This window comes from Bombina bombina, chromosome 7 (genome assembly GCF_027579735.1).
Source record: "Bombina bombina isolate aBomBom1 chromosome 7, aBomBom1.pri, whole genome shotgun sequence".
Lineage (NCBI taxonomy): Eukaryota > Metazoa > Chordata > Amphibia > Anura > Bombinatoridae > Bombina > Bombina bombina.
In genome coordinates this window covers 494,423,760-494,567,938 of record NC_069505.1, presented here as the reverse complement: position 1 = coordinate 494,567,938, position 144,179 = coordinate 494,423,760, and the positions used below count along the sequence as shown (strand labels likewise).

Sequence of the window (144,179 nt, the reverse complement as noted above, 5' to 3'; positions counted from 1 at the left end):
GCTGATACTATACCTTATCTGTTAGTGTCTATATGCAAAGATTGACGTCTGGTAGCGCCCCCTTAAGATAGCTGCCTTATGCACATATGTGTACCTCGTGCTGTGATTATGTTTCTTGCTTAAGTAGCATAACTGAATACGCTGTTATAGTACTATTGCCAGCAGGTTAGTAATTTAGTCTGCATTTTTATAATGTATTTCATTATGCATAAACTTTACTATTGTACTGCCATGTAATATGATGCCTGGTATCTAATGTTGGACAATATCTGCCTACCGATGTAGTTATCCTGCATCCCACATGTAGCCCTGTTACGTGGGTATCAGCTGTGTTTTGTTTTTAGCTGTCACTTCAGTTTATTCCGGTACGGCGTCCGGTTGCCATGGTAACACAGTGACATTTGGGTCACGTGATGCGGTGTCACTTCCGGTCGCGGCCGCAATCTACCGACGGGTGTTTGGTGATTAGTAGGGGTATATAGGTGGTAAGTATTTGTTGTTTGATATACCTATTTTGAAAACGGGGGATAACCCTGAAACGTCAATAAAGACAATTTGCTACCGCAAGACCCTGTGAGTGACTCCCTTCTTCTGCTGATGTATATATATATATATATATATATATATATACTTTTGAGCTCTTTCCAGTCAAACACCTTGACAAATACCATATCCTTTGAGTTTTTCATGGTCATAGGATGTGTACCCAGTCCGTTTTGAGAGTATAGTCCATTTCGTGTTTGTGATGTGTCTAGGGAAATTACAAAGGGTCTGTGTCACCCTTGTTTGTATCTCAGTGTGTTTGGTTGAAGGCATACATTATTGGCTGTAGCTTAGGGACCTATGAAGGAAGAGACCTTGACGTAGTCCTGTGCCTATCGCCATTTGGCCAAATGATATAACTAACTCTTCCATTTTGCTTTTAATCTAGCTGTGTGCTTGCAAGAGAGTGTCAGACTTTCTATGTGTTATGAGTTAATAATTTTGTTTTGTAATTTTCACTATGGGCTTTGCACCCAGGCTTGTTGTGGGTTAACTTAGCTGCTGGGCATCTAGGGCTGTGAGTATTGCAGGGTCATATGATATGTACCCAGTCTGGTTTGAGAGTGCAGTCCATTTCAGTGTTTTTATATATATGTATACTTTATATGTACAGTATCTCACAAAAGTGAGTACACCCCTCACATTTTTGTAAATATTTTATTATATCTTTTCATGTGACAACACTGAAGAAATTACACTTTGCTACAATGTAAAGTAGTTAGTGTAGAGCCTGTATAACAGTGTAAATTTGCTGTCCCCTCAAAATAACTCAACACACAGCCATTAATGTCTAAACCGTTGGCAACAAAAGGGAGTACACCCCTAAGTGGAAATGTCCAAATTGGGCCCAATTAGCCATTTTCCCTCCCCAGTGTCACGTGACTCATTAATGTTACAAGGTCTCAGGTGTGAATGGGGAGCAGGTGTGTTAAATGTGGTGTTATTGCTCTCATACTGGTCACTGGAAGTTCAACATGGCACCTCATGGCAAAGAACTCTCTGAGGATCTGAAAAAAAGAATTGTTGCTCTACATAAAGATGGCCTAGGCTATAAGAAGATTGCCAAGACCCTGAAACTGTGCTGCAGTTGAGTGCACATGCTCATCGTCATATCCAGAGGTTGTCTTTGGGAAATAGACGTATGAGTGCTGCCAGCATTGCTGCAGAGGTTGGAGGGGTGGGGGGTCAGTCTGTCAGCGCTCAGACCATACGCCGCACACTGTATCAAATTGGTCTGCATGGCTGTCGTCCCATAAGGAAGCCTCTTCTAAAGATGATGCACAAGAAAGCCTGCAAACAGTTTGCTGAAGACAAGCAGACTAAGGACATGGATTACTGGAATCATGTCCTGTGGTCCGATAAGACCAAGATAAACGTATTTGGTTCAGATGGTGTCAAGCATGTGTGGCGGCAACCAGGTGAGGAGTACAAAGACAAGTGTGTCTTGCCTACTGTCAAGCATGGGGGTGGGAGTGTCATGGTCTGGGCCTGCATCAGTGCTACCGGCACTGGGGAACTACAGTTCATTGAGGGAATCATAAATGCCAACATGTACTGTGACATACTGAAGCAGAGCAAGATCTCCTCCCTTCGCAGACTGGGCTGCAGGGCAGTATTCCAACATGATAACGACCCCAAACACACCTCCAAGACGACCACTGTCTTGCTAATGAAGCTGAGGGTAAAGGTGATGGATTGGCCAAGCATGTCTCCAGATCTAAACCCTATTGAGCATCTGTGGGGCATCCTCAAACGGAAGGTGGGGGAGCGCTCGGTGATGTCGTCATGGAGGAGTGGAAGAGGACTCCAGTGGCAACCTGTGAAGCTCTGGTTAACTCCATACCCAAGAGGGTTAAGGCAGTGCTGGAAAATAATGATGGCCACACAAAATATTGACACTTTGGGCTCAATTTGGACATTTCCACTTAGGGGTGTACTTACTTTTGTTGCCAACGGGGGACAGCAAATTTACACTGTTATACATGCTGTACACTCACTACCGTACATTGTAGCAAAGTGTCATTTCTTCAGTGTTGTCACATGAAAAGATATAATTAAATATTTACAAAATTGTGAGGGGTGTACTCACTTTTGTGAGACACTGTATATGTGTGTATGTGTGTGTGTGTATGTATATATATATATATATATATACTGTATATATACATATATATGTGTGTATAAAAATATATCTAAATATATACAGTGTATAGCTAAACGGACAGCTTAGTGCGGTATAGAAGATCTGCCAGGTGTGATGATGTGACACATCAGAAAAAAGAACTGTGCTGACATCCCTTTGAAGTGGTTAATCTTCTGCTGGAAGGGTGTATACACGATTTGAGGAAAGAGTAGGAGGCTGAAAGCAGAAAGGGGTCTGGTTTGCCTTTTCCCAAGTTGACAATCGATTTGCTGTGTCTTATCTATACCTCATAATGTTGAGGTTATAACATGTGAGTGTTCATTTGTCACTGCATCATAATACTACACCAGAAGGTCTCTTTTTTTGCTGTGCGCCCTTCCCTCTTCGGTTCCAGATTTTTTCCAGGAAGCTCTCCTGTCTACAGGGGGATTTCGTTTTTTTTGGGAGTAGGCTGCAGGTAGAAGAGAAGAACCCTTTCTCCCCTCCAGATATCAACGATTTGGTGTCTTTGGAAAATTACAGGGAGACCTACAAACATAGGACATTACTGGTATTTTCTCTTGATTGGAGACTATCTACATTTATAGCGCTGTATTTCTCTGTTTTTTGTTTTATATATATATATATACACACGCACACATATATATATATACACACACACACACACACATATATATATATATATATATACACACACACATATATATATATATATACACACACACACACACACACACATTTATGTGTGTGTGCATGTACATGTGTACCTAAATATACAAGTACATGATCAATTTTATTCCTATAAAATTTAATGGTTTAATAAATTGTTTTAATAGATTTGTACCAAGTGTAAAACATCTACTTTATCCCTTGCACCAAATTATCTAAAGCTCTCAGCTTTGATTGGATTCTCCTAAATGATTTGTTTGTGCTAGTATGTTCATTACTTGATCCTGTAAAGGTCAATTTTACCTTGATAGCTATGGATCATGCTAAGGGTGCTCGCCAGCTGTGAGACAACTGTGTTGGCGATCAGTCACTCAAACAGTTAACACAAAACAAAACGTCAGTGCAAAGCCCAGTAGGAAAAATCAAATAAAAATATTAAACACAACACACAGAATATATATCTATATTAAAAAGTTATAGCGCAACTTCATTACAACTAATTAATAAAACTCCATCTAAAATATCACTAACAGTCCGGATCTGATTTTATAAAAAGTTAAAGTTTAAAATCATGTTTGTGTATTTATTCAATTTATTGATAGCAGTTATTTTCTTTTATAAGGAGAAGAGATTTAGCATGTGTGTTGACATTTCCATGCACCCTACAATACACATGCAGTAAATTAATGACATACCTTTTGTCTAGAATTAAGTGTTTTGTTATCCCTCATCTCATTGAAGCCACTAAGCCTACTTATCAAGCCGTCAACTTACTTGCATTCAACGGCACCAATACGCTCGCCTGACATCGCCTAACATTGCGGCCGTGGACCTGAATACGCTCTCCATATTTAATAAGAAAGCTGTCAAAAAGCCGTGCACCATGCGATGAGCAGCGGACTGTTGTTAACTAACAGTCATCGATCTCGCTGCTATTCGGCTTTTTCCCAGCTTTATTTATATACTGTCACTAAACACTGCCACTATACTAAACTGTTTAACCCCTATCCCGCTGCTCCCAGACCCCGCCGCAACTTTAATAAATGTATTAACCCCTATCCTGCCACTCCCGGAGCCCACCGCAACTCTAATAAATGTATTAACCCCTATCCCGCCGCTCCCGGAGCCCACCGCAACTCTAATAAATGTATTAACCCCTATCCCGCCGCTCCCGGACCCCGGCACAACAAACTAATTTATTAACCTCTATCCTGCCGCTCCCAGAGCCCACCGCCACCTACATTATGTTATTAACCCCTAATCTTCCGCTCCCTACACCGCCGCCACCTACATTATGTTATTAACCCCTAATCTGCCGTCCCCTACACCGCCGCCACCTACATAAAAGTATTAACCACTATCCCGCCACTCCCGGAGCCCACCGCAATTAAATAAAGTTATTAACCCCTAAACCCCTGGCCTCCCACATCAGTACCACTTACTAAACCTATTAACCCCTAAACCGCCAGCCCCCCACATCGCCATAAACTAAATTAAGCTATTAACCCCTAAACCTAACAATCTGCTAACTGTACATTAAATATTAACTCATCCCAATCTTATAATAAATTTAAACTTACCTTTAGATTTAAATTAAACTATATTAAACTAATAATTAACATACCCTAACTATTAGACTAAAATTACATTAAACTATATTAAACTAATAATTAATCTATCCTAACTGTTATACTAAAATTACATTAAACTAACAATTAAATTAACTATATTATATATTTAAAAACCTAACCCTACTCAAATAATTTAAATCTACAATTACAAATTACAAAGTTACAAAAAACAACTAAGGTACAAAAAATAACAAACACTAAGTTACAAAAAAAACAAAAAAACACTAAGTTACACAAAATAAAAAATAAATGATCAATTATTTAAACTAATTACACCTTATCTAAGAGCCCTATGGAAATAACCCCCCCCCCAATAAAAAACCCTATCCTACAATAAACTACAAATAGCCCTTAAAAGGGCGTTTTGCGGGGCATTGGCCCAAAGAAATCAGCTCTTTTACCTGTAAATAAAAAATGCAAATACCCCCCAACAGTAAAACCCACCACCCACACAACCAACCCCCAAATAAAAACCTAATCTAAAAAACCTAAGCTCCCCATTGCCCTGAAAAGCGCATTTGTTTGGGCATTGCCCGTAAAAGGGCATTTAGCTCCTTTTCAAATGCCCAAACCCTAATCTAAAATTAAAACCAACCCAATAAACCCTTAAAAAAGCCTAACACTAACCCCCGAAGATCTACTTACAGTTTCTGAAGATCTAACATCCATACTCAATGAAGCGGCAGAAGTCTTCATCCAAGCGGGCCAACGTCTTCATCCAACCGGGCAGAAGTCTTCATCCAGATGGCATCTTCTATCTTCATCCATCCGGTGCGGAGCGGCTCCATCTTCAAGACATCCGGCACGGATCATCCTCTTCTGACAATGTCTTCTTCCGAATGAAGGTTCCTTTAAATTACGTCATCCAAGATGGTGTCCCTTAGATTCCGATTGGCTGTTGCAATCAGCCAATAGGATTGAGCTTTCATCCTATTGGCTGTTGCAATCAGCCAATAGGATTGAGCTCGTATTCTATTGGCTGATTGGAATAGCCAATAGAATGCAAGCTCAATCCTATTGGCTGATTGCAACAGCCAATAGGATGAAAGCTCAATCCTATTGGCTGATTGCAACAGCCAATAGGATTTTTTCAACCTTAATTCCAATTGGCTGATAGAATTCTATCAGCCAATCAGAATCTAAGGGACACCATCTTGGATGACGTCATCTAAAGGAACCTTCATTCGGAAGAAGACGTCGTCAGAAGAGGATGCTCCGTGCTGGATGTCTTGAAGATGGAGCCGCTCCACGCCGGATGGCTGAAGATAGAAAATGCCATCTGGATGAAGACTTCTGCCCGGTTGGATGAAGACGTTGGCCCGCTTGGATAAAGACTTCTGCCGGCTTCGATGAGGACTTCTGCCGCTTCATTGAGGATGGATGTCAGATCTTCGGGGTTAGTGTTAGGATTTTTTAAGGGTTTATTGGGTGCGTTTTAATTTTAGATTAGGGTTTGGGCTTTTGAAAAATAGCTAAATGCCCTTTTCAGGGCAATGGGGAGCTTAGGTTTTTTAGATTAGGTTTTTATTTGGTGGGTTGGTTGTGTGGGTGGTGGGTTTTACTGTTGGGGGGGGTTGTTTGTATTTTTTATTTACAGGAAAAAGAGCTGATTTTTTGGGGGGCAATGCCCCACAAAAGGCTCTTTTAAGGACTATTGGTAGTTTATTGTAGGCTAGGGGTTTTTTTTTTATTTTGGGGGGGCTTTTTTATTTTCATAGGGCTCTTAGATTAGGTGTAATTAGTTTAAATATTTGATCATTTATTTTTTATTTTGTGTAACTTAGTGTTTATTTTTTTTGTAACTTAGTGTTTGTTATTTTTTGTAACTTAGTTGTTAGTTTTTTGTAACTTTGTAATTTGTAATTGTAGATTTAAATTATTTGAGTAGGGTTAGGTTTTTAAATATATAATATAGTTATTTTAATTGGTAGTTTAATGTAATTTTAGTATAATAGTTAGGGTAGGTTCATTATTAGTTTAATATAGTTTATTATAGTTTATTGTAATTTTAGTATAACAGTTAGGGTAGATTAATTAAGTTTAATAAATTTAATGTAATTTTAGTATAACAGTTAAGGTAGATTAATTATTAGTTTAATATAGTTTAATTTAAATCTAAAGGTAAGTTTTAATTTATTATAAGATAGGGATGAGTTAATATTTAATGTACAGTTAGCAGGTTGTTAGGTTTAGGGGTTAATAGCTTAATTTAGTTTATGGTGATGTGGGGGGCTGGCGGATTAGAGGTTAATAGGTTTAGTAAGTGGGAGGTAGGGGTTTAGGGGCTAATAACAATTTAGTTGTGGTGGGCTCCAGGAGCGGCGTGATAGGGGTTAATACTTTTATGTAGGTGGCGGCGGTGTAGGGGCGGCAGATTAGGGGTTAATAAGTATAATGTAGGTGGCGACGGTGTCGGGGCGGAAGATTAGGGGTTAATAAGTATAATGTAGGTGGCAGCGGTGTCGGGCGGCATATTAGGGGTTAATAAGTATAACGTAGGTGGCGGCGGTGTAGGGGGAGGCAGATTAGGGGTTAATAAGTATAATGTAGGTGGCGGCGGTGGCGGGCGGCAAATTAGGGGTGTTTAGACTCGGGGTATATGTTAGGTGTAAACATAACTTTTATTCTCCCATAGGAATCAATGGGATATCGGGCAGCAGCGAACATGAGCTTTCGCTGCTTTGAGACTCCCATTGATTCCTATGGCATCCGCCACCTCCAGGGCGGCGGATTGAAAACCAGGTACGCTGGGCCGGAATAGTGGCGAGCGTACCTGGTAGAAAGTTGATAACTTGCAAAAGGTGTCAGATAGTGCCGAATTTGCATTCGGAACATCTGTAATGACGCAAGCATCGATCTGTGTCAGACTGAAACCGGTGGATCGTATGTTACGTCACAGATTTCAACATTTGCTGGTCTGTAGGCTTTGATAAATAAGGGGAATCAAGCTCGCCACAATTACGCTGCGGAATTCCAGCGTATTTGCGGTTGACGGCTTGATAAATAGGCCTCATAATCTTCTCCCAATATGACTACTGCAACTTTTCACTCACCAGTCTTTCTGCTTCCAATTTCCCTGCCCTATAACCTATCCTAAAGGCTGCTGGTGCAGTTATTTTACTTTCTTCTAAATGTTTCTACTAACATCTTATTAAGTCTTCATAAATATATATAACCCTTATATTCCATAACTCCACATTCATTGTACTGCTCTCAGTTGTAGAAATAGCTCAATGTTAAAATGAATTCAGCTTGTTACTCCATTTCACGGGTGTGTGTCCACTAAGCCTATATCTAATACATTTTAAACTAAAAAAAGAGAGCAGCTATATAAATGTATTTGTTTAGCTAGTGACGTTCATGTTTCTCTGTCTATTTACCACTTCTGATAGATTGTAAGCTTTTCATTCAAGGACTCCACCTACACTGTATGGTGTGAGGCTCTGTGAGCATGGACAAAGCTGTACTATTAAAAAATTATATTTATATAGTATTTTTTTTTCCAATTGATTTATATTATTTGTAGTAGATATTGTGTACAAAATAAAAAGGGTACTCTAAGCAAATATCGATTGAAAAGTCAAAAATAGTGAGATATCTTGCAGAGGGATGCAGCACTCTTAAAATTGCAAAACTTCTGAAGCGTGATCATCGAACAATCAAGCGTTTCATTCAAAATAGTCAACAGGGTCGCAAGAAGCGTGTGGAAAAACCAAGGTGCAAAATAACTGCCCATGAACTGAGAAAAGTCAAGCGTGCAGCTGCCAAGATGCCACTTGCCACCAGTTTGGCCATATTTCAGAGCTGCAACATCACTGGAGTGCCCAAAAGCACAAGGTGTGCAATACTCAGAGACATGGCCAAGGTAAGAAAGGCTGAAAGACGACCACCACTGAACAAGACACACAAGCTGAAACGTCAAGACTGGGCCAAGAAATATCTCAAGACTGATTTTTCTAAGGTTTTATGGACTGATGAAATGAGAGTGAGTCTTGATGGGCCAGATGGATGGGCCCGTGGCTGGATTGGTAAAGGGCAGAGAGCTCCAGTCCGACTCAGACGCCAGCAAGGTGGAGGTGGAGTACTGGTTTGGGCTGGTATCATCAAAGATGAGCTTGTGGGGCCTTTTCGGGTTGAGGATGGAGTCAAGCTCAACTCCCAGTCCTACTGCCAGTTTCTGGAAGACACCTTCTTCAAGCAGTGGTACAGGAAGAAGTCTGCATCCTTCAAGAAAAACATGATTTTCATGCAGGACAATGCTCCATCACACGCGTCCAAGTACTCCACAGCGTGGCTGGCAAGAAAGGGTATAAAAGAAGAAAATCTAATGACATGGCCTCCTTGTTCACCTGATCTGAACCCCATTGAGAACCTGTGGTCCATCATCAAATGTGAGATTTACAAGGAGGGAAAACAGTACACCTCTCTGAACAGTGTCTGGGAGGCTGTGGTTGCTGCTGCACGCAATGTTGATGGTGAACAGATCAAAACACTGACAGAATCCATGGATGGCAGGCTTTTGAGTGCCCTTGCAAAGAAAGGTGGCTATATTGGTCACTGATTTGTTTTTGTTTTGTTTTTGAATGTCAGAAATGTATATTTGTGAATGTTGAGATGTTATATTGGTTTCACTGGTAAAAATAAATAATTGAAATGGGTATATATTTGTTTTTTGTTAAGTTGCCTAATAATTATGCACAGTAATAGTCACCTGCACACACAGATATCCCCCTAAAATAGCTATAACTAAAAACAAACTAAAAACTGCTTCCAAAAATATTCAGCTTTGATATTAATGAGTTTTTTTGGTTCATTGAGAACATGGTTGTTGTTCAAAAATAAAATTAATCCTCAAAAATACAACTTGCCTAATAATTCTGCACTCCCTGTATGTATTTTCTAACTATTTGTGTATAGTGTATATTACGGTATTCATTACTACGATATTCACATATGACTAATATACATTTTTCATTAAAACCTTTTATATATCACTTGGCTTCATTCTCTTTAAACTAATAGAATATATTATATTATAGCTCCCATATAGAGCGCTTATCCCACCCCCTTTCTCATACTCGGCATTTAACATTGCACAAACATTTCTAGTGAAATGCTTGTGCAATTCCACCCCCTGCTCACTGGCGGCCAATCGGCCGCTAGCAGGGGGTGTCAATCATACTGATCGTATCGGATCAGGATGATTTTAGTCACTTACGACCACTGCTTCTTAAAGGGACAGTCAAATCCAAGAAATACTTTCATGTTTCAAATAGGGCATGTAATTTTAAACAACTTTCCAATGTTCTTTTATCACCAATTTTGCTATGTTCTTTTGGTATTCTTAGTTGAAAGCTAAACCTAGGAGGTTCATATGCTAATTTCTTAGACCTTGAAGGCTGCCTCTAATCTAAATGCATTTTGATAGTTTTTCACCACTAGAGGGCATTAGTTCACGTGTTTCATATAGATAACATTGAGCTCATGCACGTGAATTTGCCATGGAGACAGCTCTGATTGGCTAAAATGCAAGTCTGTCAAAAGAACTGAAAATAAGGGGGAAGTCTGCTGAGGCTTAGATACAAGGTAATTACAGAGGTAAAACGTGTATAATTATAACTTTGTTGGTTATGCAAAACTGGGGAATTGGTAATTAAGGGATTATCTATGTTTTAAAACAACAAACATTCTGGTTTTGACTGTCCCTTTAACTTGCGTTTCAGACGAGCCTGAAACGATAGTCGGAGGAAGCAGGATCCGCCGTTGTAAACCGAGGGGCACATACTGTGTGTATATATATATATATATATATATATATATATATATATATATATATATATATGTGTGTGTGTTAACTTATATTTATGAAACATTAAAACATGATTTAGTAATACACATAAGCAACTGCCCCCTAAAATCCAATAAAACCGTAAAAAACTTCACTATCACCACAGTTAGCTCAGCACAAACACAAGATAATTAGTACAGCACACACAAGCAGACACTGACCAAAAACACACCATGACAAAAACTAGACACCGACTATCACAGTGTATTCAAGCAGGCACTGATTTCATCACAGTACAAACAAATATGCACTGACCAGCACAAAACAAGCAAAGACACATTTGTACAGCAGACAGTCGTGATACAACCCAACACATATAAACAGAAACAGACCACCCAAATGTTCATACTGTATTGCTCCAAGCAACCCTCCCTCTAAATCAGTGGTTCTCAACCCAAGTGACCTCAACGCCTGGTAAACTTTAGCCAGACGTATCCGGGGCCAAGTAGTCATCAGGAGGGGGGAGTAGGTACAGATATATATATATTAAAATGCATTGGTGCTGGGGGAAGAATATATATCTATCAGCTCTATAGATGTTTGCAGCACTATACAAATAAATGATAATAATAACTGTTGTCAGTGGGTTCATTTATGTCAGTGAGAGGCTAGTAACACTAAAAGTGCTTAACTGTGGTGTCCAGGACTGTCTGTTGATAAACAAAGCTTTACCTTTCGGCAGAGGATGAAGTAGTAAACATCACCCTAGACATTAAGCATGTTACGTTACAATATTGCAAGTAAGCCCAAGGGGGTTAAAAAAAAATAATAATTTATCTTAATATGTTAAAATCCAGACACTATGATCTTAAAGCCATACTCTCTGATGCGTTTAAAACAGAGAACAACCTACGCTTTATTAAAGATCTTTTGTTTATTACCTCATCCTCCGCCGAAAGGTAAACCTTTGTTGAAATTCACAGTGAGGGCCGTGGAAGGAACAACCTGGAGGACACAATAACTATAATACCAGCCACGTGTAGTGGTGACTGCATTGGTTTCATTACTTGTCTATTTTGTTGTCATGTCGGTTGATAAACTCTGCTCTAAAGGTTTATTGCCATACCTTGATACTCATATTATAACTGGCTGCTTCAAGGATCTCCATCTTATCTGCTGGGAACGTTGTATCTGGAATGATCATAGAGCACTGACAGACTCCTTTCTCGTCCAGGGATCCTGTAACAGTCTCCTGAGAAATGTAAAAGGTCAAAATACACATTGTGACAGACCCATGTCCCAGATAAACCACCATGTCACAAATGAGCCACACATATATTTAATCAATTTTCTCTTTCATATACTTTTCTCCTTTAGTTCTCTTTCACTTAACACCGTTCTCCTTCCTCTCCGCTTATCCTCCTCCCCTATCTTTAACACAATCACATTCCTCAGCCTCCCCAGTCTCCTTCCTCTTCCTCTCTCACATCCCCCTCTCTATCCTTTCTCTGTTTTACATTCCTCTTTCCTTCATCTCTCACATCCCTCTCTCCCTCCTTTCTCTCTTTCACATTCCCCTTTCCTTTGTCTCTCACATCCCTCTTTCCCTCCTTTTTCTATTTCACATTCCTCTTTCCTTTGTCTCTCACATCCCTCTCTCCCTCCTTTCTCTCTTTCACATTCCCCTTTCCTTTGTCTCTCACATCCCTCTTTCCCTCCTTTTTCTATTTCACATTCCTCTTTCCTTTGTCTCTCACATCCCTCTCTCCCTCCTTTCTCTCTTTCACATTCCCCTTTCCTTTGTCTCTCACATCCCTCTTTCCCTCCTTTTTCTATTTCACATTCCTCTTTCCTTTGTCTCTCACATCCCTCTCTCCCTCCTTTCTCTCTTTGACATTCCTTTTTCCTTTGTCTCTCACATTCCTCTCCCCCCTTTCTCTCTTTAACATTCCTCTTTCATTTGTCTCTCACATCCCTCTCTCTCTCCTTTCTCTCTTTTACATTCCCCTTTCCTTTGTATCTCACATCCCTCTCTCCCTCCTTTCTCTTTCACATTCCTTTTTCCTTTGTCTCTCACATCCCTCTCTCCCTCTTTTCTCTCTTTCACATTCCTCTTTCCTTTGTCTCTCACATCCCTCTCTCCCTCTTTTCTCTCTTTCACATTCCTCTTTCCTTTGTCTCTCACATCCCTCTCTCCCTCCTTTCTCTCTTTCACATTCCTTTTTCCTTTGTCTCTCACATCCCTATCTCCCTCCTTTTTCTCTTTCATATTCCTTTTTCTCTCACATCCCTCTCTCCCTCTCTCTCTTTTACTTTCCTCTTTCCTTTGTCTCTCACAACCCTCTCTCCCTCCTTTCTCTGTTTCACATTCCTTTTTCCTTTGTCTCTCACATCCCTCTCTCCCTCCTTTCTCTCTTTCACATTCCTCTTTCCTTTGTCTCTCACATCCCTCTCTCTCTCCTTTCTCTCTTTTACATTCCTCTTTCCTTTGTCTCTCACATCCCCCTTTCCTTTGTCTCTCACATCCCTCTCTCCCTCCTTTCTGGTCTTTTACATTCCTTTTTCCTTTGTCTCTCACATCCCTCTCTCCCTCCTTTCTCTCTTTCACATTCCTCTTTCCTTTGTCTCTCACATCCCTCTGTCTCTCTCCTTTCTCTCTTTTACATTCCTCTTTCCTTTGTCTCTCACATCCCTCTTTACTTTGTCTCTCACATCCCTCTCTCCCTCCTTTCTCTCTTTCACATTCCTTTTTCCTTGGCCTCTCACATCCCTCTCTCCCTCCTTTCTGGTCTTTTACATTCCTTTTTCCTTTGTCTCTCACATCCCTCTCTCCCTCCTTTTTCTTTCATATTCCTCTTTCCTTTTTCTCTCACATCCCTCTCTCCCTTCTTTCTCTCTTTTACATTCCTCTTTCCTTTGTCTCTCACATCCCTCTCTCCCTCCTTTTTCTCTTTCACATCCCTTCTTTCTTTTGTCTCTCACATCCCTCTCTCCCTCCTTTTTCTCTTTTACATTCATGTTTCCTTTGTCTCTCACATCCCTCTCTCCCTCCTTTCTCTCTTTCACATTCCCCCTTTCTTTTGTCTCTCACATCCCTCTCTCCCTCCTTTTTCTCTTTTACATTCCTCTTTCCTTTGTCTCTCACATCCCTCTCTTTCTCCTTTCTCTTTAACATTCCTCTTTCCTTTGTCTCTCACATCCCTCTCTCCTTCCTATCTCTCTTTCACATTCCTTTTCCTTTGTCTCTCACATACCTTTCTCCCTCCTTTCTCTCTTTCACATTCCTCTTATCTTTGTCTCTCACATCCCTCTCTCTCTCCTTTCTCTCTTCTACATTCCTCTTTCCTTTGTCTCTCACATCCCTCTCTCCCTCCTTTCGCTTTCACATTCCTTTTTCCTTTGTCTCTCACATCCCTCTCTCCCTACTTTTTCTTTCACATTCCTCTTTCCTTTGTCTCTCACATCCCTCTCTCCCTTTTACTTTCCTCTTTCCTTTGTCTCTCACATCCCCCTCTCTATCCTTTCTCTCTTTCACATTCCTTTTTCCTTTGTCTCTCACATCCCTCTCTCCCCCTTTCTCTCTTTCACATTCCTCTTTCCTTTGTCTCTCACATCCCTCTCTTTTCTCTTTCACATCCCCCCATTCTTTTGTATCTCACATACCTCTCTCCCTCCTTTTTCTATTTTACATTCATCTTTCCTTTGTCTCTCACATCCCTCTCTCCCTCCTTTCTCTCTTTCACATTCCCCCTTTCCTTTGTCTCTCACATCCCTCTCTCCCTCCTTTCTCTCTTTTACATTCCTCTTTCCTTTGCCTCACATCCCTCTCTCCCTCCTTTTTCTCTTTCACACCCCCCCTTTCTTTTGTCTCTCACATCCCTCTCTCCCTCGTTTTTCTCTTTTACATTCATCTTTCCTTTGTCTCTCGCATCCCTCTCTCCCTCCTTTCTCTCTTTCACATTCCCCCTTTCCTTTGTCTCTCACATCCCTCTCTCCCTCCTTTCTCTCTTTTACATTCCTCTTTCCTTTGCCTCACATCCCTCTCTCCCTCCTTTTTCTCTTTCACATCCCCCCTTTCTTTTGTCTCTCACATCCCTCTCTCCCTCCTTTTTCTCTTTTACATTCATCTTTCTTTTGTCTCTCACATCCCTCTCTCCCTCCTTTTTTCTCTTTTACATTCCTCTTTCCTTTGTGTCTCACATCCCTCTCTTTCTCCTTTTTCTATTTTACATTCCTCTTTCCTTTGTCTCTCACATCCCTCTCTTTCTCCTTTCTCTTTAACATTCCTTTTTCCTTTGTCTCTCACATCCCTCTCTCCTTCCTATCTCTCTTTCACATTCCTTTTTCCTTTGTCTCTCACATCCCTCTCTCCCTCCTTTCTCTCTTTTACATTCCTCTTACCTTTGTCTCTCACATCCCTCTCTCTCTCCTTTCTCTCTTCTACATTCCTCTTTCCTTTGTCTCTCACATCCCTCTCTCCCTCCTTTTTCTTTCACATTCCTCTTTCCTTTGTCTCTCACATCCCTCTCTCCCTTTTACTTTCCTCTTTCCTTTGTCTCTCACATCCCCCTCTCTATCCTTTCTCTCTTTCACATTCCTTTTTCCTTTGTCTCTCACATCCCTCTCTCCCCCTTTCTCTCTTTCACATTCCTCTTTCCTTTGTCTCTCACATCCCTCTCTCTCTTTTCTCTTTCACATCCCCCCCTTTCTTTTGTCTCTCACATCCCTCTCTCCCTCCTTTTTCTCTTTTACATTCATCTTTCCTTTGTCTCTCACATCCCTCTCTCCCTCCTTTCTCTCTTTCACATTCCCCCTTTCTTTTGTCTCTCACATCCCTCTCTCCCTCCTTTTTCTCTTTTACATTCATCTTTCCTTTGTCTCTCACATCCCTCTCTCCCTCCTTTCTCTCTTTCACATTCCCCCTTTCTTTTGTCTCTCACATCCCTCTCTCCCTCCTTTTTTCTCTTTTACATTCCTCTTTCCTTTGTCTCTCACATCCCTCTCTTTCTCCTTTTTCTATTTTATATTCCTCTTTCCTTTGTCTCTCACATCCCTCTCTTTCTCCTTTCTCTTTAACATTCCTTTTTCCTTTGTCTCTCACATCCCTCTCTCCTTCCTATCTCTCTTTCACATTCCTTTTTCCTTTGTCTCTCACATCCCTCTCTCCCTCCTTTCTCTCTTTTACATTCCTCTTACCTTTGTCTCTCACATCCCTCTCTCTCTCCTTTCTCTCTTCTACATTCCTCTTTCCTTTGTCTCTCACATCTCTCTCTCCCTCCTTTCTCTTTCACATTCCCCCTTTCCTTTGTCTCTCACATCCCTCTCTCCCTCCTTTCTCTCTTTCACATTCCTCTTCCCTTTGTCTCTCACATCCCTCTTCCCTTTGTCTCTCACATTCCTCTTTTCTTTGTCTCTCACATCCCTCTTTCCTTTGTCTCTCACATCCATCTCTCCCTCCTTTCTGCTCTTTTACATTCCTTTTTCCTTGGTCTCTCACATCCCTCTCTCCCTCCTTTTTCTTTCACATTCCTCTTTCCTTTGTCTCTCACATCCCTCTCTCCCTCATTTCTCTCTTTTACATTCCTCTTTCCTTTGTCTCTCACATCCCTCTCTCCCTCCTTTCTCTCTTTCACATTCCTCTCTCCCTCCTTCTCTCTTTCACATTCCCCCTTTCTTTTGTCTCTCACATCCATCTCTCCCTCCTTTCTCTCTTTCACATTCCCCCTTTCCTTTGTCTCTCACATACCTCTCTCCCTCCTTTTTCTCTTTCACATGCCCCCTTTCTTTTGTCTCTCACATCCCTCTCTCCCTCCTTTTTCTCTTTTACATTCATCTTTCCTTTATCTCTCACATCCCTCTCTCCCTCCTTTCTCTCTTTCACATTCCTCTCTCCCTCCTTCTCTCTTTCACATTCCCCCTTTCTTTTGTCTCTCACATCCATCTCTCCCTCCTTTCTCTCTTTCACATTCCCCCTTTCCTTTGTCTCTCACATCCCTCTCTCCCTCCTTTCTCTCTTTGTTATTCCTTTTTCCTTTGTCTCTCACATCCCTCTCCCCCCTTTCTCTCTTTAACATTCCTCTTTCATTTGTCTCTCACATCCCTCTCTCTCTCCTTTCTCTCTTTTACATTCCCCTTTCCTTTGTATCTCACATCCCTCTCTCCCTCCTTTCTCTTTCACATTCCTTTTTCCTTTGTCTCTCACATCCCTCTCTCTCTCTCTTTTCTCTCTTTCACATTCCTCTTTCCTTTGTCTCTCACATCCCTCTCTCCCTCTTTTCTCTCTTTCACATTCCTCTTTCCTTTGTCTCTCACATCCCTCTCTCCCTCCTTTCTCTCTTTCATATTCCTTTTTCTCTCACATCCCTCTCTCCCTCTCTCTCTTTTACTTTCCTCTTTCCTTTGTCTCTCACAACCCTCTCTCCCTCCTTTCTCTGTTTCACATTCCTTTTTCCTTTGTCTCTCACATCCCTCTCTCCCTCCTTTCTCTCTTTCACATTCCTCTTTCCTTTGTCTCTCACATCCCTCTCTCTCTCTCCTTTCTCTCTTTTACATTCCTCTTTCCTTTGTCTCTCACATCCCTCTTTCCTTTGTCTCTCACATCCCTCTCTCCCTCCTTTCTCTCTTTCACATTCCTCTTTCCTTGGCCTCTCACATCCCTCTCTCCCTCCTTTCTGGTCTTTTACATTCCTTTTTCCTTTGTCTCTCACATCCCTCTCTCCCTCCTTTCTCTCTTTCACATTCCTCTTTCCTTTGTCTCTCACATCCCTCTGTCTCTCTCCTTTCTCTCTTTTACATTCCTCTTTCCTTTGTCTCTCACATCCCTCTTTCCTTTGTCTCTCACATCCCTCTCTCTCTCTCCTTTCTCTCTTTTACATTCCTCTTTCCTTTGTCTCTCACATCCCTCTTTCCTTTGTCTCTCACATCCCTCTCTCCCTCCTTTCTTTCTTTCACATTCCTCTTTCCTTGGCCTCTCACATCCCTCTCTCCCTCCTTTCTGGTCTTTTACATTCCTTTTTCCTTTGTCTCTCATATCCCTCTCTCCCTCCTTTTTCTTTCACATTCCTCTTTCCTTTGTCTCTCACATCCCTCTCTCCCTCCTTTCTCACTTTTACATCCCTCTTTCCTTTGTCTCTCACATCCCTCTCTCCCTCCTTTTTCTCTTTCACATCCCCTCTTTCTTTTGTCTCTCACATCCCTCTCTCCCTCCTTTTTCTCTTTTACATTCATGTTTCCTTTGTCTCTCACATCCCTCTCTCCCTCCTTTCTCTCTTTCACATTCCCCCTTTCTTTTGTCTCTCACATCCCTATCTTCCTCCTTTTTCTCTTTTACATTCCTCTTTCCTTTGTCTCTCACATCCCTCTCTCCCTCCTTTCTCACTTTTACATCCCTCTTTCCTTTGTCTCTCACATCCCTCTCTCCCTCCTTTTTCTCTTTCACATTCCTCTTTCCTTTGTCTCTCACATCCCTCTCTCCCTCCTTTCTCACTTTTACATCCCTCTTTCCTTTGCCTCACATCCCTCTCTCCGTCCTTTTTCTCTTTCACATCCCCCCTTTCTTTTGTCTCTCACATCCCTCTCTCCCTCCTTTTTCTCTTTTACATTCATCTTTCCTTTGTCTCTCACATCCCTCTCTCCCTCCTTTCTCTCTTTCACATTCCCCCTTTCTTTTGTCTCTCACATCCCTCTCTCCCTCCTTTTTTCTCTTTTACATTCCTCTTTCCTTTGTCTCTCACATCCCTCTCTTTCTCCTTTTTCTATTTTACATTCCTCTTTCCTTTGTCTCTCACATCCCTCTCTTTCTCCTTTCTCTTTAACATTGCTTTTTCCTTTGTCTCTCACATCCCTCTCTCCTTCCTATCTCTCTTTCACATTCCTTTTTCCTTTGTCTCTCACATCCCTCTCTCCCTCCTTTCTCTCTTTTACATTCCTCTTACCTTTGTCTCTCACATCCCTCTCTCTCTCCTTTCTCTCTTCTACATTCCTCTTTCCTTTGTCTCTCACATCTCTCTCTCCCTCCTTTCTCTTTCACATTCCTTTTTCCTTTGTCTCTCACAACCCTCTCTCCCTCCTTTCTCTTTCACATTCCTTTTTCCTTTGTCTCTCACATCCCTCTCTCCCTCCTTTTTCTTTCACATTCCTCTTTCCTTTGTCTCTCACATCCCTCTCTCCCTTTTACTTTCCTCTTTCCTTTGTCTCTCACATCCCCCTCTCTATCCTTTCTCTCTTTCACATTCCTTTTTCCTTTGTCTCTCACATCCCTCTCTCCCCCTTTCTCTCTTTCACATTCCTCTTTCCTTTGTCTCTCACATCCCTCACTCTCTTTTCTCTTTCACATCCCCCTTTCTTTTGTATCTCACATACCTCTCTCCCTCCTTTTTCTCTTTTACATTCATCTTTCCTTTGTCTCTCACATCCCTCTCTCCCTCCTTTCTCTCTTTCACATTCCCCCTTTCCTTTGTCTCTCACATCCCTCTCTCCCTCCTTTTTCTCTTTTACATTCATCTTTCCTTTGTCTCTCACATCCCTCTCTCCCTCCTTTCTCTCTTTCACATTCCCCCTTTCCTTTGTCTCTCACATCCCTCTCTCCCTCCTTTCTCTCTTTTACATTCCTCTTTCCTTTGCCTCACATCCCTCTCTCCGTCCTTTTTCTCTTTCACATCCCCCCTTTCTTTTGTCTCTCACATCCCTCTCTCCCTCCTTTTTCTCTTTTACATTCATCTTTCCTTTGTCTCTCACATCCCTCTCTCCCTCCTTTCTCTCTTTCACATTCCCCCTTTCTTTTGTCTCTCACATCCCTCTCTCCCTCCTTTTTTCTCTTTTACATTCCTCTTTCCTTTGTCTCTCACATCCCTCTCTTTCTCCTTTTTCTATTTTACATTCCTCTTTCCTTTGTCTCTCACATCCCTCTCTTTCTCCTTTCTCTTTAACATTGCTTTTTCCTTTGTCTCTCACATCCCTCTCTCCTTCCTATCTCTCTTTCACATTCCTTTTTCCTTTGTCTCTCACATCCCTCTCTCCCTCCTTTCTCTCTTTTACATTCCTCTTACCTTTGTCTCTCACATCTCTCTCTCCCTCCTTTCTCTTTCACATTCCTTTTTCCTTTGTCTCTCACATCCCTCTCTCCCTCCTTTCTCTCTTTCACATTCCTCTTCCCTTTGTCTCTCACATCCCTCTTCCCTTTGTCTCTCACATTCCTCTTTCCTTTGTCTCTCACATCCCTCTTTCCTTTGTCTCTCACATCCCTCTCTCCCTCCTTTCTGCTCTTTTACATTCCTTTTTCCTTTGTCTCTCACATCCCTCTCTCCCTCCTTTTTCTTTCACATTCCTCTTTCCTTTGTCTCTCACATCCCTCTCTCCCTCATTTCTCTCTTTTACATTCCTCTTTCCTTTGTCTCTCACATCCCTCTCTCCCTCCTTTTTCTCTTTCACATGCCCCCTTTCTTTTGTCTCTCACATCCCTCTCTCCCTCCTTTTTCTCTTTTACATTCATCTTTCCTTTATCTCTCACATCCCTCTCTCCCTCCTTTCTCTCTTTCACATTCCCCCTTTCTTTTGTCTCTCACATCCCTCTCTCCCTCCTTTCTCTCTTTCACATTCCCCCTTTCTTTTGTCTCTCACATCCCTCTCTCCCTCCTTTTTCTCTTTTACATTCATCTTTCCTTTATCTCTCACATCCCTCTCTCCCTCCTTTCTCTCTTTCACATTCCCCCTTTCCTTTGTCTCACATCCCTCTCTCCCTCCTTTCTCTCTTTCACATTCCCCCTTTCCTTTGTCTCTCACATCCCTCACTCCCTCCTTTTTCTCTTTCACATCCCCTCTTTCTTTTGTCTCTCACATCCCTCTCTCCCTCCTTTTTCTCTTTTACATTCATCTTTCCTTTATCTCTCACATCCCTCTCTCCCTCCTTTCTCTCTTTCACATTCCCCCTTTCCTTTGTCTCACATCCCTCTCTCCCTCCTTTCTCTCTTTCACATTCCCCCTTTCCTTTGTCTCTCACATCCCTCACTCCCTCCTTTTTCTCTTTCACATCCCCTCTTTCTTTTGTCTCTCACATCCCTCACTCCCTCCTTTTTCTCTTTCACATCCCCTCTTTCCTTTGTCTCTCACATCCCTCTCTTTCTCCTTTCTCTTTAACATTCCTCTTTCCTTTGTCTCTCACATCCCTCTCTCCTTCATATCTCTCTTTCACATCCCCTCTTTCTTTTGTCTCTCACATCCCTCTCTCCCTCCTTTTTCTCTTTCACATGCCCCCTTTCTTTTGTCTCTCACATCCCTCTCTCCCTCCTTTTTCTCTTTTACATTCATCTTTCCTTTATCTCTCACATCCCTCTCTCCCTCCTTTCTCTCTTTCACATTCCCCCTTTCTTTTGTCTCTCACATCCCTCTCTCCCTCCTTTCTCTCTTTCACATTCCCCCTTTCTTTTGTCTCTCACATCCCTCTCTCCCTCCTTTTTCTCTTTTACATTCATCTTTCCTTTATCTCTCACATCCCTCTCTCCCTCCTTTCTCTATTTCACATTCCCCCTTTCCTTTGTCTCACATCCCTCTCTCCCTCCTTTCTCTCTTTCACATTCCCCCTTTCCTTTGTCTCTCACATCCCTCTCTCCCTCCTTTTTCTCTTTCACATCCCCTCTTTCTTTTGTCTCTCACATCCCTCTCTCCCTCCTTTTTCTCTTTTACATTCCTCTTTCCTTTGTCTCTCACATCCCTCTCTTTCTCCTTTCTCTTTAACATTCCTCTTTCCTTTGTCTCTCACATCCCTCTCTCCTTCATATCTCTCTTTTACATCCCCTCTTTCTTTTGTCTCTCACATCCCTCTCTCCCTCCTTTTTCTCTTTTACATTCCTCTTTCCTTTGTCTCTCACATCCCTCTCTTTCTCCTTTCTCTTTAACATTCCTCTTTCCTTTGTCTCTCACATCCCTCTCTCCTTCATATCTCTCTTTCACATTCCTTTTTCCTTTGTCTCTCACATCCCTCTCTCCCTCCTTTCTCTCTTTCACATTGCTCTTACCTTTGTCTCTCACATCCCTCTTTTACATTCCTCTTTCCTTTGTCTCTCACATCCCTCTCTCCCTCCTTTCTGCTCTTTTACATTTCTCTTTCCTTTGTCTCTCACATCCCTCTTTTCCTCCTTTCTCTCTTTTACATTCCTCTTTCCTTTGTCTCTCACATCCCTCTCTCCCTCCTTTCTCTCTTTCACATTCCCCCTTTCTTTTGTCTCTCACATCCCTCTCTCCCTCCTTTCTCTCTTTCACATTCCCCCTTTCTTTTGTCTCTCACATCCCTCTCTCCCTCCTTTTTCTCTTTTACATTCCCTTTCCTTTGTCTCTCACATCCCTCTCTTTCTCCTTTCTCTTTAACATTCCTCTTTCCTTTGTCTTTAACATCCCTCTTTCCTTTGTCTCTCACATCCCTCTCTCCCTCCATTCTCTCTTTCACATTCCTCTTTCCTTTGCCCCCCTCTCTCTCTCCTCTCTTTCCTCTCTCTCTCTCTCATAAATATAATATATCAATTACCATTGTTTGGGCTTGGCAGAATCCTAGGTAGAAAACAAGTAGGACCAGCATTTTGATCTTCTCTTTAACCAAGAACATGCTAACTAGTCTAGTTTATATACATTCATCAGTCCAGGATGTTGGAAGGTTCTTAAGCTATCAAGCCCACTGTCAGTTGCGTTTATGCAAATGTGTTGGCATTAACTAATTACCTGACGATATGCAAAGGCTGAAAGCTTGCCAAGCGGAAACACAACATTTCTATCTAACCTATCCATTCGTATTGGTGGCTATTTGCATATACAGTTCACATAAGTAAAATAATTTCAAGTTATTGAGACTGCAAGATCATTCTGAAGCCAACACTAATGGAGCCTAAGCAGAAACAGTTGGTTAGCATTAGTTATATTTAATAATTGCTTTACCGTTTTAGATACATTTATTAGTCAAATTACCTACGGTATGTTTTCTAACCACTGGCTTCATACCAATCTTGATAAGCTTGGGTAAAAGCCTTTTTAAATGTAGAAGTATTTCAAGACATTAGCTAAAAAGGGTTTCAAAGGGTTTTGGATGATTTTGCACCTTGTTAATTTGTCAGACTCTTTGCATTAAGACCCCTCATAAACCCTGTTCCAAACATTCCAAAAATGTATTGGCATCAGTTTCCATTACATTTTTCAAAATATATTTTAAAAATGAACTTTCATGATTCATTAAAAGCAGAAAAGAAAATAATCGACTGCTACTTGTTAATTATGCAATTCTACTTTAGTTCATGATCCTTAAAAATGCCAAAATAGCCATCAAAACACAGTTTAAAACATGCTAAAAAAATCATTATTTCTCAACAAAAAACATTCATGATTAGAAATTAGTGTTTGAACATTAAAATAAATTGTAGCTTATAACGACATACAATAATATTTTTGGGGATTTATTATGCACTGGGGGAATAATTATTAAACTCATATATACACGTTTTAATAAAAAGAATATATATATATATATATATATATATATATATATATATTTTAAATATTAATGTAGAAGGTTTAAAAGGGATATGGTATATGGCAAAGAAGCACTACAATGTGTGTGTAGGCCTCTGTTACACAAACCACAAAAATACACCTCCAAGGGAGGACAAACGTGCTTAGAGTCACTCGCACACTGCGGTCAACAGTTCACTAAAAATTGTAATTTTACTTATGATGACCACCACAGAGAAGGAAGGTCAGGTAGGTATGTCTACGGTACACAAACCCTGGAGTCCCTTGGACACATTGCCTGGAGTCCCTTGGACACATTGGCCACCGGTTCACTACGGTTTTGAAATTAACTGATGATGACCACCATAGAGCAGGAAGGGCAGAAGCAGGAGAGGCTGCAACAGCAGGCAGCAGAGATACTGTACTAGGTAAGTATCTGGGACACAAACCACAAAAATACCTCTCCAAGGGAGGAGGACAAACACGTGCCTAGAGTCCCTTGGACACCGAGGTCAACAGTTTTTGCTACAATTTAAAGATTTAACTGAGGATGACAACGACAAAGTGGGAAGGGAGGAAGAAAGGAGAGGTGGCAGCACAGTTACTGAAGTAGGTAGGCCTCCGGTACACAAACTTAAAGGGACAGTCTAGTTAATATTAAACTTTCATGATTCAGCTAGGGCATGTCATTTTAAACAACTTTCCAATTTACTTTTATCTTCACATTTGCTTCGATCTCTTGGTATTCTTAGTTGAAGGATAACCTTATGTAGGCTCATATGCTAATTTATAAGCTCTTGAAGGCTGCCTCTTATCTGAATGCATTTTACAGTTTTTCACAGGTAGAAGGTGTTAGTTCATGTGTGCCATATAGATAACATTAGCAAAAAGTACAAAAGCGTAGTGCTTAAATGTTTATAAGTTCCAACTTTATTTAGTCCATTATAAAATGCAGCAATCGCTATACATGCCACACAGGTAGAAAAGTGCATCAAAAAATTGAACTTACGCGTTTCAGCATGTTGCCTTAGTCATAGATTTATATAGATAACATTGTGCTCACGTCCCTGCACTTACTTATGAGAGGGCAATGATTGCCTAAAATGCAAGTCTGTGAAAATAAATGAGATAAGGGGCAGTCTGCAGAGACTTAGATACAAGTTAATCACAGAGGTAAAAAGTGTATTAATATAAATTATTAGTTATTATTATTTATTATTATATAAATTATTATAGTGCTGGTTAATTATTGTGCTCACAAATTTGGCCATTTGCAGGAGCGCAATAATTTAGCGCTCCACTTGCAAGTGGATCCAAATTAAAATATTATTAAAAACTTAGATAAAAGTCTATAGTCCTTGAAAAGTCACTCAGAGTAACGGAGAGTACTTAGTTCTAATTCAAAGGGCTCAAATCTATCAATCAAGGGCAGACATGGGCGGACAAATTTGCCCCTGTCCGTCCGAGCTCTTCTCTGTTGGGCAGCAATGTGCTGCCACAATTTAACATTGCACACAAGCACTATTTTGCGCTTGCGTGCAATCCCGCCCCCTGCCCGTGCACAGCCAACCACGCGCGGGCAGGAGCTGTCAATCTCCCTGGTTGGGGAAAGGAGGAGAAGGGCTTGATAAATCAAGCCCAAAGTAACTGAAAATGATAAGTCTGTAGCCTTATCTGTTTTCGTGCATATTCAGAGAGTTATTACAGGGATTGAAAGTGCCTTTATCAGCTGACTTATTAATAATTGGCTTCAGCAAAGACTTAAATCTAGGTTGTTTTTTCTTACTACACATACTTAAAAATTTAACTTTAAAGGGACATTAAACCCCAAAAATATATTTCATGATTCAGATAGAAAATACAATTTTAAACAACATTCCAATTTACTTCTATTATCTAATTTGCTTCATTCTTTAGATATCGTTTGTTAAAGAAATAGCAATGCACATGGGTGAGCCAATCACATGAGGCATCTATGTGCAGCCACCAATCAGAAGCTCCTGAGCCTATCTAGATATGCTTTTCAGGAAAGAATATCAAGAGAATGAAGCAAATTAGATAATAGAAGTAAATTAGAAAGTTGTTTAAAATGGTATTCTCCATCTAAATCATGAAATAAAGTTTTTGGGTTTAATGTCCCTTTAAGTAAAATGTTTTAAAACATCCCCCACTTTATACCTAGAATATTTGTCCTACAATGTCCATTATTTAGAATAAAGCAACCTCTTTAAAGTGCCATAAAACATGTTGAGATATGTGCATATCCTAAAAGGGCTAATCAAGTAAAAAATAGTTTGCATAAAAAATTGTTTAAAAATTGCTGGCAAGTATTTTTTTTTTTAAATACGCAAAATTAGTTACAAAGCCCTGCTGTCTGGAGCAGTCAGCTTCACTCCCTTATCAGTGTGTAGACACAGGCATTGTATTTGAACTGAGTTCACAGCTTCTAGGTATGCTCCAGCAGATAACTCCTATTCAATTTTGCATTCTACCAAAGCAACAATAGATATAGATACAGCCATAGAAGGAAATGTGTGGGTGGAGTTAGAGCTTTACAATTCAGAAACTAAACAGAAAGGGTTAATGGTGAGTCACTGCAGTATAAATTTGCTGGTACAGTACAGTAATTAAAAGTTCATATTATTATATTTGGTCTATATCCCAACTTGTTTTATGTCCCTTTAATTAGAAGGTGGTGGTTGTCAGAAGTGTTGAATAAATCCCCCATGTTTATAAGACACAGGGAACTTGGGTTGTATAAATGCAAATAATAGACAGAATGCTTAAAGGGATAGGGGCATATGTATCAAGCTCCAAATGGAGCTTGATGTCCCGTGTTTCTGGCGAGCCTGCAGGCTCGCCAGAAACAGCAGTTATGAAGCAGCGGTCACAAAGACCGCTGCTCCATAACCTGTCCGCCTGCTCTGAGCAGGCGGACAGACATCGCCGGAAATCAACCCGATCAACCCGATTGGCCGCGAGTCTGCAGGGGGCGGCGTTGCACCAGCAGCTCTTGTGAGCTGCTGGTGCAATGCTGAATACGACAAGCATATTGCTCGTCGTATTCAGCGAGGTCTGTCGGACCTGATCCGCACTGTCGGATCAGGTCCGACAGACCTTGATAAATATGCCCCAATGTGTACTGTCAAATTTTCTTCCCTTTAATTTGTTCCCAGTTATTCATTTTTCCTGCTGGAGTGTATTAAACTGTTTACTAACAGCTCATTTGCCTTTATGTTGGCATTTGGAATAGCTAATTTTGTCTGTGGTATCCCTACCTATAGAGAAAATTTCAATACTTAAAGGGACATGAAACCCATTTTTTTCTTTTATGATTCATATATAATGTGTGATTTTTAAATGACTTTCCAGTTTACTTTTATTATCTAATTTGCTTTGTTCTCTTGATATAGTCTGTTGAATAGTATACCTAGGTAGGCTCAGAAGCTGTTGATAAAGCCAGTAATAATAATAATAATAATAATAATAATAAGACATATTTAATTTAAAAGTAATTGTAGGCAAACATATACATTAGGGTCAGTGTGGCCTTTGCAATCTGGTATTGATGTTTCAGACAATATTTTGCCACCTAGTGTACTGCAGAGGAATATTATATTCAGGGCAGAAAGCTTAAAAGGGACTCCAAACACTTTGACATTTTTATATAAAATGTTATGAGTAATGAAACCACTTTGCAAAATATATTCATTATTTATTTTGCTCCTTTTCATGTAATTTAGCTCTGAAATTGAGCAATTTTTTAATTCTCGGAACTTGAAATGCTCCCTGCTGACTTATCAAGGCTGACTCTGTTACATATATGTCCCTAATTGGCTTTATCAAATAACAACGGAAAAACAATGTGTTGTATACTAACTTTATGACTATGAATAGCCTTGTTGTCTGCAGACTAAAGACCAGATTGGCTCCCCCGAATAAGGCTAATTGTGGGCGGAGTTTGCTCTTGAAAAATAATTGCAGTAAAAAGGATGTTATTTTTTTTAAAAAATGTTAAAACTTAGCTGACGTGTTATTCTATAGCAACACAACAAAAGTGTATTGTAATTACAAGGTGTTTACTGTCCCTTTAAGGATTCTGTGCTCCTTTTGCAGACTCTTTTGTCATAACCCATAGAACCTCTTCCTATAATACCTTTTAATTCTCCATATTAACTTTCCTACCTCTCTGTTGCTATATAGAAACTATGTCTTGTTCTATAGATCCATATAACCCCCTATACCTCCTCTATTTCATAAAACCTTACCCTATAATTCATCCTTATAACTCTCCTTATCGCTCACATAAAAACTCCACATAACTCATCCTATCGCTCTATATAGCCCTCCATACAATCAACCAATTGCTCCATTTAAACATTCCTTATGCCATATGCATTTTTTTGGTAAGCTTTATTTCAGCACATCCTATACTATAAAAGGCCAAGTGTGTTTGTCCGAAGCTGTCATGCGCAGTAGAGACAGCACGAGGACAAACACACCTGGCCTTGACATGCTGTTTGCGGCGAAAGTGGGCGTGGGCGGACGGGAGCGTGGGCATGACTGGGTGGGGTGTGGCTGTTGCGATGGCGGGCCGGGCACGGTCAGCGCGAGAGAGAGGGGAGAGAAATAGAAAGAGAGGGGGAGAAACAAAAAGAGATAGGAAAGAGCTAAAGAGAGGGGAAAGAGCAGAAGAGAGGGGTAAGAGAAAAATAGAGGGAAGAGAGAGAAAAAGAGAGGGGGGAGAGAGAGCAATAGAGAAGGGGAGAGAGAGAGCAAAAGAGAGGGATGGAGAGAGAAAGCAAAAGAGAGGGGGAGAGAGAGCGCAAAAGAGAGGGGGGAGAGAGAGCACAAAAGAGAGGGGGGAGAGAGAGCACAAAAGAGAGGGGGAGAGAGAGCACAAAAGAGAGGGGGGAAAGAGAGCACAAAAGAGTAGGGGGAGAGAGAGCAGAAAAGAGAGGGGGAGAGAGAAAGAGCGCAAAAGAGAGGGGGAGAGAGAGTGCGCAAAAGAGAGGGGAGAGAGAGCACGCAAAAGAAGGGGGAGAGTGAGCGCAAAAGAGAGGGGGAGAGAGAGAGCGCAAAAGAGAGGGGGATAGAGCACGCAAAAGAGAGTGGGGAGAGAGAGCGCAAAAGAGAGTGGGGAGAGAGAGCGCAAAAGAGAGGGGGAGAGAGAGCGCAAAAGAGAGGGGGAGAGAGAGCGCAAAAGAGAGGGGGGAGAAAGAGAGCACAAAAGAGAGAGAGAACGCAAAAAGAGAGGGGGAGAGAGAGCACGCAAAAGAGAGGGGGAGAGAGAGAGCGCAAAAGAGAGGGGGAGAGAGAGCGTGCAAAAGAGGGGGGAGAGAGAGCGCAAAAGAGAGGGGGAGAGAGCACGCAAAAGAGAGGGGGAGAGAGAGAGCGCAAAAGAGAGTGGGAGAGAGAGTGCGCAAAAGGGGGGAGAGAGAGCGCAAATGAGAGGGGGAGAGAGTGCAAAAGAGAGGGGAGAAAGAGAGCGCAAAAGAGAGGGGGAGAGAGAGCGCGCAAAAGAGGGGGGAGAGAGCGCAAAAGAGAGTGGGAGAGAGAGAGCGCAAAAGAGAGGGGGAGAGAGAGAGCACAAAAGAGAGAGAGAACGCAAAAGAGAGGGGGGAGAGAGAGAGCAAAAGAGAGGGAGAGAAAGCGCAAAAGAGATGGGGAGAGAGCACAAAAAAGAGGGGGAGAGAGCAAGGGGTGGGACCACTGTACTGCAAAAAATGGCCCGTGTGAACGGGCTTTAGGACTAATTTAAAAATACTTCATATATGTTGATGAGAAAAAACTTTTATTATCTGGAATGCAATAAAAGCAGGTTATATTTAATATATTCAATTTATAAAAAATCACATAGACAGTTTTTTTTTGTGCTCATTTTAATACATATTTGAATTTTTGGATATTATTAAATTTGATTAACTTTTATTGTTGACATTTAACATATCAAATAACATTAAAGTAACATTCCGGTCCAAATGTAAATGCACATTAGATGAATTGCATCTTTGAAAAGAAACACATTTGCAATATATTGAATATACATGTATTGGCAAAAATACTTCTAGTAAAAGTTATCACTGGTTTTAGTGATAACATTTTTCTCTGCATGTGCATGTGAAGCATAGCTAGATATTCTCAGTGCACCAGCATTTTAAATACTGCAGCTGCTCTAGGCACCAGTGGGGCTTGTATCATGTCAGCAATTAACAAATTGAGTCATTGCCAGATGGTACAAACACCTTAGGCTTTCTGAGCAAGTGCTGAGTTTCAAATGCTGGTGCACGATGCATACTTAAATACACTTTTGAAACAGCTATAGCTTTTATTAGAAACTAAGTCAATAGTGAAAAAGGGTGTGTGTACAAGCGCTAAGGTAATCCCCAAGCTGTATCCAAACAGAGATCCTAACCAACCTCCAAAAAATATGCACAAGTAGTAAGAAGTGAATACAGCGCCAACAAGAGGCCAAGGGATAAATATACTCACAGAGAGATAAAAGAAGATTATTTAATGAACCATGTTAAAAAGCATCAGTAATAAAAGACTATATTTAAAAAATGTAAAAAGCACAAATAAATAAAATTACAAATACAGGAATATCTTACAGAAGCGGCTCAAAGGGCCAAAGCTGATAATTACAATAAAAACAGAGGTAATAACAGGTGATCAGTGTGAGTGGTACACCAGAATAAGAGTGTATACTGATAAAACAGAATTAGCCTAAGTACAACTGTAGCAAGTGCATCAAGCAAAAAACTAATAAACAATAATACAAACAATAGTGTTCAAAATTAGTGTTACAAAAATAGTGTTCCAAAAAATAGAAAAATGCACTGCAGTGCAAAAAAAGGGGGTAGCAAAATAATTGCATAGATACAATCAAATAGTGAGTGAGTGCAAATGGATATAAAAATGCTAGCTACTTAATCCAGTGAGGTTAAGATATAATTAAATAAAATACACAATATGCAATAACATAAAAAATAAAATACACAATATGCAATAACATAAAAAATAAAAAATAATAAAATATAAAATATAATCCAAAAGAGTGTTCAAAAAGTTGATCAACAAATGTTAGTGAAGAACAAAAATAAGTCAATCAAAACTAAAAAATGGAAAAAATGGGTGATGAAAAGCAAGGTGAAAGTGAGGAAATTGATTCCTTCCAATGTTAGTTACTTTGACAGATCCAAATTCCTGAGTGTGGTTGCTGAAGTAGCTGAATGGATCCTAGCACCTGTCAGCTGCTCCTATGGTATCCTAAAAAGTGTCCCTGTAAAAAAAAGAAATTCACAACATAGTGTATCCAATATGAGAATGAAGTAAAGATTAAAGTAATGCTTACCAATATGTCAACGCGTTTCTGCCCTCAAAAAAGGGCCTTTCTCAAGACTAGAATATTGGTAATGGCAGCTGGCCTTATATACAGTTTAGAAGTAGCCTATATGGTAGTTTAATTGATTAATTGTATTGTTTGGGCGCCAAATCCCTCCACTTCCTGTGTAACATCTAAAAGATTCCCCCATAAAGTGTAGCATCACTTCCTGTGTAACATCTAAAAGATTCCCCTCCACTTCCTGTGTAACATCTAAAAGATTCCCCCATAAAGTGTAGCATCACTTCCTGTGTAACATCTAAAAGATTCCCCTCCACTTCCTGTGTAACATCTAAAAGATTCCCCCATAAAGTGTAGTATCACTTCCTGTGTAACATCTAAAAGATTCCCCTCCACTTCCTGTGTAACATCTAAAAGATTCCCCCATAAAGTGTAGCATCACTTCCTGTGTAACATCTAAAAGATTCCCCCATATGGCAAACCGGAAGTATATAAATTTTCCCGGATTAATTTTATACATATCTAAATATATAGGTAATTCAAAAGGCATGTATATGGCCTTAGATTTATCCAGTTGTTTCTTTCTCAATTGCCGGTATCTTTGTTTTGGCTTACCAGTTTCAAGCCCAATATCGGAGCTACCCGGTAGTGACGTAACCGTTGACGTCATTTCCGGTCCGGCGATATTACATAGACAGGCCGCTAGCAACATTAGCATGCTGTACAATGCTAATATATGCGGCTGTCAGTTACGCCTCCCATCTAGTATATTAAATCCTTAGAGAGCCCTGGGGATAAAGATGTCAGAACAATGCCCACCAATGTGTCAATAAAGGGGATAAGTGTCAAGGCACTATTGGCCCCCAAACGTTATAACGATAGATAAAGGCTATGTAATCACAAACATTGAGATTTACAAAAAACTAACTCATATTTTATGTCAGTGGGACAAAGGAAACAATAAAAACAATAACGGCAAGTATTTTTGGAAATTAAATAACGGTTTTGTTATCTATTTCTCTTAAGTCCAAAGGGGTCAGATAATATTTTCTTTCTATAGCCATATTTTATATATCCATCATTATACTAGTAGATGGATTGAATGATCTCAAATATTATAATATGTGTTAACATATTGTCAAAGTGTGTTTAAGATACACTGGTAGTGGATTAAGTGATCTTAAATATTATAATATGTGTTAACATATTGTTAAAATATTTTGAGATATGTTTGACATTTCATAAAGAGAAGAGAAGTTGTATATACTTTTATGGATCCTTCAATGTCATTGAGCCATGCTCAGATGGTAAGATCTCGCATATTTATAAGAAATAAAGTTATTTTAATTTATTTTATAAAAGATCAGAATCATAGTGAGAGGAGGAAGAAATTAACATGTGATGAATTATTTACAGAGGGCAAACTGCTTAGTTATTAAAAAAGTCCTAGAATGTATTTATATATATATATATATATATATATATATATATATATCTCGTTTGCTCCAAAATTTGAGCATAGAGAATACAAAGTCCCAATAGAAACAATTTGGACTTAGTTGTCCATCTATCTGATATGTATAATTAGTTATACGTATATAAAGATATAGATAAAACCAGGACATGGTATCTCATATTTAGCGAGAAATAAAAGGGATATGTACCTGATTCTGGTCGCATAAATATATTAGATTACAACGCCATCATAGTAATTGAATAAGGAAACTAGTGATAGCTGGACAAGTCCAGTGTATAAATTTCTATGTCAGAGAAAGAAACATTCAAGTGTATGCTCATGAATGTAATTAAGGGTATATATATAAAAGGGTATATAAATAGGAAACAGTCTACATTTGCTGTTTAATAGTTGAGAACTAGAACAATAGAGGAAAATAGAGGAAAAAGCCTTCTTCTTATGTTAATAGGATAACTGTATAGATGTCCACACTAATTGCTTTGAAGATTGAATCTGCAAAACCTACTTTTAAATCATTCTAACCCACAATTATATAGTATTGTGGAGCTTAGATTTTAATGGTGATCAGAAGATCAAACAGAAGATGGTAAACAAATATGTGGTAGGGTGAAGGGTAACCTTAAGCAGACAAAAAATGATACGCAATTAATGAGTAAAAATGGATGAACTTCTATATATTTGGGTGGAGGGCTACAATGCCTATATAATGAGACTTTGGATTGGATATATACGATACCGGACCTTCTATAAATTTAGGTCTTTATAAAGGCTAAATTGTGTAATAACCCAGAAGCTTTAAAACAGCTGGTTTATAGAATTCTAAATGATACAGCACTATCTTATAAGTCTAGCTTGTGTCTTTATATAGACTAGTTGTTCAATAGCCCAGATGATTCAAAGGTCTTTTTGTTTTTTTAAAAAGTCTTTGGAGAGGAATTTTATACTGTCCTATGAGGACATTGGCAGATACATATCATAAATTGAAGAGGTAGGTAAGATCCTCCCTATTATTCAGACCTTTCGGGTGTAAGCAGTCTAATAAGAAGATCCATTTGGATTCTGCTTTTAAGAGGCTCTTTTCAAAATTACCCCCTCTCCAGTTCTTGGCAACTTTTTGTATACCTATAAATTTCATGTCTTGTATTCTACCATTGTGCTTCGTGGCAAAATGTTTATAAAGTGTTGTTTCTTTATTTTGTTTTTCGATCAACAGTATGTGCTCTCTGAGCCTATCTCTGAGGCTTCTAGAGGTTTGGCCGATGTATTGGAGCCCACATGAGCATTCCATAAGGTAGATTATCCCCGTATTTTGACATCTAATCAGATCTTTGATAGTAAATTCTTCTCCAGTCTGATTGGACTTGAATTTTTTAGTCTTTACCCCTCTTCTGCATGCTTTGCAGGTGGGGCATGGAAAAAATCCCTTTACTGGTCTCCCCATTGCATCATGTGTATTGGTCTTCTTCTTCTTGGGTAGACTTGGTGCTAATTTATTTTTGAGATTTCCTGTCTTTCTATAAACGAATTTTGGCTGGTTGGGGAGTTTATCTCCAATAATGTCGTCATTTTTTAGAAGGTGCCAGTGTCTTTTAAAGATATTTTCAATGATGTATCGATTGCTGCTGTATTCTGTTATTAATGGTACATTTATAGCATCCTCTGTCTCATATTGCTTATGATCTTTGTATTTGGTTAACTCTTTCCTCTCCACCTGTCGTACTACTTCTATTTTTTGGTCTAGATGTTCCTCCTTATAACCTCTTTCCACAAATTTCTCTTTTAGTCGTCTCACTTGTTTTTCCCAGGTTTCGATATTTGAACAATTCTTTCGGACCCTTAGGAATTGGCTCTTTGGGATATTTTCTTTCCATTTCTCATGGTGGCAGCTCTCATAGTGTATATAGCTGTTACTGTCAACCGATTTGAAGTACGTAGATGTTTCCCATTTTCCGTTTAGAGCTTCTATTTTTAGATCCAAGAAGACGATTTCCTTAAAGTACCAGTTGTAGGTGAACTTCAAATTCTGATGGTTTTGATTCATGACCTCAATTGTGTACAAGAGATCTTCTGTTGAGCCCTTCCAGACTATTAGGACATCATCAATATATCTGCGGTATAGGACCAGGTCCGCGCTCGCTGGGCATGAATCCCAGAAGATGCTCTCCCATCTTCCCATGTACAAATTAGCATAGCTGGGCGCGAACCTGGTCCCCATAGCTGTCCCGCAAATTTGTTGGTAGTACATCCCCTCATTGTTAAAATAGTTATGTGTAAGAATGTACTGGATGCTATCCAATATGAATTTGGCCTGATCTTCTAACATCAGTGGATCTTTATCCAGAAACCATTTGATTGCCTCAAGTCCTTCTTTATGAGGTATGCTGGTGTATAATGCTGCTACGTCGCAGGTTGCAAGGATATAGCCTTCTTCCCATGGTGTGTTGTCTAAGATATTTAAGACTTGTGTTGAGTCTCTTAGATATGACGGGAGGGCCCTTACGTACTTCTGTAGATGTTGGTCCACATACTCCGATAAGTTGCTTGTGAGAGAGCCAATTCCAGAGATAATAGGACGACCCGGAGGGTTCGTTAAAGTTTTGTGTATCTTGGGTAAGTGATACAGTATAGGTGTTATAGGATGGTCAATGTCCAAATATCTGTGCTCTTTTTCGTCTAATATACCCATTGTTCTAGCTTTTGTTAACAGTTCTCTGAGTTCTTCTTGGAAACCTGTAACGGGATTCTGTTTCAGCTTCAAATACGTTGTTGTGTCCTTTAATAGGCGTTGGTTTTCTGCCATATATTTATCTCTGTCCAGGATGACTATTCCCCCTCCTTTATCGGCTGGTTTTATCGGCAGTTGGTTATTTTCCTCAAGACTTCTGATAGTCTCTATGTGTTGCCTGGACAGATTTTGTCTTACCCTCTTCAATTTCTTTGGTTTGATATCTCTGATGTCTTTAGTAACCATGATCTCAAATGCATCGATGGCATTTCCCTTTGCATAAGTAGGGTAGAAACTTGATTTCGGTTTCAATCCTGTATGTATATAGTTGTTCCCAGCATCAGCTGTAGTGTAGCTTTTTGGTGCCATGGATTCCAAAGGAGATTTGAGAAAGTATCTTTTTAAGGTTAATTTCCTTATAAATTCCTTTGTATTAGTAAACGTTTGGAATTTATCCAGGCTTCTAGTAGGAGCAAATGAGAGGCCGTATTTCAGAACTTCTCTCTCTTCTTTTTTAATGTCATGCCTGCTGAGGTTAAAAATGCCATCACCTGAATTTATGTTCCTTCTGTTGTCAGAGATACTTGTTTCTATATCTGACTTAGAGGATGTAGCTATCTGTTGGAGATCCTTAATATATGGCTCCAGTCCTTCTTTATCATTTCTGTGCAGTACCTTTATTTTCTTCTTCGTTTTGCCCCCTCCACGTTTGCCTCTGATTCTCTTCTTCTTTGTTGTTTTTAGTTCAGACGTATTTGTTGTTGTTGTATTGTCTTGTCCTTTACTGTTGAAGGGTTCATTCTTAAAAAATGTGATGATGAGGCAATCTGGTTCAGAGAATTCCCCAAGTTGATGTCCACATCTGAAATCTTTTTTTGTGGTTGTTCACCCTGTTTGACGATTGTACCGGTCTTCTTAGATCCCTCCTTACCGTATGGTTCATGGGTTCTCCTTACATATTCGTTGTGATTTTGATCATTCCTTGGTGCCTCAATGTTATCCTGATGTGTAGACTTATGTTTCGGAGTCCAATAGTGGTTGTTTTTCTCTTCTGTATAATAGTAGTTGTGAGGGTAATTTCCTTTTTCATCTTTATGATAGCTTCTTTGTGTCCCTCTCCTATGATTCCATGGTGAGTAGTTATTTTGACCATAGTTTCCTCTGTCTCTATAGTTATTCCTCTGAAATCTATGTTGGGAAGTTGGTTCCCATGGTTGTGCTGGGCTATCATAGTGCCTATAATAGGGTTCTGATCTAGAATATTGTGACCCCCAATGGTTTCTATTATCCCTTCTCTGATGGTATAGGTTCTGATAGTTGTCAGCCCCATTCCATTCGTATCGATTAGGGCTATATTCTCTATATGGCCTATTTCTCTGAGATCTATTCATATAGAATCTTGGAATTTGTGGACGAGGTCTATCAAACCTAACCTGCTGTGTTCTCTGATGTGTTCTCTGATGTGTTCCTAATGGTGGATCTTCAGGAATTTGATTTGGTTGTTCTAGTGTGTCACCCTCCATATTGTTTCTACCAGAATTAAATTCTGTTTGATTCATTGTATCATCATTACCTCCCTCATTTGTTTTTTTCTCATCTTGTTCTCTTCTCAGCTTTTTGGTTTTCTTTGTAATCACGTCTTCTCTAATTTTAGTGACTTTCTTGACTAAATTTACTTTTCTGTCAGTGATGTCAATACCTGAATTTTCTAAATTCATCAAAATTTGCTCATCCTCCTTTATTTCACTATCTGTTTCTTGCATTAATTCTTCCCTATAGTCTATAATAATGTTCATTAAAGTGACTGAGGCAATAGATAATGCCTCTGCCCATCTGATCGAGTATTTTGGTTTACATATAGGGAAAGCACAGTCTTTTGTGACTAATAGACCCTTAGGCACAATCTCAAGTTCAAGGCATTTCTTAAGAAATGATATATCAGCCTTATATTTTACCTCAGAAACCAATAGTTTTTCAAGGTTTTTGAAAATGGTTTGAACATCTAAACAGTCATCACCTTCTTTGTCAAAATATAAAGTGTCAAAATCAATCTCTTGTCTAATGGCACTAAAGGAATCCATAACCTCAAAGTGAGTAGATTCCAAAGCTGCTAGTACACTGGTTAGAAAGCAAGTCAATAGTGAAAAAGGGTGTGTGTACAAGCGCTAAGGTAATCCCCAAGCTGTATCCAAACAGAGATCCTAACCAACCTCCAAAAAATATGCACAAGTAGTAAGAAGTGAATACAGCGCCAACAAGAGGCCAAGGGATAAATATACTCACAGAGAGATAAAAGAAGATTATTTAATGAACCATGTTAAAAAGCATCAGTAATAAAAGACTATATTTAAAAAATGTAAAAAGCACATATAAATAAAATTACAAATACAGGAATATCTTACAGAAGCGGCTCAAAGGGCCAAAGCTGATAATTACAATAAAAACAGAGGTAATAACAGGTGATCAGTGTGAGTGGTACACCAGAATAAGAGTGTATACTGATAAAACAGAATTAGCCTAAGTACAACTGTAGCAAGTGCATCAAGCAAAAAACTAATAAACAATAATACAAACAATAGTGTTCAAAATTAGTGTTACAAAAATAGTGTTCCAAAAAATAGAAAAATGCACTGCAGTGCAAAAAAAGGGGGTAGCAAAATAATTGTATAGATACAATCAAATAGTGAGTTATTTATATGTGCTTTTTACATTTTTTAAATATAGTCTTTTATTACTGATGCTTTTTAACATGGTTCATTAAATAATCTTCTTTTATCTCTCTGTGAGTATATTTATCCCTTGGCCTCTTGTTGGCACTGTATTCACTTCTTACTACTTGTGCATATTTTTTTGAGGTTGGTTAGGATCTCTGTTTGGATACAGCTTGGGGATTACCTTAGCGCTTGTACACACACCCTTTTTCACTATTGACTTGCTTTCTAACCAGTGTACTAGCAGCTTTGGAATCTACTCACTTTGAGGTTATGGATTCCTTCAGTGCCATTAGACAAGAGATTGATTTTGACACTTTATATTTTGACAAAGAAGGTGATGACTGTTTAGATGTTCAAACCATTTTCAAAAACCTTGAAAAACTATTGGTTTCTGAGGTAAAATATAAGGCTGATATATCATTTCTTAAGAAATGCCTTGAACTTGAGATTGTGCCTAAGGGTCTATTGGTCACAAAAGACTGTGCTTTCCCTATATGTAAACCAAAATACTCGATCAGATGGGCAGAGGCATTATCTATTGCCTCAGTCACTTTAATGAACATTATTATAGACTATAGGGAAGAATTAATGCAAGAAACAGATAGTGAAATAAAGGAGGATGAGCAAATTTTGATGAATTTAGAAAATTCAGGTATTGACATCACTGACAGAAAAGTAAATTTAGTCAAGAAAGTCACTAAAATTAGAGAAGACGTGATTACAAAGAAAACCAAAAAGCTGAGAAGAGAACAAGATGAGAAAAAAACAAATGAGGGAGGTAATGATGATACAATGAATCAAACAGAATTTAATTCTGGTGGAAACAATATGGAGGGTGACACACTAGAACAACCAAATCAAATTCCTGAAGATCCACCATTAGGAACACATCAGAGAACACATCAGAGAACACAGCAGGTTAGGTTTGATAGACCTCGTCCACAAATTCCAAGATTCTATATGAATAGATCTCAGAGAAATAGGCCATATAGAGAATATAGCCCAAATCGATACGAATGGAATGGGGCTGACAACTATCAGAACCTATACCATCAGAGAAGGGATAATAGAAACCATTGGGGGTCACAATATTCTAGATCAGAACCCTATTATAGGCACTATGATAGCCCAGCACAACCATGGGAACCAACTTCCCAACATAGATTTCAGAGGAATAACTATAGAGACAGAGGAAACTATGGTCAAAATAACTACTCACCATGGAATCATAGGAGAGGGACACAAAGAAGCTATCATAAAGATGAAAAAGGAAATTACCCTCACAACTACTATTATACAGAAGAGAAAAACAACCACTATTGGACTCCGAAACATAAGTCTACACATCAGGATAACATTGAGGCACCAAGGAATGATCAAAATCACAACGAATATGTAAGGAGAACCCATGAACCATACGGTAAGGAGGGATCTAAGAAGACCGGTACAATCGTCAAACAGGGTGAACAACCACAAAAAAAGATTTCAGATGTGGACATCAACTTGGGGAATTCTCTGAACCAGATTGCCTCATCATCACATTTTTTAAGAATGAACCCTTCAACAGTAAAGGACAAGACAATACAACAACAACAAATACGTCTGAACTAAAAACAACAAAGAAGAAGAGAATCAGAGGCAAACATGGAGGGGGCAAAACGAAGAAGAAAATAAAGGTACTGCACAGAAATGATAAAGAAGGACTGGAGCCATATATTAAGGATCTCCAACAGATAGCTACATCCTCTAAGTCAGATATAGAAACAAGTATCTCTGACAACAGAAGGAACATAAATTCAGGTGATGGCATTTTTAACCTCAGCAGGCATGACATTAAAAAAGAAGAGAGAGAAGTTCTGAAATACGGCCTCTCATTTGCTCCTACTAGAAGCCTGGATAAATTCCAAACGTTTACTAATACAAAGGAATTTATAAGGAAATTAACCTTAAAAAGATACTTTCTCAAATCTCCTTTGGAATCCATGGCACCAAAAAGCTACACTACAGCTGATGCTGGGAACAACTATATACATACAGGATTGAAACCGAAATCAAGTTTCTACCCTACTTATGCAAAGGGAAATGCCATCGATGCATTTGAGATCATGGTTACTAAAGACATCAGAGATATCAAACCAAAGAAATTGAAGAGGGTAAGACAAAATCTGTCCAGGCAACACATAGAGACTATCAGAAGTCTTGAGGAAAATAACCAACTGCCGATAAAACCAGCCGATAAAGGAGGGGGAATAGTCATCCTGGACAGAGATAAATATATGGCAGAAAACCAACGCCTATTAAAGGACACAACAACGTATTTGAAGCTGAAACAGAATCCCGTTACAGGTTTCCAAGAAGAACTCAGAGAACTGTTAACAAAAGCTAGAACAATGGGTATATTAGACGAAAAAGAGCACAGATATTTGGACATTGACCATCCTATAACACCTATACTGTATCACTTACCCAAGATACACAAAACTTTAACGAACCCTCCGGGTCGTCCTATTTTCTCTGGAATTGGCTCTCTCACAAGCAACTTATCGGAGTATGTGGACCAACATCTACAGAAGTACGTAAGGGCCCTCCCGTCATATCTAAGAGACTCAACACAAGTCTTAAATATCTTAGACAACACACCATGGGAAGAAGGCTATATCCTTGCAACCTGTGACGTAGCAGCATTATACACCAGCATACCTCATAAAGAAGGACTTGAGGCAATCAAATGGTTTCTGGATAAAGATCCACTGATGTTAGAAGATCAGGCCAAATTCATATTGGATAGCATCCAGTACATTCTTACACATAACTATTTTAACAATGAGGGGATGTACTACCAACAAATTTGCGGGACAGCTATGGGGACCAGGTTCGCGCCCAGCTATGCTAATTTGTACATGGGAAGATGGGAGAGCATCTTCTGGGATTCATGCCCAGCGAGCGCGGACCTGGTCCTATACCGCAGATATATTGATGATGTCCTAATAGTCTGGAAGGGCTCAACAGAAGATCTCTTGTACACAATTGAGGTCATGAATCAAAACCATCAGAATTTGAAGTTCACCTACAACTGGAACTTTAAGGAAATCGTCTTCTTGGATCTAAAAATAGAAGCTCTAAACGGAAAATGGGAAACATCTCGTACTTCAAATCGGTTGACAGTAACAGCTATATACACTATGAGAGCTGCCACCATGAGAAATGGAAAGAAAATATCCCAAAGAGCCAATTCCTAAGGGTCCGAAAGAATTGTTCAAATATCGAAACCTGGGAAAAACAAGTGAGACGACTAAAAGAGAAATTTGTGGAAAGAGGTTATAAGGAGGAACATCTAGACCAAAAAATAGAAGTAGTACGACAGGTGGAGAGGAAAGAGTTAACCAAATACAAAGATCATAAGCAATATGAGACAGAGGATGCTATAAATGTACCATTAATAACAGAATACAGCAGCAATCGATACATCATTGAAAATATCTTTAAAAGACACTGGCACCTTCTAAAAAATGACGACATTATTGGAGATAAACTCCCCAACCAGCCAAAATTCGTTTATAGAAAGACAGGAAATCTCAAAAATAGATTAGCACCAAGTCTACCCAAGAAGAAGAAGACCAATACACATGATGCAATGGGGAGACCAGTAAAGGGATTTTTTCCATGCCCCACCTGCAAAGCATGCAGAAGAGGGGTAAAGACTAAAAAATTCAAGTCCAATCAGACTGGAGAAGAATTTACTATCAAAGATCTGATTAGATGTCAAAATACGGGGATAATCTACCTTATGGAATGCTCATGTGGGCTCCAATACATCGGCCAAACCTCTAGAAGCCTCAGAGATAGGCTCAGAGAGCACATACTGTTGATCGAAAAACAAAATAAAGAAACAACACTTTATAAACATTTTGCCACGAAGCACAATGGTAGAATACAAGACATGAAATTTATAGGTATTCAAAAAGTTGCCAAGAACTGGAGAGGGGGTAATTTTGAAAAGAGCCTCTTAAAAGCAGAATCCAAATGGATCTTCTTATTAGACTGCTTACACCCGAAAGGTCTGAATAATAGGGAGGATCTTACCTACCTCTTCAATTTATGATATGTATCTGCCAATGTCCTCATAGGACAGTATAAAATTCCTCTCCAAAGACTTTTTAAAAAAACAAAAAGACCTTTGAATCATCTGGGCTATTGAACAACTAGTCTATATAAAGACACAAGCTAGACTTATAAGATAGTGCTGTATCATTTAGAATTCTATAAACCAGCTGTTTTAAAGCTTCTGGGTTATTACACAATTTAGCCTTTATAAAGACCTAAATTTATAGAAGGTCCGGTATCGTATATATCCAATCCAAAGTCTCATTATATAGGCATTGTAGCCCTCCACCCAAATATATAGAAGTTCATCCATTTTTACTCATTAATTGCGTATCATTTTTTGTCTGCTTAAGGTTACCCTTCACCCTACCACATATTTGTTTACCATCTTCTGTTTGATATTCTGATCACCATTAAAATCTAAGCTCCACAATACTATATAATTGTGGGTTAGAATGATTTAAAAGTAGGTTTTGCAGATTCAATCTTCAAAGCAATTAGTGTGGACATCTATACAGTTATCCTATTAACATAAGAAGAAGGCTTTTTCCTCTATTTTCCTCTATTGTTCTAGTTCTCAACTATTAAACAGCAAATGTAGACTGTTTCCTATTTATATACCCTTTTATATATATACCCTTAATTACATTCATGAGCATACACTTGAATGTTTCTTTCTCTGACATAGAAATTTATACACTGGACTTGTCCAGCTATCATTAGTTTCCTTATTCAATTACTATGATGGCGTTGTAATCTAATATATTTATGCGACCAGAATCAGGTACATATCCCTTTTATTTCTCGCTAAATATGAGATACCATGTCCTGGTTTTATCTATATCTTTATATACGTATAACTAATTATACATATCAGATAGATGGACAACTAAGTCCAAATTGTTTCTATTGGGACTTTGTATTCTCTATGCTCAAATTTTGGAGCAAACGAGATATATATATATATATATATATATATATATATATATATATATATATATAAATACATTCTAGGACTTTTTTAATAACTAAGCAGTTTGCCCTCTGTAAATAATTCATCACATGTTAATTTCTTCCTCCTCTCACTATGATTCTGATCTTTTATAAAATAAATTAAAATAACTTTATTTCTTATAAATATGCGAGATCTTACCATCTGAGCATGGCTCAATGACATTGAAGGATCCATAAAAGTATATACAACTTCTCTTCTCTTTATGAAATGTCAAACATATCTCAAAATATTTTAACAATATGTTAACACATATTATAATATTTAAGATCACTTAATCCACTACCAGTGTATCTTAAACACACTTTGACAATATGTTAACACATATTATAATATTTGAGATCATTCAATCCATCTACTAGTATAATGATGGATATATAAAATATGGCTATAGAAAGAAAATATTATCTGACCCCTTTGGACTTAAGAGAAATAGATAACAAAACCGTTATTTAATTTCCAAAAATACTTGCCGTTATTGTTTTTATTGTTTCCTTTGTCCCACTGACATAAAATATGAGTTAGTTTTTTGTAAATCTCAATGTTTGTGATTACATAGCCTTTATCTATCGTTATAACGTTTGGGGGCCAATAGTGCCTTGACACTTATCCCCTTTATTGACACATTGGTGGGCATTGTTCTGACATCTTTATCCCCAGGGCTCTCTAAGGATTTAATATACTAGATGGGAGGCGTAACTGACAGCCGCATATATTAGCATTGTACAGCATGCTAATGTTGCTAGCGGCCTGTCTATGTAATATCGCCGGACCGGAAATGACGTCAACGGTTACGTCACTACCGGGTAGCTCCGATATTGGGCTTGAAACTGGTAAGCCAAAACAAAGATACCGACAATTGAGAAAGAAACAACTGGATAAAACTAAGGTCATATACATGCCTTTTGAATTACCTATATATTTAGATATGTATAAAATTAATCCGGGAAAATTTATATACTTCCGGTTTGCCATATGGGGGAATCTTTTAGATGCTACACAGGAAGTGATGCTACACTTTATGGGGGAATCTTTTAGATGTTACACAGGAAGTGGAGGGGAATCTTTTAGATGTTACACAGGAAGTGATACTACACTTTATGGGGGAATCTTTTAGATGTTACACAGGAAGTGGAGGGGAATCTTTTAGATGTTACACAGGAAGTGATGCTACACTTTATGGGGGAATCTTTTAGATGTTACACAGGAAGTGGAGGGGAATCTTTTAGATGTTACACAGGAAGTGATGCTACACTTTATGGGGGAATCTTTTAGATGTTACACAGGAAGTGGAGGGATTTGGCGCCCAAACAATACAATTAATCAATTAAACTACCATATAGGCTACTTCTAAACTGTATATAAGGCCAGCTGCCATTACCAATATTCTAGTCTTGAGAAAGGCCCTTTTTTGAGGGCAGAAACGCGTTGACATATTGGTAAGCATTACTTTAATCTTTACTTCATTCTCATATTGGATACACTATGTTGTGAATTTCTTTTTTTTACAGGGACACTTTTTAGGATACCATAGGAGCAGCTGACAGGTGCTAGGATCCATTCAGCTACTTCAGCAACCACACTCAGGAATTTGGATCTGTCAAAGTAACTAACATTGGAAGGAATCAATTTCCTCACTTTCACCTTGCTTTTCATCACCCATTTTTTTCCATTTTTTAGTTTTGATTGACTTATTTTTGTTCTTCACTAACATTTGTTGATCAACTTTTTGAACACTCTTTTGGATTATATTTTATATTTTATTATTTTTTATTTTTTATGTTATTGCATATTGTGTATTTTATTTTTTATGTTATTGCATATTGTGTATTTTATTTAATTATATCTTAACCTCACTGGATTAAGTAGCTAGCATTTTTATATCCATTTGCACTCACTCACTATTTGATTGTATCTATACAATTATTTTGCTACCCCCTTTTTTTGCACTGCAGTGCATTTTTCTATTTTTTGGAACACTATTTTTGTAACACTAATTTTGAACACTATTGTTTGTATTATTGTTTATTAGTTTTTTGCTTGATGCACTTGCTACAGTTGTACTTAGGCTAATTCTGTTTTATCAGTATACACTCTTATTCTGGTGTACCACTCACACTGATCACCTGTTATTACCTCTGTTTTTATTGTAATTATCAGCTTTGGCCCTTTGAGCCGCTTCTGTAAGATATTCCTGTATTTGTAATTTTATTTATATGTGCTTTTTACATTTTTTAAATATAGTCTTTTATTACTGATGCTTTTTAACATGGTTCATTAAATAATCTTCTTTTATCTCTCTGTGAGTATATTTATCCCTTGGCCTCTTGTTGGCGCTGTATTCACTTCTTACTACTTTATTAGAAACTAACTCATGTATATTACAAAAATGCTTCTATTCAAAACTGAAATGCATCCATGTTGATTGCAATTTTGGCTGCAATGTCCCTTTAACTTTTGTAATATAATTAAATTTAATTAACTTTTATTCTTGCCATTTAACATATCAAATCACATAGTATGGAAAACAGCAATGTTAGGCAAAGGTTTCCTCATCTGGTACAGGTCCAAAGATGACATCATAGTAGACCTGGTAACCATCAGTGAACATATAAAGCTTGTGGTCATTGGGGTTATATGACAGACTTTGTACATTCTCCATTATCTTGTCCATAAAAATACTAAGCTTTCCTTCCTTTCCTGTCTTGGTGTCATACATGTAGAAGATTTCCTCTTTCCTTGTGTTGATGGCTCTTGTAGCATAGAGGACACCACACACCATAAAGGCATTGCTTGCACTAGGCTTGTACTGTGAAGTAACCCAGGTCTTCTCCACTTCTAAAGAATTAGAGTTAAGTTTACTGATAACAAAGTTACCAGAATTTTCTTCTGTGGAGTAAATGACCCACAAAGCATTTCCATCACTGTCTAGGTCCATGTCTTGATATGTTGATGATGAGTAGGAAAATCCACTGCCTGTGGAAGGGTTTGCCGTTCTATGGTGTTATTCTCCATGCTAAGTTTACAGATATCCCTGGAATAGTAACAGTTGTAGTACAGGGAGTGATTGTAGAGAATCATCCCGGCTCCAGTACCTGAGCTAGAGATTGACTTACTTATAGGATGCTTGTAGAGCAGAAGATCATCATAGTTGGAATACAAGCGCATACTACTGAAGTATTGATTGTAGTCTAATAGAGCCACCCAGTGTACATTCTGATTGGCGCCCAAAAATGAGTCTTTTCCCCAACCTCCATTTTTGCTGCTGAATCCATTATAGTTCAACTGAACTACAAATGGTTTGCTGATGTTCAGTATACCGCCATGATCACAGGTACCTGAAAAGACCAACAATATAGAAACAAATTATACCTAGATCTTGGCAAAACTCTTCATCATACAATATCTGCCTAGGGTCCCCTGCATTACTTGTATATTTGGTAAATATTTAGGGTGACCATATTGCCGCTTTAAAAAAGGGACACATAAAATACATATGTTAAGGTTCTTATAATGGAACATTATTCAAAACATTTCTTTAAACAGCCCTGACATATGTATTTTTCATATGTGTCCCATTTTAAGCGGCATATGGTCACCTTTGAATAATGCAGCATTGTAGTTTATTTTGTGAGCTAGAAATCCAATTGCCTATTTCAGTTAATCATAGGGTAAATGATATATGTGTTATCCAGTTACATTCGTCTAGATTACGAGTTGTGCGTTAGGCTTAAAAAGCAGCGTTAAGAGGTCCTAACACTGCTTTTTAATGCCAGCTGGTATTACGAGTCTTGAAGGTACAGGCTCACCGCTCACTTTTTTGGCCAGACTTGGAAATACCACAAATCCACTTACGTAAATAGCGTATCCTATTTTTTCAATGGGACTTGCATAGCGCCGGTATTACGAGTCTGCCAAAAAGTGAGTGGTAGACCCTCTCCTGTCAAGACTGGTACCGCATTTTAAAGTCAGTAGTTAAGGTAGAAAAAATTCTATTGGCTGATGCAATCAGCCAATAGGATTGAAGTTTAATCCTATTGGCTGATCCAATCAGCCAATAGGATTGAGCTGGCATTCTATTGGCCGTTCCAATCAGCCAATAGAATGCCAGCTCAATCCTATTGGCTGATTGCATCAGCCAATAGGATTTTTTCTACCTTAATTCCGATTGGCTAATAGAATTCTATCAGCCAATCGGAATTGAAGGGACGCCATCTTGGATGATGCAATTTAAAGGAACCATTATTCAGTGTTACCCGTCGGATGAAGAGGATGCTCCGCGTCGGATGTCTTGAAGATGGACCTGCTCTGCGCTGGATGGATGAAGATAGAAGATGCCGTCTGGATGAAGACTTCTGCCCTCGTCTGGAGGACCACTTCGCCCGGCTTGGATGAAGACTTCTCCCAGCTTCGTTGAGGACTTCGGCCCGGTTGGATGAAGACTTCTCCCGGTAAGGTGATCTTCAAGGGGTTAGTGTTAGGTTTTTTAAGGGGGTATTGGGTGGGTTTTAGAGTAGGGTTGGTTGTGTGGGTGGTGGGTTTTAATGTTGGGGGGGATTTGTAATTTTTGTTACAGGTAAAATAGCTGATTACTTTGGGGCAGTGCCCCGCAAAAGGCCCTTTTAAGGGATATTTGTAATTTAGTGTAGGGTAGGGCTTTTTATTTTGGAGGGGCTTTTTTATTTTGTTAGGGGGATTAGATTAGGTGTAATTAGTTTAAAAATCTTGTAATTTGTTTATTATTTTCTGTAATTTAGTGTTTGTTTCTTTTGGTACTTTAGCTAATTTTATTTAATTATATTTAATTGTATTTAATTTAGGGAATTAATTTAATTATAGTGTAGTATTAGGTGTAATTGTAACTTAGGTTAGGTTTTATTTTACAGGTACTTTTGTATTTATTTTAGCTAGGTAGTTATTAAATAGTTAATAACTATTTAGTAACTATTCTACCTAGTTAAAATAAATACAAACTTGCCTGTAAAATAAAAATAAATCCTAAAATAGCTACAATGTAACTATTAGTTATATTGTAGCTAGCTTAGGGTTTATTTTATAGGTAAGTATTTAGTTTTAAATAGGAATAATTTAGTTAATGATAGGAATATTTATTTTGATTTCTTTTAATTATATTAAGGTTAGGGGTTGTTAGGTTTAGGGTTAGACTTAGGTTTAGCGGTTAATAACTTTAATATAGTGGCGGCGACGTTGGGGGCGGCAGATTAGGGGTTAATAAATGTAGGTAGGTGGCAGCAATGTTAGGGCCAGCAGATTAGGGGTTAATAATATTTAACTTATGTTTGCGAGGCGGGAGTGTGGCAGTTTAGGGGTTAATATGTTTATTATAATGGCGGCGACGTTGGGGGCGGCAGATTAGGGGTTAATAAGTGTAGGTAGGTGGCGGCGACACTGGGGGCAGCAGAGTAGGGGTTAATAAATATAATGTAGGTGGCGGTGATGTCGGGGGCAGCAGATTAGGGATTAATAAATGTAAGATTAGGGGTGTTTAGACTCGGGGTTCATGTTAGGGTGTTAGGTGTAGACATAACTTTTATTTCCCCATAGGGATCAATGGGGCTGCGTTAAAGTGTCAGTAAACCTTAAAAATAATGTTATATAATTCTGCACATAGTGCAGAATTATATAACATTATATTAGCGCAAACATAAATCATAATTTCCCCTTTGAATTTTTTAAAAAAACTTCTGTTTTACAGACCCGCTCTCTGTGATCGTCTGAGCGGGTCTGTTTTTTTCAAACAGAGCATCAGGCCAGCTGTATAGTCACAGCCCTGCCCGACCGCGCCATAGCACTAAGTGCAGCTCACTCCTGCTCTGTCAGACAGCAGGAGCGGGTCTGTAAAACGGCAGTTTTTTTAAAAAATTCAAAGGGGAAATTATGATTTATAATGTTTGCGCTAATATAATGTTATATAATTCTGCACTATATGCAGAATTATATAACATTATTTTTAAGGTTTACTGTCCCTTTAAGGAGTTTTATGCTGCTTTTTTGCAGGTGTTAGACTTTTTTTCAGCTGGCTCTCCCTGTTGATTCCCATGGAGAAATCGTGCATGAGCACGTTACACCAGCTCACCGCTGACTTAAGCAGCGCTGGTATTGGAGTGAGATTTGGAGCAAAATTTTGCTCAACACTCACGTCTTGTCTTTTAACGACGAGTTTCTGAAAACTCGTAATACCAGCGCTGTAGGTAAGTGAAAGGTGAGGGAAAACTGCTCGTTAGCACCGCACAGCCTCTAACGCAAAACTCGTAATCTAGCCGATTGTTTGTTTAGAACTGGATTTATACATCTTGCACACAGGTTAATTTGATGGTCCTTGATTTTGAAGTGTGCTTTTACCCAGTAATGTCACTACTAAATAGCGCATTCACTATTTCTTAGGAACTGACCATACATTCTCCCCCCAGAGTTTTTGATTTGATATACTGTAAAAAATACATAATGACATAGATTAAAGAGCAGTGAAGTCAAACTTTTACTTTCATGATTCAGATAAAGCATACAATTTTAAAAAAACTTTCCAATTTACTTATATTATCAAATGTTCTTTTTTCTTTTATTCTTCTTTGTTAAAGACTAAAACTAGGTAGGCTAATAGGAGCTTAGGGGCGTACAAGTTTCTATAGCAGCCTATGGCAGTCGTGTTTGCAGCTACAGTATGTATAAAATTGCTAAACAATGTGCCAGATGGCTTCCTGAGATTGTCTAGGATTACTCTTTCAAAAAGCATAACAAGTGAACTAACCTAAAATTAATCATAATAAATAATAAAAAACATAAGTTTCTTTAATGAAAAACCTTAGTGTTGAAACTAATATCTTGCTGAAAAAAAATACCACTCAAAAATTGTGAGATTCATAACAATTTGTATCTGCCCCTTAGGGTACATATGTTGATATCGCACAGTTTCCCAGGTAATGAATTCCTCGCTTCTGGAAGCCGCAGGAACTTCAAAGAATCAGCTGAAGTTCAAACTGATTTTGTATGTACCCTCTGGTGCTACAATCTTAGACCTCCCAAATGTTCTGGATCTTTAGGAATTGTCATGTGTTTTCCCCACCCACTTTACCAAAAGCAGCTTCTACAGTCAAAGCAAATATCCAGGTTTCCACCCACTAAATGCCTTTATTCCACAAGCTCCACCCATGACACACCCCAGACCTTCCATGACACTCTTTGTCCCTCCCGTTGTGGTCCTGTCTATAAAACACTGGTGGGCTACCACCCACAAGTCTCCTCACTTCCCTGTCCTGGAAAACTTACAGGAAATATTGGAAGCTATGAAATTGTGCAGATTTTATAAGCTTCCTGCTTTGAATGATAAAACCATTAGATACACTACATGTGGGGCCTTTACTTTGTTTTGTTTTATCTACAGTGTGATAATTCTACATCAGTATTCCAACCCATCATAAAAACACCTTTTAAATTATTTTTTAAGGATTTTGGATCTTTAATTTTGAAAAGTTTGAAACTCTGAGAAAACTATTTTTGTTTAGCTAAGTTTAATACATGTGATCTTTTTTGGGGGGTTAAAGTAATGATAAACTCACTATGTGAAAGAGATTTAGAAAAAAAAACTGTTTACCTGGGAACCACCCTGCCGGGTTAAAACTTTCTCACTCTTTAGCAAGGGGAAACATACTTACTCATTGATCTATAAAGCTCTGCTGGACTCAGATAGTAGTAAATATATGAAAACTATAATAGAGGGGTGGCACAAAGAAATGTTAATTATTTTTACATCAGAGGAGATGGGTAATAGTCTTAGTTACTCATGACTCATACTTTAGAGAATCTCAAGTTAAATGAATCCATAGATTCTATGCCACCCCAAAAAATGTTAGTAAATGGTCCAAATGCAAAAATTAATGCATTAAGTGGTAATGGTTAAACCCAGCTCTAAAACACTATCTTTGGGATTGCCCAAAGAATAGACAATTATGAGTTAAAATAAGTTTTTGGATTTCGAAATTATTAAATATAAGAGTACAACTGAAGTTCGGCAATATTTTACGTTTAACGGACAAACCAGTAAAGAGAGGGAAAGCCCTGTTTCTTGCAGTGGTAATCCTAATAACTAGGAAATGTATTTTGAAAGCTTGGCTTACTCCTAATATTCCTAGGGGTAGATTTTCTATGCTGCGAATGCAGCTGTTTCCGTGCGAGCCTTTAGGCTCGCTGGAAACAAAAGTTAAGAAGCAGTACCTTAACTTATCCTCCACCTCTGAGGTGGCAGACAGCAATCATCCTGATTGGATACGATCAGGATGATTAACACCCCCTGATAGCATCCGATTGGCCGCGAATGTGCAGGGGGCAGCATTTCACAAGCATTTCACCAGAAATGCTTGTGCAACGTTAAATGCCAACAGCGTATGCTGTCGGCATTTAGCCATGTTGGGCGGACATGATCCGCTACAGCAGATCATGTCAATCCGACATTTAATAAATCTACCCCCTACTGTTAAAGAGAGTCACATTGCTTTAAGAAATCAAGTAATTATCGAGATATTTTAAGTTCTCTACGAAAAGGACTTAAGAATAAAGAAATTTGTAGATAAATGGGCAGGTTTATTAAGTCACTAGAAATCCCTGTGCAGAAGCAAATTATCTTACCTTTACTGAGTGGCTCATTAGATCAAATAACGTGGGGTCAAGATCTATAATTAAAATATTTTTTTAGAGAAAAAGAGTAAAAGCTAGTTGATGATCAGCTGTAACCTATAAGAAGGAGGGGATCTTTAAGGCTAGATGGCTAGACAGTAATAATATCAGATCAATTGGGTTAAACTACTGGAGGTCACAAAGGGTTGAAGTAGAAGCATCTATTGAAATTAAAGGCTTAAGCTGTTGAGTACATATTGATGTTTTGTAAGAAGAAGTTTGTGCCAACCAGAATGCTGGACAAAAGGGTTTGAATGTAGCTGATTTATGGTGTATATTTCATAAATGTTTATGGTATTTAATTGTAATTAACTGATATTAATATTGTAACTTTAAAAAACGAATAAAAGGCAAAATAAAGATTTTAAACTGACCATAGCCAACTGGAGCGTAAACACCTATATTATTAGTCTTGCAGTCGTTCAGTCTTTTCCGTAGCTCAGCCATTTCACGACGTACTGCCAACACATTGTTCTTGTCATATTTCTCCAGCTGTCTCACCATTGTAGAAATATTATAGATCTGTAGAAATGTATTCAATAAATCAACCATTAAAGAGGAAGAATAATATCCATGTTGCTTCATAATGCACAGCTAACTAGTACAAGTAAGAAATTAATGATATTTAGGTTTGCTTATTCAAGTAAATTATCTTATAGGATTACAGAGTATAGTTAGATCATCTACATTACCTCCATATGCAGAGAATTGACCTTGGCATTAGACCCATTGAAAGACTCTTTCAGTTCTGCTACCATAGATTCCATTTCTTTCAACTCCTCTTTCAGCAGCTCAAAGTCTAGCTCTGTGTATGATACACCACCCATTTCCATCAACTCCACTTTCCTGGTCAGGTTCTTTAGTTTCTCCACACAAAAGGTTAAAGTGGTATCAAAATGTTGTACCTGAGTACACAAAAATGCTCCACGTCAAATCTCATTGGAAATAAAAACAAAATATCAACTTGTGAGCAAACTTTTTATAAAAGATGGCAACATTTTAAGATGTATTAATGGGGTATATTTATCATTAAGTGGGCGGACATGATTTGCTGCACATCGATAAATGCAGACAGCATACGCTTTCGGCATTTATCAATGCACAAGCATTTATAGTGAAATGCTTGTGCAGTTCCGCCTCCTGCACATTCGTGGCCAATTGGCCGCTAGCAGGGGGTGTCAAGCAACCCGATCGTATCCGATCATGCTGATTGCTGTCCGCCACCTTAGTGGCGGACGAGTTAAGGAGCAGTGGACTTATGACCGCTGCTTCTTAATTCCTGATTCCGGCGAGCCTGAAGATTCGCATGGAACAAGCTGGTTGGCAGCTTAATAAATCGGCCCCATGGAGTTTATGAAAGTGTTTCAGATGATGCCAAATTAAATAATAATAATTTAAAGAGATTAATAGTGGATTTGAAATGATACAAAACAAGAATTTTTGATGGTTTACTAAACTGTTATAACTGATTTGTAAGAAGGTTAGAAACTACTTTATCCCTATAATCCTATTATATAAAAGGCCAAGTGTGTTTGTCCGAAGCTGTCATGCGCACACACCTGGCCTTACTTGACAATCCATGCTGGTGTTTGCAGCGAAAGTGGGCTTGGCCGAATGTGAGCGTGGGCGTGGCCTGGTGGGAGTGTGGACGTGACCGGGCATGGTCGGGCGTGGCAGGGGGCGTGGCCGGGCACAGTTGGCGCGACAGAGAGAGGAGAGAAATAGAAAGTGAAGGGGAGAGACAAAAAGAGATAGGAAAAAGGGAAGTGCAGAAGAGAAGGGGGAGAGAGAGCAAAACAGAGGGGAAAGAGCAAAAGAGAGGGGAAAGAGCAGAATAGAGGGAAGAGAGAGCAATAGAGAGGGGGGAGAGAGAAAAAGAGAGGGGGGAGATAGAGCAAAAGAGAGGGGGAGAGAGAGCAAAAGAGGGGGGGGGGAGAGAGAGCAAAAGAGAGGGGGGGAGAGAGAGCAAAAGAGAGGGGGGGAGAGAGAGCAAAAGAGAGTGGGGGAGAGAGAGCAAAAGAGAGTGAGGGAGAGAGAGCAATAGAGAGGGGGAGAGAGAGAGCAAAAGAGAGGGATGGAGAGATAGAGCAAAAGACAGGGGAGAGAGAGAGCAAAAGAGAGGGGAGAGAGAGAGCAAAAGAGAGGGGGAGAGAGAGCAAAAGAGGGGGGGAGAGAGAAAGCAAGGGGTGGGACCACTGTACTGCAAAAAATGGCCCGTGTGAACGGGCTTTAGGACTAGTACTATACAAAAAAAAACAGAGGTTTGATATCATCATTAAAAAAAAAAACAGAAGTTATAGCATCCGCAAATAAATATAATATATCATATGTAAATCGAAAACAAAAAAAATAGTAATTTGATCTTCAAAAATAAAAACATTTTGATAAACTCTTCAAAATATAATAATAATAATAATAATAATAAGATGAAGTAGCGAATATAGAGGTAAATTCCATTTTTTCCAATATTCATGTTTGAAATTTGATAAATGTGATCAGACTTTTTTTTAAATTAAAATAATCAAACATAGACAGGGTAATAATTACCGGGATATTTGATCACTATTTCCTACAATGGTGGCACTGTTAACGATAATGGCTGTCAGTCACAGGAAACGAAAATGAGTGGCTAGCGTTATTGGAGTTCATGTATGAAGCAACTGTTTGTGGTTTAAGTTGTTTTTTTTATAAAAAATATTTTTAATGTCTAGTTATTAATCAATTAAATATTATTAATGTGTAGGTATACACTGATACGGATATATGTAATGATCACTCAACTGTTATGATACTTTTTTGTGTGATTTTACATATAATTGATGATGATGATGACATATTTTGTATCTTTTTTAAATTATGCCATTCAATCGTCAACAAAAAGGGCTGTCACCATTGTTGACATGGGCAGCGCCATTTATTTTTTTGGGGATAAGAGCATAACCAGATTTTAGAAAACACATATCGGGAGCTGAAAAACAGGTGATAAACAAGATTAGAATCACCCTCATAATCACCCTCATAATTTTAAAAATAAACAAAAACAATTAATACAAAATAAAATAAAAACTTGATATAAACTTCAAAAAGTAACAAAAACAAACAATATACAAGTTGTTATATAATCCTTTCCAGGCATACCAGTTTTCATGGAGTTTCAAATTCTAAACTTTTTTAATTCATTTAAACACTTCCCCATATCTCATTTATTTTTATTTATTTTTTATTTTTTTTTATTTTATTTTTTTTGAATGGTGCATATTTTTTTTATTGATGATCAGTCTAAGTCAATAGTGTGAGAAGCATTAAACACCATTTACTAAATGTCACAATGTATTCACACAAAAGAAAAGCTGGAGGATAATGAGCTTCTGTATGTTTAAAAAAAAAAATTATAAAAAAATTGTAGTTTAACTGAAGAACTAAGTGTAAAGTTTTAGTTTAATGAGCACTGCCATGTTGTAACCTAGGTTTAAAGTGTTCTCTCCAGACGGTTAGAGACCATCATAAATTATGCGATGAGCCTCACATGCTTTAGTGTCCCTTTTTAAAGGTAAAGCTATTTGGAAGTGCACCTATGGTTTATGGCAGTGATTTGCAACCTTTTTTTTTTTTTTTTTTTTTTTAAAGTTTAATTTTTTTTATTGAGGAAAAAACAAAAGTTTACAAGCATTAAATCAGGCTATTATTTCCATAATTACATATTACGCAATAAACACATGGAACCTAGATGGAAAATACACACAAATACAACCTACTGCATAGGTATCACCTGTATGCTGTAACAAAGCATAATACATTCTAATCCTCTGTTTTATATCTCCATATTACAAAACAGACTTCATCTGGCAGATACAGAACATAAAAACAGACAGTTGAAGGCTATATCTCATTTATTTTACTGTTCAATTTGTGCCAAAAAACACCCCATGGGCCGATTTATAAAGGGCCGAATCACCCCTGTTTCCGCGCCAGCCTTCAGGTTCGCCGGAAACAGCAGTTATGAAGCAGCGGTCTTAAGACCGCTGCTCCTTAACTGGTCTCTTGCCTCTGAGGCTGTGGACATCAATCTGCCCGATCCTATACGATTGGGTTGATTGACTCCCCTGCTAGTGGCTGATTGGCAGCAAATCTGCAGGGGATGGGATTGCACAAGCAGTTCACCAGAACTGCTTGTGCACTGTTAAATGCCGACAGCGTATGCTGTCGGCAATCAGCGATGTCTGGCGGACATGATATGATACATCGTATCATGTCCACCAGACATTGGTAAATCGGCCCCCATGTATCTTGCATTTCAGTCACCAGATGCCAATATATCAGAAAACACTTTTCTTAACAGCTTTTTTAAATTCATTAGTGTTGAGCCATTTTTTATTTATTTTTAAGAAATACACTTTTTAACTATAAAGCTTGTACAAACATGTAAACATTGTCATTTATAATTACAATCAAGTTTAAAGATGTTCATTAAGATGTTAATTGTCAAATAAATAAAAATAATATAATAGATTAATAGATAATAGATTCATTGCAAATGTTATAAATTAATATTGTTGGTTAAAGAAACAGTAAAGTCAAAATTAAACTTTCATGATTCGGATAGAGCAGGCAATTTTAAAAAACTTTCCAATTTATTTCTGTTATCAAATGTGTTTTGTTCTATTGGTATCTTTTATTAAAAAGTAAAACTAGGTAGGCTCATACGAGCTCAGGAGTGTGCACGTGTCTTTAGTACTCATTGGGGCCGGAAACACGGGGCATCAAGCTCCATACGGAGCTTGATAAATAGGCCCCTATGGCTGCATTGTTCTGCAACATTGTATAACAAAGCTACAAATAATGTTGCAAAACACTGCTGCCATAGAGTACTAAAGGAATATGTATTTAACCCCCTTAAAGGGACATTCAACACTGCCCACAACATTAATCTATGTTTCAAAACTAAATAAAACGATCAAGCTGCAAGGTGCCCCCTTTCTCTTACTTACCGCCTTCACTGTTGAATCGTCATTGTTATCTTCCAAATTGGTGTCCTAATATGTCTTCCTAACTCCCCCCACCGTGACGTCTTCGCCTTCTTTCTCAAACTAGCAGCCAATGAGAGCCCATTCCCCGGACTGAAATCCAAGCGCGTTCACGGCCGTTAGCGCATGCGCAATATACTAGGAACACTAAAAGCGGAACCAAAATAATCGAAGTTGTTTCTGTTACGCTGATATTACTTACAGCACTCTATTACGTTGTGTTAGGTAATAACACTATCCGCATCAACAAATTAGTTTGCCGGAACGGAAACAACTTGGGTTATTATGGTTCCGCTTTTAATGTTCCTATTGTATCGCGCATGCGCTAATGCCCGTGAACGCGCTGGGATTGAAGTAGGAGAAATGAGATAGAAGTGCCGGCTAGTTTGAAGAAGACGAGCTGTACGTCACAGTGGGGGGAGTTAAGCAGCCATATTAGGAGACACATTTTGAAGTTATCAATGAGGATTGAACAGTGAAGGCAGTAAGTAAGAGAAAGGGGGAACGTTGAAGCTTGCTCTTTATACTTAGTTTAGAAACATAGGTTATTGTTGTGGGCAGTGTTGAATGTCCCTTTAATGACGTTCACTGCTAGACATAATACAAGTGTGATGTGCAGCAGCATTTAGCGGCCTTCTAATTACCAAAAAGCAAAGCCAAAGCCATATATGTCTGCTATTTCTGAACAAAGGGGATCCCAGAGAAGTGTTTACAACCATGTCTGCCATAATTGCACAAGCTGTTTGTAAATGATTTCAGTGAGAAACCTAAAATTGTGAAAAATGTAACTTTTTTTTTTTTATTTGATCGCATTTGGCGGTGAAATGGTGGCATGAAATATACCAAAATGGGCCTAGATCAATACTTTGGGTTGTCTACTACACTACACTAAAGCTAAAATTAACCCTAGAAGCTCCCTACATGCTCCCTAATTAACCCCTTCACTGCTGGGCATAATACACGTGTGGCGCGCAGTGGCATTTAGCGGCCTTCTAATTACCAAAAAGCAACGCCAAAGCCATATATGTCTGCTATTTCTGAACAAAGAGGATCCCAGAGAACCATTTACAACCATTTGTGCCATAATTGCGCAAGCAGTGAGAAACCTAAAGATTGTGAAAAAGTGAACAAAGTGAATGGGCCTAGATCAATACTTTGGGTTGTCTACTACACTACACTAAAGCTAAAATTAACCCTACAAGCTCCCTAATTAACCCCTGCACTGCTGGGCATAATACACGTGTGGTGCGCAGCGGCATTTAGCGGCCTTCTAATTACCAAAAAGCAACGCCAAAGCCATATATGTCTGCTATTTCTGAACAAAGGGGATCCCATAGAAGCATTTACAACCATGTGTGCCATAATTGCACAAGCTATTTGTAAATAATTTCAGTGAGAAACCTAAAATTGTGAAAAATGTAACATTTTTTTTTTATTTGATCGCATTTGGCGGTGATATGGTGGCATGAAATATACCAAAATGGGCCTAGATCAGTACTTTGGGTTGTCTACTACACTACACTAAAGCTAAAATTAACCCTAGAAGCTCCCTACATGCTCCCTAATTAACCCCTTCACTGCTGGGCATAATACACGTGTGGTGCGCAGTGGCATTTAGCGGCCTTCTAATTACCAAAAAGCAATGCCAAAGCCATATATGTCTGCTATTTCTGAACAAAGAGGATCCCAGAGAACCATTTACAACCATTTGTGCCATAATTGCGCAAGCAGTGAGAAACCTAAAGATTGTGAAAAAATTTGTGAAAAAGTGAACAAAGTGAACACATTTTTTTTATTTGATCGCATTTGGCGGTGAAATGGTGGCATGAAATATACCAAAATGGGCCTAGATCAATACTTTGGGTTGTCTTCTAAAACAAAATATATACAAGTCAAGGAATATTCAGGGATTCCTGAAAGATATCAGTGTTCCAATGTAACTATCGGTAATTTTGAAAAAAAGTGGTTTGGAAATAGCAAAGTGCTTCTTGTACTTATTGCCCTATAACTTACAAAAAAAACAAAGAACATGTAAACATTGGGTATTTCTAAACTCAGGACAAAATCTAGAAACTATTTAGCATGGGTGTTTTTTGATGGTTGTAGATGTGTAACAGATTTTGGGGGTCAAAGTTAGAAAAAGTGTGTTTTTTTCCATTTTTTCCTAATATTTTATAAAAAAAATTATAGCAAATTATAAGATATGATGAAAATAATGGTATCGTTAGAAAGTCCATTTAATGGCGAGAAAAACGGTATATAATGTGTTTGGGTACAGTAAATGAGTAAGAGGAAAATTACAGCTAAACACAAACACTGCAAAAATGTAAAAATAGCCTTGATCCCAAACAGACAGAAAATGGAAAAGTGCTGTGGTCATTAAGGGGTTAACATAAAAAGGACATTTCTCCTGTTAAGTGTGGTCAGTCCACGGGTCATCATTACTTCTGGGATATTATCTCCTCCCCTACAGGAAGTGCAAGAGGATTCACCCAGCAGAGCTGCTATATAGCTCCTCCCCTCTACGTCACCCCCAGTCATTCTCTTGCACCGAACAAATAGATAGGATGTGTGAGAGGACTGTGGTGATTTAATTAGTTTATTACCTTCAATCAAAAGTTTGTTATTTTATAATAGCACCGGAGTGTGTTATTCATTCTCTGGTAGAATTTGAAGAAGAATCTACCGGAGTTTTTTCTATGATTTTAGCCGGAGTAGTTAAGATCATATTGCTGTTTCTCGGCCATCTGAGGAGAGGTAAACTTCAGATCAGGGGACAGCGGGCAGATTAATCTGCAAAGAGGTATGTAGCAGTTTGTTATTTTCTGACATGGAATTGATGAGAAAATCCTGCCATACCGTTATAATGTAAACTCAGCCTTAAATGCAGTAGATGTAGCTGGTATCAGGCTGTCATGTATGTATATTTTACACTTCAGTATTCTGGGAATGGTACTTCACTGGATTTATACTGTATGCATAAACTTAACCTAATTTGCAGGGACTTGCAATAGGTTTTAAATAACAATTAATTTATTGAGGTTAAACGTTTTTTTGCTGGCATGTAAAAACGTTTATTTCTCTGAGGTACTGGGTGAAAAAAAAATGTTTTGGGCACTATTTTTTCCACTTGGCAATAGTTTTTGTTTAAATTAAAGCGGTTCACTGATCTCTCTCACTGTTATGTGTGAGGGGGAGGGGCCATTTTTGGCGCTTTTACTACGCATCAAAAAACTCAGTCAGAGGTTCATTTTCTTCCTGCATGATCCGGTTCATCTCTACAGAACTCAGGGATCTCCAAAGCCTTTTTTTGAGGGAGGTAATCATCACAGCAGAGCTGTGAAGATTATAGTTGACTGTGATAAAAAACGTTTATTTGTGTATTTTTTTTCTGCTGCCTGGGTTAGTTATCCTTTGCTAATGGGAACAATCCTTTGCTAAAATTGTATATTTCTGACAAAGATTGATGCTATAACTTAATTATTTTCAACTGTCATAATTTTTTTCTGTGCTTCTTATAGGCACAGTTCGTTTTCATATTATTGTAAATTACTTGAAAAAGCATTTCCAAGTTGCTAGTTAATTGCTAGTGTGTTAAACATGTCTGATTCAGAGGAAGATACGTGTGCTATATGTGCTAATGCCAAAGTGGAGCCCAATAGAAGTTTATGTACTAACTGTATTGATGCTACTTTAAATAAAAGTCAATCTGTACAAATTGAACATATTTCACCAGACAACGAGGGGAGAGTTATGCCGACTAACTCGCCTCACGTGTCAGTACCTGCATCTCCCGCTCGGGAGGTGCGTGATATTGTAGCGCCGAGTACATCTGGGCGGCCATTTCAAATCACATTACAGGATATGGCTACTGTTATGACTGAAGTTTTGGCTAAATTACCAGAACTTAGAGGCAAGCGTGATCACTCTGGGGTGAGAACAGAGTGCGCTGATAATATTAGGGCCATGTCAGACACTGCGTCACAGGCGGCAGAACATGAGGACGGAGAACTTCATTCTGTGGGTGACGGTTCTGATCCAAATAGATTGGATTCAGATATTTCAAATTTTAAATTTAAGCTGGAAAACCTCCGTGTATTACTAGGGGAGGTGTTAGCGGCTCTGAATGATTGTAACACAGTTGCAATACCAGAGAAAATGTGTAGGTTGGATAAATATTTTGCGGTACCGGCGAGTACTGATGTTTTTCCTATACCTAAGAGACTTACTGAAATTGTTACTAAGGAGTGGGATAGGCCCGGTGTGCCGTTCTCACCCCCTCTGATATTTAGAAAAATGTTTCCAATAGACGCCACCACACGGAACTTATGGCAAACGGTCCCTAAGGTGGAGGGAGCAGTTTCTACTTTATCTAAGCGTACCACTATCCCGGTGGAGGATAGCTGTGCCTTTTCAGATCCAATGGATAAAAAATTAGAGGGTTACCTTAAGAAAATGTTTGTTCAACAAGGTTTTATATTGCAACCTCTTGCATGTATTGCGCCTGTCACGGCTGCAGCAGCATTTTGGTTTGAGTCTCTGGAAGAGACACTTCAATCATCTACACTAGATGAGATTACAGACAAACTTAAAGCCCTTAAGTTAGCTAACTCATTTATTTCAGATGCCGTAGTACATTTAACTAAACTTACGGCTAAGAATTCCGGATTTGCCATTCAGGCACGCAGAGCACTGTGGCTAAAATCCTGGTCAGCTGATGTTACTTCTAAATCTAAATTGCTTAATATACCTTTCAAAGGGCAAACCTTATTCAGGCCCGGGTTGAAGGAGATTATCGCTGACATTACAGGAGGTAAAGGCCATGCCCTGCCTCAGGACAAAGCCAAACCTAGGGCTAGACAGTCTAATTTTCGTTCCTTTCGTAATTTCAAAGCAGGAACAGCATCAACCTCCTCTGCACCAAAACAGGAAGGAGCTGTTGCTCGCTACAGACAAGGCTGGAAACCTAACCAGTCCTGGAACAAGGGCAAGCAGGCCAGGAAACCTGCTGCTGCCCCTAAGACAGCATGAATCGAGGGCCCCCGATCCGGGACCGGATCTAGTAGGGGGCAGACTTTCTCTCTTCGCCCAGGCTTGGGCAAGAGATGTTCAGGATCCCTGGGCGTTAGAGATCATATCTCAGGGATACCTTCTGGACTTCAAATCCTCTCCCCCAAGAGGGAGATTTCATCTGTCAAGGTTATCAACAAACCAAATAAAGAAAGAAGCGTTCCTACGCTGCGTACAAGATCTTTTATTAATGGGAGTGATCCATCCAGTTCCGCGGTCGGAACAAGGACAAGGGTTTTACTCAAATCTGTTTGTAGTTCCCAAAAAAGAGGGAACTTTCAGGCCAATCTTGGATTTAAAGATCCTAAACAAATTCCTAAGAGTTCCATCGTTCAAGATGGAAACGATTCGAACAATTTTGCCCATGATCCAAGAGGGTCAGTACATGACCACAGTGGATTTAAAGGATGCTTACCTTCACATACCAATTCACAGAAATCATTACCGGTATCTAAGGTTTGCCTTTCTAGACAGGCATTACCAGTTTGTAGCTCTTCCATTCGGACTGGCTACGGCTCCAAGAATCTTCACAAAGGTTCTGGGTACTCTTCTGGCGGTACTAAGACCGCGAGGAATTTCGGTAGCTCCGTACCTAGACGACATTCTGATACAAGCTTCAAGCTTTCAAACTGCCAAGTCTCATACAGAGTTAGTACTGGCATTTCTAAGGTCGCATGGATGGAAGGTGAACGAAAAGAAGAGTTCTCTCTTTCCACTCACAAGAGTTCCCTTCTTGGGGACTCTGATAGATTCTGTAGAAATGAAGATTTACCTGACAGAAGACAGGTTAACAAAGCTTCAAAATGCATGCCGTGTCCTTCATTCCATTCAACACCCGTCAGTAGCTCAATGCATGGAGGTGATCGGCTTAATGGTAGCGGCAATGGACGTAGTACCTTTTGCACGCCTACATCTCAGACCGCTGCAATTGTGCATGCTAAGTCAGTGGAATGGGGATTACTCAGATTTGTCCCCCACTCTGAATCTGAATCAAGAGACCAGAAATTCTCTTCTATGGTGGCTTTATCGGCCACACCTGTCCAGGGGGATGCCATTCAGCAGGCCAGACTGGACAATTGTAACAACAGACGCCAGCCTACTAGGTTGGGGCGCTGTCTGGAATTCTCTGAAGGCTCAGGGACTATGGAATCAGGAGGAGAGTCTCCTTCCAATAAACATTCTGGAATTGAGAGCAGTTCTCAATGCCCTTCTGGCTTGGCCCCAGTTAACAACTCGGGGGTTCATCAGGTTTCAGTCGGACAACATCACGACTGTAGCTTACATCAACCATCAGGGAGGGACAAGAAGCTCCCTAGCAATGATGGAAGTATCAAAGATAATTCGCTGGGCAGAGTCTCACTCTTGCCACCTGTCTGCAATCCACATCCCGGGAGTGGAGAACTGGGAGGCGGATTTCTTAAGTCGTCAGACTTTTCATCCGGGGGAGTGGGAACTTCATCCGGAGGTCTTTGCCCAGATACTTCGACGTTGGGGCAAACCAGAGATAGATCTCATGGCGTCTCGTCAGAACGCCAAGCTTCCTCGCTACGGGTCCAGATCCAGGGATCCGGGAGCGGTTCTGATAGATGCTTTGACAGCACCTTGGACCTTCGGGATGGCTTATGTGTTTCCACCCTTCCCGATGCTTCCTCGATTGATTGCCAGAATCAAACAGGAGAGAGCATCAGTGATTCTAATAGCACCTGCATGGCCACGCAGGACTTGGTATGCAGATCTAGTGGACATGTCATCCTGTCCGCCTTGGTCTCTACCTCTGAAACAGGACCTTCTGATCCAGGGTCCATTCAAACATCAAAATCTAACTTCTCTGAAGCTGACTGCTTGGAAATTGAACGCTTGATTTTATCAAAACGTGGGTTTTCTGAGCCAGTTATTGATACCTTAATTCAGGCTAGGAAGCCTGTTACCAGAAGGATTTACCATAAAATATGGCGTAAATACTTATATTGGTGCGAATCCAAGAGTTACTCATGGAGTAAGGTTAGGATTCCAAGGATATTGTCTTTTCTACAAGAAGGTTTAGAAAAGGGGTTATCCGCTAGTTCTTTAAAGGGACAGATTTCAGCTCTGTCCATTCTTTTACACAAACGTCTGTCAGAAGTTCCGGACGTTCAAGCTTTTTGTCAGGCTTTAGCTAGGATCAAGCCTGTGTTTAAAACTGTTGCTCCGCCATGGAGTTTGAACTTAGTTCTTAATGTTTTACAGGGTGTTCCGTTTGAACCCCTTCATTCCATTGATATCAAGTTGTTATCTTGGAAAGTTCTGTTTTTAATGGCTATTTCCTCGGCTCGAAGAGTCTCTGAGTTATCCGCCTTACATTGTGATTCTCCTTATCTGATTTTTCATTCAGACAAGGTAGTTCTGCGTACTAAACCTGGGTTCCTACCTAAGGTGGTCACTAACAGGAATATCAATCAAGAGATTGTTGTTCCATCTTTGTGTCCTAATCCTTCCTCGAAGAAGGAACGTCTGCTACACAATCTAGATGTAGTCCGTGCCCTGAAATTTTATCTACAGGCAACTAAGGAGTTTCGTCAAACGTCTTCCCTGTTTGTCGTTTATTCTGGCCAGAGGAGAGGTCAAAAAGCTTCGGCTACCTCTCTCTCTTTTTGGCTTCGTAGCATAATACGATTAGCCTATGAGACTGCTGGACAGCAGCCTCCTGAAAGAATTACAGCTCATTCTACTAGAGCTGTGGCTTCCACTTGGGCCTTTAAGAATGAGGCTTCTGTTGAACAGATTTGCAAGGCTGCAACTTGGTCTTCTCTTCATACTTTTTCCAAATTTTACAAATTTGACACTTTTGCTTCTTCGGAGGCTGTTTTTGGGAGAAAGGTTCTTCAGGCAGTGGTTCCCTCCGTATAAAGAGCCTGCCTGTCCCTCCCGTCATCCGTGTACTTTTGCTTTGGTATTGGTATCCCAGAAGTAATGATGACCCGTGGACTGACCACACTTAACAGGAGAAAACAAAATTTATGCTTACCTGATAAATTCATTTCTCCTGTAGTGTGGTCAGTCCACGGCCCGCCCTGTTTTTTTTTTTTTGGCAGGCTAAAAAATTTTTTGGATTATACTCCAGTCACCACTACACCCTTGGGTTTCTCCTTTCTCGTTGGTCCTTTGGTCGAATGACTGGAGGTGACGTAGAGGGGAGGAGCTATATAGCAGCTCTGCTGGGTGAATCCTCTTGCACTTCCTGTAGGGGAGGAGATAATATCCCAGAAGTAATGATGACCCGTGGACTGACCACACTACAGGAGAAATGAATTTATCAGGTAAGCATAAATTTTGTTTTTCTGCTATATGAACAACATTGGAATACACTTTGGAATCATAAATGAGCAAGGTCATATTTAAGTTGAGTACAGGTTTCATCTATGTTAATTGAGCATTTGCAAAAATAATAAAATGTGTGAGCAGCCAAGATCTGACACTTAAAGAAATATGAAACAGTATTGCTCCTTTAGTAAAATCAAATATGCTAAAACTAATTAAACATAAAAAATTAAATTGTGTAAAAAGCAGCAAACAACTTACTTGTTTTCTTGAAATATGAGCATTTAGAATTTCTCATTGTAGCCCCTTTAGGTTTATTTGTTTTGCTTATTGAATGCACAGACAAGAAGCCACTGGTCAGCACAGTGCACACAAGCAGACATTGTTTTGTTTGTGCATTAAGCTGGTCAGTGACTTCTACTGTCCTGATACTCACAGTCCTTGAACAGAATAAAACAGACACATATGTACAACATACAGAAGTGCACAATAGCCAGTATGTCACAGAGAAGACAATAACAAGCACAGCAAAGAAGCAGTAATAGGCTTGACTCTGCACTCATAAACAGACCAAACGTTCATAATGTAATACCCCTACTCAACCCTAGCCTCTTGACGAATCTGTGCTTGATAAAGGTGTCTTGACATACCTTGATGTTCATGTTATAGCTGGCTGATTCCAGGCTCTCTATCCGATCTGCTGGAAAAGTTGTATCTGGAATGATCATAGAGCACTGACAGACTCCTTTCTCATTAAGGGATCCTGTAACAGTCTCCTGAGAAATTGAAAGATGAGAATATATACTTTGACAGAAAGACATCTCAACTAAACACCATGTCCCAACTGAGCTACCATGTCACAACTGAACCACAGTGTCCCAACTAAACCACCACATCACAGGTTAGCCACCACGTCACGTTAACCACCATGTCACAACTCATCCACAAGTTCTCACCATTAGTGATCAGATTTTAACACACAACTTCCCTCCATTCTCTTTTCATCTTTCTATCTCCCCTTTTGTCACTCTTATGGCGCCTGTCCCCTTTTATTTTTCTTAAATTTGTCTCTCTCTTCCCTTCTTTTCTCTCTCTCACATCCTCCTATCCTTCCTCTCCCTCTCACCTCTTCCTCCTTTCTCTAAGTTATGTCATCTCTCACATTCCCCTCTCCCTAGTTTTACTTCCCACTCCAGCTACTTCCTTTTTTCACCCACCTCTCTTTTACATTCACCCTTTTTTTCTCACATCCATTTCTCTTTCTCCTCCCTCTTTTTTCTCCACTTAAAAGGATATTAAATACTCCTTTATTTTGTGTAAAAATGTGCTTCCTGTGGGGGACAAAAACCAAATTCTGTAACCTGCAAAATGGTTTAGGCAATTAGCAGCATTTTGTTTTTTGTCCTCTTTAGAGAATGAAAGGCAAAGCACCATTTTTATACTAAAAAAAGAGGTGTTTAATATCTCTTTTAATGTATATAGCCTCCTATAGAAATTACCCTTGTTGTTTGGACATGGCAGAATCCTATGTAGAGAACTAGTAGGACCAACATCTTGCTCTTCTCTTTAAACAAGCATATGTTAAACCGTTTATATACATTCATCAGTTCAGGAAGTTTACTATCAAGCCACTATCTCTTCCTTTTACGCAAATTTGTTCTTAGCCCTCCTAATACACGCTGGCATAAAATAATTAACTGGCACAATGCAACAGCTGAATACTTGCCAAGTGGACACGTGTCATTTCTATAATCCACCTAACCATAAGAATTAGTGGCTAATGACAAACATACAGTTTGCATAACTAGTCATTTGGTCAAGTCAACAATAAATTCATGTAAATGACCTTACAAGATGATTCTGGGTGTATCGAATTCTGCACAAGTCGAAGTAGAGACTGAGGCTGGCTGCACCCCCCTTTCAGGAAAGTTGTTTATTATTGTATCAATTATTTTTATTTCTGTTACTTGTTGCTTTCTCCTATTAACTCCTTCGGGACGGACCCAATCGTCCAAGTTCTGATCATAAAGAAAAACAAGAATAATAATGATCATGATCGTCACTGTGATCATGTGCTTCAAAAATGATGCTGATTGGCTCCTGGGGTACTGCCTGTGCTGCTAGGCACGTCCCCCAGTCAGATCAACAGAAGAGGGAATTAACCTTGAAAAAGCCTTCATGACAAAACACATTGGTTTGCTATACCGCTACTGTGCTGTCATGTGATTTAGTTATTTATATACTCTAACAACAGTAACATAGGGGTTGAGGTCTGGAGTGAGATGCATAAACAGCAGAGATGGATCAACACTGACAGAAGAACATAGAGGAGCTACAGTAGCAGTTAGACACCTTTAATCCTAAATGCTGTAGATACAAGAAGGTATTTGGAAATTTTGAGCAGCACTCCAAGTATTCCCTAAAAGCGAAAAACTTTTCCAGCGAAAAACTATTCCAGCATAATTAAAAATTGATACAGGAGGATAAAGTCAACATCTTACGCGTTTCACATAAGTTATCAGCGCTTAATCATAGATTACAACATCAAGCCCTCTTTTAACCCATAAACCACCAAATACAAAGAAACACACCATGTTCTCCAAAAAGCACATGTTGATGTAGCAAATATATATATATATATATATATATATATGCATACAGAGAGAAGCACACTCACAGGAATGAACAACCAGCTCAATACCATTGTTAGCCTGTTCTATGGCGATTTGCCACCTGGGTGCAACTTCTTTTAGCCCAGTAATGCTTTTCACAGAGTAGAACTTTCCTGTAGTATATCAGTCTGATCCCCCTATTACGGTCAGTAATTCCTCTCTGAACAAGGAACACAGCAACCCCAGACGATCGTTTCGGCCTTAATTGGGCCTCGTCAGTGAGGTGTAGCCATATTCCTCTAAGCACACTGAGCAAGGAGTCCACATCTGTGTGTGTATATATTTATATATAAATATAATATATATATATATATATATATATATATATATATATATATATATATATATATATATATATATATATATATATATAGTGTGTGCGTATGTATGTATAAAAAATAAGCAAAAGAGTAAAAACATATTCTGAGTAGTTATCTATTGGCATAAAGCCAACGTAAACTTTAACATAAATCACGCATATGTAATTATAACAATGAAAACAATACAGAAGAAAATACATATATACTGGACCATTTCATACATCAATTTCATCTTATTTAAACTAGATAAATCTAGTCTACAAAATGACTAATGTCCCAAATATTATTTATTATCCAAAATAATTATTTTGTAGTGCCTGATTAAATAAACTTTTCTGCTCAGACAAGATGATATAACATGATCCTACAGCACTGCAGGATCCCTATTGCAATTCTAAAAAGGCATTATCTTTTTTTTTGTATGTGAAGGAGAGGCAAGCCCAGTGCAGTATAGCATTGCATGACATGACAGTTCTGCTGCATTTACACTTTCTGCTTTGCATTTTATATTACTTTACACTTCAGATTAAGTTGTATTACATTTACATTTTGCACTTTCTATTTTGTATACAGTAGTGTATTTAGGATTGTAGTTATACAAATTCTGATTATGCTTGCTCAGTTTCACTGCTAGAAATTAGGCTTATACTTTCTATATTTATGTTTATCTTTTACAAATTATATTGCACTTTGTATTTCTATATTTATGTGTATCTAGTTACATTGTATCTAGCTTAGGGTTTATTTTTATTTTACAGGCAAGTTTGTATTTATTTTAACTAGGTAGAATAATTACTAAATAGTTATTAACTATTTACTAACTACCTAGTTAAAATAAATACAAATTGACCTGTAAAATAAAACCTAACCTGTCTTACACTAACACCTAACCTAACCCTACAATTAAATAAATTCCCTAAATTAAATACAATTAACTAAATTCAAAACAATTAGCTAAATTACAGAAAAAACAAACATTAAATTACAGAAAATAAAAACCAAATGACAAGATCTTTAAACTAATTGCACCTAATCTAATAGCCCTATCAAAATAAAAAAAGCCCACCCAAAATAAAAAAAACCCTAGCCTAAACTAAACTACCATTGCCCCAAAGAAATCAGCTCTTTTACCTGTAAAAAAAATACAAACAACCCCCCCAACAGTAAAACCCCACCACACACACAACCAACCCCCCAAATAAAACCCTAACTAAAAAAACATAAGCTCCCCATTGCCCTGAAAAGGGCATTTGGATGGGCATTGCCCTTAAAATGGCATTTAGCTCTATTGCGGCCCAAAGCCCTAACCTAAAAATAAAACCCACCCAATACACCCTTAAAAAATCCTAACACTAACCCTTGAAGATCCCCTTACCGGGAGAACTCTTCATCCAAGCGGCAAGATGTCCTCAACGAAGCCGGCAGAAGGGATGGCGTCCCTTAGATTCTTATTGGCTGATATAATTCTATCAGCCAATCGGAATTAAGGTTGAAAAAATCCTATTGGCTGATGCAATCAGCCAATAGGATTGAACTTCAATCCTATTGGCTGATCCAATCAGCCAATAGGCTTGAGCTTGCATTTTATTGGCCGTTCCAGTCAGCCTGTCACATAAAGGTACCTTCATTCGTCGGGTAGTCGTCGTTGGAAGAGGATGCTCCACGCCGGATGTCTTGAAGATGGAGCCGCTCTGCGTCGGAAGGATGAAGATAGAAGATGCCGTCTGGGTGAAGACTTCTGCCCGTCTGGAGGACCACTTCTGCTGGCTTTGTTGAGGACATCTTGCCGCCTGGATGAAGACTTCTCCCGGTAAGTGGATCTTCGGGGGTTAGTGTTAGGATTTTTTAAGGGTGTATTGGGTGGGTTTTATTTTTAGGTTAGGGCTTTGGGCCGCAATACAGGGAGTGCAGAATTATTAGGCAAATTAGTATTTTGACCACATCATCCTCTTTATGCATGTTGTCTTACTCCAAGCTGTATAGGCTCGAAAGCCTACTACCAATTAAGCATATTAGGTGATGTGCATCTCTGTAATGAGAAGGGGTGTGGTCTAATGACATCAACACCCTATATCAGGTGTGCATAATTATTAGGCAACTTCCTTTCCTTTGGCAAAATGGGTCAAAAGAAGGACTTGACAGGCTCAGAAAATCAAAAATAGTGAGATATCTTGCAGAGGGATGCAGCACTCTTAAAATTGCAAAGCTTCTGAAGCGTGATTATCGAACAATCAAGCGTTTCATTCAAAATAGTCAACAGGGTCGCAAGAAGCGTGTGGAAAAACCAAGGCGCAAAATAACTGCCCATGAACTGAGAAAAGTCAAGCGTGCAGCTGCCAAGATGCCACTTGCCACCAGTTTGGCCATATTTCAGAGCTGCAACATCACTGGAGTGCCCAAAAGCACAAGGTGTGCAATACTCAGAGACATGGCCAAGGTAAGAAAGGCTGAAAGACGACCACCACTGAACAAGACACACAAGCTGAAACGTCAAGACTGGGCCAAGAAATATCTCAAGACTGATTTTTCTAAGGTTTTATGGACTGATGAAATGAGAGTGAGTCTTGATGGGCCAGATGGATGGGCCCGTGGCTAGATTGGTAAAGCGCAGAGAGCTCCAGTCCGACTCAGACGCCAGCAAGGTGGAGGTGGAGTACTGGTTTGGGCTGGTATCATCAAAGATGAGCTTGTGGGCCCTTTTCGGGTTGAGGATGGAGTCAAGCTCAACTCCCAGTCCTACTGCCAGTTTCTGGAAGACACCTTCTTCAAGCAGTGGTACAGGAAGAAGTCTGCATCCTTCAAGAAAAACATGATTTTCATGCAGGACAATGCTCCATCACACGCGTCCAAGTACTCCACAGCGTGGCTGGCAAGAAAGGGTATAAAAGAAGAAAATCTAATGACATGGCCTCCTTGTTCACCTGATCTGAACCCCATTGAGAACCTGTGGTCCATCATCAAATGTGAGATTTACAAGGAGGGAAAACAGTACACCTCTCTGAACAGTGTCTGGGAGGCTGTGGTTGCTGCTGCACGCAATGTTGATGGTGAACAGATCAAAACACTGACAGAATCCATGGATGGCAGGCTTTTGAGTGTCCTTGCAAAGAAAGGTGGCTATATTGGTCACTGATTTGTTTTTGTTTTGTTTTTGAATGTCAGAAATGTATATTTGTGAATGTTGAGATGTTATATTGGTTTCACTGGTAAAAATAAATAATTGAAATGGGTATATATTTGTTTTTTGTTAAGTTGCCTAATAATTATGCACAGTAATAGTCACCTGCACACACAGATATCCCCCTAAAATAGCTATAACTAAAAACAAACTAAAAACTACTTCCAAAACTATTCAGCTTTGATATTAATGAGTTTTTTGGGTTCATTGAGAACATGGTTGTTGTTCAATAATAAAATTAATCCCCAAAAATACAACTTGCCTAATAATTCTGCACTCCCTGTAGAGCTAAATGCCCATTTAAGGACAATACCCATCCAAATGCCCTTTTCAGGGCAATGGGGAGCTTAGGTTTTTTTAGTTATGGTTTTATTTGGGGGGTTGGTTGTGTGGGTGGTGGGTTTTACTGTTGGGGGGGTTGTTTGTATTTTTTTTTTTTACAGGTAAAAGAGCTGATTTCTTTGGAGCAATGCTTCGCAAAAGGCGCTTTTAAGGGCTATTGGTAGTTTAGGCTAGGGTTTTTTAATTTTTGGTGGGCTTTTTTTTATTTTGATAGGGCTATTAGATTAGGTGTAATTTGTTTAAAGATATTGTATGTTGTTTGTTTTTTTTCTGTAATTTAGTGGGGTTTTTTTTTTTTTTTTTTGTAATTTAGCTAATTGGTTTGAATTTAGTTAATTGTATTTAATTTAGGGAATTTATTTAATTGTAGGGTTAGGTTAGGTGTTAGTGTAAGAAAGGTTAGGTTTTATTTTACAGGTCAATTTGTATTTATTTTACCTTGGTAGTTATTAAATAGTTAATAACTATTTAGTAACTATTCTACCTAGTTAAAATAAATACAAACTTGTCTGTAAAATAAAAATAAACCCTAAGCTAGCTACAATGTAACTATTAGTTCTATTGTAGCTAGCTTAGGGTTTATTTTATTGGTAAGTATTTAGTTTTAAATAGGAATTATTTAGTTAATGATAGGAATTTTTATTTAGATTTATTTTAATTATATTTAAGTTAGGGGGTGTTAGGGTTAGGGTTAGACTTAGGTTTAGGGGTTAATAAATTTAATATAGTGGCGGCGACGTTGGGGGCAGCAGATTAGGGGTTAATAAATGTAGGTAGGTGGCGGTGATGTTAGGGACAGCAGATTAGGGGCTAATAATATTTAACTAATGTTTGCAAGGCGTGAGTGCGGCAGTTTAGGGGTTAATATGTTTATTATATTTGTGGCGATGTCCGGAGTGGCAGATTAGGGGTTAATAATTTAATTTTAGCGTTTGCGATGCGGGAGGGTCTCGGTTTAGGGGTTAATAGGTAGTTTATGGGTGTTAGTGTACTTTTTAACACTTTAGTTATGAGTTTTATGCTACAGCTGTATGCTACTACTGACTTTAAAATGCGGTACGAATCTTGACAGAATAGGCTGTACCGCTCACTTTTTGGCCTCCCAGGACAAGCTCGTAATACCGGCGCTTTGGAAGTCCCATAGAAAAAAGACTATACACAATTTGCGTAAGTTGATTTGCGGTAAGGCAAAAAAAGTGTGCGGTGCCCCTAAATCTGCAAGACTCGTAATACCAGCAGTAGAAAAAAAGCAGCGTTATGAGGCTTAACGCTGCTTTTTTACTCATAACGCAAGACTCATAATCTAGCCGATTGTATTTTGTATTTCTTCTATTTCAAATAAAATTGAAAAAAAACTGACAGCTTCAGTTTCCCAGAGTACTTCATTACTTTCATTACAAGAGAATTAAAATTGTGCAGAATTTAAATGAGCTGAACTCACTAAATTCTATAAGAAAAACGGCTGAGCCTGGAAGTCCCAGAGAGATGAGGGATGCCTTCCATAAAAGTAATTCGATTTTCTGGGATACAGAACTTAATATGGGGAGAGAAGTAAAAAGGAGAACACCTGGATGTGATATAAAGTATTACGGCTAGATTACGAGTTTTTGTCGGTAATGGTGTGCGGTGCTAATGAGCCTTTTTTTCTCACCGCTCACTTAAGACAACACTGGTATTACGAGTTTTCTGCAAGCCGGCATTAGCCTCAGAAAAGTGAGCGTTGAGCAAAATTTAGCTCCACATCTCACCTCAATACCAGCGTCGCTTAAGTCATCGGTAAACTGGTGTAATGTGCTTGTGAACGATTTCCACATAGGAAACAATGGGGCTGAGCCGGCTGCAAAAAACCTAACACCTGCAAAAAAGCAGCGTGCAGCCCCATTGTTTCCTATGGGAAAATACTTTTTAAGTCTACACGTAACACCCTAACATGAACCCCGAGTCTAAACACCGCTAATCTTACACTTATTAACCCCTAATCTGCCGCCCCGGACATCGTCGCCACCTGCATAATATTATTAACCCCTAATCTGCCACTTCGGACACCGCCGCCATCTACATTATACTAATGAACCCCTAATCTGCTGCCCCCAACATCGCCAACACCTACATTATATTTATTAACCCCTACTCTGCCCCCCCCCCAACGTCGCCGCAACTATATTAAATTTATTAACCCCTAATCTTCCGCCGCCAACGTCACCGCCACTATAATAAATGTATTAACCCCTAAACCTAAGTCTAACCCTAACCCCTCCTAACTTATATAATTTAAACACATCTAAATAAATTATTCCTATTTAAAAATAAATACTTACCTGTAAAATAAACCCTAAGATAGCTACAATATAACTAATAATTACATTGTAGCTATCTCATGATTTATTTTTTATTTTACAGGCAACTTTGTATTTATTTTAACTAGGTACAATAGTTATTAAATAGTTATTAACTATTTAATAACTACCTAGCTAAAATAAGTACAAATTTACCTGTAAAATAAACCCTAACCTAAGTTACAATTACACTTAACACTACACTATCATTAAATTAATTACATAAAATACCTACAATTAATTACAATTAAATTAAATAAACTAAATTACAAAAAAAAACACTAAATTACAGAAAATAAAAAAGAAATTACAATTTTTTTTAAACTAATTACACCTAACCTAATCCCCCTAATAAAATAAAAAAGCCCCCCAAAATAAAAAAATCCCTACCCTACACTAAATTACAAATAGCCCTTAAAACAGCCAATAGAATCCAAGCTCAATCCTATTGGCTGATTGGATCAGCCAATAGGATTGAACTTCAATTCTATTGACTGATTGCATCAGCCAATAGGATTTTTCCTACCTTAATTCTGATTGGCTGATAGGATTCTATCAGCCAATCGGAATTGAAGGGGCGACATCTTGGATGACGTTACTTAAAGGAACCTTCATTCTTCAGTCGCCGTTGGATGGAAGAGGATGCTCCACGTCGAATGTCTTCAAGATGGACCCGCTCCGCTCTGGATGGAAGAAGATAGAAGATGCCGCCTGGATGAAGACTTCTGCACGTCTGGATGTCCTCTTCTAGGTGGATTAGATTAGGTGTAATTAGTTTAAAATATCTGTAATTTCTTTTTTATTTTCTGTAATTTAGTGTTTGTTGTTTTTCATAATTTAGTTTATTTTATTTAATTGTAATTAATTGTAGGTATTTTATGTAATTAATTTAATGATAGTGTAGTGTTAGGTGTAATTGTAACTTAGGTTAGGGTTTATTTTACAGGTAAATTTGTACTTATTTTAGCTAGGTAGTTATTAAATAGTTAATAACTATTTAGTAACTATTGTACCTAGATAAAATAAATACAAACTTGCCTGTAAAATAAAAATAAATCCTGAGATAGCTACAATGTAATTATTAGTTATATTGTAGCTATCAAACGCCTAGATTTAGAGTTTGGCGGTAGCCGTCAAAACCTAACGCTGGTTTTTACCGCCCGCTGGTATTTAGAGTCGTGTAGGTAAGGGTCTAACGCTCACTTTGCAGCCGCGACTTTTCCATACCGCAGATCCCCTTACGTCATTTGCGTATCCTATCTTTTCAATGGGATCTTTCTAACGCCGGTATTTAGAGTCGTGGCTGAAGTGAGCGTTAGAAATCTAACGACAAAACTCCAGCCGCAGAAAAAAGTCAGGAGTTAAGAGCTTTCTGGGCTAACGCCGGTTCATACAGCTCTTAACTACTGTGCTCTAAATTACACTAACACCCATAAACTACCTATGTACCCCTAAACCAAGGCCCCCCCACATCGCCGCCACTCTATTAAAAATTTTTAACCCCTAATCTGCCGACCGCACACCGCCGCCACCTACGTTATCCCTATGTACCCATAATCTGCTGCCCCTAACACCGCCGACCCCTATATTATATTTATTAACCCCTAATCTGCCGCCCCCAACGTCACCGCCACCTACCTACACTTATTAACCCCTAATCTGCCGAGCGGACCGCACCGCTACTATAATAAAGTTATTAACCCCTAATCCGCCTCACTCCAGCCTCAATAACCCTATAATAAATAGTATTAAACCCTAATCTGCCCTCCCTAACATCGCCGACACCTAACTTCAAGTATTAACCCCTAATCTGCCGACCGGACCTCACCGCTTCTCTAATAAATGTATTAACCCCTAAAGCTAAGTCTAACCCTAACCCTAACACCCCCCTAAGTTAAATATAATTTAAATCTAACTAAATAAATTAACTCTTATTAAATAACTTATTCCTATTTAAAGCTAAATACTTACCTGTAAAATAAACCCTAATATAGCTACAATATAAATTATAATTATATTGTAGCTATTTTAGGATTAATATTTATTTTATAGGGAACTTTGTATTTATTTTAACCAGGTACAATAGCTATTAAATAGTTAATAACTATTTAATAGCTACCTAGTTAAAATAATTACAAAATTACCTGTAAAATAAGTCCTAACCTAAGTTACAATTAAACCTAACGCTACACTATCAATAAATTAATTAAATAAAATACCTACAATTATCTACAATTAAACCTAACACTACACTATCAATAAATTAATTAAATACAATACCTACAAATAAATACAATTAAATAAACTAACTAAAGTACAAAAAATAAAAAAATATTTACAAACATTAGAAAAATATTACAACAATTTTAAACTAATTACACCTACTCTAAGCCCCCTAATAAAATAACAAAGACCCCCAAAATAAAAAAATGCCCTACCCTATTCTAAATTTAAAAAGTTCAAAGCTCTTTTACCTTACCAGCCCTCAAAAGGGCCTTTTGCGGGGCATGCCCCAAAGAAAACTGCTCTTTTGCCTGTAAAAGAAAAATACAACCCCCCCCAACATTAAAACCCACCATCCACATACCCCTAATCTAACTCAAACCCCCCTTAAAACAACCTAACACTACCCCCCTGAAGATCATCCTACCTTGAGTCGTCTTAACTCAACCGAGCCACCGATGGAACTGAAGAGGAGATCCGAAGCGGCAGAAGTGATCCTCCAAGGGGCGCTGAAGAAATCTTCCATCCGATGAAGTGATCCTCCAGGCGGCGCTGAAGAAGTCTTCTATCCGGGCGATGTCATCTTCCAAGCGGGGTCTTCAATCTTCTTTCTTCAGGATCCATCTTGCAGACCTCCGACGCGGAACATCCTGCTGGCCCGACGGACTACCGACGAATGAAGGCTCCTTTAAGGGACGTCATCCAAGATGGCGTCCCTCGAATTCCGATTGGCTGATAGGATTCTATCAGCCAATTGGAATTAAGGTAGGAAAATTCTGATTGGCTGATGGAATCAGCCAATCAGATTCAAGTTCAATCCGATTGGCTGATTGGATCAGCCAATCAGATTGAGCTTGCATTCTATTGGTTGATCGGAACAGCCAATAGAATGCAAGCTCAATCTGATTGGCTGATCCAATCAGCCAATCGGATTGAACTTGAATCTGATTGGCTGATTCCATCAGCCAATCAGAATTTTCCTACCTTAATTTTGATTGGCTGATAGAATCCTATCAGCCAATCGGAATTCGAGGGACGCCATCTTGGATGACATCCCTTAAAGGAGCCTTCATTCGTCGGTAGTCCGTCGGGCCAGCAGGATGTTCCGCGTCGGAGGTCTGCAAGATGGATCCTGAAGAAAGAAGATTGAAGACCCCGCTTGGAAGATGACATCGCCCGGATGGAAGACGTCTTCAGTGCCGCTTGGAGGATCACTTCATCGGATGGAAGATTTCTTCAGCGCCCCTTGGAGGATCACTTCTGCCGCTTCGGATCTCCTCTTCAGTTCCATCGGTGGCTCAGTTGAGTGAAGACGACTCAACGTAGGATGATCTTCAGGGGGGTAGTGTTAGGTTTTTTAAGGGGGGTTTGGGTTAGATTAGGGGTATGTGGGTGGTGGGTTTTAATGTTGGGGGGGTTGTATTTTTCTTTTACAGGCAAAAGAGCAGTTTTCTTTGGGGCATGCCCCGCAAAAGGCCCTTTTGAGGGCTGGTAAGGTAAAAGAGCTTTGAACTTTTTTAATTTAGAATAGGGTAGGGCATTTTTTTATTTTGGGGGTCTTTGTTATTTTATTAGGGGGCTTAGAGTAGGTGTAATTAGTTTAAAATTGCTGTAATATTTTTCTAATGTTTGTAAATATTTTTTTATTTTTTGTAACTTAGTTCTTTTTTATTTTTTGTACTTTAGTTAGTTTATTTAATTGTTTTTATTTGTAGGTATTGTATTTAATTAATTTATTGATAGTGTAGTGTTAGGTTTAATTGTAGATAATTGTAGGTATTTTATTTTATTTATTTATTGATAGTGTAGTTTTAGGTTTAATTGTAACTTAGGTTAGGATTTATTTTAAGGTAATTTTGTAATTATTGTTTAATTATTTTAACTAGGTAGCTATTAAATAGTTATTAACTATTTAATAGCTATTGTACCTGGTTAAAATAAATACAAAGTTGCCTGTAAAATAAATATTTTACAGGCATAATTTATATTGTAGCTATATTAGGGTTTATTTTACAGGTAAGTATTTAGCTTTAAATAGGATTAATTTATTTAATAAGAGTTCATTTATTTCATTAGATTTAAATTATATTTAACTTAGGGGGGTGTTAGTGTTAAGGTTAGACTTAGCTTTAGGGGTTAATACATTTATTAGAGAAGCAGTGAGGTCCAGTCGGCAGATTAGGGGTTAATACTTGAAGTTAGGTGTCGGCGATGTTAGGGAGGGCAGATTAGGAGTTAATACTATTTATTATAGGGTGAGTGAGGCGGATTAGGGGTTAATACATTTATTATAGTAGCGGTGAGGTCCGGTCGGCAGATTAGGGGTTAATAATTGTAGGTAGGTGGAGGCGACGTTGTGGGGGGCAGATTAGGGGTTAATAAATATAATCTAGGGGTCGGCGGTGTTATGGGCAGCAATTAGGGGTACATAGGGATAATGTAGGTTGCGGCGGTGTACCGAGCGGCAGATTAGGGGTTAATAATAATATGCAGGGGTCAGCGATAGCGGGGGCGGCAGATTAGAGGTTAATAAGTGTAAGGTTAGGGGTGTTTAGACTCGGGGTACATGTTAGGGTGTTAGGTGCAGACATAGGAAGTGTTTCCCCATAGGAAACAATGGGGCTGCGTTAGGAACTTAACGCTGCTTTTTTGCAGGTGTTAGGTTTTTTTTCAGCTCAAACTGCCCCATTGTTTCCTATGGGGGAATCGTGCACGAGTACGTTTTTGAAGCTGGCCGCGTCCGTAAGCACCGCTGGTATCGAGAGTTGCAGTGGCGGTAAATTATGCTCTACGCTCCTTTTTTGGAGCCTAACGCACTGAAAATGCAGCCATTCTGTGAACTCTAAATACCAGCTGTATTTAAAAGGTGCGGGGGAAAAAAAGCATGCGTTAGCTACGCGGGTCGTTACCGACAAAACTCTAAATCTAGCCGTTAGGGTTTATTTTACAGGTAAGTATTTCGTTTTAAATAGGAATAATTTATTTAGATGTATTTAAATTATATTTAAGTTAGGGGGTGTTAGGTTTAGGGTTAGATTTAGGTTTAGGGGTTAATACATTTAATATAGTAGCGGCTACGTTGGGGGCAGCAGATTAGGGGTTAATAAATGTACCTAGGTGTCAGCGATGTTAGCGACGGCAGATTAGGGGTTAATAAAATTTAACTAGTGTTTGCGAGGCGGGAGTGCGGCGGTTTAGGGGTTAATACATTTATTACAGTGGCGGCGATGTCCGGTCGGCAAATTAGGGGTTAAATAATTTTATTATAGTGTTTGCAATGTGGGGGGGCCTCGATTTAGGGGTTAATAGGAAGTTTATGGGTGTTAGTGTACTTTATAACACTTTAGTTAAGAGTTTCATGTTCCGGCATTAGCCCATAAAACTCTTAACTACTGACTTTTAAATGCGGTAGGAGTCTTGTCAGGAGAGGGTCTACCGCTCAATTTTTCCAGCGATCGTAATACCGGCGTTAGACAAATCCCATTAAAAAGATAGGATACGCAATTGACGTAAGGGGATTTGCGGTATGCTAAAATCGCGGAAAAAAAGTGAGCGGTACACCTGTACCTGCCAGACTCGTAATACCAGCGGGTGTTAAAAAGCAGCGTTAGGACCCCTTAACGCTGCTTTTTAACCCTAACGCAAGACTCGTAATCCAGGCGTTTGTTTTCAGCAAATACAAATTAAACTGAAATGTTTTCACTACAATTTAACTTGTTTTTGTCAGTAGTTTTGTATCAATTACTTTTCTATCAGTTCAATAAGTGTATAGTGAATTTCAAGCAAACTTGCATACAGTTGGCAAGATAATTCAGTAAGACCAGCTTGTTTAAAATGCTTATAGCATTTCACAAGAATTTTGAGAGAGCTTCAGGCATGCCATGGGAACTCCCCTGCTCAGACCAGGGAACTGCCCTGTCATTACCAGTTTCTGAATCTCTATGTTATTTTACAATAGAGAAAATACAAAGTTCAATGTAATTTGTAAAAGATAAACAGAAATATACAAAGTATGATCCTAATGTGTTTAACTAATAAGGAAACGTGCAAAACATAATCAGAGTTTGTGAAATCACCGCAATACAAAATGGAAAGTTCAAAGCTTAAATGTAATAATACTGAAAGGACTTAATCTGAAGTGAAAAGTAATATAAAATACAAAGCACAAAGTGTAACAAAAATCTCATTTCATGCAGTGTTATATTGGATTGGGCTTGTTTCTTCTTCACATATGGAAATGCAGTGAATGTCCCTTAGACAAGTATAGCAAAACTTGCCTGTCTAGAATCTTGTGAGAGATATCGCAGTGCTGGAAGGTTCCGTACTTTTTTTTTTTTAGCATTCAATGAGTTCTGCCCCTGCACTACAATTTCTATCCAAGCAGGATAATTTTTTTATCATCAGGCCAGCAGTGATAATTTTATATCTATTTCACCCTCTAGGTGGCACGATTCAAAAATCTATAATCAATACCACAATATTTAGTATATTAGTCAATTGTAAGCCATTAAAATTACCTGCAATAGCAGAGTTTTTATTATAATATTAGGAGAAAAATTTGAAATGGGCAGGACCTATGAACTATCATCTTGCCGAATAAAATAATTTATCAGTTAAGCATAAATTTTGTTTTCTTTCTTATGATGAAAGTCCATAGAGATCCATAACACGTGGGATTTAATACCCAAGCTGAGAGTCCATGTTAAGGTATGGGAAGGACAAAAATCTTACGCAGTTCCTACTTGCCGGATTCTGCAGCCTGGAGGAATTCCTGACAAATGCTGCTTCCAAAGAAGCGAAAACATCAAAATGGTAAAATTTGGAAAATGTATGTAGAGAAGAACATGTTGCAGCTTTGCAAATCTGCTCCAAGGATGCATAATTTTTGAAAGCCCAGGAAGTAGCAACTTATCTTGTAGACTGAGCTGTGATACAGTTAAAGGCAGACTTTCCTGCCACCAAGTGAGCTTTGTGAATTACCTGTTGGGGTCAAGAAGCTAAGGCTACAGCAGTAGCTTTCTGCTCTTTACGAGAACCAGAGAAGTGAACAAATAAACTAGAATTTTTTTTTTATATTCTGAAGATATAGGGGCCTATTTATTAAAGGTCTTGCGGACCTGATCCGACAGTGCAGATCAGGTCCCTAAGACCTCGCTGAATGCAGAGAGCAATAAGCTCTCCGCATTTACCATTGCACCAGCAGCTCACAAGAGCTGCTGGTGCAACGCTGCCCCCTGCAGACCAGCAGGGGGTTGTCAATCAACCCTGATCGTACTCGATCGGGTTGATTTCCGGCGATTCCTGTCCGCCTGCTCAAAAAGGAGATTCACGTGATAGAGCAGACAATTCAGAGACTCTTCTGGCTGAGGAAAAATAACTTTCCAGGTTAACTTGTTATCTATGCTGTGCATTGGTTCAAAAGGAGCTCCTTGTAAAACTTAAAGAACTAAATTGAAATTCTAAGGTGGAGAGATAAGCCTCACAACTGGCCTAATTCTCACCAATGCCTGGACAACGGATTGAACATCTGCAAGTTTGGCCAACTTCTTATGAAAGAGAACAGATAAAGCAGAAATATTGGCCTTTTAAGGAACTAGCAGACAACCCTTTGTCAAGACCATCTTTTAGAAATTGAAGGAGATGAAAATTTGAATGGAAACACTAAGGGCTCGCTTCCATTGAGTCGTTAAAAATGGAGCCGTAAGCTACCAAAGCGGACGACAGCTAAAAGTAATTTACGGCTCCATTTTAGTACCAGGTTTTCATTGAAAAGATTAGCGTGTTGCGTGCAGTCGCTCTTTTCGGCCGTACGTAAGTTTGCGTTGCCAACCGATGTCGGATTTGTCGAAAAGCGAGCCATAACAAGTGCATTGCCATGGTAACCCGACCTCTGGCTATAAGAATAACGGTTTGCGCCTGCGCTCTTTACCTGTGATCGCCTCTAGAGAGAAAGACACGGGAGCTAGTTGCGTTGGTAGGAGTTTTGGGTTTTTGAGAGTTGTTTGAGAGTTAGTGGAGAGTTTGATATTTTATTTTCATATATTCTTATTGTAGGCCTCATATAATATTAGGAACACACACACACATCCATACATTAGTTAATTAACACACATTAGTTTATACACACAAATACACACACACACACATACACACTTTTATTTGATACAAACACATTCACATTTTTTTTTATTTCATTAACCCCCCATATCCCCATCTTCCTTTATTACTCGTTTCATTAACCCCCTTATCCCACTTCCCATCCCCCTTTGACTACCCTTCCCTTCCCCACTATATAACTTTTTTTTTTTTATATACATTTTGTCCATCCCATATTTTTTGTTTCATTTGACTATATAGCCCACCCCTTTTCACATTTGCATCCCTTATTATTTTTCGATACTTTTGTTATAATCCTCTTTTTTTCATCTTTTTTCATTTACATCCCTTTGTTTATTTTCACCCCCACATTTTATTTTGAGGGATAAAGAATAGAGCTAGTTAGGGTCTAGATAGGTTAGGTAGTTAGTTTTGGGGATATTTAATTTAGGGTTTAGTTAGGTGAATTAGTGTAGTTAGGTAAGCTAGGGACTTTAGTGTTAGGTTAGAGTTAGGGAGGAAGGAGAAAGGGATGGATAGGCCTAGTGGAGTTGGGAAGGGGGTGGCTAGGGGGAGGGCAGTGGAGAGGGTGGATAGAGGGAGGGGGAAGTAGGGAGCAGTATGGGCAGGAATAGGGGCCGAGGTTTGGGTGGAGGATTTGTCCTTCCTCAAACCCTGGCAGAGGAGGGAAGGAGAGAGGGTGGAAGAGGAGTGGAGGTCGGAGGAGTGAGGAGGAGTCAGCCTCAGCTAGGCACAAAAAGAAAAGGGAAAGTGGGGCAGACTGTGGCAAGTGGGGGTGGGGCTGGTGGTAGCCTGTCACAGCCTGCAGGGACAGAGGAGGGAGAGAGGGCTGGTCCCCAGTCACAGGAGGGAGAGTCTGTGTCTGCTGGCCCTTCAGGTGTGAAGGGCAGGCTAAGAGAGGAGAGGTACTCTGAGGAGGAGAAGGAGGCTCTTGTTGAGGCCTACTTGGAGAGGGCACCTCAGCTGGAGAACCCTAACCTGAGGGCGGGTGTGCGGAATAAGCTGTGGGAGGAGATTCGAGTGGCAGTCAGCTGCTTAGGACGTAATCGTTCTACTGCTAGTATAAAACATCGATATCATGACTGCAGGAGAGAAACAAAAGCGAAGCTGGCACAGCAGGCCAAATATGCACGTGGGACAGGTGGTGGTCCTAGCAAGAGAATTCACCTAAAGTCATGGGAGGAGATGCTGTCCAATGTCATCTCAGATGAATCTGTTCACGGATGTAAGGGGACAATGGACACCTCTGTGCCACCTGAAGAGGTGTATGAAGGTGAATATTCAATATTAAATATAACCATATATGTGATGTATATATGTTGTATATCATAAATACCCATCTGTGTTTAGCTATGAATCTAAATTTACATAGTTGTATTTAATATGTTCAGCAAGCACTCTGTATTGTATATCTGCTCCGACAAGCAAGAATATTGATAATATAATATCCAAGAATATTAAGCATTTCATATAAATCATGTGTCATTGTCCTTAAAGGGACACTGTACCCAAATGTTTTCTTTTGTGATTCAGATACAGCATGCAATTTTAAGCAACTTTCTAATTTACTCCTATTATCAATTTCTCTTCGTTCTCTTGCTATCTTTATATGAAAAGAAGGCATGTAAGCTATTTTCTAGGTTCAGAACTCTGGAGAGCAGTTTTTGATTGGTGGATGCATTTATCCACCAATCAGCAAGGACAACCTAGGTTGTTCACCAAAAATGGGCCGCCATCTAAACTTACATTCTTGCATTTCAAATAAAGATACCAAGAGAATAAAGAACATTTGAAAATAGGAGTAAATTAGAAAGTTGCTTAAAATTGCATGCTCTATCTGAAGCACAAAAGAAAATATTTGGGTACAGTGTCCCTTTAACAATGTTCCTTTAAGACACAGTCTATAAAGATTCATCAGTTATGGTCATATATGCTTGGATTTTATCCCAAACACACTATGTGTGTGTGTGTGTGTGTATGTGTGTGTGTATGTGTGTGTGTGTGTGTGTATGTGTGTGTATGTGTGTGTATGTGTGTGTGTGTGTGTGTGTATGTGTGTGTGTGTGTGTATATATATATACACATAAATATGGAATATAATAGTCTGTATTGTTATGCTACAAAGTAATATATTCTATTAGATAGATAATGTAAACATACCGTATATTTATTTGTAGGTTCCGAACAGGAGGAGTATGAAGCTGCACCAACACCACAGCAGGATGTTCCTACATTCACTTAGGAGGATGAGGATATCTATGGCGACACTACCTCCTATATCAGCCTCTTAGAAGGTGATATGCAGCAGCCTAGGGCATATGAGGTGGAGGATGTATCATGCCCTTCTCCATCTACCTCGGAGACAACATTTCATGTTCTGGGTTTTGAACCCCAGCAGACTCATCCTCCTCAACACTGGCAGTTCATGCATACTTCGCAGCAACAAATGGCACAGCCCCCACAGCTGCACCCACGCAGCAGATGATGCACCCCCCACAACATCCTCCTCAGCAGCAGATGATGCACTCCCACAACATCCTCCTCAGCAGCAGATGATGCACCCCCCACAACATCCTCCTCAGCAGCAGATGATGCACCCACCACAACATCATTATCCTCAGCAGCAGATGATGCACCCACCACAGCAGCATACAGATCTGCATCATCTGTACTATATGCCTCCCACTCCTATGGCACAACAGGAATCCACACCACCGCCCACTGCACCCACCAATGTATTGCCAACAGTGCCATCACAGACAACCTCCCAGTCACAAATACGGAGAGACAGCCCTGGAACCAGCCAATTATTGGTTCCTGAGACACCAACTGTACAACAGGGTCCGGCACAGTCCCAGCAGGATGATCTACTGAGGCTCATACATAGAGAGCTTAGGCTGCCCAGGCTCCAGCAGCAGCAGGCTTTCAGGAGGATACAGAGCCAAATGGACATCCATAATGCCTCACTCGTCCGCCTGGCAGAGTCAGTGGAGAGGCTCGCGGATAGGCCCCAAACTCCACCCAAAATATATCATATCTAATTTTTGCACTAAAGCACTTTTTTAAGTGCGATTTTCATCTCATAAATATGCATCCATTTTTCTAATCCAAATTTGAACATATATCTTAATATTATTCTAATAGCTGTTTATCTGCTAAAAATTAACAGCTTTATTCATTTTTATTTCACATGATGTCAATTAATATGCAGGTGTACATTGTTAATAAATGTATGTGTCCTTTTATTGAGGATATTATGCCGTTTAAGAATACTTGGGGATACGTATCTGAAATTTATACAGTATATGCTATCTAACATTAGTCAACGTGACATGTGTAAATGTTATGATTCATATTCCACAAGCATATGTTGTTTGCTCCTTCAGATTAAGCTAATAAGGGTTATACAGTTATAGAAGAGTTGAAAAGTAAATACTCCTTCCTGTTGATATGGCCAAATACCTTGCATTCATTCTTATAGTCCTATGTGGAATGTAATATCTGAAATATATACCTATCATGACTAATACCTATCATGACTAATGCACTCCTTTTTGTCAAGATTATTATTCAATATTTAGAATAATTAGATAAATGTATCTTTATGATATTTAAGCACTGATGTATACACAACATATATGTGATTGCCATGATATAGAGGTGATTAATACATTTTAATTGACATCATATGAACAGACACAGACTCTCCCTGGGACCAATGCACAATGCACTTTTAAATTGTTTCAATAACTCCATGTTAAAGACAATACTTCATATCTCTTGAAGTATGTAATATTAAGCACTTATGTATTTTGGTTAATAGTCTAAATATTGCAAATGTATTATCTGCTTTAGCAGACATGACATTACATATATTTTATAAATATTAGTACTAAATATTAGTACTATGAAACATTATAACTTTAATGTGTCATCGTTTTATATTGAATAAATATGATTTTCACATTGAAAATTACATTTGAATGAGGGTAAATCTGTAATAATAAAACTCATCTTCATGGAGACTTCCGGTGGGCGGGCACTGGCAACGGACGTATCTGGGAGAGCTCCGTTGTCGGATCCTAGTATTAGGCAGCGATTAACGTTAAAAATAGCCCATTAAGCCTACATCCTTGGCAGAGGGATCCTAACCCCTGTCCGGACGCGCAAAGGCAAGGAGATTCTCCAACTTCTCCCCCACCGGAGCGCAGACAAGCAAAGAGTAGTAACGGAGGAGCAGGAGTCAGAACGGCTCAGATACCGCAGGACTCATCTCAACTCCTCTGAATGTGGCAGCTGCTGAGTGGAATAGCCGAAAAGACACTGGAGAGAAGCCAGCAGTTGTAAGGCAGCGGTAGGAGCTAAATAACGGAGGTCAGTAGTGCTGTGGCGGCCATTTTCCCTACACGCAGCAAACTTTTCCTCTTAATGACACATCAGCCTGACACTGCTGTTCAACAGCGCTGCACAGTATACGCAGCACAACAATAATAAGCTCCTGGGGTGTGGGGAGAAGCGATAGCCCCTTCAGTATAACTAGTGCGGTGTGGTGGGAAATTGTTTTAAGACCACAGCACAGGATCAAAACGTTATCGGCATAACCCCTTACACACACGCAGGTGAAGTAGCATAACACAGCTCCTGTGGGGACCAAGGGAGATAAGACTTTCATTGCTGGGCCTTCATTTATTAATTGACTGGAGGAATAGAAGGGAGGACCAAGCCCCCTGTGATTTAAATAAAGTGTCACCCTTCTTTCTGACATCTTTAGCCCCCTGTGGGCAACAGGCGATATGAGGAGATAAACTCTGAGAAGCCCCGCCCCAAGATACCCCCCCCCCCCAGAAACTCTCCTGAGCTATCTACTGTCCTGACTTGATCCTTGCAGACCATAAGATCTTAAGAAGTGGTGCTGGTCCTGGTACTGGGACACCTTTTGTCTGTATGCAAAAATATTACACTCCATATAATAAAAGAACTGATACCATGTCCAAGCAACGCCAGCACGAAAGACGGCAAAAAAGCCAAGCTGAAGTGCACACACCGCCTGCGGCGGCAATGGAGCTCGCCGATCCTTTACCACAAGACACCCACCCAATAGTCTTAGTCTAACAGCTATCTGCTTTATTCCTACCAAAAATTGAGCAATTACAGACGGGACTAGACACCTTATCCTCAGATTTTAAGATCTTTTCTACACGACTAAACACAGTGGAGCAAAAGGTAGCAGATGCAGAGGGGCAGCAGAGGGAATCAGCGCTAGACATCACGCAACTACAACGTCAAAATAAAGCTTTAATGTCTAAAATAGAGGATCTGGAAAACAGATCCCGGCGGAACAACATCCGTGTGGTGGGGTTAACTGAAATGGTTCCAGGTTCTGCGCTAATGGAATTCGCAGAAAAAGAGCTCCCGAAACTTCTGGGCATGGCTCAATCAGATATCCCATGTGTCGCAGAAAGGGCGCACCGCGTGGGTCCTCTACCACTCAACAATGGACAGAAAACCTTATCCAGACAATTGATGATCAAATATCTCAACTTCAAGGACAAAACCCTTATCCTTAAAGCCTACAGACAAACTAAGGAACTAGTCTATGAAGGATCCAGGATACACCTGTTCCAAGATTACTCGGCCGAAGTGGCAAGGAAGCGCAAAGAATTTTCTCCCTATTGTAGGGAACTTTTGGAAAAAGGTGAATCAGTGTCCCTCTTGTACCCAGCAAGACTCAAGCTACAGACCCCTCAGGGTCCGAAATTTTTTGAATCTACCACGCAGCTGCGTGCTTTCATGGCCTCACGACACCCATGCAGAATGGATCAAAATGAAGCAGATGGAATAGAGGAGGAAGAGGTTCCTTGAAGCCACAGCAACACTTTCTGTGTAATATAAACTGCGTGGGATCCATGATCCTTCGCTATATTTGTTGGAGTTTATTAATCTTGTTTGCTGGGACATGATAGAGGAATGGAGGCTGAGGACATATCTGAAACATGATGTCTGTGGGCATAGCCCAGGACATCATCTCATATCCTTTTTTGAAATATGGGGGGGGAGGGGGGGTTCATCGTTCGTTATTGATTGCTTGTTCTACTGTGTTATTGCATTACTTCTTTGTTCACTGTTACTGTATTGTTGAACTGTTTTTCTCCCTTGTTCCTTTTTCTCTCAACTGGGTGATATCGCTTTCCCAAAATACGCACTGCACCTTATTTTTGACTGCTAAGAATTATTAACTGATTTTATCTTCCATAGCTGTTAGAGATTCGGCATAACTCAAATCTTTGTTGTTTCTAAAGGGAGAGGACCCCAGGGTGTCAGAACCGTAAGTAGTGAAAGAGAACACGCACACAAACACTTAAAACATAGATCACAGGTGGCACTGGGCCAGTATATTGTAGTAGTCTTTAATATAAAGGTCGTCCCATAGGGGCCCCCTCCTTCCACTAGCCTTGAAGATGGGGCTACATATTATCTCATGGAACGTGGGAGGAATCACATCCCCATTGAAAAGAAAGGCTATATTGAAATATCTGAAATCTAGAAAGGCAGACATAGCGATCCTCCAAGAAACCCATCTGAAACCCATAGAACACCAAAAGTTGAAACAGGGGTGGGTAGGTGAGATCATTTACACTAAATATGAGAGCAGCAGAGCTAGGGGGGTAGCAATCCTCTTCCGCAAGAATCTAGATTACAACATAACCCACACCGTGTTAGATCCCCAGGGACGATACATTTTACTCAAGCTCACAGTTGACAGAACTCCAATGCTCTTAGGCGGGGTCTATGGACCCCACACACATAAATCAGCCTTCTGGAGCGAACTTAGAGTACAATAACTGAAAGTTGCAGATGTCCCAATAGTCCTAGGTGGAGATTACAATATTGCACCGCAGACCCCTGTTGACAGATTTCATAATCCGCTACACCCACAGTTAGCTCGTAACACAAATCTCAATGCTAGGAGAGACACAAATCTACTTCGTAGGTTTCGAAATGCACTTCTCACTGACATCTGGAGGGATAGGAACCCGGAGGTTAAGAGTTTTACGTGTGCCACTCCGGCAAAAGACACTCTATCACGCATTGATTATTTTTTGATTTCTGGGTCCATGAACTCCAGGGTCAGAGACGCGGGAATAGATGACCCAGTTCTCTCAGACCATGCCCCAATCACATTAAAGTTACAACTAGGGGCAGCCAGACCTTTCAGTACCAGATGGTTATTCCCTAAGTACCTGTTGCACGATGACAACTTTAGGAAGCATCTTATAGGGGAGTGGCTAGCGTATGCTGAAACAAATCAGGGACATAGGAGCAATCCAGTACTGTTCTGGGAGGCAGCTAAGGCAGTACTGAGAGGCTCTACGACGACTTAAGTCATACATTTTAAAAAGAAAAAGCAGGTCAGGGAAGAGTTGTTGCTTAAACAACTTTTAAATGCCAGAAATAGATACTGACCTAACCCTAAGACAGTGAACAAACTCAAATATCAAGACACCAAAGCACACAGGGACACATACTTAACTCAAAACGCAGCATGGGATGCCACAAGACTGCAGGCCAGGTACTACCGCTATGGCAATAAGACAGGAAAGATGCTGGCTAGACTGACCAAACTAAATAGAGGTAGTAACACAATACCGGCTATTAAATACAATAACATGGTTTATACCGACACAACAGGAATACAGAGGGTATTTACGCAATTCTATTCAAAATTGTACACCATGCGTGAGGTAGACACAAACACTCGGGACAATTTCTGGAGAGACATTCCACTAGCCACATTAACGGAACCCCAGCGACAAGCACTAAGCGCAAGCATAGCCCCAAGTGAGGTATTTGCCTCTATAGGGAAGCTTCCTCTGGACAAAGCCCCGGGTCCTGACGGCCTACCTGGGGAGTTCTATAGGATACTTGGGCAAGAAATAGCTGGTCCATTGACCAAGTTGTTTAACGGTATTCTACAAGGCGAAGCCAACTTGTCGCAGAGATTCACAGAGGCAAATTTCAGTTTGATTCTCAAACCGGATAGAGACTGCTTGGCCCCGGAATCTTATCGCACGATTTCATTAATGAATTCGGATTATAAATTGTTCACGAAAATTCTAGCAGATAGGCTAGCGATAGTGCTCCCTAACCTCATACATGAAAATCAGACGGGATTTGTGAAAGGTAGATCTTCGGTAATCAATGTGCGCACCCTGCAGTTCTTACTCACCCATTATTGGGACAGAGCAAGTAAAAATCGGGTACCACAACAGGACGAAGCATGTGCACTGCTAGTGGACGCGGAAAAGGCCTTTGATAAGGTCCTATGGAGTCACTTGTTCTATACTCTGGAACGATTCGGGATAACTGGGAACTTTGCGAGAGCGTTAAAAGCAATGTATACTAGCCCCCAGGCTGCGATAATGGTGAACGGAGTGCCATCCCAACCATTTGCCTTGAGTAGAGGAACGAGGCAGGGCTGCCCGCTCTCGCCTCTTTTGTTTGACCTGGCGTTAGAGCCTCTCGCCGTGAAGATCAGACATACTACAAAAGGCCTCAAAATAGGAGACAAGACATTACATTTGTCACTTTTTGCGGATGACATGGTGTTGTACATCCAAGACCCCAGACTAAATATTCCACTACTAATGGATATTATTAAAGACTTTGGCCTTATCTCTGGCTACAAAGTCAACACTGATAAAACAGAGCTAATATGGTTATCTTATGCCAACGATATACCTGACCTCCACTACGACTTTCGAGTAGCTTGGACTATCTTTAAATATCTAGGAGTCAAACTCTCTCAAGATCCGGCGAACTGGTACGATATAAATTACGCACCCCTGAAAAAAGGGGCCTCGGATCTGACCAAGCACTGGGTGGGACTACCATTGACTGTTTCAGGCAGGATAGCCCTCATAAAAATGGTTTTATTTCCCAAGTTGCTCTACGTAATGCAGATGTTGCCACTACTTATACACAAGAAGGACTTGCTTTATTGGAAGTCACTCTTTTTGTCCTTCATTTGGGCTAGGAAAAAACACAGAATTCACTCCAGTAGAATGATGAGCACAGTTCCCTCGGGAGGTATGGCGGTCCCAAACGTCGAGCTATACTGCTAGGCAGCACAGGCGACATACGTCCTAGACTGGCTAACGGGAAATAGTAATTTCACAATCCCAGAACTAGAGCGGCATGTCGTTCAGCCATGGTCGCTTTCTGCTCTTCCACATCTTAAGGCTGATAAGCTAGATAAGTTTCTGATACATTATCCCCTCATGTCGCAGCCTCTACATGCTTGGAGAAAACTGTGCAGTAAGTTGAAATGTAGCCATGAAATCTCGAAGTACATACCCTTACAGGGGAATCCACATTTCGTGCCAGGTATAACCACGCAGACATTCAAGACCTGGAAGTCCTTGGGACTAGACAGAGTATCCAAGATGTTGGAGGGTACTGGAAAAACTATATGTACTTTCTCACAGCTCCAAACGACTTACAATCTGCCACGCACGCACCATTTCGCCTACCTTCAGGCTAGGCACTACGCCTTGGAGTTAGTTAACTCAGAGAATTTCCCTGAAACTAACAGTGGTGTCCACCAACTCTGCAGTATATACTCTCAGGTTTGCACTTCCATCTCTCCAATTTACAAGACATTGTTGGCCCCCACTAATGTACGCACCCTGGAATATCTGGGTGAAAAATGGACAGGGATTCTGAATGCTCCTATAACCAAAGCACAGATTCAAAGTAGCATTGAAAATGTTCGGAAGGCCACTCTGGCGATGAACATTAGAGAATCTCACACAAAAATCTTGCAGTCAGCCTACGTGACTCCTAACCAATACAGAAAATGGGAAAGGGATCACACGGGGAACTGTCCGAAGTGCTCTAAGGCACAGGCGACCTTGTCGCACATGCTATGGGAGTGCCCCAGACTGAAGAAGTTCTGGGGGATGATTTGTTATTGGTTACGTTCCCTAAACATACAAGTGGAAACGCTTACACCGCAAATGGTAATATTCCTAGATACACCTGAACTACCCAGAAGTAAGGCAGCTTTTCTGCACAATGTCATTCTCCAAGCAAGGAAAACAATTCTGAGGTACTGGATAGATAGACGCGCACCAACCCTATCGCAGTTAAAAAATGAGATACATACACAGCTGATACACGAACAGGTAGACACTATGGGAGATATGGCAAATCGCACGGCACGTTTCATGAAAAAATGGGACACTTATTTACACTCACTACATGCCTCACAACTGGCGAGAATTCTATACCCCATACGCAATTCCGAATATCTGTTGGAAGCTCAGTTGCGAGGAGAATGGAAGGTAGATTTTGCAGAACAGTGAATAGAGAGATATCGCTTCCTTAGTGGAAGGTGAGACGTGAACCAGGCGGGGGGGACTGACACCCTGGGGGAGAAGGAATAGCCGGCTGGCTGAGTATTAGGTTGCATAAGGGAGGAGGGGGGAAAAGGGGGGGGAAATTAAAAAACTGTGAGAGATATGTCATGCTGATGTAAGACCAATTGATAAATTAATGCTAATTTGATATTCTGTAACAATATTATATGTTATGTTATGTTATTCCTGATGATTTCTGACTCCCCAGGAATAGGGGAATGTTTTCTTCTTCTTTTGTTTTGATTCATGTTATGTCTCTTCACAGAATAAATAAAGAATCATAAAAAAAACTCATCTTCATGATAAACAACTTATTTCCTTTGAATTATTTTTCTATATGTATTGAGATTATATATAGCATCCCTGGGCAAAGGTTTCATTTTGAATAGGTAGATATTTTATTTATTTTTATAATATTTTACCAGGAAAGATACATTGAGATTTCTAGAGTTTTCAAGTATGTCCTGGGTACACAAAACATTGCATTGATACAATGGGTACAATAAAATAAAAAACAATAATAATACATTTGCCCAAAAATTTAACATAGAACAGGTAGGAAATATATAATCGACAGGTGCATTCTGTTTTGAGATATGTATAGAGGGATCTCTTAAAGGATATTAGGCAAGGTTTGAAAGTGTGCAGGAGGTCGCTCCATAATTGTGGTGCTTGCATATATTTTTATATGTACATACATATTGATATTTCTATGACAACATGGGTGCAAATATTCCTATACATAGGACCAATAAATGTAGCATACATATATAATGTTATTTGTACATTGAAACACTCATAATTTCTTTTGGATTTGCAATTTCAATGAGAAACAGGCCTGAAAAAAGCTCTTTTTCCTCCTTTACACCTAGTTGAGCTGGGGGTAATATTTCTCAATGTATCGACAGCCTCCGACAGTGTATTAATGGTTAGCGATTTCATTGGAAACCTGGTATAATTTATCGATTAACGGCTTCTATTACTTTCTATGGGACGCGAAGATCTTTTCGGCAGCCGAAGTCCGGCTGCCGATATTGAGGTATAACGCGCCATTGGAAACAGTCGATAAATGATATTGCTTTCGACAGCATATTTAACGGTTTGCGAGTGCACGCAAACTGAATAACGACTCAATGGAAGCGAGCCCTAAGACGTCTATCATGGAAGCCCTTAGATTTCTGTATCTTGCACAATACATTAGAAGTTTGTAATTTAAATAAGAAAACCCCATTAGGCAACTAACTGATCGAAAATCTCGATGCAAAAACCACTCTCCTGGATGGACAGACTGATGGCTTCCCAGTTCTTCACTTCTGGAATGTGTACTGCTGACAAGGAACATTGATTCTTCTCTGCCCAGGATAGGATCTAAAACACTTCTAGCATTGCCAGAGGACTGCGGGTTCCCCTTGATGATTTATGCATGCTACATCCATGATATTGTCTGTCTGACTAGAAACAGATATACTTATTCTTCTTGAGAAGGGGCCAGTACTGAAGAGCCCAAAGCATTGCTCAGAGTTCAAGAATGTTTATTGGTAACCTCACATCCAGAGGAGGCCAAACTCCTTGCGCCCTTCGAGACTCCCAAACAATGCTCCAACCCTGGTGTCTGTGGTCACAATAGTCCATGAAGACTGACGCTTTTTAATAAAGAATATTTTTATTGTACACTTGCTTTTTTACTAGTCACTGGTATCTGTGGTGTATTACACAAATACAACATTTTGTTTGGGCCTCCTTTGAACAAGTTTGTTGCGGTCTGCTGCTTGCTGGTCTTCTCAGTCAGCTGGGCGGCTGTGAAGTCCCAGCCTGCTGTTATTGCACCTGGAGGTGCTTCCCTTCCTGTAAGTGCAATCAATCTATTTTCTTTTTTCCCTTGTTTTTACGTTACTGGGCTATGGTTGTTTGCTCTTTGTGTCTATACAGGTTATAGGGGTGCTTCCTCTAGATATACCTGATTGGACATCATTGCTGGCTGCATACAGTGAGCTGGACCACTGTGAAGTTCCAGTCTGCCCCACTAGCACCGTTGGGTGCTACACCTTTGTGAGTATATTCTAACACTCTGCACCATTTTCCATTTGCTCTGGTGGTACTAGGCCATGGTGGCGCCTCTGTTTTCTTTCTTCTGAAAGTCACATAAATGCTGACTCTTTGATGACTTCCAGAAAAGACACCTTTGTAACTGTTGATAAGTAGCTCTTTGGAAAATTGAGAGAAAGTACGGAAGCTTTTGAGTATGAGCAATCACTAGCACAGTGGAGGAGCTTGAACAAGGATGTTGTCCAGATAAGGGGTAATAGGGATACCCTGGGCTCTGATTACCACCAGCAATGCTCTCAAAACACCTTTGTAAATATGTGTGAAGCTTTAGCTAGGCCAAAAGAAAGGGCATCAAACTGATAGAGTTTGTTGAGGAAGGCAAATCTTAGAAATTGATGCTGTAAATAGAGATATGCAGATATGCATCCTTGAGGTCTATTGTAGACATCTAGAGGCCTTTAAAATTTAGCTGCAACTCAATGAACTTTGACATTTAATGGACATTTAAGTGTCAAGTATTTTTTTAACGGACCAGTCAACACATTAGATTTGCATAATCAACAAATGCAAGATAACAAGACAATGCAATAGCACTTAGTCTGAACTTCAAATGAGTAGTAGATTTTTTTTATAACAAATTTCAAAGTTATGTATATTTCCACTCCCCTTGTACCATGTGATAGCAATCAGCTAATCACAAATGCATATACGTATAGTCTGTGAATTCTTGCACATGCTCAGTAGGATCTAGTGACTCAAAAATTGTAAATATAAAAGACTGTGCACCTTTTTTTTAATGGAAGTAAATTGGAAAGTTGTTTAAAATGACATGCTGTATCTGAATCATGAAAATGTAATTTAACCTGAGTGTCCCTTTAAAGATTTTTTCTTTCTTGAAAGTAGAGACCCTTACAAACTTGTTTAGAGTTTTTAAGTCCAAGATGGATCTGAAAATCCTTTCTTTCTTTGGGATAATGAAAAGGTTGGAGTAAAACCCTTGATCCTGTTGTAAGACAGGCACTGGGACAATTACTCTCATATCCTCTAGATCCTGAACACATTGGCCCCTATTTATCAAAGGTCTTGCGGACCTGATCCGACAGTGCGGATCAGGTCTGCAAGACCTTGCTGAATGCTGAGAGCAATACGCTCTCCGCATTTACCATTGCACCAGCAGCTCACAAGAGCTGCTGGTGCAACGCCGCCCCTTGCTGACTCGCGGCCAATGGGCCGCCAGCAGGGAGCTGTTAATCAACCCGATCGTACTCGATCGGGTTGATTTCCGGCGACTCCTGTCTGCCTGCTCAGAGCAGGAGGACAGGGTTATGGAGCAGCGGGCTTTAGACCGCTGCTTCATAACTTGTGTTTCTGGCTTGATAAATGGGCCCCTTTGAATGAAGGCAGATGCCATCACAGGATTTTGGAGACAAGTGACAGATTGAATCACCCTTGTGGAGGCCTGGACCGAAAACCATGATGTTTGATGTTTTGTATCCAGGGGTATTCGACTGAATGAAACCAAGCCTTCTGAAAAAGACTCAATATGCCCCCTACCAGAACAGATTCTGGTTTGGGGATTGCATCTTTATGCAGACTTGGGGTTGGAGTTTGACTTTTTGGACTGCTTGCTTTTAGCCCAGGAAAAATCAAGCTTCCAGGCTGGCTTGGAGTACTCTGACCTTTGAGAGTAAGAAGGCTTCTGATCTCCTAAGGAACGAAAAGAATGAAACTGGTTACCTGATTTTTTCTTTCCTTTTATATATCGTATCTTGAGAAAGAAAATCTCCTCTTCATCCAGTAATAGTCTTAATGATTGAGTCAAGGTCAGAACCAAAGCATCGCATATGCTGTCGGCATTTAAAATTGCAAAAGCATTTCTGGTGACATGCTTGTGCAATGCCACCCCCTGCACATTCACTGACAATCGGCCGCTAGGAGGGGGGGGCATTCATTCCGATCATATCTGATCAAGATGATTGCAGTCTGCCACCTCAGAGGTGGCGGACGAGTTAAGGAGCAGCGGTCTTAAGATCGCTACTTCTCTGACAGAGACTTCCGTTAGGGGGTGGAGCTTGCAGCAGCATACTTCATGTCAGCATTGTAGCTGAGTGCCTGAAAATCGCTCCCCCACTCTATACCACTTTGCCCGGATTTTCTACCCTGGGTTCCTGGTGGGCTTCGGCGTGGCCTTTTTCCCCCACAGAGTTGGAAGCCGATAAGGCCGAAGTGGCTTGCGAATAACGCCGTGATTTTAATTTCTCTTTGGAGCAACAAATTCATCAGGTGTCTCCAGGGTAAACTTACCTGGAAGGAAGAATTGCCAGATTGGTGAAGGCACAAATATGGCAGTGTCTGGGACTGGAGATCCGTTGACAGCTGTGCTGCTTGAGGACGAAGCTGTTGGTATGCGGAGTGATCCCAATGTCACGCTCTGATCTTGCAGGCGTCAGAGGAATCTGCAGGAGCAGTCCAGACCAGCAGTGCAGCTGCACAGGGCTACAGTGTCGCAGCGTTGCTTCTGGATATTATCCCGGTAAGATACCGGCTCAAGTTGAGACAGACTAGTTGATTCTACTCCCTATGATTGCAAGTATGGGGCCTTATAACTCTGGGTGACTTTGAGTACTGTTGAAATGAGCGGCTTGTTATCTATTTGTCTCTCGAGGGGGACAGATCCTTTTGGAGGGGTATGAGAGTAAAGAGGTTGTGACCTCTTCAAGGAGAGGTTTTTTTTAGCAATAGAGGAAATTAAAAATCCTAAGAAGTGTGGGATAAAGAGCTGTTTTGCTATGGGAGACGTTTGTTCTTGTCCCTAACCAATTTGAAGGAACTTCCCAGGAACTATCTCTTGCTTACTCCCCCCTATTGTTATCTAGCTCCACCAGATGCGGGTCTGAAAACTCAGTGCTGCCCCCCTCCAAGGTGGACACTTTCAGTAACTGTCAGTGATCTCCATCTCAGCGAACTTCTCCTTATACAAGGGAATTATTCCTCTTACCCAAATAATATAAAAAGGGACTTGGAAGTCTGGTTACTTCTTACCTTTGGGGTTTGATTGAAGAAATATTATTTAAGATTATCATGCTTTACAGAATAATGTCTTATGTCATTGGCTCAGTTAGTTGATATAAATACTAGTTCAGAAGTCAATATATAACTGTGTGTGCTACTTATTCCTTACATAGAACTTTCCTCAGACTACAGCAAAAGAGAGGCCAGAGAAAGAAGAGCCACAAAGCCACACACAGCGCTCCCGGTCCCCTCAGACTGGCCACAAATGTCTTTAAACTGAAAAAAATTGTGAAAGTGCAAAAAATCACTAAACATACACCTCAAATGATCCTAGCCCATTGCAGAGGCTAACCACATGCTGCTTGAGGTAACCGCTAACTGCATGGAGCAGTCAGTGGTTTCCTTAAATGGCCAGGTACCCAATTTTAAACTTTGTATCAAAAGGTCCCAGAAGAGTTGGTAGAGGGTTAAGAGGGATATATAGGTTCCTAGATAGCCCCCACAGATGTAACTAGGCAATGATTTGCTAAAAGAATCAAAAACATGTGTCAGCAAGTAGGCAGGCTAAGTCCCCTGGCTATACTTAAAGGGACACTGAACCCAAATTTGTTCTTTCGTGATTCAGGTAGAGCATGCAACTTTAATCAACTTTCTAATTTACTCCTATTATTAATTTTTCTTCGTTCTCTTGCTATCTTTATTTGAAAAAGAAGGCAGCAAAGCTTCAGAACTCTGGACAGCATTTTTTTTTATTGGTGGATGAATTTATCTGCCAATTAGCAAGGACAACCCAGGTTTTGCACCAAAAATGGGCCGGCATCTAAACTTACATTCTTGCATTTCAAATAAAGATACCAAGAGAATGAAGAAAATTTGATAATAGGAGTAAATTAGAAAGTTGCTAAAAATGTCATGCTCTATCTGAATCGTGAAAGAAAAAATTTGGGTTCAGTGTCCCTTTAAGTGAAAGTACCTTCTTTTAGCCTGTGGGCTGTGTAAGTGCTGCAGAATGACTTACCCAAGTGAAGCATCACTCCACTGAGCTTACCAGGCACGCGACTGTAGCTGTATCCAGTAGAGAGCACATCCAGTTCTTGCCCAGGTACAGCAGAGGATTTCAGAGGAAAAACCTTACTTTAATTAAAAGTAATAAAAACTTACCTGTGAAATAAAAAAAATAAGATTAAACTATAAAATAACCTAACATAACTATTCTAATAAAATTTAAAAAAAACTACCAATTAAAAAACTTAAATTACATGATTAAAAAAACACTACGAAAAAATAAAAAAACCTGAATTATAAATTAAAAAAAAACTAATACTACGAAAAAATGTAAAAAAAATCTAAGATTACAAAAAATAATAAACACTAAAATTACAAAAAATAAAAAAAATCTAAGATTACAAAAATAATACATGAAATTATCAAAAATAAAAACAATTACACCTAATTACACCTAAGCCCCCCAAAATAAAAACTACTAATCTACAATAAACTACCAATAGCCCTTAAAATGGCCTTTTGTAGGGCATTGCCCTAAGTTAAACAGCTATTTTGCATTAAAATATTACAAAGTCCCCCTAAAAGTAAAACCCCCCACCCAACTAACCCCCAAAAATAAAACACCTAAGTCTAAATAAAACCTAAGCTACCCATTGCCCCTAAAGTGGCATTTGTATGAGCATTGCCCTTAAAAGGGCATTCAGCTATTTTACATCCCTAATAAAAAAAAACACCCAAAAATGTTTTTAAAAAAACTAACACTAACCTCATAAAATCTACTCATGGTTCCTGAAGTCTGGACATCCATCTTCATCCAGGCGGCGAGAAGTCTTCATCCAGGTGGCAACATCTTCATCCATCTTCTTTCTTCATCCCGGTGTCGTGGAGCTGTGGAGTCGCGGAGCTTCTTTGCCGGCGGCGTGGACATCCAGCGTGGAGGATCCTCTTCATACAGTTACCGCCATACACTGAGAGCTACTGAAATCCTATTGACTGTTCAAATCAGCCAATAGGATTTCAGTAGCTCTCATCCTATTGGCTGATTTGAAAATGGGTACCTTACATTCAAGCTTCAGTGTACGGCTGTGACCATATGAAGAGGATCCTCCACGCTGGATGTCTGCGTCGCCGGCAAAGAAGCTCCGCACCTCCACAGCTCTATGACACTGGGATGAAGAAAGATGGCCACGTGATGGATGAAGATGTTGCCGCCTGGATGAAGATGGATGTCCGGACTTCAGGAACCGTGAGTAGATTTTATGGGGTTACTGTTATGTTTTTTTTTTTTGTTGTTTTTTGGGGTAAGGGTTTTTTTTTTAGATTACAGATGGGCACTATAAAAGAGCTGAATACCCTTTTAAGGGCAGTAAAAGAGCCGAATGCCGTTTGAAGGGCAATGCCCATACAAATGTCCCTTTAGGGGCAATTGGTAGCTTAGGTTTTATTTAGACTTAGGTTTTTTATTTTGGTTGGGTGGAGGGTTTTTACTTTTAGGGGGGACTTTGTAATATTTTAATGTAAAAGAACTGTTTAACTTAGGGCAATGCCCTACAAAAGGCCCTTTTAAGGGCTATTGGTAGTTTATTGTAGGCTAGGGGGTGTTTTATTTTGGGGGGGCATTCTTTTTTTGGGGGGGCTATTTAGGTTTTTTAATTGGTAGTTTTTTTAAATGTTATTATTTATTTCACAGGTAAGTTTTTATTTATTTAAAGATAGTTATGTTGTAACTTTTAATTTAAAGTTAGGGGGTGTTAGGTTTAGGGGTTGTTTAATTTAGTGTTTTGCGATGTTTGGGTCCAGCAGTTTAGGGGTTAATGGGTTTAGTTTATTAGTTACAATGTGGGGGCCGACGGTTTAGGGGTTAATAACTTTATTTAGGTGTCGGCGATGTAAGGGGTGGCGGTTTAGGGGTTAATAGTTTTATTATAGTAGTAGCGATGTGGGGGGCTGGGGGTTTAGGGGTTAATAGGTTTATTTAGTGTCTGCAATGTCGGGGGCGGCAGATTAGGGGTAAATCATTTTATTTTGTGTCGGGGAGCAGCGGTTTAGGGATTAATCACTTTATTTAGTGTCGGCGTTGTCGGGGACGACGGACTAGGGGTTTATGTTAGGGTGTTAGGTTTAAACTTAACTTTCTTTTCCCCATAGACATCAATGGGGTTGCATTATGGTGATTTGCCATTCCGCGATCGCAGGTGTTAGATTTTTTCTAACACTCTCTCCCCATTGATGTCTATGGGGGAAAGCGTGCACGAGCACGTCAAGTCAGCCCTTGGCTTTTGTGCGATATGTAGCCTAACGCACCATAACGCTCAGCACAAGGAGGCTTTTCAGTAACTCGTAATGGCAGCGCTATGGAAAGTGCGGTACCGCTCATTTTATTGCGTTGTTTACGCACCCGTTATAGTGCAAAACTCGTAATCTAGCCGAATGCAATTTAAAGTATTTCATAACATACCTTCAGCTTTAGCACAACTCCAGAATTAAGCACGCCTTAGACTATCAATTGAGCAAAAACTATTTCCTTTCAACTTGTAATATGAGTGCAAGAATAGAAGCGCTATTGATTTCACCTAACCCTTAAAAGACCACTTAATGCAGTAGAATTTCATGATTAACAAGTGCATAATAAAAAGACAATGATTTAACACCTTTTCTGAATTTCAAATAAGCATTAGATTTTTTTCTGACAAACTAATTTTTTCTTCTTAAACGGGAAGAGTCCACAGATGCATTAATTAATTTTGTGAATTCAGCACCTGGCCACCAGGAAAAGTCAAAGACCCCCCAGCCAAAAGCTTAAATACCTCCCCCACTTCCCTCATCCTCCAGTCATTCTTTGCCTTTCGTCTCAGGAGGTTGGCAGAGAAGTGTCAGAAGATTGAAGATAGTGTCTCATAGAGGGTAGTACTCTTTGAAATGGGACTGGAGATTTAAGTAATTCTGTCAGTCTCTCAGTGAGGGCATGGGTGAATGTTAGAATCCGGAGATGCAGGGGAAGTTCTTTTGCAAAACCATCCCAACTCATATTAACAGCTCCTGGGCAATCAGCGTTGACGAATTTCGCTGCCTGCCTTTAGTTGCTCAAGTTCACGTCAGAAGCAATGCTACTATCTGTCACACTTGAAGGGCTGTGTTCCTGTTCCATGGCGTAGATTCCGGTAAGATCGTTTCATATTATTTTGACCTGGTGTGGTCACGTTGTATTCCATTTCCGCACCTTGACAGAGTGGCGACGGAGGGAGTCTGTTCGTCAGTTGTCTGGTTCACGGGAGGTGGTGAGTGTCCCAGCCATTGGAGGGTGTAAGGTGCCTTTAGTGTTTGTCCATAATTACAATCTCCAAGTTATGGAGGATTCTTATTTTTTGGAGACAGATATCTCTGATTCAGAGAATACGTCTTGCAATGAATATGAAATGGCCCGGGTTATCCATGCCCATCAGTTATGTGCCGATTGCCGTTCTAGAGTACTCTAGAGCCATCCGCCCCTGAGGATTCCATGTCCTATGAGGCGCGTGCCCCATAACCTTCCTTTGCTATGCAAGCAGGGGTCCCTATGGCCATTACTTCTTCTCCGGAAGGTGACTTATTTCCTCCAGAGGTTACAACATTGTTCCACTTGGCCTTATGCATGGTGTTGGCACATTTATATCTCCCTAGAGAGGTATTTTTAAGATACTGTCTGTGTTCTGTTAACTGGGGTTCGTCGGGCGTGGGATCAGTTAGACATTCTGGGGGAGCGATGGCCTCTGAGGCTTCAGGGGCCCTTGCCCTCGGGGGCCAGAGGCATCCATTGACCCGGTGGGGCATCATTTTGCCTTCCGTTATAGACTGGCTCATCTGCGTGTTCTACAGACATGTTTTGGCGGTGCTGGAGGATTCCAGCCCTACTGGGCCGAGGGATCCTTGGTCTTCTGTGCCGGACGGCAAACTGGGTTAGACGTGTAGCGATGAAGACAATCTCTTTATCGTCTCAGTTTTGTTATTTCTTTAAGTATCTGTTCCAGTTCTGAGCTTGGGAGGATACGGCCTCTAATCAGCGGGTCCAGTTGGAGGGCCGTTTTCCTTGGGCGTTCACCCTCGGGTGCTGCCTTTTTTTTATTTGAATCCGGTTAGGATATATTTGATTTGTTTTATGAAGCTCATGTCTGTTATAATTAGCCGTTGTGGGAACATTTCTTCTCTGGAACTGATACTTGCGATTTTATGGTTGCGTGCGCACTTCCTTCGAAGCTGCGTGTTTCTATATGATTATTCCTTGGGGCTTCATTTTTTTTCTTGGATCTTGGACTGTTCAGGGGTGTTCCTTGTACCAGGTAGGTACTGGTCAGCGCAAGCTGCTGTTCATTATGGTTCATGTCACCCACGTGGTGCCGGTGTATTGGTTACCTTGCTGGGTGTTGAGTCGTTCACTTCGATGAAGTGTTTGTGTTATATTTATTTTATCCATTTACTGTTGGGGTGTTTTCGTTTTTCTATACGTCAACCTGCTCCTCGTCTTCGGTTAACGGAGTCGGAGAGTTTGTTCCTCTACTGTTTTACTAAGGTTGGGGTCTGGGTGCGGACCTGTCTGTCTGTCTCCTCGTGGGTTCTGGAGGTCCTTGGCCTCGGAACCGGAGTTTCCCCATTCCCAAGGGTTTGGAGGTCTGAATGATCGCTGGATATCCGGGTACCAGTTTGGATGACTTTTTTTCATTCTATCTTGGTATCTTTGGGTGTCCGTTTTCTTGTGGTAGTCTCCGGTACCTATTGAGGTTACTGGGACTGCTTTTTTCCCTTTTAGGGTGGTCCGGTCATCTAAGTTCGGAAGTGCGAATATGTCCGTCTTCTCTTGTTCTGGGCTCATAAGAGGGAGCGCAGGGGTTGAGTTTCTCCCCCTTTTTTTCCCCAGCAACCTCCCCTGGTTCACTCTGCAGAGGAGTTGTGGGGTTTTTTATGGCCTTCCTTGTGTGGTACAGGGATTTCCGGAAGGGTGATCCTGTGAGGATTTTGGCTCTCCGTCTGAGGGGCTTGTTCATCCTGCCGGGTAGCCTAGTGGGAATTGCCCAATGGCTAAGGTGGCAAGTTTGAATACAGCTTTTGTTGGGTGTTCTCCATTATATGGAGCCCTGTCCCTGGTGACCTTCGGGGTCCTTGGAGAGTTTGAATCCAGCTGCAGCTGATTGTCTTTTCACTTGTATACAGATTGCAATAAAAAGATGAGTTTTCTTGAAGTATTGCACTTGAATCTCTAGGCTTGTTCTCTAGGGTGCAGAGGTTTCAGGGTTCAGCTCCACCTACGGGTGTGGGTTGCCATCTCTTAGATCTGTCTAGATATTTGTCTATGTTCTTGGTCTGAGTTTCTTGCGAATGTACTACCTAGAGTGCTCTCTCCGTATGAGGTGACCTGGGGTTTCCTCGGGTCATACAGCCTGCCCCGGTTTTCGGGGGGTCTGACTTAGCGCCATGTCTCTTGACTGAGTTGTGGGTCCGGATCATTAGATTTGGTCCTGGGCGGTTCAGTTCGAACCTTAGGGTTTAGCACGTCTGCCTGTCCCTTCAGAGAACTTTGGTTCTTGCCTGAAGGTTAGTCTGATGCTTTTTGGATGCATCTTTCAGTTGCCACCAGTGGCAACTTTTGCTTTTGAGTTGAGGTTGTTTGTCTCAACTGAGCTGGTTGTAATGGTCGTTAAGTTATTGCTCAATGGTATTGCTTACCATTTCTCTTTAAGCTTCTTCGCCCTGTCTACGGCTGGGGAAGTTGTCCCCTTGGCATTTATCCTCTCGGGGAGGATTTTGGAAGTCTTAAGGCTTCCATGGAGACCCTGAGTGGGTCCTATCTTCTCGTTCAAGGATTATTATTCCTCCCTTGCGTGCTATATGCTATGGAAGTTGGCTCTGGTACTAGGGTATCGTTATGGCTCAATGCCCTATCTCCCTTTTTTGGGAGTGCTCCTTCTTTACGGAAGGGAAATGTACAAGGGTTCCGGACCTGTGCACGACGTATCTATTATGGGCCACCTGTAGTGGCCAGATGGTTAGCCTAGTTTCCTAGCAAGCGGAAGATTTGCAGTTTGCAACCAGCTGCAACTATTGCATCTGGAATTTGTGCTCGTACGCTGTTTGACAGTTGTGGTAGCATGCCAGATGCTAGTAATTGGTCAGGGGTTCATTCCTTGTAGGCCCTCCATTCTCTCTTGAGACGGACTTTGTCAGCCCTTTTTTTGGGGCTGAGTCTGTTTTTCAGAGTGGGGTCTGACTGTTAGCCCTGTTATCCTCCTGGGAGGGTCTCGGGTGTTCCTTCCTCCACTGGTTACATTGCTCTGCTGGTGTTGGATGTCCTTTTGGGGTCCGGATTCGTCCTGGACGGGAGTTGTTGTCGATGTCCAGCACTCCCTGTGGGATGGGGTCCCATGATGGCTTAGGGTCAGTTTATCTGCCCTGGAGCTGGAGCTCGCGAGTCTGTACTACCTGTATGGGAGTAGTTTTAGCATTTGTATCTGCTGGACTAGGGTTCTGGGGAGCTTGTGGCTCCCTGGCACACCATCTGTCATATGTGTTGTGTCAGAGGATCTGAGGGTGGATTTTGTTCTTCCTCACGATCGCTCTATCATTGGCTCTTTTTCTTTCTAGAGAGTTCTTCTCCTGGGTGGTTGTCTTGTAACAACCTTCATTTCTCTTGTCTTGTTGTTCTCCTCCCTAGTCTGATGGTCCTTTGGATCTCCTTCAGGTACTCCGTTCTCTCCTTCGGGGGTAGGTGGAGGTACTTCCTTCGGTTAGTTTGTGCGTTGGGAGCTTGCGGGACTTGGCTCCTCTGAGGCATTGTGCTCAGCGGAATCTAAAGATTTTGAGTGGTCTCCAGCACGGCTTTGCCAGTTGTTTAACTGATGGGCAGTTACTGTGTTTCTTTTTATACTGTTTTTTATGGGTAATTCCAGGCTGTGATGCCTTTCGAAGGCACCACATTCTGTACCTGCCCGCTTGTTTGCATTCAGTGTCCTCTATAGCTTGGGTATTGTTTTCCCAAAAGTAATGAATGCAACTGTGGACTCTTCCCATTTAAGAAGAAAAACTTAAATTATGCTTACCTGATCATTTTCTTTTCTTCTGACGGGAAGAGTCCACAGCTCCCCGCCCGTGTTTTATCGATGAGGCGGCCGTAGTTTAGTTTCTTCTTCTCGCACCTTTTTCACCCTGATATTTCTCCTACTGTTCCTTGTTCCCTTGGCAGAATGACTGGGGGATGAGGGAAGTGGGGGAGGTATTTAAGCCTTTGGCTGGGGTGTCTTTGCCTCTTCCTGGTGGCCAGGTTCTGAATTCCCAAAAGTAATGAATGCAGCTGTGGACCCATCAGAAGAAAAGAAAATTATCAGGTAAGCATAATTTAAGTTGTTCTCCCATTTTCTGGCCTCCTGTATCATGTGATAGACATCAGCCAATCACAGACTAGTATACGTATACCCTGTGAGCTTTTGCACATGCTCAGTAGGATCTTGTTCCCCAGAAACTGTGAATATAAAAAGACTGTGCAACATTTGATAATGAAAGTAAATTGGAAAGTGTCTTAAAACTGCTGCTCTTTCTGAATCATAAACGTTTATTTTGACTTGAGTGTCCCTTTAATAGCGCTATTATTTTGAACTCCACTTGCAATCTAGCCCTGATATGGAAAAAATTAAGGGTCAGATTACGAGTAGTGCACTGTTACTTGCAAGTGAAAAGGGGTTTATGGCGGGTGTTTGCGCGCATCAGGTTTAGCGCTCGTATTACAAGTTTAAAGTGATCCAAACCTAACTAATCCGTAACATCTCTCCCTCTAGCCCTATGCCTTTAAGATTTAAGATTACCAGGGGAATAAGAGGGGCCAAATGCCCACCTGAAATTTATAGCCCACAATAAACTCTTACTTGACCCACTTTTTGGTGCTGAGTACCATTTAAACCTCTTAAGGACCAAGGTATTTCTCGGTTTCTATGCTCAAATAACAATTTTGGCATGTTTGTTTTCTATTGGTTTTACCTTAATTGTCTGCTCTCTTGTTAAAGGGGCAGTCAACACCAGAATTTTTGTTGTTTAAAAAGAAAGAGTATCCCTTTATTACCCATTCCCCAGCTTTGCATAACCAACACTGTTATAGAAATACACGTTTTACCTCTGTGATTACCTTGTATCTAAGCCTTTGCAGACTGCCCCCTTATTTTAGTTCTTTTGACAGACTTGCATTTTAGCCAATCAGTGCTCACTCCAGGGTAACTTCACGTGCATGAGCCCAATGTTATCTATATGAAACACATGAACTAATGCCCTCTAGTGGTCAAAAGGCAGTCTTCAAGGTTTAAGAAATTAGCATATGAACTAAGAATACAAAGATAACAAAGCAAAATTGGTGATAAAAGTAAATTGGAAAGTTGTTTAAAATTACATTTCCTATTTAAATCATGAACGTCTTTTGAGGACTTGACTGTCCCTTTAAGTAAACTCATACATATTATACATTTTTTTATAACCGACAAGCAGGCCTTTCTAGTGATACCCTATATGGGTATATAAAGTAACAACAAATAGGGATGTAATAATGAAAAATTGAAAAAAACAATCAGATAGATTACGAGTTTTGCGTTATGAGGGGTGCGGTGCTAACTTGCACGTTATTGTCACCGCTCACTTTCCTACAGCCCTGGTATTACAGGTTTTCATAAACCTGGCGTTAAAAGGCAAGAAGTGAGCGTAGAGCGTAGAGCAAAATTGTGCTCCATACCGCACTCCAGTGCACGATTTCCCCATAGACATCAATGGGGAGAGCCGGCTGAAAAAAAGCCTAACACCTGCAAAAAAGCAGCGTAAAGCTTCGTAACGCAGCCCAATTGATTCCTATGGGGAAACAAAATTTATATTTACACCTAACACCCTAACATGAACCCGAGTCTAAACACCCCTAATCTTACACTTATTAACCCCTAATCTGCCCCCCCCGACATCGCCGCCACCTACATTATACTTATAATAACTTTAGTGTTTGTGATGCGGGAGGGCCTCGGTTTAGGGGTTAATAGGTAGTTTATGGGTGTTAGTGTACTTTTTAGCACTTTAGTTATGAGTTTTATGCTACAGCTTTGTAGTGTAAAACTCATAACTACTGACTTTAGAATGCGTTACGAATCTTGCGGGATAGGCTGTACCCCTCCCTTTTTGGCCTAAAAAAAAAAAGCTTGTAATACCAGCGCAATAGAAGTCCCATTGAAAAAAAATTGTGTAATAGCAGCGGTAGTAAAAAAGCAGCGTTATGAGCCTTAACGCTGCTTTTGTACTCATAACGCAAAACTCGTAATCTAGCCGAATTTTTGTGGTTTTATTTATTACAATTTCTACAAAACTAGTGTAGCTAAAGAAAAATACCTCCAAATAAATTCATTATGTTGTCCTGATTTAACAAATACCCCATCCATATATGTCTGTTTCCAAGTAATTTATAGCAAATATAGACCAAATACTACAAAGATGGCATTATTGGTATATGTGTATATACAGTATGTCCTGTAAATACATATATATACACATATTAATACATAAATACATATGTACACATATATACATACACATATACATATATTTAGACATATATATGTATGTATCTCAATGACACCTAAGACCTCATATCTTTGAGCCTTTATAAGTTTTTTTGTGAAATATTCTTTTTGAATAATTTTTATTAGATGTTGTTATTATGAGTGTAACTGTAATTTGTATGTACAGACAACTGCAAAAGTTAAATACCAAACATAACATAACAAATACCCTACTTATTAAAGATCTTATGTTCCAAAATTACTATGGTACACTAGTGTCATTAACTCAAAATTAATTAAATTATAGCTAGCAAAAAGTAAATACATTGTGACATTTCCCTGTTCCGTTTTTAATTTCTTGTATTATGGAAATCAATTAATAATTAACAGGGTGTGCTCATTCAAAGAAAGACAATCGCCTTTGAAATGAGGAAAATATTTCATTTTGCTCTTTATGTAATATTGTTTGATAGTTTGGATAGGCAAACAATATCATCCAATAAAAACAAGGAACTATTATAACTGCCAGGAAAAACAAGAGAGACAAAGTATATATATATTTAAATTAATCTTCATAGAAATGCCATCTAGGATATTATACACAGTGATATAAGTATTGTGCTTTTACATTCAACAATTACACAAGACCGACCAGAACACGTAACAAAATTGTATATTCTCCAGATTGTGTAGTAATCAGGGGGAATAAAATTATATTTACACCTCACTAACGAGGTCCACAAAAGGTCAAAATGATCATCTGAGGTTTCCATGTCTCTTGTTCAGAAGAGAATTGTCCGGTATTTTGGAGCTGTCATTCTTAGTCAGAATCAGACTGATATACCTAAAGGGACACTGAACCCAAATTTTTCAACCTGGGTTGTTCTTGCTGAGTGGTGGATAAATTCACACACCAATAAACAAGTGCTGTCCAGGGTCTGAACCAAAAATTGTCTGGTTCCTTAGCTTAGATGCCTTCTTTTTCAATTAAAGATAGCAAGAGAGCGAAGAAAAATTGATAATAGGAGTAAATTAAAAAGTTGCTTAAAATTGCATGTGCTATCTGAATCAGAAAAGAAAAAATATGGGTTCAGTGTCCCTTTAACTCTACTTCTGTGAAAATGACAATTCCTGGTTAAGTGTGTCCTTTTTCTCTAAATGTGTGTATTATGATCCTGGGGAAAGTCTCCCTAAGAGTGATAGGGGAAACCAGACATGGACCCCCTGCCCAATGTGCCTAGAGGGATATGGCTGCACCTCACCGAAGAGACCCATAGAAGGCCGAAACAAGCACCTGGGGTTGCTATGTTCCTCATTTTGGAGGAGGATTAACTGGTATTTCTGGGCTTATTCACCCTTTTTAGGTGGGCTCAGAATTATATACTTCAGGAAAGTGCTCCTCTGTGAAAGGCACAATTGGGCTAAAAAAGGCTGCTCTCTGGTGGTCATTCGCCAAAGAACAAACTACTGAGCCATTGTTCCTTCCTAGTTGAGCACTTATCTCTCTGTATATATTTCTATTATTATCCTAGGGAAAGTCTCCCTAAGGGTGACGGGGGAAACCAGATGTGGACTCCATGTCCAATGTGCCTAGGAGGGATAAGGCTGCAGAAGACCCACAGAATGCAGAAACCATTGTCTGGGGTTGCCATGTTTTTCATTCAAAAGAGGAATTGTATGTTATTTAATAGCTGGACTTTCCGTCTTTAGATGGGATCAGATTGATATATTTTAAGAAAGGTCTCCTTTGTTAAAACGCACAATTGGGCAAAAAGAGGATGTTCCCAGGTTGTGACCGCCATAGAACAAGCTACTGAGGCATAGTTCATTCTTGGTTGAGCGTCTCTCTTTCTATAAATATGAAATACAATTATAAACTGGCTGGAGACAATTTTGAATAAATAAAAAATCTAGATAATTTAGGATGAAATGAAAAGACAGAATGAAAGCTTGCATAATTAACTACACGAATATTAGTACTTAACAAAAATCACTAAACGTAATGCATATTTTGTATTAATGATGACTGGATTGGAATCATAACTGCCAATAATATATCACCACCAGGTCTGCTATGTCACAGGTATATTAATATATATATATATATATATATATATATATATATATATATATATATATACATATATATATATATCCTATAATATAAAAGGACAAATGTGTGTTTGTCCGAAGCTGTCATGAGCAGTAGAGACAGCACGACAAACACACCTGGCCTTTGAGTCCCTAGCTGATCTGTGGCAGAATTGGGTGTGGGCGTGACCGGCGTGAATGGTGCGTGCCTGGGCGTGAATGGCCGTGAAGGGGCATGGCCGGGCGTGGTCTGACATGAAGGGCGTGAAGGGGGCATGGCCATGCGATAGAGAGGGGAGAGAGATAGAGAGGGGGAGAGATAGAGAGAGGGGAGAGATAGAGAGGGGAGAGTGATAGAGAGAGGGGGGAGAGATAGATAGGGGGGAGAGAGAGGAGGAGAGAGAGGGGGGAGAGAGAGAGAGGAGGTGAGAGAGAGAGGGAGAGAGAGAGGGGGGAGAGAGAGGGGGGAGAGAGAGAGGGGGGAGAGAGAGAAAGGGAGAGAGAGAGAGGGGGAGAGGGAGAGAGAGTTCATGGTTCCTGAAGTCTGGACATCCATCTTCATCCAGGCGGCGAGAAGTCTTCATCCAGGTGGCAACATCTTCATCCATCTTCTTTCTTCATCCCGGTGTCGTGGAGCTGTGGAGTCGCGGAGCTTCTTTGCCGGCGGCGTGGACATCCAGCGTGGAGGATCCTCTTCATACAGTTACCGCCATACACTGAGAGCTACTGAAATCCTATTGACTGTTCAAATCAGCCAATAGGATTTCAGTAGCTCTCATCCTATTGGCTGATTTGAAAATGGGTACCTTACATTCAAGCTTCAGTGTACGGCTGTGACCATATGAAGAGGATCCTCCACGCTGGATGTCTGCGTCGCCGGCAAAGAAGCTCCGCACCTCCACAGCTCTATGACACTGGGATGAAGAAAGATGGCCACGTGATGGATGAAGATGTTGCCGCCTGGATGAAGATGGATGTCCGGACTTCAGGAACCGTGAGTAGATTTTATGGGGTTACTGTTATGTTTTTTTTTTTTGTTTTTTTTTGGGGTAAGGGTTTTTTTTTTAGATTACAGATGGGCACTATAAAAGAGCTGAATACCCTTTTAAGGGCAGTAAAAGAGCCGAATGCCGTTTGAAGGGCAATGCCCATACAAATGTCCCTTTAGGGGCAATTGGTAGCTTAGGTTTTATTTAGACTTAGGTTTTTTATTTTGGTTGGGTGGAGGGTTTTTACTTTTAGGGGGGACTTTGTAATATTTTAATGTAAAAGAACTGTTTAACTTAGGGCAATGCCCTACAAAAGGCCCTTTTAAGGGCTATTGGTAGTTTATTGTAGGCTAGGGGGTGTTTTATTTTGGGGGGGCATTCTTTTTTTGGGGGGGCTATTTAGGTTTTTTAATTGGTAGTTTTTTTAAATGTTATTATTTATTTCACAGGTAAGTTTTTATTTATTTAAAGATAGTTATGTTGTAACTTTTAATTTAAAGTTAGGGGGTGTTAGGTTTAGGGGTTGTTTAATTTAGTGTTTTGCGATGTTTGGGTCCAGCAGTTTAGGGGTTAATGGGTTTAGTTTATTAGTTACAATGTGGGGGCCGACGGTTTAGGGGTTAATAACTTTATTTAGGTGTCGGCGATGTAAGGGGTGGCGGTTTAGGGGTTAATAGTTTTATTATAGTAGTAGCGATGTGGGGGGCTGGGGGTTTAGGGGTTAATAGGTTTATTTAGTGTCTGCAATGTCGGGGGCGGCAGATTAGGGGTAAATCATTTTATTTTGTGTCGGGGAGCAGCGGTTTAGGGATTAATCACTTTATTTAGTGTCGGCGTTGTCGGGGACGACGGACTAGGGGTTTATGTTAGGGTGTTAGGTTTAAACTTAACTTTCTTTTCCCCATAGACATCAATGGGGTTGCATTATGGTGATTTGCCATTCCGCGATCGCAGGTGTTAGATTTTTTCTAACACTCTCTCCCCATTGATGTCTATGGGGGAAAGCGTGCACGAGCACGTCAAGTCAGCCCTTGGCTTTTGTGCGATATGTAGCCTAACGCACCATAACGCTCAGCACAAGGAGGCTTTTCAGTAACTCGTAATGGCAGCGCTATGGAAAGTGCGGTACCGCTCATTTTATTGCGTTGTTTACGCACCCGTTATAGTGCAAAACTCGTAATCTAGCCGAATGCAATTTAAAGTATTTCATAACATACCTTCAGCTTTAGCACAACTCCAGAATTAAGCACGCCTTAGACTATCAATTGAGCAAAAACTATTTCCTTTCAACTTGTAATATGAGTGCAAGAATAGAAGCGCTATTGATTTCACCTAACCCTTAAAAGACCACTTAATGCAGTAGAATTTCATGATTAACAAGTGCATAATAAAAAGACAATGATTTAACACCTTTTCTGAATTTCAAATAAGCATTAGATTTTTTTCTGACAAACTAATTTTTTCTTCTTAAACGGGAAGAGTCCACAGATGCATTAATTAATTTTGTGAATTCAGCGCCTGGCCACCAGGAAAAGTCAAAGACCCCCCAGCCAAAAGCTTAAATACCTCCCCCACTTCCCTCATCCTCCAGTCATTCTTTGCCTTTCGTCTCAGGAGGTTGGCAGAGAAGTGTCAGAAGATTGAAGATAGTGTCTCATAGAGGGTAGTACTCTTTGAAATGGGACTGGAGATTTAAGTAATTCTGTCAGTCTCTCAGTGAGGGCATGGGTGAATGTTAGAATCCGGAGATGCAGGGGAAGTTCTTTTGCAAAACCATCCCAACTCATATTAACAGCTCCTGGGCAATCAGCGTTGACGAATTTCGCTGCCTGCCTTTAGTTGCTCAAGTTCACGTCAGAAGCAATGCTACTATCTGTCACACTTGAAGGGCTGTGTTCCTGTTCCATGGCGTAGATTCCGGTAAGATCGTTTCATATTATTTTGACCTGGTGTGGTCACGTTGTATTCCATTTCCGCACCTTGACAGAGTGGCGACGGAGGGAGTCTGTTCGTCAGTTGTCTGGTTCACGGGAGGTGGTGAGTGTCCCAGCCATTGGAGGGTGTAAGGTGCCTTTAGTGTTTGTCCATAATTACAATCTCCAAGTTATGGAGGATTCTTATTTTTTGGAGACAGATATCTCTGATTCAGAGAATACGTCTTGCAATGAATATGAAATGGCCCGGGTTATCCATGCCCATCAGTTATGTGCCGATTGCCGTTCTAGAGTACTCTAGAGCCATCCGCCCCTGAGGATTCCATGTCCTATGAGGCGCGTGCCCCATAACCTTCCTTTGCTATGCAAGCAGGGGTCCCTATGGCCATTACTTCTTCTCCGGAAGGTGACTTATTTCCTCCAGAGGTTACAACATTGTTCCACTTGGCCTTATGCATGGTGTTGGCACATTTATATCTCCCTAGAGAGGTATTTTTAAGATACTGTCTGTGTTCTGTTAACTGGGGTTCGTCGGGCGTGGGATCAGTTAGACATTCTGGGGGAGCGATGGCCTCTGAGGCTTCAGGGGCCCTTGCCCTCGGGGGCCAGAGGCATCCATTGACCCGGTGGGGCATCATTTTGCCTTCCGTTATAGACTGGCTCATCTGCGTGTTCTACAGGCATGTTTTGGCGGTGCTGGAGGATTCCAGCCCTACTGGGCCGAGGGATCCTTGGTCTTCTGTGCCGGACGGCAAACTGGGTTAGACGTGTAGCGATGAAGACAATCTCTTTATCGTCTCAGTTTTGTTATTTCTTTAAGTATCTGTTCCAGTTCTGAGCTTGGGAGGATACGGCCTCTAATCAGCGGGTCCAGTTGGAGGGCCGTTTTCCTTGGGCGTTCACCCTCGGGTGCTGCCTTTTTTTTATTTGAATCCGGTTAGGATATATTTGATTTGTTTTATGAAGCTCATGTCTGTTATAATTAGCCGTTGTGGGAACATTTCTTCTCTGGAACTGATACTTGCGATTTTATGGTTGCGTGCGCACTTCCTTCGAAGCTGCGTGTTTCTATATGATTATTCCTTGGGGCTTCATTTTTTTTCTTGGATCTTGGACTGTTCAGGGGTGTTCCTTGTACCAGGTAGGTACTGGTCAGCGCAAGCTGCTGTTCATTATGGTTCATGTCACCCACGTGGTGCCGGTGTATTGGTTACCTTGCTGGGTGTTGAGTCGTTCACTTCGATGAAGTGTTTGTGTTATATTTATTTTATCCATTTACTGTTGGGGTGTTTTCGTTTTTCTATACGTCAACCTGCTCCTCGTCTTCGGTTAACGGAGTCGGAGAGTTTGTTCCTCTACTGTTTTACTAAGGTTGGGGTCTGGGTGCGGACCTGTCTGTCTGTCTCCTCGTGGGTTCTGGAGGTCCTTGGCCTCGGAACCGGAGTTTCCCCATTCCCAAGGGTTTGGAGGTCTGAATGATCGCTGGATATCCGGGTACCAGTTTGGATGACTTTTTTTCATTCTATCTTGGTATCTTTGGGTGTCCGTTTTCTTGTGGTAGTCTCCGGTACCTATTGAGGTTACTGGGACTGCTTTTTTCCCTTTTAGGGTGGTCCGGTCATCTAAGTTCGGAAGTGCGAATATGTCCGTCTTCTCTTGTTCTGGGCTCATAAGAGGGAGCGCAGGGGTTGAGTTTCTCCCCCTTTTTTTCCCCAGCAACCTCCCCTGGTTCACTCTGCAGAGGAGTTGTGGGGTTTTTTATGGCCTTCCTTGTGTGGTACAGGGATTTCCGGAAGGGTGATCCTGTGAGGATTTTGGCTCTCCGTCTGAGGGGCTTGTTCATCCTGCCGGGTAGCCTAGTGGGAATTGCCCAATGGCTAAGGTGGCAAGTTTGAATACAGCTTTTGTTGGGTGTTCTCCATTATATGGAGCCCTGTCCCTGGTGACCTTCGGGGTCCTTGGAGAGTTTGAATCCAGCTGCAGCTGATTGTCTTTTCACTTGTATACAGATTGCAATAAAAAGATGAGTTTTCTTGAAGTATTGCACTTGAATCTCTAGGCTTGTTCTCTAGGGTGCAGAGGTTTCAGGGTTCAGCTCCACCTACGGGTGTGGGTTGCCATCTCTTAGATCTGTCTAGATATTTGTCTATGTTCTTGGTCTGAGTTTCTTGCGAATGTACTACCTAGAGTGCTCTCTCCGTATGAGGTGACCTGGGGTTTCCTCGGGTCATACAGCCTGCCCCGGTTTTCGGGGGGTCTGACTTAGCGCCATGTCTCTTGACTGAGTTGTGGGTCCGGATCATTAGATTTGGTCCTGGGCGGTTCAGTTCGAACCTTAGGGTTTAGCACGTCTGCCTGTCCCTTCAGAGAACTTTGGTTCTTGCCTGAAGGTTAGTCTGATGCTTTTTGGATGCATCTTTCAGTTGCCACCAGTGGCAACTTTTGCTTTTGAGTTGAGGTTGTTTGTCTCAACTGAGCTGGTTGTAATGGTCGTTAAGTTATTGCTCAATGGTATTGCTTACCATTTCTCTTTAAGCTTCTTCGCCCTGTCTACGGCTGGGGAAGTTGTCCCCTTGGCATTTATCCTCTCGGGGAGGATTTTGGAAGTCTTAAGGCTTCCATGGAGACCCTGAGTGGGTCCTATCTTCTCGTTCAAGGATTATTATTCCTCCCTTGCGTGCTATATGCTATGGAAGTTGGCTCTGGTACTAGGGTATCGTTATGGCTCAATGCCCTATCTCCCTTTTTTGGGAGTGCTCCTTCTTTACGGAAGGGAAATGTACAAGGGTTCCGGACCTGTGCACGACGTATCTATTATGGGCCACCTGTAGTGGCCAGATGGTTAGCCTAGTTTCCTAGCAAGCGGAAGATTTGCAGTTTGCAACCAGCTGCAACTATTGCATCTGGAATTTGTGCTCGTACGCTGTTTGACAGTTGTGGTAGCATGCCAGATGCTAGTAATTGGTCAGGGGTTCATTCCTTGTAGGCCCTCCATTCTCTCTTGAGACGGACTTTGTCAGCCCTTTTTTTGGGGCTGAGTCTGTTTTTCAGAGTGGGGTCTGACTGTTAGCCCTGTTATCCTCCTGGGAGGGTCTCGGGTGTTCCTTCCTCCACTGGTTACATTGCTCTGCTGGTGTTGGATGTCCTTTTGGGGTCCGGATTCGTCCTGGACGGGAGTTGTTGTCGATGTCCAGCACTCCCTGTGGGATGGGGTCCCATGATGGCTTAGGGTCAGTTTATCTGCCCTGGAGCTGGAGCTTGCGAGTCTGTACTACCTGTATGGGAGTAGTTTTAGCATTTGTATCTGCTGGACTAGGGTTCTGGGGAGCTTGTGGCTCCCTGGCACACCATCTGTCATATGTGTTGTGTCAGAGGATCTGAGGGTGGATTTTGTTCTTCCTCACGATCGCTCTATCATTGGCTCTTTTTCTTTCTAGAGAGTTCTTCTCCTGGGTGGTTGTCTTGTAACAACCTTCATTTCTCTTGTCTTGTTGTTCTCCTCCCTAGTCTGATGGTCCTTTGGATCTCCTTCAGGTACTCCGTTCTCTCCTTCGGGGGTAGGTGGAGGTACTTCCTTCGGTTAGTTTGTGCGTTGGGAGCTTGCGGGACTTGGCTCCTCTGAGGCATTGTGCTCAGCGGAATCTAAAGATTTTGAGTGGTCTCCAGCACGGCTTTGCCAGTTGTTTAACTGATGGGCAGTTACTGTGTTTCTTTTTATACTGTTTTTTATGGGTAATTCCAGGCTGTGATGCCTTTCGAAGGCACCACATTCTGTACCTGCCCGCTTGTTTGCATTCAGTGTCCTCTATAGCTTGGGTATTGTTTTCCCAAAAGTAATGAATGCAACTGTGGACTCTTCCCATTTAAGAAGAAAAACTTAAATTATGCTTACCTGATCATTTTCTTTTCTTCTGACGGGAAGAGTCCACAGCTCCCCGCCCGTGTTTTATCGATGAGGCGGCCGTAGTTTAGTTTCTTCTTCTCGCACCTTTTTCACCCTGATATTTCTCCTACTGTTCCTTGTTCCCTTGGCAGAATGACTGGGGGATGAGGGAAGTGGGGGAGGTATTTAAGCCTTTGGCTGGGGTGTCTTTGCCTCTTCCTGGTGGCCAGGTTCTGAATTCCCAAAAGTAATGAATGCAGCTGTGGACCCATCAGAAGAAAAGAAAATTATCAGGTAAGCATAATTTAAGTTGTTCTCCCATTTTCTGGCCTCCTGTATCATGTGATAGACATCAGCCAATCACAGACTAGTATACGTATACCCTGTGAGCTTTTGCACATGCTCAGTAGGATCTTGTTCCCCAGAAACTGTGAATATAAAAAGACTGTGCAACATTTGATAATGAAAGTAAATTGGAAAGTGTCTTAAAACTGCTGCTCTTTCTGAATCATAAACGTTTATTTTGACTTGAGTGTCCCTTTAATAGCGCTATTATTTTGAACTCCACTTGCAATCTAGCCCTGATATGGAAAAAATTAAGGGTCAGATTACGAGTAGTGCACTGTTACTTGCAAGTGAAAAGGGGTTTATGGCGGGTGTTTGCGCGCATCAGGTTTAGCGCTCGTATTACAAGTTTAAAGTGATCCAAACCTAACTAATCCGTAACATCTCTCCCTCTAGCCCTATGCCTTTAAGATTTAAGATTACCAGGGGAATAAGAGGGGCCAAATGCCCACCTGAAATTTATAGCCCACAATAAACTCTTACTTGACCCACTTTTTGGTGCTGAGTACCATTTAAACCTCTTAAGGACCAAGGTATTTCTCGGTTTCTATGCTCAAATAACAATTTTGGCATGTTTGTTTTCTATTGGTTTTACCTTAATTGTCTGCTCTCTTGTTAAAGGGGCAGTCAACACCAGAATTTTTGTTGTTTAAAAAGAAAGAGTATCCCTTTATTACCCATTCCCCAGCTTTGCATAACCAACACTGTTATAGAAATACACGTTTTACCTCTGTGATTACCTTGTATCTAAGCCTTTGCAGACTGCCCCCTTATTTTAGTTCTTTTGACAGACTTGCATTTTAGCCAATCAGTGCTCACTCCAGGGTAACTTCACGTGCATGAGCCCAATGTTATCTATATGAAACACATGAACTAATGCCCTCTAGTGGTCAAAAGGCAGTCTTCAAGGTTTAAGAAATTAGCATATGAACTAAGAATACAAAGAGAACAAAGCAAAATTGGTGATAAAAGTAAATTGGAAAGTTGTTTAAAATTACATTTCCTATTTAAATCATGAACGTCTTTTGAGGACTTGACTGTCCCTTTAAGTAAACTCATACATATTATACATTTTTTTATAACCGACAAGCAGGCCTTTCTAGTGATACCCTATATGGGTATATAAAGTAACAACAAATAGGGATGTAATAATGAAAAATTGAAAAAAACAATCAGATAGATTACGAGTTTTGCGTTATGAGGGGTGCGGTGCTAACTTGCACGTTATTGTCACCGCTCACTTTCCTACAGCCCTGGTATTACAGGTTTTCATAAACCTGGCGTTAAAAGGCAAGAAGTGAGCGTAGAGCAAAATTGTGCTCCATACCGCACTCCAATACCAGCACTGCTTAAGTCAGCGGTGAGCTGGTTGTACGTGCTCGTGCACGATTTCCCCATAGACATCAATGGGGAGAGCCGGCTGAAAAAAAGCCTAACACCTGCAAAAAAGCAGCGTAAAGCTTCGTAACGCAGCCCAATTGATTCCTATGGGGAAACAAAATTTATATTTACACCTAACACCCTAACATGAACCCGAGTCTAAACACCCCTAATCTTACACTTATTAACCCCTAATCTGCCCCCCCCCCCGACATCGCCGCCACCTACATTATACTTATAATAACTTTAGTGTTTGTGATGCGGGAGGGCCTCGGTTTAGGGGTTAATAGGTAGTTTATGGGTGTTAGTGTACTTTTCAGCACTTTAGTTATGAGTTTTATGCTACAGCTTTGTAGTGTAAAACTCATAACTACTGACTTTAGAATGCGTTACGAATCTTGCGGGATAGGCTGTACCCCTCCCTTTTTGGCCTAAAAAAAAAAAGCTTGTAATACCAGCGCAATAGAAGTCCCATTGAAAAAAAATTGTGTAATAGCAGCGGTAGTAAAAAAGCAGCGTTATGAGCCTTAAAGCTGCTTTTGTACTCATAACGCAAAACTCGTAATCTAGCCGAATTTTTGTGGTTTTATTTATTACAATTTCTACAAAACTAGTGTAGCTAAAGAAAAATACCTCCAAATAAATTCATTATGTTGTCCTGATTTAACAAATACCCCATCCATATATGTCTGTTTCCAAGTAATTTATAGCAAATATAGACCAAATACTACAAAGATGGCATTATTGGTATATGTGTATATACAGTATGTCCTGTAAATACATATATATACACATATTAATACATAAATACATATGTACACATATATACATACACATATACATATATTTAGACATATATATGTATGTATCTCAATGACACCTAAGACCTCATATCTTTGAGCCTTTATAAGTTTTTTTGTGAAATATTCTTTTTGAATAATTTTTATTAGATGTTGTTATTATGAGTGTAACTGTAATTTGTATGTACAGACAACTGCAAAAGTTAAATACCAAACATAACATAACAAATACCCTACTTATTAAAGATCTTATGTTCCAAAATTACTATGGTACACTAGTGTCATTAACTCAAAATTAATTAAATTATAGCTAGCAAAAAGTAAATACATTGTGACATTTCCCTGTTCCGTTTTTAATTTCTTGTATTATGGAAATCAATTAATAATTAACAGGGTGTGCTCATTCAAAGAAAGACAATCGCCTTTGAAATGAGGAAAATATTTCATTTTGCTCTTTATGTAATATTGTTTGATAGTTTGGATAGGCAAACAATATCATCCAATAAAAACAAGGAACTATTATAACTGCCAGGAAAAACAAGAGAGACAAAGTATATATATATTTAAATTAATCTTCATAGAAATGCCATCTAGGATATTATACACAGTGATATAAGTATTGTGCTTTTACATTCAACAATTACACAAGACCGACCAGAACACGTAACAAAATTGTATATTCTCCAGATTGTGTAGTAATCAGGGGGAATAAAATTATATTTACACCTCACTAACGAGGTCCACAAAAGGTCAAAATGATCATCTGAGGTTTCCATGTCTCTTGTTCAGAAGAGAATTGTCCGGTATTTTGGAGCTGTCATTCTTAGTCAGAATCAGACTGATATACCTAAAGGGACACTGAACCCAAATTTTTCAACCTGGGTTGTTCTTGCTGAGTGGTGGATAAATTCACACACCAATAAACAAGTGCTGTCCAGGGTCTGAACCAAAAATTGTCTGGTTCCTTAGCTTAGATGCCTTCTTTTTCAATTAAAGATAGCAAGAGAGCGAAGAAAAATTGATAATAGGAGTAAATTAAAAAGTTGCTTAAAATTGCATGTGCTATCTGAATCAGAAAAGAAAAAATATGGGTTCAGTGTCCCTTTAACTCTACTTCTGTGAAAATGACAATTCCTGGTTAAGTGTGTCCTTTTTCTCTAAATGTGTGTATTATGATCCTGGGGAAAGTCTCCCTAAGAGTGATAGGGGAAACCAGACATGGACCCCCTGCCCAATGTGCCTAGAGGGATATGGCTGCACCTCACCGAAGAGACCCATAGAAGGCCGAAACAAGCACCTGGGGTTGCTATGTTCCTCATTTTGGAGGAGGATTAACTGGTATTTCTGGGCTTATTCACCCTTTTTAGGTGGGCTCAGAATTATATACTTCAGGAAAGTGCTCCTCTGTGAAAGGCACAATTGGGCTAAAAAAGGCTGCTCTCTGGTGGTCATTCGCCAAAGAACAAACTACTGAGCCATTGTTCCTTCCTAGTTGAGCACTTATCTCTCTGTATATATTTCTATTATTATCCTAGGGAAAGTCTCCCTAAGGGTGACGGGGGAAACCAGATGTGGACTCCATGTCCAATGTGCCTAGGAGGGATAAGGCTGCAGAAGACCCACAGAATGCAGAAACCATTGTCTGGGGTTGCCATGTTTTTCATTCAAAAGAGGAATTGTATGTTATTTAATAGCTGGACTTTCCGTCTTTAGATGGGATCAGATTGATATATTTTAAGAAAGGTCTCCTTTGTTAAAACGCACAATTGGGCAAAAAGAGGATGTTCCCAGGTTGTGACCGCCATAGAACAAGCTACTGAGGCATAGTTCATTCTTGGTTGAGCGTCTCTCTTTCTATAAATATGAAATACAATTATAAACTGGCTGGAGACAATTTTGAATAAATAAAAAATCTAGATAATTTAGGATGAAATGAAAAGACAGAATGAAAGCTTGCATAATTAACTACACGAATATTAGTACTTAACAAAAATCACTAAACGTAATGCATATTTTGTATTAATGATGACTGGATTGGAATCATAACTGCCAATAATATATCACCACCAGGTCTGCTATGTCACAGGTATATTAATATATATATATATATATATATATATATATATACATATATATATATATCCTATAATATAAAAGGACAAATGTGTGTTTGTCCGAAGCTGTCATGAGCAGTAGAGACAGCACGACAAACACACCTGGCCTTTGAGTCCCTAGCTGATCTGTGGCAGAATTGGGCGTGGGCGTGACCGGCGTGAATGGTGCGTGCCTGGGCGTGAATGGCCGTGAAGGGGCATGGCCGGGCGTGGTCTGACATGAAGGGCGTGAAGGGGGCATGGCCATGCGATAGAGAGGGGAGAGAGATAGAGAGGGGGAGAGATAGAGAGAGGGGAGAGATAGAGAGGGGAGAGTGATAGAGAGAGGGGGGAGAGATAGATAGGGGGGAGAGAGAGGAGGAGAGAGAGGGGGGAGAGAGAGAGAGGAGGTGAGAGAGAGAGGGAGAGAGAGAGGGGGGAGAGAGAGGGGGGAGAGAGAGAGGGGGGAGAGAGAGAAAGGGAGAGAGAGAGAGGGGGAGAGGGAGAGAGAGAGGGGGGGAGAGAGAGAGAGCAAAAGAGAGGGGGGGAGAGAGAGCGCAAAAGAGAGGGGGCGAGAGAGCGCAAAAGAGAGGGGGAGTGTGAGAGAGTGCAAAAGAGGGGGGAGAGAGAGAGCGCAAAAGAGAGGGGGGGAGAGAGCGCGTAAAAGAGAGGGGGGAGAGAGCAAAAGAGGGGGAAAGAGAAAGAGCAAAAGAGGGGGAGAGAGAGAGAGCACAAAAGAGAGGGGGAGAGAGGAGGAGAGAGAGGGGGGAGAGAGAGGGGAGAGAGAGAGGAGGGGAGAGAGAGAGGGGGGGAGAGAGAGAGAGAGAGGGGGAGAGAGAGGGGGGGGGAGAGAGAGAGAGTGGGGGAGAGAGAGGGGGAGAGGGAGAGAGAGAGGGGAGGAGAGGGAGAGAGAGAGGGGGGAGAGAGAGAGCAAAAGAGAGGGGGGGACAGAGAGTGCAAAAGAGAGGGGGAGAGAGAGAGAGCACAAAAGAGGGGGAGAGAGAGCGCAAAAGATAAAAAAAAATCAGATTTTTCCTACCTTAATTACGATTGGCTGATAGAATCCTATCAGCCAATCGGAATTGAAGGGACGCCATCTTGGATGACGTCCCTTAAAGGAGCCTTCATTCGTCGTTAGTCCGTCGGGGAAGAAGGATGTTCCGCGTCGGCGGGATGAAGATGGATCCTGAAGAAAGAAGATTGAAGACCCCGCTTGGAAGATGACATCGCCCGGATGGAAGACTTCTTCAGCGCCGCTTGGAAGATGACATCGCCCGGATGGAAGACTTCTTCAGCGCCGCTTGGAGGATCACTTCATCGGATGGAAGACTTCTTCAGTGCCCCTTGGAGGATCACTTCTGCCGCTCCGGATCTCCTGTTCGGTTCCATCGGTGGCTCGGCTGAGTGAAGACGACTCAAGGTAGGATGATCTTCAGGGGGGTAGTGTTAGGTTTATTTAAGGGGGGTTTGGGTTAGATTAGGGGTATGTGGGTGGTGGGTTTTAACGTGGGGGGGGGGTTGTATTTTTCTTTTACAGGCAAAAGAGCTGTTTTCTTTGGGGCATGCCCCGCAAAAGGCCCTTTAAGGGCTGGTAAGGTAAAAGAGCTGGTAACTTTTTAATTTAGAATAGGGTAGGGAATTTTTTTATTTTGGGGGGCTTTGTTATTTTATTAGGGGGCTTAGATTAGGTGTAAGTAGCTTAAAATTGTTGTAATATTTTTGAAATGTTTGTAACTTATTTTTTTTATTTTTTGTAACTTAGCTTTTTTATTTTTTGTACTTTAGTTAGTTTATGTAATTGTATTTAATTGTAGTTATTTGTAGCTAATTTATTTAATTAATTTAATGATAGTGTAGTGTTAAGTTTAATTGTAACTTAGGTTAGGATTTATTTTACAGGTAATTTTGTATTTCTTTTAGCTAGGTAGTTATTAAATAGTTAATAACTATTTAATAACTATTCTAACTAGCTAAAAGAAATACAAAGTTACCTGTAAAATAAATATAAATCCTAAAATAGCTACAATGTAATTATTAATTACATTGTAACTATCTTAGGGTTTATTTTACAGGTAAGTATTTAGTTTTAAATAGGAATAATTTATTAAAGTATAGTGTAGTGTTAGGTGTAATTATAACTTAGGTTAGTTTTTATTTTACAGGTAAATTTCTCTTTATTTTAACTAGGTAGCTATTAAATAGTTAATAACTATTTAATAGCTATTGTACCTAGTTAAAATAAATTGAAAGATGCCTGTAAAATAAAAATAAATCCTAAGATAGCTAAAATATAATTATTATTTATATTGTAGCTATATTAGGGTTTATTTTAAAGGTAAGTATTTAGTTTTAAATAGGATTAATTTAGTTAATAAGAGAAATATTATTTAGATTTATTTAATTAATATTTAAGTTAGGGGGGTGTTAGGTTTAGTGTTAGACTTAGGTTTAGGGGTTAATAAATTTATTACAGTGGCGCCGGTGTAGGGGGGGGGCAGGATAGGGGTTAATAAATTTATTATAGGTGGCGACGGTGTAAGGGGGCAGATTAGGGGTTAATAAGTTTAATATAGGTTGTGGCGGGGTCCGGGAGCGGCGGTTTAGGGGTTAAACTATTTATTTAGTTGCGGCGAGGTCCGGGATCAGCAGGATAGGGGTTAATAACTTTATTATAGAGGGCGACGGTATAGGGGGGGCAGGATAGGGGTTAGTATGTATAATGTAGGTGGCGGCGGTGTCCGGGAGCGGCGGTTTAGGGGTTAATACATTTATAAGAGTTGCAGCGGGGTCTAGGAGCGGCGGTTTAGGGGTTAATAACTTTATTTAGTTGCGGGGGGCTCCGGGGGCGCCGGTATAGGGGGTAGAACAGTGTAGTTAGTGTGGGTGCTTAGTGACAGGCTAGCAATAAAGCTGTAAAAAAGCCAAAGAGCAGCGAGATCGGATGTGTGATAACTCTCACAGTCCGCTGCTCATCGCCCCGTACTTGGTGCGCGGCTTTTTGACAGATTTATTGATAACTTAGGCGAAATTTTGCAGGTCCGCGGCGGCGATGGTAGGCGAACTTAGGCGGGCGTATTGGGCCGGCGAAGGCAGGAAAGTTGACACGTTGATAACTACCCCCCATGGACTCCATTAATCCCACTAACCAATTTTGGCCTAGATTAGTGGAGCGGTATTTTGCGTTTTCGGATTGCGCTAGTATTACAAGTTCAAGGTAAAATGTTTTTTTCTCTAGCGGTAACCCGACTAGCGCAGCATTTGAAGTTAGAATATTGCGTGGGCATGCACGTATTCCCCCATAGAAGTCAATGGAGAAAAAAACACCTCACTATCACGAAAACAACATAGCATATTCTCATTAGCGAATGTGAAATATTTACAGTAAATACATAGTTAAAACCTTTAATAAATATGAATATTGCATAAATATGTTTTATCATGTTTGGGCTCTAATGCACTTATATCAATATGTCTATATGTCTGTAAATACATATATACACATATAAATACAAATGCACACATATAAATATGTATATGTCTATATACTGTATAGATAGATAGATAGATAGATACACATTTACTTATTTAGACATGTATATGTATGTATCTCTATGTTAAATACCTTCGGCGGCTTTTTTTTTCCTAACACTCAAGATGTCATATCTTTGACTCCTTATAATGTTTGTGTGCAATATCTTTTAAACAATTTTTATTGCACAGTGTTAAGATGAGTGTAACTGTACTTTGTAATGTATTTTTTTGTTGTTGTATATAATTTTTATTAACATTTTACATATACAAGGAATAGCATGAATAGACATACATCCATCTCATATGACAAAGGAGAGAGAATTCTCTCTGGAGCTGAAGTACATTGTATTAACATTAATTCACATTAATTCACAGGAGTAACATTATAAGGGGAAGAGGGTTCTAAATCAAACAACTGGATTTGTTACTAGTACATTACACCCAGAGAATTAAAGGTATAAGGTAAAGTAATAGGGAATAGTAAAGAGGGAATTCAGGATAATAAAAGTAAAAAAAAGGGACTAAGGAAACCTCTCTGCATAGAATTCGGATTCACCCTAGTGTCTATAGGTCCTTCCCTTGAATGTGTCATCTATCAGTCAATGAACCCACAGGTAGAAAATACTGAAGGGTCGTTGTATTCACAGACTACATTAAAGTATCCCTCATCCTTGGCTTGTTCTTTGCTCCCATATGAATATGACGTTAAGTATGAAGTCTTTTTTGCCCGCTAAACAAAAGTGTCTTTTTTCTAAGGAGAGGACATGGTTTAATTCAGCTTCCCAATGTTGGTGTGTGGGTGGTTGTTGTTGTTTCCAAAGCCTAGATATGACGCGTTTAGCGCAAATGAGCATTAATAGTAATAGTTTTTTGCGGTATGCGCATCCCACATTGGGAATGTGATTTAGTAAGATTATAGGAGCTGTAAGAGTAATTTGTGTGCCCAGCGTGAGATTGAGGCAGTGTTCAAGATGGGTCCAAAATGTCAATAGCTTGGGGCATGACCACCATATATGAGTAGGTGTGCCAGCCTCAACACAGCGTCTCCAACAGCCTGAATTGGCCCCTGGGAATATTTCATGTAGTCTATGAGGAGTAAGATACCAGCGAGAAAGTATTTTATAACTTGATTCGGCCAAGGACAGGGAGACAGAGGAAGAGTGAGTCAAGTGGAAGCATCGCTTCCAGACATCTCTTGGAATTGGGTCTGGAGTTCCAGCTCCCATTTATAGGTATATATGGGTATTTTATATGGAGCTGAGTTCCTGAGCATCTTTTACGAGATAGAGAGGTGTGCTTTACTAATGTCCATGTTAGTGCATAGTTGCTCAAATTGAGTAAGTGTGCAGAGACAATTGTTTGTGTGGACAGTCAAGTATTGCTTGTCGTATTTGGAAGTAAGAAAACCAATTGTGAAATGGTGAGCCCAATGCATCTCTTAAGGTTAGCCTGTCCTTTATCTGGGAGGACTCTGTCAATAAAAATATTGGTAAGTTTTTATGAAGTGCGTTTTCCAGACTACTGTGAAACAGACACTGGTTAAAAAACACAGTATTATTTAGTATAGGGGTCATTGGTGAAATTGGGGTAGAGAGTATGTTACTTCGACGGATAAGCCCATCCCAAACAACTAGTGTAGTTTTGATACAGACATTGTCCAGAGCCTGAGAGGGTCTATGAGGTTTAGGGATCCAACAAAGGTCTCTCATAAGGTGCAGGTGAGATAAGGTTGCCTCAATCTGAATCCATAGCTTAGATAGGGGGTTGTGGTTCCAAGCTACGATTCGCGCAAGATGCGCCGCTTGGTAGTACAGTGTAAGGTTGGGTACATTTAGTCCTCCCTCTTCTTTAGATAGATAGAGGGTGTTACGAGACACCCGTGGCTTTTTGTAGGCCCAAATAAAGGACTCTAGCATTCGTTGCTGGGAGGGCAGATAATTCTTTGGGATGGAAATAGGCAGTGCTTGGAATAAGTATAAATATTTAGGGACAACCATTTTTATTGCATTAATTCTGCCCATCCATGACAGATGGCCTTGCTTGTGCCAAGAATTTAAGAGAGAAAAAACATAAATTTTGAGCTTCATATAGTTTTCATGATACAAGTCTTGAGGGTTTTTTGGGATAGTTAATCCCAAATATTTGAGGGAATTTGAGATAGGAAATGGAGTATTGTTTACAATAAAGTTCAAGTCTGTGGGGCTTACGAAAATAGGGATTATGCTGGATTTATCCATATTAATTGAGTAATTGGAGAAATGTTTATATGTCTCTAATTCATGTAGTAGGGCAGGTATAGAAACTGATGGTGACTGTAGTGTAAAAATAATGTCATCCGCTAAAAGAAGGCATTTCTGTGTGATATTTCCAAATGATATACCTGAGATAGCTGCATTCCTTCTAATCTGGGCTGCCAAGATCTCTACTGTCATAGCGAAGAGAAGGAGGACAGCGGGCAACCTTGGCGGGTGCCATTGGATATTGGGAAGGACTGGGACACTGTGTTGTTGATTCTTACTCTCGCGTGGGGTTTATTGTATAAGGCCTGTATTCTAGATATAAATTTGTCCGAGAGACCAAATTTTGACAGGGTCGACCACATAAACTGCCAGTCAACACTGTCAAAAGCCTTCTCGGCATCAGTGGAGAGAAGAACAAGAGGGCTTTTATTGTTGTGTGAGGTATATAGTGCATGGAGTACTCTAGTGGTATTGTCTTTGGCCTCGCGGCCTCTGATAAATCCCACCTGGTCCGGGTGGATAATTTTTGGTAGTATAAGATTAAGCCTATTTGCCAAAATCTTGGCGTAGATTTTTATGTCGACATTTAATAGTGATATTGGTCTGTAGTTGCTAACTATCGGCTAAATACCGCTGGTATTTAGAGTTCACAGAATGGCTGCATTAGGCTACAAAAAGGGAGCGTACAGGCATATTTACCGCCACTGCAACTCTCAATACCAGCGGTGCTTACGGACGCGGCCAGCTTAAAAAACGTGCTCGTGCACGATATCCCCATAGGAAACAATGGGGCAGTTTGAGCTTAAAAAAAACCTAACACCTGCAAAAAAGCAGCGTTCAGCTCCTAACGCAGCCCCATTGTTTCCTATGGGGAAACACTTCCTAAGTCTGCACCTAACACCCTAACATGTACCCCGAGTCTAAACACCCCTAACCTTACACTTATTAACCTCTAATCTGCTGACCCCGCTATCGCTGACCCCTGCATTATATTATTAACCCCTAATCTGCCGCTCCGTACACCGCCGCAACCTACGTTATCCCTATGAACCCCTAATCTGCTGCCCCTAACACCGCCGACCCCTACATAATATTTATTAACCCCTAATCTGCCCCCCCAACGTTGCCGCTACCTACCTACAATAATTAACCCCTAATCTGCCGACCGGACCTCGCCGCCACTATAATAAATGTATTAACCCCTAAACCGCCCCACTCCCGACTCAAAAACCCTATAATAAATAGTATTAACCCCTAATCTGCCCTCCCTAACATCGCTGACACCTAACTTCAATTATTAACCCCTAATCTGCCGACCGGACCTCGCCGCTACTCTAATAAATGGATTAACCCCTAAAGCTAAGTCTAACCCTAACACTAACACCCCCCTAAGTTAAATATAATTTTTATCTAACTAAATAAATTAACTCTTATTAAATAAATTAATCCTATTTAAAGCTAAATACTTACCTGTAAAATAAACCCTAATATAGCTACAATATAAGGAATAATTATATTGTAGCTATTTTAGGATTAATATTTATTTTACAGGCAACTTTGTATTTATTTTAACTAGGTACAATAGCTATTAAATAGTTAATAACTATTTAATAGCTACCTAGTTAAAATAATTACAAAATTACCTGTAAAATAAATCCTAACCTAAGTTACAATTAAACCTAACACTACACTATCAATAAATTAATTAAATAAAATACCTACAATTATCTACAATTAAACCTAACACTACACTATCAATAAATTAATTAAATAAAATACCTACAAATAAATACAATTAAATAAACTAACTAAAGTACAAAAAATAAAAAAGAGCTAAGTTACAAAAAATAAAAAAATAATTTACAAACATTATAAAAATATTACAACAATTTTAAGCTAATTACACCTACTATAAGCCCCCTAATAAAATAACAAAGCCCCCCAAAATAAAAAAATGCCCTACCCTATTCTAAAATACATATAGAAAAGCTCTTTTACCTTACCAGCCCTTAAAAGGGCCTTTTGCGGGGCATGCCCCAAAGAAAACAGCTCTTTTGCCTGTAAAAAAAAACATACAATACCCCTCCCAACATTACAACCCACCACCCACATACCCCTAATCTAACCCAAACCCCCCTTAAATAAACCTAACACTAAGCCCCTGAAGATCTCCCTACCTTATCTTCACCACGCCGGGTATCACCGATCCGTCCACAAGAGCCTCCGAAGTCTTCATCCAAACCCAAGCGGGGGCTGAAGAGGTCCATCATCGGGCTGAAGTCTTGATCCAAGCAGGCGCTGAAGAGGTCCATCATCGGGCTGAAGTCTTGATCCAAGCGGGCGCTGAAGAGATCCATCATCGGGCTGAAGTCTTCTATCAAGCGGCATCTTCAATCTTGGTTTTTTTTACAGGCAAAAGAGCTGTTTTCTTTGGGGCATGCCCCGCAAAAGGCCCTTTTAAGGGCTGGTAAGGTAAAAGAGCTTTTCTATTTGTATTTTAGAATAGGGTAGGGCATTTTTTTATTTTGGGGGGCTTTGTTATTTTATTAGGGGGCTTAGAGTAGGTGTAATTAGCTTAAAATTGTTGTAATATTTTTATAATGTTTGTAAATTATTTTTTTATTTTTTGTAACTTAGTTCTTTTTTATTTTTTGTACTTTAGTTAGTTTATTTCATTGTATTTATTTGTAGGTATTTTATTTAATTAATTTATTGATAGTGTAGTGTTAGGTTTAATTGTAGATAATTGTAGGTATTTTATTTAATTAATTTATTGATAGTGTAGTGTTATGTTTAATTGTAACTTAGGTTAGGATTTATTTTACAGGTAATTTTGTAATTATTTTAACTAGGTAGCTATTAAATAGTTATTAACTATTTAATAGCTATTGTACCTGGTTAAAATAAATACAAAGTTGCCTGTAAAATAAATATTAATCCTAAAATAGCTACAATATAATTATTCGTTATATTGTAGCTATATTAGGGTTTATTTTACAGGTAAGTATTTAGCTTTAAATAGGATTAATTTATTTTATGAGTTAATTTATTTCGTTAGATAAAAATTATATTTAACTTAGGGGGGTGTTAGTGTTAGGGTTAGACTTAGCTTTAGGGGTTAATCCATTTATTAGAGTAGCAGCGAGGTCCGGTCGGCAGATTAGGGGTTAATACTTGAAGTTAGGTGTCGGCAATGTTAGTGAGCGCATATTAGGGGTTAATACTATTTATTATAGGGTTTTTGAGTTGGGAGTGGGGCGGTTTAGGGGTTAATACATTTATTATAGTGGCGGCGAGGTCCGGTCGGAAGATTAGGGGTTAATAATTGTAGGTAAGGTAGCGGCGACGTTGGGGGGGCAGATTAGGGGTTAATAAATATTATGTAGGGGTCGGCGGTGTTAGGGGCAGCAGATTAGGGGTACATAGGGATAACGTAGGTTGCGGTGGTGTGCGGTCGGCAGATTAGGGGTTAAAAAAAATTATTAGAGTGGCGGCGATGTGGGGGGACCTCGGTTTAGGTGTACATAGGTAGTTTATGGGTGTTAGTGTACTTTAGAGCACAGTAGTTAAGAGCTTTATGAACCGGCGTTAGCCCAAAAAGCTCTTAACTCCTGGCTTTTCTCTGCGGCTGGAGTTTTGTCTTTAGAGCTCTAACGCTCCCTTCAGCCAAGACTCTAAATACCAGCGTTAGAAAGATCCCATTGAAAAGATAGGATACGCAAATGGCGTAGGGGGATCTGCGGTATGGAAAAGTGAGCGTTAGACCCTTTCCTGACTGACTCTAAATACCAGCGGTAGCCCAAAACCAGCGTTAGTAGCCCCTAAGGCTGGTTTTGACGGCTAACGCAAAACTCTAAATCTAGGTGTATATCTTTTGGTTTATCTGGTTTGGGTATTACTGTGATCATAGCATCCAGCAGGGGTTGTGTGAATGTAAGACCTTGGTCAATGGATTGAAATAACTCAAGTAAGTGGGGGCTAATGTTTCCTGTAAGTAATTGGTAGAATTTTGCAGTGAGGCCATCCGGACCAGGTGACTTGCCCGACGGTATAGATTTAATTGTGTTAGTAATTTCCTGTAATGTTATTGGGGAATCTAAGGATTTTAGATCATCTTCCTGGACTATAGGGACATCAATGGAGTCGAGGTATGTTTTCAGTTTGGTGTGTCGATCCTGTTCGTCTGCATTTTGAAGATTATATAGTGAGGAGTAATACGAGACAAAACTATTGGCTATATCTTCGTTTTTAGTGTAAATTGTCCCTGAATGATGCTTAATAAATTGGGAATATGAATTGAGCCTTTGTTTCTTTAGTGATCTGGCCAGCATACGTCCGGCCTTGTTAGAGTCAGCAAAAAACTTAGCTTTAGAGTTCAGAGCTCTCATGTGTGCATTTTCAGTTAAAAATGTATTAAGGCTATCTCTGGCCTCTTTTAATTCGGCTAACTTTTGTGTGGATTGCGGATCCTGTTTATGGGAGTGTTCCTTAGTGGAAAGTGTTCTAATTAGTGAATTATATAGGGCAGATCTCTGTTTGTTAAGTTTCGCTGTGAGTTGTATGACAATTCCTCTTATGTAGCACTTGTAAGATTCCCAGTTATTTGCAACGGAAGTGTCGTTGGGTTTATTAAAGTCAAAATATTCATTGGTATATTTAGATAATTGATCAAGAATGTCACTGTCTGTAAGTATATGGTCGTTGAGTCTCCAATTCAGTTTGTGTGGGGGCTTAGTTGACCATTTGAAGATGGACTTAACTAAACTATGATCTGACCAGGAAGTATGTGAAATCTTGGAGTCGATTAAATTTGTGAGAAATGCCTGGTCACATAAAATATAATCCAGCCTAGAATAAGTGTGCTGCGAGTGTGAAAAAAAGGTATAGTTCCTAGTGGATGTGTGGACAGTTCTCCATGTGTCAAGCAGGGTGAGTGATCGTAGCAACGCAGTATTACTTATAATCTGAGTGTGCCTAAGATAGGACCTACCCGTCGAAGTGTCAAGGGCAGGGTCGAGTGGGAAATTAAGGTCACCGCCCACTATAATTGGACCTTTGGCAATATCAAGGAGTTTATTAGTAACTTTGCGGAAGAAAGAGTGAGTGGGTTTGACTGGGGCATATATGTTGGCTATCGTGATTGGTCTTCCGTAATAAAGTCCTACTAGTATTAGAATCCTGCCGTCAGTGTCACAGTATTGTTGTAGTAGTTCAAATGGTGTATTGCGTCTGAACAGTGTACAAACACCATTATGTCTGGTTGGGCCTGAGCTCAGATAGTATTGATCATATTGTCTAGAGGGAAGTTTTGGTTCTTGGGCTTTTTTAAAATGGGTTTCCTGAAGCATTACAATGTCCAAGTGTTTTTTATAAAAATCATGTAGAGCAATAGATCGTTTTTCTGCGGACAGGAAACCCTTAACATTTTGCGTGGCAATAAGCATCTTCCCTTCATATGGGAGATTCATCTTTGTATATGTATAACTGTAGCTATGTATAGGGGATGCACAATTATTGAGGTGCAGAGAGGTAACCAAAGGTTAATTAGAGCAAAAAGTAGGGAACTGGGGGTTGAGGTGCTCAAAAATAAATAGTACCGGCTTATGTTAGAAAATTAGGTTTAGTTAATCTCCAGTTAAAGCGGATATAGAGTAGTGTAGGAGGCTGCTAGACGAGCTGGTTACATAATTGCTAAATATTAGTAAGAACAGATAGGAGGGAATGAAAGAGGAATATGTTTACAGACATAAGGACAGGTGTCTATATGAGTAAAGATTTCACCAGTTCAGGTAAAAAACTTGGTAATAGTATATAAGACCTTAGTGAGGGAACATTTCAAAGACATGTCAGGAGCATGGAGTTGCAGAACATATATCTTAGCCATTACCAGAAGTTAAACACATATCATCTTAACCAAGCGTTAGATAAAATAGAGTAAATTAGCAAGTGATAAATTTGTCAAATCAAGCAGCAGTCATGGAATTTATGCAAGAACATTTCAAAAGCGGATCTGGAACATGCCACAGTGTTATATGCAACCAGGGGAATAAACATTAAAACAAACAATGGAGAACAGCATTCACCAACCAGATGATTGGTTCATCTATGAATAAATGTATTGGGTTATAATATGAGTATACTAAGAAGCTATCTCTGTACGTAGGTTAATTATGCTATAAACCCTCATACCTTAAGTACTTAATTTAAGTGAAAACCACTTGGTTATTACACTGAAGAGAGCCTGTTAGAACATTGTGTGAATACATTGATAGGCTAACTATGTGCATGAGGTAAATATAATATATAATTCTAAATCTTGAAAGTTTAATTAAAATATAAACTATTTGGTTGCCACGTTAGAGGCGCCATATCATCTAATATATAATAATTATGTGAATCATTGAGACATACATTACTCGTTCAAAGGCAGCAAACTTCGTACAGAGTCCAACAGGTAAGTATATATAGTCTCTATGTTACTTAGAGAGAATGAACAATAGGTGCATAGAGTAATTAACTGTTAATGTATCATATTTACATGTCCCTTCTCAAGGAGGATCTGGATCTTCAATGGTCAAGTTGGTTTGTCTCCTTTTGTATTGCTTCATCGATGGTTCTAACCATGGACGTCTTTGAGGCTTGGGGATATTTTGAGAGATTGAAGATGATGTTTGTGATGGGAGTTCTCTTATTTCTGGTGGCGAGATGTTGATTAACTGGCAGAATTGCTCAATATCTGCTGGAGATAAACATTCAATTTTCTTTCCATTTTTAACTGTTATCATGGAAGTTGGAAATCCCCATCTATATGGAATCTTCAGTGTGCGGAGATGGGACGTTAGGATGGAAAAGTCTGCGTTTCTGGAGAGTCCGTGCTGACAGGTCCTGGAATACTTGTATACGTTGGCCTCAAAACATGGTAGCTTGCTGTTTTCTAGAGTAGCTATATATCAATTCTCTGTGTTGAAAGTTTTGAAAATGTACTATTATATCCCTGGGCGGTGATCCCTCGGCGGGTTTAGGGCGTAAGGATCTATGGGCCCTATCAAGGATTTCGTTATTGAGAACTGTTTCAGGGATCCCTCTGAATCTTAAGTTGCTCCTTCTAGAGCGATTCTCCAGATCGTCTAATTTGTTCTCTAGATCGACCATGTGCTGGTAGTGTTGGGAAGTTTTAGCTGAGAGTCCTGCCAATTTTTGAGATGTCACATACTCATGTTCTTCCAAGGTGTCCACTCTGTGACATAAGTCCGATATATCTTTTTTAAGATCTGCGCACTCATCTTTAATACATGATTTGACCTGTTCAATTAGGGCTTCCATTGCGCCATACGTGATAGGGTCTTCTTTTTTCAGTCCCTGGGTTTCTGCTTGAGGGTCTGTCAAAGCATCGGCTGCATCACAAGAACTGTCATCTTGGGAGGCCTGTACTAAGTCAGAGTCTTTTTTGGGCTTGTTTTTATCAGTATGCTTAAAAAAGGAGTTCACTGCCCCCTGACTCACCGGTGTTGTTTTCTGTATTTTATCACTTCGTGTTAACTTCCTTTGCAACATGGTGAAAAAGAATGAAGCTACGCAGCAGGTGAATCAATATCCTTTTGAGAGTCTATATGCACACAGCTCCCCAGGTATGTTGCTATCACATAGCGATCTCGGTAAAGGGGATGAGGTTATGACCCACTACTACAGTGAGCAGTGGGAAAGGGAGAGGGAGTGTGTGCTTATGGCAAACAGCAATAAAAAATAAGTGGAGAGTAGGAATTCTAAATATTTAAGTTATCTTGTATTTCCTGGAGGCCTGCAAGCCCTCGGCTCCCTTAGGTTTCAATGAGTTGTTATGGAGCAGTGCCCTAAGTCTAATCCTTGACCCAGAAATAACACTGCTTCTGGAGTGTGGTGTTAGGGGCAGAAGGCTCCCAGGGTTAATAGCAGAGCTTCCTTGACAAAAGTCTTGTGAAATAACAAGTATATTCGTTTACTACAATAACTTTGCTTTAGGTGACACAAACCTTCCGGTACAGGCTTTGTTATTCTCCGCGGTTAAGCGAGCTGGGATGCAGAGGTAGTCGTCTAGGCGGTGTCAGAGTTCTCTGGTTACCTGCTAACACTGCAGCTCTAATTTGCTTTGCGCGAGTGCTTGAGTTAAACAACCGGGAGTCCTTTCAGGCCTCGGCAGTGTGTGGCGTGGCGCAGTTAATAAGTGCGCAGGTTTATCAGGCCTCGGCCTCTGAGCCGCCAACAGAGCCAAAGTTGATCGCAGTAAACAAGTACAAAATGTTCACCTCTTATTCCGATACACAACTGGTCACTTTACGTCTTCATAGCCCAAGGCATGCTGCAGTTGGTAGCTTTTATGTCCATTTTGCGTTTGGAGCTTCAGTGCAGTGCGGCCATCTTAGTTGGCTGCTCGCCCCGCCTCCTCTGTAATGTATTTTTTAAGTGCTTTGTGCTACTTTTATTTTTGAAAAACAGTTAGCCACAGCTCTGAGATCGCTGTAAAGATTCTCAAGTAAATCAAGATTGCGCTAGCAAAATCCCAATTCGCTCAACTTGTAATATCAGCGCAATGGAAAGGGTGCGCAAATGATCACGATAAAGCTAGCGCAATCATTGGCACACCACTTTTTTGTGCTTGACAGATGTTAATCGTGCTGTTGTCGGTAATTGTAGATCAAATATCTTGGCAGTTATCAACCTGGGCTGTGTTTGACTCAGAAAGATTGTGATTAGTGATGTCGCGAACCTAAAATTTTGCGTTCGCGAACGGCGGACGCGAACTTCCACAACTGTTCGCGAACGGGCGAACCGGGCGAACTGCCATAGACTTCAAACTCTTTCTGGCCACAAAAGTGATGGAAAAGTTGTTTCAAGGGTACTAACACCTGGACTGTGGCATGCCGGAGGGGGATCCATGGCAAAACTCCCATGGAAAATTACATAGTTGATGCAGAGTCTGGCTTTAATCCATAAGGGGCATAAATCACCTAACATTCCTAAATTGTTTGGAATAACGTGCTTTAAAACATCAGGTATGTACACTTCTGTTACACCAGATATGAGTTGCACTGGGGTGACACTGTGCCCTGGCAGGCAGGCACTGAAACGCACACGTGTGAAGGAAACTGACTGCTATTATTTAAGACAGTTAAAAAAGTGTTTTTTTTTTTTAAATCTACACTACTGTTACACCAGATATGAGTTGCAATGGGTGACACTGTGCCCTGGCAGGCAGGCACTTAAACGCACACGTGTGAAGGAAACTGACTGCTATTATTTAACACAGTCAAAAAAGTGTTGTTTTTTTTTTAAATCTACACTACTGTTACACCAGATATGAGTTGCACTGGGGTGACACTGTGCCCTGGCAGGCAGGCAGGCACTTAAACGTACACGTGTGAAGGAAACTGACTGCTATTATTTAACACAGTCAAAAAAGTGTTTGTTTTTTTTTAAATCTACACTACTGTTACACCAGATATGAGTGGTGGCACTGGGCAAGTGGGCACAGTATACGCTGTGAGCCTGACACACATGCTGGCAGGCAGGCAACTGCAATTAGATTACACAGGAAAAAAAAAAAAGCAGCCCTAAAAAGGGCTTTTTGGGGTGCTGTCCTTACAGCAGAGATCAGATGAGTCCTTCAGGACTGTAGTGGACACTGAATACACTAGCCTAGCAATAGATTTCCCTACTAAATCAGCAGCAGCTACACTGTCCCTCCTCTCACTAACAATGCAGCTTCCGAATGAATCTAAAATGGATGCTGTCCAGGAGGTAGGAGGGTCTGGGAGGGAGGGTCTGCTGCTGATTGGCTGGAATGTGCCTGCTGACTGTGAGGTACAGGGTCAAAGTATTACTCAATGATGATGAATAGGGGCGGATCGAACATTGCATATGTTCGCCTGCCGCGGCGAACACGAACATGCTATGTTTACCGGGAACTATTCGCCGGCGAACAATTCGCGACATCACTAATTGTGATCACTGTGATAAAAAAATATTTGATCACATTTTTTGTTATCCATCAGATATTGTAAGAGAAGATAATTAACCCCTTAGTTATATAACAGAGTCAGGGGTCAAGTCCTAGAAAAGAAAGTGTGGGAACTCACCAAGACTGTCAACCCTCTCACAATTAATATTGTTTTATACACACACACACTGTATTTATATGTATATAGTATGTACACTTTGGTTAATGAAAGCAAATTAAAACCAATAAAGGGTTAAATAGTTGCCTTTGGGCCTGAGACTTCTCCTCTGTCACAGAGTCTCACCCACTTAAGGTGGAATAGTCCTATTTCTGCTGAGGGGAGCAAAATAACCACAGAGCAAGCCACACAGAAATGTAAATACCATGTGTTCCACACAGTGCAGGGTGATCACACAGCAGGACCCCTGACAAGCTTGCATTTAGTGTATTGTAGGAAGTGTCACTGCCCATTACTAGAGTATCTCACTATCCTTCTACCCAGACTGTGCTCCAGTTCCTCCCACCAGCAGCAGCAGTGTTTAATGAAGCGTTTCTTTTCTCTGTCCAGGGGGAACTTAGTTCCACCTGCAAAAATAGTGCAGGAACTCCGTTCCCATGCGTTCCCGCTCAACTTGGCCCCTGAACAGAGTGCATAGTGAGGTCACACTGGGATATTATCGCTATAGCACTGTGCATTAAGTATTTTTTACAGCATATTAAGTTTATTTATTGGAGGTGTTTACGAATGTGGAAGAATACAAGGGTCCTGGACAAAAAATATAAAATTCAACAAAGATAAAGTATTATTATTATTATTATTATTCTTTATTTATAAAGCAACAACAAATTCTGCAGCCCTGTCTATGGGTACGAAAGAACAAAAGTACAAGGATGATATAATATTTTTAAGAGACAGGACACAATGTACCAAACAAATACAGGAGGAATTGAGGGCCCTATTCCTGTGGGAACTTACAATCTAGATGTATGCCGAGTATATATGTTAATATACTTTCAGTATAAGGATCTAAACATATTAACAAATACTATTACAGGCAAACTATTTCCTTGTTTTCATAGTTTAGCAGATTAAATTGTAAATTAAATATTTGATTGAGCACAAAGATCACAAGATGTTCTGACAACTTCTGGGAATTTGTTCTACATTTCTTAGTGACGCCAACAGGTGAACTATCAAATAGAGGAAATAATTTAATGTTTAATGAACACACAAGGCTGTGTTTCAATGATGAGTCCACGGATCATATTAATTACTAATGGGATATTCACCTCCTGGTCAGCAGGAGGAGGCAAAGAGCACCACAGCAGAGCTGTTAAATAGCTCCTCCGTTCCCTCCCACTCCAGTCATTCTCTTTGCCTACGTTAGTGATAGGAAGTGGTAAAGTGAGGTGTTAGATTAGATTCTTCAATCAAGAGTTTATTATTTTTAAAGTAGTGCAAGATTGTGCTGCTTTGTTCTAGGGTGTAGCCGTATTCCATATCAGTCTCTCAGTAGAGCTTTGGTGGCTTTAGAGCAATGGGAACTTGTGGGACATAATTCTCATTGCGCCTCCCATATATTCTTGCTGCCCTGTATGCCTTAGTCTGAGGAGAAGATTACTCAGCATGCTTTTTCTCCACAGGCCAATGGGAGGGAGAGGACCTCTTAAGCCTGTGAGCTGCCTAGCTGTCAGGCAGAAGTTAAGGTAAGTGCTACTTTATATATTTTCTTGGGGGACCCAGGAATGAGTAAGCACACCATTATGGTTATTAAGTGCAATAGAAAGGCACTTACGTTGGGACACTAAGGACCCTCCTAGCTTGGAGAGGTATTGGGACAGCATTTATGTGCAGGCACTGGGGCTGGGGATCATTGCTTGGTGGTTCATACTTTAATCAAGTATCCTTTGCTCAAAGATATTTTACATAGGTGGTAAAATGGAACAGAGCTTTTTCCTAGAGATATGTTACGCCCACGATGGGCGGGGCTTCCGGGTTCGCGCCAATTCACTTGCTCTTTGGTTAGGAAGTTACTCATATCTTTTTTTCTATGGTGCTGTCTAGAGACGCATGGTCCGTGAAATAGAGCACGAGTTTCTAGCACCGGTGAAGAAATGTCTGCTGTAGCGTTCCGGATCTTCTGCAGCGCAACGAATTGAATTTGTTTCTGCAGTGCTGAGCGGATACACAGACACCCGGTTTTCTGGTCAGGTAGGAGCACCTCAGCTCGGTTTCTGTGGTGCAGGGATGTCTTTTCTTTTTTGGGCCTTATATTGGTATTAAATTATAATTTTGCAGGCTTTAAGTTTATTTAAAAAAAAAAAAAAAGTGTCACTTTGAAATTAAAGAGACAGTTTTGAGTTTAAGATGTTTATTTGATAAAAGGATCAATTGTGAACAAGTATGGACCAAGGGCCTTACAAAATGTTTCTTGCTCCTTGTGTTTTGAGGCTAATGTGGAACTACCAATCCCTTTCTGTCCCACATGTATTGAGAGGACTTTAAGTTATAGGGAACAGATTTTTTCTAAGCAAACTTTTTCAAAAGCGGATGCTGTCCAAGAGTCTCTAATGACGAGGGTCAAGATATGCCGCAACTTTCTCCCCAAGCGTCCCAAAGCTTACCGCCCGCACAAGCAGTGCCCTGCACTTCTGCTCTAGCACCCGCTTGAGTTACTTTAAAAGACATAGCTTCTCTCATGTCTTCTACAATTTCTGATGCATTGTCTGCCTTCCCAATGTTGCAGGGCAAACGTAAGAGGAAAACCAGACATTCAGTAAGTTCTGACGCCATTGTGGCAATTTCGGAGGTATCTTCCCAAGGTCAAGAAGAGGAGGGTACCGCTGTAATTTATGAGGGTGAAATCTCAGATTCAGAAAGTGTATTGCCTTTGACGGACTCAGAGGTAGTATCTTTTAGATTTAAACTAGAACACCTCCGCCTGTTACTCAGGGAGGTTTTGGTTACTTTAGACGACTGTGACTCCACGGTAGTGGTTGCCCCTACAAAGTCTAGTAAATTGGACAGATACTTTGAAGTTCCTTCTTACTCAAACGTATTTCCTGTGCCAAAGCGAGCTTCGGAGATCGTTACTAAGGAGTGGGAGAGACCAGGCATTCCCTTTTCTCCCTCTCCTATTTTTAAGAAGATGTTTCCCATAGCTGATTCTTTTAAGGAGGCTTGGCAAACAGTTCCTAAGGTGGAAGGGGCTGTTTCCACTAGAACTACTATTCCAATAGAGGATAGTTGTGCTTTCAAAGATCCTATGGATAAAAAACTAAAGGGATTATCGATACTTGTCTAGCCCTTTAATCCACTCCTCGGCCGTCAGTGGCCCAGTGCATGGAGGTAATCGGGCTGATGGTGGCGGCAATGGACATCTTCCCGTTTGCTCGGTTCCACCTCAGACCTCTGCAGTTAAGCATGCTCAGGCAATGGAATGGAGATTATGCAGACTTGTCTCCTCAAATAACCCTAGAACAGGAGACGAGGGACTCACTTCAGTGGTGGTTGTCTCTGGATCATCTATCCCAGGGAACCTGCTTTCGCAGACCGTCCTGGGTGATTGTGACAACAGACGCCAGCCTTCTAGGGTGGGGAGCTGTCTGAGGTTCCCTAAAGGCTCAGGGAGTGTGGACTCAGTCGGAGTCTGTTCTTCCTATAAACATCCTGAAACTGAGAGCGATCTTCAATGCTCTTCTGAACTGGCCTTAGTTAGCCTCGGCCCAGATTATCAGATTCCAGTCGGACAACATAACTTCAGTGGCTTACATCAATCATCAGGGAGGAACGAAGTTCCTTAGTGATGACTGAGGTAGCCAAGATAATTCGGTGGGTGGAGGCCCATTCTTGCTATCTGTCGGCGATCCACATCCCAGGGGTGGACAACTGGGAGGCGGACTTTCTGAGCAGGCAGACTTTTCATCTGGGGGAGTGGGAACTCCATCCGGAAGTTTTATACAGCCTGATTCTCAAATGGGGTCAGCCAGAGTTAGATCTCATGGCATCTCAACAGAATGCCAAGCTCCCGAGATACGGGTCGAGGTCCAGGGACCCCCAGGCGGAACTGATAGATGCTCTGGCGGACCTTGGACCTTCAGCCTAGCATACCTATTTCCTCCATTTGCACTTCTTCCTCGGGTCATTGCTCGAATCAAACAGGAGAGGGCGTCGGTAATTCTCATTGCTCCAGCTTGGCCTCGCAGGATTTGGTATGCAGATCTGGTGGACGTCATCTCTGCCACCTTGGAGACTTCCGTTAAGGAAGGACCTTCTAATTCAAGGGCCCTTCCTTCACCTAAATCTAGTTTCTCTGAAGCTGACTGCTTGAAAATTGAACGATTAATTTTATCCAAGCAGGGATTTTCTGACTCGGTCATAGAGACCATGATTCAGGCTCATAAGCCTGTGACTAGAAGGATTTACCATAAGATTTGGCATAAATACCTTTATTGGTGTGAATCCAAGGGCTACTCATGGAGTAGGGTTAAGATTCCTAGAATTTTGTCTTTTCTCCAAGAGGGTTTGGAGAAGGGTTTGTCGACGAGTTCCCTAAAGCGTCAGATCTCGGCTTTATCTATTTTGTTACACAAGCGTCTGGCGGATGTCCCAGATGTTCAGTCTTTTTGTCAGGCCTTGGTCAGGATTAGTCCTGTGTTCAAACCAGTTACTCCTCCATGGAGTCTTAATTTAGTTCTCAAAGTTCTTCAAGGGGCTCCGTTTGAGCCTATGCATTCCTTAGATATTAAGTTGTTATCTTGGAAAGTTTTATTTCTTGTGGCTATTTCTTCTGCTCAGAAAGTGTCAGAGCTCTCGGCATTACAGTATGAGTCTCCTTATCTTATTTTCCATTCAGATAAGGTAGTTTTACGTACTAAATTAGGATTTCTTCCTAAGGTTTTTTCGGATCGGAACATTAATCAGGAGATTGTTGTTCCTTCGTTGTGTCCTAATCCTTCTTCCCAGAAGGAAAGACTTCTGCACAATTTGGATGTGGTCCATGCTTTAAAGTTTTACTTACAGGCGACTAAGGACTTTCGTCAGTCTTCTTCTTTGTTTGTGGTTTTCTCAGGAAAACATAAGGGTCAGAAAGCTACGGCAATTTCTCTTTCTTTTTGGCTGAAGAGTATCATACGTTTTGCATATGAGACTGCTGGACAGCAGCCTCCAGAGAGAGTTACGGCTCATTCCACGAGGGGTGTTGCTTCCTCATGGGTATTCAAAAATGAGGCTTCTGTGGAACAGATTTGCAAGGCTGCAACTTGGTCTTCTCTTCACACTTTTTCAAAGTTTTACAAATTTGACACTTTTGCCTCGGCTGAGGCCGCTTTTGGGAGAAAGGTTCTTCAAGCAGTGGTGCCTTCCGTTTAGGTTCCCTGTCTTGTCCCTCCCATATCATCTGTGTACTCTAGCTTGGGTATTGAATCCCATTAGTAATTAAGATGATCCGTGGACTCATCGTGTCTTAAAAAAGAAAAGAAAATTTATGCTTACCTGATAAATATATTTATTTTTTGACACAATGAGTCCACGGCCCGCCCTGTGTTTTTAGACAGGTTGTGGGTTATTGTAAACTTCAGACACCTCTGCACCTTGGCTTTTCCTTTCTCTTCCTAACTTCGGTCGAATGACTGGAGTGGGAGGGAAGGGAGGAGCTATTTAACAGCTCTGCTGTGGTGCTCTTTGCCTCCTCCTGCTGACCAGGAGGTGAATATCCCATTAGTAATTAAGATGATCCGTGGACCCATCGTGTCAAAAAAGAAATAAATTTATCAGGTAAGCATACATTTTCTTTTTGTGTACCCTTTTCATCAAGTGAACCAGAAATATAGCATATTCAAGAATGGCCTGGCAATGATCCAGTAATAGGCTCTTCGGGATGGCAAAGACTGAAGTCTGGTTTTTAAAGAAAAATCAAAAGCATAAAGAACGCATCTGACAGACAACTCAGGTCCCACACCACAGTTAATTAGAAACAGCCTGTGGACGCCCCGATAAGCACACCAACCTCTTCATCTGGTCCTCGTTATTTATTTTTCCCAATGGCAAGTAACCTTTTGGGATGCTCTTTATTGGCCAAACAGGCTGTGACCTCAGGGGCCAGTATTCTCTATTGTGAGAATAGAACCCGGGGCAGTCTTTACAAAGACTTTACTTGCTGAAGACTCAAGCAATATTGATGAAAGAGAAAATTATCCTAATACACCCCACAAACTCAACTTGAGTCTATTTTGTTAAATCAGTATATATCCCTTGTTGAACATAATATTTATATAGAATTCACCTCATTATACCAGTTCATATTCATTGCAAAAACTTTTTAAAGAACCAAAAACAAAGAGAGGTATTTCTAATTTGTTATTTTGATGGGATATAAGGATGTAAATGACCTTGTCAGGTGCTAGACAGTCAGTTAAAAGGGTCATTAATCTGGCAATACACATCTCCCTCCCTGTAACACCCCCACCGCGATACAACATTCCACAAAGTATTACTATAATAATGCTTGTGGCTTAAGATAGCCATTACAAAGCACAACTGCAATTAGTAAAGTAGATTAATAGACTGGCACATGCTAGATAAAAAAACAATAAATTGCATATATCCAAACTCAAAGGGTTCACTGCTTGTAAATACACTGATCTTTTTCTGCTTCACCAACTGACAAACTCATATTCAAATGTTCAATAGACCTGAGTTATATCAATGTAATATATATATATATATATATATATAAAAGTCCAACAATAACCTGCACAACGGAGCGCACAGATAATCCTCTGTTCTCTGGAAGTAAAGACGGCTCTGTTTGTAAAGGGGAGGGCGGGATATTTAAATCCCTTACTTACTGGCTATGGCAGCTGTTGGTTCAGCGTGTCTGTTTTTCACACGCCAAAGAGCAAAATCCATGATCCACAGAGAGAACCAAAATAAGCGCTTCAAAGCCAAGGTTGATGAATAAAAAACTGTGTGTTTTATTAGGA

General features: G+C 40.2%; 1 protein-coding gene across 1 annotated transcript; it reads right to left on the bottom strand.

Moving 5' to 3' along the window:
* Positions 1 to 45,176: 45,176 nt before the first annotated feature.
* LOC128636465 (olfactomedin-4-like) lies at positions 45,177 to 87,177 on the bottom strand. The gene is given in 6 exon segments (XM_053689480.1): positions 45,177 to 45,613; positions 45,616 to 45,978; positions 51,706 to 51,853; positions 52,024 to 52,253; positions 65,369 to 65,498; positions 87,067 to 87,177. Coding segments are annotated over 6 exon segments (1,419 nt in total).
* Between the last annotated feature and the right edge of the window lie 57,002 nt (positions 87,178 to 144,179).